The sequence below is a fragment of the Chenopodium album genome, chromosome 11 (genome assembly GCF_948465745.1).
Source record: "Chenopodium album chromosome 11, dcCheAlbu1.1, whole genome shotgun sequence".
NCBI classification, from domain to species: domain Eukaryota; kingdom Viridiplantae; phylum Streptophyta; class Magnoliopsida; order Caryophyllales; family Amaranthaceae; genus Chenopodium; species Chenopodium album.
Window position 1 is genome coordinate 51,907,577 of NC_137844.1, and position 114,961 is coordinate 52,022,537.

General features: G+C 33.8%; 6 protein-coding genes and 1 pseudogene across 8 annotated transcripts; 6 read left to right on the plus strand and 1 right to left on the minus strand.

The window, feature by feature from the left end:
- Window positions 1–9,090: 9,090 nt before the first annotated feature.
- LOC145566816 (transcription factor bHLH25-like) lies at window positions 9,091–10,995 on the plus strand. The gene is made up of 4 exons (XM_081626114.1): window positions 9,091–9,114; window positions 9,765–10,202; window positions 10,436–10,828; window positions 10,930–10,995. The coding sequence occupies exons 1-4, from the start codon at window positions 9,091–9,093 to the stop codon at window positions 10,993–10,995; spliced, it is 921 nt and encodes a 306-aa protein (XP_081482240.1).
- A 28,550-nt stretch (window positions 10,996–39,545) lies between these two features.
- Window positions 39,546–44,247, plus strand: LOC145566817 (transcription factor bHLH25-like; annotated as a pseudogene).
- Window positions 44,248–49,490: 5,243 nt separating this feature from the next.
- On the plus strand, window positions 49,491–57,854 carry LOC145569135 (protein REPRESSOR OF VERNALIZATION 1-like). The gene is made up of 8 exons (XM_081628499.1): window positions 49,491–49,990; window positions 50,890–50,952; window positions 52,434–53,117; window positions 53,710–53,844; window positions 54,348–54,425; window positions 55,350–55,409; window positions 55,515–55,601; window positions 57,218–57,854. Exons 1-8 carry the CDS (start codon window positions 49,589–49,591, stop codon window positions 57,497–57,499), a joined length of 1,791 nt encoding a protein of 596 aa, XP_081484625.1. The 5' UTR covers window positions 49,491–49,588; the 3' UTR covers window positions 57,500–57,854.
- Window positions 57,855–62,409: 4,555 nt separating this feature from the next.
- LOC145569136 (uncharacterized) lies at window positions 62,410–67,814 on the plus strand. 3 transcript variants are annotated; one of them, XM_081628500.1, is made up of 3 exons: window positions 62,410–63,002; window positions 63,635–65,477; window positions 66,984–67,814. In XM_081628500.1, the coding sequence occupies exons 2-3, from the start codon at window positions 63,651–63,653 to the stop codon at window positions 67,311–67,313; spliced, it is 2,157 nt and encodes a 718-aa protein (XP_081484626.1). In that variant the 5' UTR covers window positions 62,410–63,002; window positions 63,635–63,650; the 3' UTR covers window positions 67,314–67,814. The 3 variants fall into 3 exon arrangements, with proteins under 3 accessions (XP_081484626.1, XP_081484627.1, XP_081484628.1); XM_081628501.1 differs by having other exon boundaries at window positions 62,410–62,658; XM_081628502.1 differs by lacking the exon at window positions 62,410–63,002 and adding an exon at window positions 63,082–63,231.
- Window positions 67,815–68,550: 736 nt separating this feature from the next.
- On the minus strand, window positions 68,551–74,927 carry LOC145569138 (uncharacterized). The gene is made up of 10 exons (XM_081628503.1): window positions 74,689–74,927; window positions 74,281–74,341; window positions 72,057–73,311; window positions 71,797–71,915; window positions 71,463–71,587; window positions 70,942–71,041; window positions 70,767–70,844; window positions 70,392–70,475; window positions 69,831–69,916; window positions 68,551–69,030 (listed from the first exon to the last, which is right to left on the minus strand). The coding sequence occupies exons 3-10, from the start codon at window positions 73,276–73,278 to the stop codon at window positions 68,859–68,861; spliced, it is 1,986 nt and encodes a 661-aa protein (XP_081484629.1). The 5' UTR covers window positions 73,279–73,311; window positions 74,281–74,341; window positions 74,689–74,927; the 3' UTR covers window positions 68,551–68,858.
- Window positions 74,928–83,697: 8,770 nt separating this feature from the next.
- LOC145566818 (uncharacterized) lies at window positions 83,698–88,004 on the plus strand. The gene is made up of 4 exons (XM_081626115.1): window positions 83,698–83,774; window positions 85,232–85,338; window positions 85,411–85,479; window positions 87,275–88,004. Exons 1-4 carry the CDS (start codon window positions 83,698–83,700, stop codon window positions 87,655–87,657), a joined length of 636 nt encoding a protein of 211 aa, XP_081482241.1. The 3' UTR covers window positions 87,658–88,004.
- Window positions 88,005–103,085: 15,081 nt separating this feature from the next.
- On the plus strand, window positions 103,086–104,637 carry LOC145566820 (transcription factor bHLH101-like). Its single transcript, XM_081626116.1, has 4 exons — window positions 103,086–103,263; window positions 103,306–103,454; window positions 103,696–104,064; window positions 104,539–104,637. The coding sequence occupies exons 1-4, from the start codon at window positions 103,086–103,088 to the stop codon at window positions 104,635–104,637; spliced, it is 795 nt and encodes a 264-aa protein (XP_081482242.1).
- The last annotated feature ends 10,324 nt before the right edge of the window (window positions 104,638–114,961 follow it).

The following is a 114,961-nucleotide window of genomic DNA, read 5'->3' on the forward strand; positions in this document are numbered from 1 at the left end:
TGGAAATGACAACAACCTGATTGTAACCCGCAAATTATTGACTTGAACCGAACCCGAGAATGACCCGACTTGAAAATGAACCGACCTGATTATAACCCGCAAATTATTGACTTGAACCGAACCCGACTCAAACCCGAGAATGACCCGACCTGATTCTAACCCGCAAATTATTGACTTGAACCGAACCCGACTCGAACCCGATAATTACCCTAACCCGTTTTAACCCGTGAAATCCGAATTAAACCCGACCTATTGTTCACCCGACCCAGATGTAACCCAGCCTATTATTAACTCGACCTAAACTCGACCCAAACCCGATAAGATGTATGACCCGACGTGACCTGACTCAAGCATGACCCAACCCGAACCCGACCCGCATTGGTTATGGCATTAACCCGAATTGACCCAACCCGAGTTGACCCGACCCACTCTTACCCAACCCAAACCTGACCCGTTTACCCGAATTGATAGCTTTACTAGAACGGAGGAAGTATGATACTCCCATGATTAGGGGTGTAAATGAGCCGTGTCGAGTCGAGTACTACCTTGTTCATGTTTACTTCATTTAACTTAGGCGAGTTCGAGCACGAACCCGAGCTTTCAAGCAAGCTCAAAAATCTGTTGAAGCTCGGATCATTTAGTACAATGTATGTTCACGAACAGCTCGTTTATTAAACGAGTTGATAAATGAGTGATTCATGAACGAGCTTAATAATTAACGAGTTTTTATAATAAACAAGTTTCGTACTTTTGACATTTGAAAATCTCAAAAATAGCATAATAATTAAATCTTAGGGCCTGTTCTAATTGACTGAACTGAACTGAACTTATTGGAGCTGAGCTGAACTGAACTGAACTGAACTGAACTGAATATTGTATGAGAGAAGGAAATTAAGAACTAAACTGAACTGAACTGAAAATAATCTGAAGAGAACAGACCCTTAATCACACCGTATAAACTTAAGAATTAAATTAACAAATGTGAATGAATCAATAATTCATGAATATAAACAAACCAATAGTTCGTGAAAATAAATAAACGAGTTGTTCATGAACATATTTGAACGATCATATCTATGTTCGTGTCCAACCTCATTTATTAAAGGAGCTTCAAAATTTGTTCAAACTCGGCTCATTTATTAAATAAACGAACATGAACGAGCTTCAACCGAGCTCGAACACGAGTAGTTTATTGATCGGCTTGGTTCATTTGCACCCCTACCCATGATCCCATCAATAAGTATGTGTATCTTACTTTTCAAAAAATAAATAAATAAATAAAAATGAGTATGTGCTAAAGATTTGGCATTTATGCCAAAAAGTCTAATCTAAAATTTAATTAACAACAGTGTCATTGGAAACCATTAATAACATTGTAGGAAATAGGAATGACAATAGATCTCAAAAAACTCACCCAATTTCCATAATTGTCTTTCTCTTATGCCCTGTTTAGTTTATCTTATTTTGCCGATTTAATCTGATTTGATCTGATCTGAACTAATCTTATTGTCTAATTTAACTACAATTTGACCTTAGATGTACGATAATTTGTAAATAAAAAATAACTAAAAATAAGTTGAACTAAACAAGAACTTAATCTAGAATAATTAGTAGGAAATATTTCATTCTTGATTGTGTTTTCTGGGTTAGGTTGTCTTGTTTGTCGTCTTTGCCCAAAGTCAAAGAAAAGGAAAAAGTTATACCTTAACTTGTGAAGAATTACGAATAAGAATTACGAAGGGAATAAAGACAAAACTAAATGAATGAATAATCTTGCGGCCGAAGGTAAGCAGCGGAAATCGTCATGATGGTGGCTTTGAAGAAAACCTCATTTGTAAATTGTGCCGGTTGTAACTTGTAAGGGTCTGTTCTCTTCAACTTATTTTCAGTTCAGCTCTATTAAATTCAATTTAATTCTTATCTTAATTTCCTCCTCTCATAAAATATTCAGTTCATTTCAGTTCAACTCAGTTCACTTAATCGGAACAGGCCCTAAATGTCACAAGGTAGAGTAATTACCATTAATATCACCAATTAAAATTTTAAGTATAAATCTTTTTTAGGCATTGTTTGAGTAAACGCGCAAAAAAAAGTAATATTATAAATTCGATTGCATTGTATAAGAGAATCTACGTATGTAATGTTCATAATTTACTAATTTGCACAAATGATTTTATATATAGAAAAAGAAAAATAAAAAAATAAAAAAAATCTTAAGAAATGAACAAAAAAATACTTTACGTTGTCAACTAATAACCTCAATTATTTTATATCCAAACTATAATTCTTACATCCAAAACAAAACATTTAGGGTAGGGATCACAATTCAATCCGAGTCCGATTCGAATTCGACCCGATCCGAAGAAAATAAATTCGATCCTAATCCGTTTTTAAAATAATCCGAATTCGAATCCGATAACATAGATCCGAATCCAAATAGGAGGCGGATCGGACTTGGATCCTGCGCGCAAAGTGCGATCGAGTTCGATTCGATCCGAGTCCGAATATGAGGATATGCTTTAATTATGACTTAAGAAAATTGCATGCTTTGCTATGTAACTTAATTAACACTAATTTAAATGTGTTATGTTTAGACTTTTTAGTCTATGTTTATCCTAATTTTTTATGCACCAATATGTTATAGGGAGTAAGTAATAAAGTTTATTCGGGAAAATACAAGCAATTATAGGTTTATCATACATTACAAAAAAAATTATTCGGATCATTTGGAGGTCTGAATAAACGGGCCGGATTCGGATCCAAAAAATATGAATCGAATCGGATTGGGACTCGGACTTTTCGGATTCAGATTTGAGTCCAGGGCTTGTTTACTAAACGAATCGGATTCGGACTTAGCCGCATCCGATCCATTGCCATTCCTAATTTAGGGCCCGTTCTGATTTAATGAGCTGAACTGAATTGTTTATGAGAGAAGGAAATTAGAAATTGAACTGAAGAGAACATGTCCTAAACCAATAATATAATGAGAGTGAAACAAAGCTCAAGTAGTTACAACTTTTCTCTTGATTATAAAAGATCCTGATATCGATTCTCATCACTCGCCGTTGTGGCATTTTATACACCAAAATATAATGAACAATTGTGAAAGATAAATATATAAGATAGTAAGAATAACACTTGACCGAACAAGTAACCCCTAATTGACCAGGTAACTCTGACTAAGTAACCCCTGATCGACCAAGTAACCCTTGACCGACTAAGTAACCCTTGACAAGTACCCTGATCGACTAACATCTGACTGATCAAATAACCCATAGCCAAGTAACCCCGACCACACGATGTAGCTAGCCACGTATGGAACTGCATTTATAACATATCCACTAATTGTATAGTGTGTGAACTCATATTATGAAATTTTGTTAAATTCAACTTGAAATATAATTCAGAATATTAAGGGTTCATTTGGTATCATTGGAGTTTTTTGTTTTTCAAAATTAACCATTATACGTAGGGGTGAATATGGTCTGGTTTGGTGCGGTTTGAGTCCAAACCAAACCAAACCGTAAAATACGGTATGGTCAATTTTTCAAACCACACTAAACCATATTAGTATTGAAAACGAACCAAACCAAACCGTAATAAACTTGGGGTTTGGTGCGGTTTATGATGAGACGGCATTTTTTTCCTAAAAATTGTCAATTAGTATTTCATTAATTTATAATAAACTTTAAATAATTAGCCAAAGGGATTAAATTGTACTACAAAGTTACAATAAAAATAACAATCAACTAATCAAGTGCTAACACATAATAAAAATAATACTACGTACATAACAATCATAAATTCATAATGCAAACAAACAAAAAAAAAATAAAAAACTACATTATAGTCATTAATAATTGGCAGCAACATGACAAGAGTGACAATAATCAGGGGCTACATTATGAGAATCGTGATCGTATAGTATTTTTTTAATTTTTCATGTTTTAATTTTTATTTTTTTATAATGTATAACAATTAATTTTGTATTTAAAAATTATATATATATATATATATATATATATATATATATATATATATATATATATATTAAAATACGGTTTATTGGTTTACGGTTTGATTTGATTTATAGTTTTTGAAAAATCAAACTAAACTGTAAACCGTATTTACAAAAAATTCGAAACCAAACCATAATTTATAAACCGTAAACCAAATCAAACCGCTAAAATACAGTTTGATCTGGTTTGATTACGATCCTAATTATATGTAAAAAAAATAAATGAAAAATTGGCCAAATTTATTACGTAATACAATCACCATAATATTGAAAACTGACTATAGAAGAAATCACCTTTTTCTTATTTTCTATTTTTAATTTTTTTATTTTCCAAAAAATTAAAAATTGAAAATGAAAAACAATGTGAAATAAGCCTTAATATTTAGAATATCTAATTATATGTCATTATCATACATTGAAAGCCATAAAGTTCAAAACATTAAAAAAAATTATAGAGAGCAGGTAATAATTCTACGAGTAATATTTTTGACAAGATCACGTGAATAATGATGAAAAGGAGATTTCTTGAAAAGCAATTATTGTTCAATCATCACTCAAATTAAAATGGAGCAATCTTCCTTAAAATATACTCCATACAGTATTCTCTTTTTGGCAAGACTTTTTAAGGTCTTTTTTAGGACAACAGAGAACGTAATGATTAAATGTTTTGAATAAATGGGAAGAGGTAAAATGGTGCAATATATAAGTTTAGATCAGATCAAATAAGTTTAATTCACCTTATTTTTACTTATTTTACAAGAAAAAATAAGTTTAGATCAGATCAAATCAGAAAAAAATAAGTTCAGATCAAAATAAGTTTAGTTCACCTTATTTTTACTTATTTCACAAGAAAAAATAAGTTTAGATCAGATCAAATCAGAAAAAATAAGTTCTGATCAGAACATCATTTTATGTACGGTTTTTTATCGTTAAATATCTTTAATTTCGTATTGAAATAAATTGTGAAAATTACATATTAATAAACTATACATTATTACAAATCTAACAAGATCTCACTTGATACATTTTTTCCTTATAGATTATCGTACACTTAAGGTCAAAGTTTGGTCAAATCAGACAATCAGATTAGACCAGATTAGATCAAATCAGATCAGACCAGACCAGATTAGACCAGACCAGATCAGATCAGCAAAAATAAGGTGAACCAAACAAGGCCTTAGTAACATTTATTTATTTTTTTTAATTTTTTTTTATTATGGCACAGTTTTTGGTTGATTAAAAAAATAAGTAGTTCTATTTCAGATTAATTGAAACACTATTCATTTCTAATTGTTTCTAGTTCTAATTAAGGAAAATTGGAAATTAAAAATCCAACTTTTGCTCGGTATTTTCTTAAAAATCTAACCTTCCATTAATCCCACAAAAATCCAACCTTTGTACCCCACCTTCAATAACAGATCCATTACCTGTTGATGACCGGTTTTTGTGAGTTATATGCCACGTGTCAACTATTAATACGTCAATAATTTTTTTAATTATTAAAAAAACAAAAATAATTAAAAAAAAAAATTCAGAAACCCAGCCCCACCATCCTTCCTCCTTCCCTGACCACCCCATCCCCACCGCCCATCAGCCACCGAACCCAGCAACCCCATTCCCCTCTTCGCTGGAAAACCCACACCACTCCATCCTCCCACCGGCCAGCCGCCCCTGCACTGCAGTAACACACACTACAGCTCCTTGCTTTGCCAAACAACCACACGCAAAGGCCACAACACCAAACAACCACCATCACCACCAGCCTAAACCGTCAGCTGGAGCACCCATCTCCACCTCATCACCAATTTGCCACCCGCAATCACTAATTCGCCACCCGCAATCACCAAACAACCACCATTACCACCAACCTTACGCTTTAATTTGAATATATACATGGATGGTGAGTTCACGAGGGTGGTGGTTCAAGGGGTAAGGGGAAGGGCCGACGGGACGGGAGGAGGGGCGGCTAAACGCCGGGAGGATTAGAGTGGGTCGGGGCTAGAGATGTGATTTTCGGTGAATGGACAGTGAATGATGCACTTCTCATCAATTACTTGATCTTTCAGGTTAGATCCGGGATAAGAGAAAAAAAAAAAGGGAAGGAAAAGAGATGAAGAAAAAGAGGAAAAAAGAGAGAGATAGAGAGTATTAAAAAAAAAAATATCGAGTAAGGAGACAAGCAACGCTGCTTGATCTCATTGTTTAAGAGCAATATTTTTTTTTTCGAGTGAAATATTTTTGTGAGTATTTTTTTTGTGTGTTTAACCATGGAAGTAATGGTTAGTGTGGTGTGTCGTTGATGGGTTCCCTTTTAGCCCATGAAGGTGTGGAAGTCGTAATCAATGCAGAAATGGTTTCCAAGATAATACCAAAGATGTTTGGTATGATGCAAGGTGACATGGTCAATTGGAGGACAATGTCAAAGAGAGTTAATGGAGAGATGTGCTCCATTGAATGTAAGTTGATGATAATGTGCATCAACAAGATCAAGTAATTGATGAGAAGTGCATCAATAAAAAAATGTCGAGGATTAGTTGTGCGGAGAGAAGTGCTCCGAGAATATCATGTTGGTGATAATGTGCACCATCAAAATTGTGTGGGTGATGAGATGTGCATCACAAAATGCTGTAAAAGCAAAAGAAAATTTCGTAGAGATCAAGCATGAAAATCGAATAGTCATTGTAATCCAATTTGAAGCAAGGGGGTGTATTGGAATATCTGCATCAAATTGTTAGTGGTTAGTTAACTCCTAATGTTAGTGGAATCATAATAGTAGTGGGTTAGTTTAGTGGGGGTTAATGTTAGCATGATCAATGATCATGGGATTATGTTCCTTATTTTTAGTTATATTTTGCACTATATATATGTTGCAATGTAGTACAATTTTAAATGGATTGAGTACAACTTTTATTATTCTTTCCCTTCTCTCATCTCTATTTTATTATTTCAACAGTGAATTGGTGGTGAATCGAACAAGGTTGGAATAGGGGCGAGTTCGTGTTGCATGGGTTGTCGGAGGGGTATGCTGGTCGCGGCGGAGTTGGCGGAGGAGAATTGTTGCGGTTGCTGCCGGTATGTCAATGTGTAAGCTGGTTGTTGTTGATGAGTTTTGGAAGCAGGGAGGCCAGCAGGTGCAGCGAGGTGCTGATGCAGCTGTGATGGAAGTGACTGGTTGATGATGGTGGCAGCACAGGTTGATGTAATTGGTTGTTGTTGTGGTGGGTTGTTGTGTGGTGGCGGAATTGGTGGTGAGGCTAGCTGCTGTGTTGTTTACGTTTGAGGAGAGAGGAGAGAGGAGAGAGAAAGATGAGGAGTGAGAAGGGAAATTGAGAGAATTAAAAAAAAAAAAGAATAAAAGAAAAAAAAGAAAAAAAAAAAACTTTTTAACCTGTTTAACAAGTGAAAGGTCAAATGGATCTGTTGGTGAAGGTGGGATATATAGGTTGGATTTTTATGAGATTAATGGAAGGTTGGATTTTTAAGAGAAGACCAAGCAAAGGTTGATTTTTAATTTCCATTTTTCCTCTGATTAATTGCGGTAATTTTTTACAGTTTATTTATTTATTTATTTATTTTACAGTATATGATAAGGGAATTTTGTTATTTTATTATTTCTTTTTCCCCATAATATGACTAATTTCACTTACACTACTAACTACTTCCTCCATTCTAAATTAAATGACACATTTTAACTTTTGACACTATTCATTAACTTTAATTTTCTTTAACTAAGATTTGTGATTTATACGTGTATAAAAAACATAGTCATGTATGATGTTAGATTCATTTCAAAGTGTACTTAATTAAAATTCAGTTTTTAGTATTTTTCACAATAATATAATTATAGATATATTCGATTGAACTTTTGCATTGACAAACGTGAGAAAAGAAGCGTGCCATCTAATTTGGAACGGGGGAAGTGTATATACCTACACCAATTATAGTTTATAATCTTTATATTATAAAATTCTAGAGGTGATAAAAAAATCGAGTCGAGCCTTAATATAATACGTCGTGTCCAAACCTGCAAAAAAGTAGCGGGATTTTCAGGATTTTTTCAGGTTAGGTTCGGGCTTTTAACTAAAAATGCGTTTTAGGCTTGCCCAAACCATCCCAATTTTCAGGTCCGACTAACAAGTCGGGCTGATGTTAATCACCTCTAAAAATTCTCACATTGATCCCACATTTCCACTTATATTTATTTTTAAGCTATGTATTAAGCTTATTGATGCGTTTAGTCCAAATAGAGTGGATGCGATTAATTCAAAATGGAGGGAGAAGAACAAGTAGGGTCGGAAAAAGTTGATCTGACTTGGCAACCCGCCTGAATCAAACCAGATTTAAACTAACAAGTTTTATTTGAGATTTTCAACCCATTTATGTAATTGGGTTAACCCGAACGGAAAGGAATGATGTTCTTCGAACAAGCGTATTATTCCGATAGAGGGTTCAGAACTAATTAGAAAAGCTAATTATTCAGTGAGGTCAAGTGATCGAAATGCTTAGCTGGAGGCCGCTTCCGATCAATAATCTTAATGTATAATTAATATTATAGCTTGATCTTGACTGAACCCTTTGGTCACCCAATCGTGTAACCGAACCAAGGCCTTGTTCCAAACAATTAATTATTACTCTCTCCACTCATTTTATTTTTCTATACGACGATTTTTTTATGGTCAATGTTTAAAACTTTGACTACAATAACTCACTACAATATAAATATCAAAATTATATCACGTGGAATCTTGTTAGATCTAATTTAAGATATATTTTCAGAAATTATTTAGAATCCTTATTTCTTAGTCAGATCTTATTGAATGTATTTATAATTGAAGATATTTATTGTAAACCACAAAATCCAAATAATAAAGAATATAAAATGAAGAGAGGGTGGGGGATAACCGGGAAAGAAACACGTGAAATTGGTGACATTGCTCTCTATAAATAAGGGAACTCTAAAGACTGAAAACTCAACAACACTACTTTTCAATCAGTATAATAGCATTCATATACTCCTTTTGTCGTCCTACTTCAATTGCTAAGAAGAGGAAACAATGACTTCGACCATGACTATGGATGCATGGTTAGCAGAATTGGTAAGAGCTCAATATACAACTCTAAATTATTTCATTAATTAATTACTTGTAATGATTATGTCAAATTTTGCTTTCTCTAATGTAATTTGAAATAGTAATATAACGTACAACTAAATTTGGTGGAGTCAAGAATTTTGCTTTCTGTAATAATTGTGAAGTTATTTTAAAATCCTTTTAAAATCCTTATGTGTAAAATGATGTGCTCATTTCTATTTTACACCGTCCTACTTCTTTTTAACATCGGTATCTTTAATTGATTATTAACAAATAAAAATAGTGCTGTTATTTTATTTATTTATTTATTTTTTGGTGAAAAAGAGGGGCAAGCTCAAAAATAGTTATCCATTGTATTATAAAAGTACATTTTTTTTATCCTCAAATAAAAAAAAAAGTACATTTTTTTTTGAGGGAAATAATAAAAAAAAACTCTACATTTAGTAATAAACAAAGTTTAATAGTACTACCTCTGTTTTTTTTAGTTGCAAGTTTGGGGTATTATTTGTGAGATATAAAATATTCTAAATTTGCAATTAAAAAATGGGAGGTAGTATATATATTTCATACAAATATGTATCCATCTTAATCTTTTGTTCATTGAAATTAATTTTGTAATTGATGAACTGATCCATTGTATTAATTGCTTGATATAGGAAATTGATATGGATCCAATTGATAGTTTAATCCACCCTTATCATCAAAGTGTAATGGATATGGAATCAACATTTGACGAACAATTTGCTGCTACAATTCTTGACACGGCCTCTCCTCAGGGAGATATTGAGTGCAATGTCATTGAACAATATATATCAACCCCTCTTATTTCCGATATCAGTGAAAACCACGACGATAACAATAACAATAACAATAACAATAACAATGATAGCGATAACATTGTAAGCTCCGATGTTCAAGAGAGCCAACCGTCTAAAACTAAGCAAAAGACGAAGAAGCAAGCAGTGAGTCATGGCCCAAAGAGGAAACGACAGCCGAGCCAAGTGCAAGATCACATTATCGCCGAGAGAAAGCGCCGGGAATTACTTAGCCAGATGTTTATTTCGCTCTCTGCCATCCTTCCTGGCCTTAAGAAGGTGCGCGCACAAACATTTATTTATTTATTTTTGACAAGGAAAGATACACAAGAAGTTCGGACAGTCTTCATTTAAAATTATAACCTAACTTATCAGAATGAATAAAAAAAAAAAAGTTACTACTATTGCCTTTTCTGTATTTATATTTTTCAACCGTGTTTATGTTTGACCAATATGCTATGATTATTAAAGATTTAAAGACTGAAAAATAAGTTTTGATAATGGTTATACAGATAGATAAAACATCGGTGTTAGGAGAGGCAATAAGACACATGAAGGAACTTCAAGAGAAAGTAAAGGTACTCGAAAGTGAGGTCGCAAAGAGGATCGTGGAGTCCGTGGTACTTGTCAATGGCATTGCAGATGATAATGTTTCTTCCTCGTCGACTATGGAGGACTATTGTGGAAACGGTAGTAGTGGCAGTAGCGATGGTGATGGTGACCCATTGTCGGAAATTGAAGTAAAAGTATTGGGTAAGACAGTTCTCTTAAGAGTCTATTGTGAAAAACGAAAGGAGATATTGGCCAAGTTATTAGCCGAGGTAGACAAGCATCATTTGGTCATTACTAATTTTAGTGTCATACCATTTGAGAACTTAGCCCTAAACATTACCATTGTTGCACAGGTAAACTAAAATAATGCATTTTCTTATCTTGATGAATTATTTTTCTTGAATTTTAATTACTGAAATTTATTTTCCGACAATTTTTACATTCGTTTTTGCAGATGGAAAAAGGGTTCAACAAGAATGTAAGAGATTTTGCTACAACTCTTCGCAATGCCCTTCATTAAGTTAGGCTAGTACGTACCGAAAATGAGTATTATTATTCCTCATAGTTTAGTTAATTAGCTAGAACTGGTTTTTGGATTTTTTAATCCAGTTTTTTTTTTTTTTTTTTTTTTTTTTTTTTTTTTTTTTTTTTTTTTTTTTGGTGGAGGATTAATCCAGATTAATCGATCTAGGGAATACTTGTAGATTATTTGTCATCTGAACTTCACTGAATAACGGAGGAGTAATTAATAAGAAAGTATATGTAGGACTTAAATGGCTGCGTACACTTGTTAATATTTCTAATTTTGTCAAGTCAAAATTATATGATTATATAATGATGAATTTAAGTAATGGAGCATTTTATTTCATCAATTTTTATCGGTTTGTTATTCATGAAAATCAAGAAATAAAATTTGTCAAATATAAAGCTTTTTAGTATTATAATGGGAAAACCATGTATGTGTTTCTTATGAACAGAAGCTCCCAATGAGTGAAAGCTTGGGGAAGTTTGTAGAATATTGCGGTAATGAAAATAATGACAATATTGGTCTTGTTTGCGTGAAAAAGATTTTAGTTTAATATATTAATGACTACTATTCTGAATAGTTTAATTTGGGTGTTTGGTAATGACATACTTCTTCTATTTCAATAATAATACAACAAGCATGAAATTACGCATCCCAAATCATATTTTTATATGTTAAATATCTATACTTGTATAAGAGTAAATGTTATACAAAATTGATATTGTGAAGGTATTTTGTAAGATGAATCTAACAAGATCCCACATATATGACTATATTTTGTTTAACTTATAAATCATATTATATGGTCAAACAAGAATGATGAAAAGGGCAAAAGTTTTTATTCAATATTATTGGAACATAGAAAGTAGTTTATTGAAATAACTTTTTTTCAATTTTTTTTTTCCATATATCCCTACATTTAAAAAAAAATGAGTAAACTCTTTTAAAAAAGTGTTGACTCTTGTTGAGACATACTCCTAAAAAATGTTTATTTACGTATCTATCCCTTTTAGGGGGCGTTTGGTTCGCAGAGTGGTATAGGTTTGGAATCAGGAATAGGGTTAAGGTGGTATCGGGTTGGAACTTGATACTTAATACCATGTGTTTGGTTCAATTCTAAAATGAAATATCATCCCTTAATTTCATGTATTTGATACCTAAGGGAATGGAATGAGTCAAACCCACCCCCCCCCCAAGGTTTCTAAACCCCATACCTCATGGGTTTGAGGTATGGGTTTAAACATCATATTTTTGACAACCAAGCATATGGTATGGGTTTTGGTCATTCTAAACCCATACCTCATACCTATAATCTGCGAACCAAACGCCCCCTTAAAAGTCTAACCACACTTTATGAATAGTGTTGAAATGATTATGTCGCTAAAATATTTATTTACATATTTATATGCCCTCATTAATGTTAATGGTTTTTTAACTCTTAAAAATATTATGTGGACATTTATACCCTTAAAATATTTATTTACATATTTTTCCTAATTAACACTACTAACAACGTCAAACCGACCGAACTTTCGAACATGGCTAGCTATGTGCGTGTTAGCCGCCCTAATAATAGGAAAGGTTTGAAATTAGCTTATTGAACTACTTATAGTTTTTTTTTTTATTTTTTAATTATTACATACACTAAAATAGCTAACAAATAACAATCACTTACTTAATATAATCACCCAGTTAATCTCAGTGACAGATTTATATTAATTTTCTTTTGGAGGAATCAAAACTAATTGTGGGCCAAATTTACTTTAAATTAAATAAAAAAATAAAATCCAAATTGATAAAATTAAATATTGTATGAAGTAGTTGCAATTACAACTTGCAAGTCTCAACTTGCTATTACATCCTAGGCTTTATAAAAAAAATTAGAGGAAAATATTGGAATTAGGGAATATTGAATCCAGTAGGAGATAAAGTAAGTAGACAACTAAAAGCACTCAAAAGTGGGTCTTAGGCTATGAGTAGCGGTTGAATTGTCCATAAAGTTGATGAAGAACTACTTGTATTTCCACGATGTGAATTGAAGACTTGATGGATGTTCGTCATCTTATTGTAGTTTTATTTATTTATTTGTTTATTTATTTTGCTATTCATCACTGCTGCCAACATGGCCCAACAATTAAGTCTATGTATTAATTACTATAATTATGTTATTTGTTAACTATAATTTGACTCTAATTATTATTCCCTATTTCCCTTTAATGTGATTGCCTAATTGGTGCATAAAAATATAATGGTAATGTTTAATTTGTGCAGTCAATTTTGTTGTTAAACCGAACAATATAAATTAGGTATAACCCGATTAGCACCCGATCCACCCGATTCACCCGGGGATGATGGAAGGAGCGGATGTGGATGGAGAAAAAGTCGGATGATGGATGGGTCGGGTGGCGGATGGGCAGTTAATGGATGGAGGCAGATTGAACTCCACCCAATCCAGCTCCAATCCATTGCCATCCCTACTTGCTCCTACTCCTATATACAAATATTTCTTATAGAATGGGCTATGTCAATACTCACCCAATACGGAGAACTACTTTTTTTTGGGCCCTTACCACCGTGGTCTGATCCTTAACAGACACTCTCATCGTCCCCATTAGTTAAACTAATTAGTTGAAGCAACCAGCTACTCCCTCCGTTTTTAAATACTTATTCCATATTTTCATGCGCGGAGTTTTAGGAGAAATTGGAGAAAGTAATAAAATATAGAGGTAGTGGGGTAGGTGAAAGAATAAAAAATTGTAAAAAGCAAAAGTAGTTGAGATAATTGGAGAGATCGAGAATATGAAATTAATAAAATATGATTTATGGTGAGTCCGATAGGTGAGAGAAATGAATTAAATATCATAAAAGCTTTCTAAATAAGGAAATGGAGCAAGTATTTAAAAACGGCCGAAAATAAAAAGTGGAGCAAGTATTTAAAAATGGAGGGAGTATATCAAATACGAGTAGCTATTAAGTACTACTCCCTCCGTTCCACAATGTTATTCTTGTTTGAAACTTTTGACTTTAAAAAATAAGACAGAATCTTCTAAATTTCATTCTATCTATAAGACCAAATATAGACCACCACACCACCACCGCCGGCCACACCATGGCAGCCCACTGGCCGGCGGCCATCACCACCAGCACTCGCCGACAGCAGCAGCCACCAGGCGGGCGTGACAACAGCGCAACCGACCATGGTGGTTGTGCGCCGGTGGTGTTTGAAAAAAAATAATATTCTTTTTGTTTTTAATCCCTAATCTAATTATTGTTTTTGGGTTTTGTGATGATTTTAAGATGTTTGGTTATAAGCATGATGTATATAATTTTCAAATTTGGTTTTGAATTAAAAAGCCCCAAATTACAAGCCCTAGATTTCTAAGTTTATGATTATTGTTGGAATTTGATTATGGGTGATGTAAATTATTAAAATAGGTGTTTTAAAACATAATTACATCAATTTTAGATGATTTAATAAAGCTAGAATTTTTGTATATAAGTCATAATTAAGTTTCTTGAAATGATTTTTAACTACCCATTAATTGGGAATAAAAGTAAGGGTTTAAAATTAAATTTCAGCTTATTTTAAAGGATTTATGAGTGATTTTAAGGAGTATATATATTACTGAAAATTTGTGTGGAATAGATATATTAATACCTCTTTGTAATTTTGGATTGTAGGAGATTTCCAAGTGAGTGATTTCTTGTAGTCGTGGCGATTTTGAGATCGTATTCAATGTACTTTCTTGTACTTGGCAATTATTTGAATATGTAGAAACATACTAGGCTTTGATCAATTAATTTCAAGTAGTATCATGATAAGTATTGATTAAAATTTATTGTATGGTTGATGTTTCCATGTTGGTGATTGAATTGTGAAGCATGGATTATTTGTGATGGATTGGTGATTGGAAATAATTATATTGACATGTTGAATATGAACCACACTTTTATTATTGGCATGATTGAAAGCATGTTTAATTAAACTAAATGTTTAATTTGGTTTGGAATATTGAAAGGGAATTTTATTATGGTTCATATAATTTTTATTGATGCTTTAAGCATGGGAATTGAGCTATTAAGTGTCTTAGTACACAAGAATAAATTGTATAATGGTGCCTATGTGCACTTAAGGTGTTTCTAACACCGAGGGACAAGATTTGCGGCGCATTATGCGTTTAAGGTGTCTTTGACACCGAGGTAGATTAAAAAGGATTAAATATTAAAAGTTATGTGGTCACTAATTATTCAAGAATTAATTTGGTATTATTAATTGCTTGTATAATTATAATGTTTGATTATGTTATGGTTTGAGAGTCATCACCAAGTTGAATAACATGAAAAACAACGTAAAGTGAAAGAGATTACGCACCAAAACTCTTAGAACGTATATATCTCGAGTATGAACATATAGGGGGAGTTATGGGGTTTTATATTTAACCATAACTTATATACTAGGAGTACAGGACGTTGTATTTTCCTTTTATTATTATTATTATTATTATTATTATTATTATTATTATTATTATTATTATTATTATTATGCATAGGACGTCCGTCACTTCATGTGACATTTGCCTACCCGGTTAGCTCCCGGTGTAGTTTACCTTAATTTATTTGGGGCAGAGATTTGGTTGGAAACTCGTTCGATGCGTAATCAAATTAAATGGACATTGTTATTTGTCTAGTTAAATGTTGAATGTCTTGAATGCTTGTTCACAGGTGCAACTAGGTAAGTTGTGCGATTGATAGGATGAAAACATGTTAATGTGTTTTATTACGCTTATGTACTCAGCTTTGCTGATTGTGTGTTTGTATGTTTGTTTGGCCTTGTCTTTATCTTTGCCTTACGACGACCCATTTCTAATGCGAGTAGTGGGGACAAGTAGAGAGAAGTTTTTTAGGTGATGAAACATATTCGTGATGGGCATGAGTGAAGAGCGAATCATGCTTAGTTCTTATAGGAATATGATGTGTTTTATTGCTTTATTATTATTATTTATTTATTATGCTTGCAGACTAACGCAAAGGTTTTGGTATCACTCGGTTTTTAATAAGGGCCTTCAATGGTTTCAAGTTCTAGGTTGACTTTGTTTGACTTTGGGTTGACTTTACTTTCGTTGGGTTTTGACTTTGATGTAGACTTGTTTTGAATGGTTTTAAAAATAGTCTTCCACTGTGTGTTGCCTTAGCCGTTTTCATGATATCAGTAATGTCTTAGATTTTCCTATTTCGTATTTTGAAAAGGGTAAAACAGGTATTTTAAAGGAAATGAATTTCTAGGGTGTTATAATATTGTTTGGGTTGGTGTATTCTAATTACTTAGCTTCCAATGTATGGAAGAGAAATAACACAACCACCTAAAAATCACTTATAACTTTTTTAGTTCAAGGAAACAACCAAATTGCAAATTAGATTAACATTGTAGATCGACACGGTCGTCAATTACCACATCCATAAATCCGAAACCCTATTTAGGCCAACTCTAATTCCCACATACAGCCTCGAGGGAAATTTCTTTATAAGCTCCATGCATGTGACATAATATATAAAACCAATAGAATTGTATAGAACATCTAATTTCACCCACTTCAATTAGCAAAACCCAAATATTAAATTTTACCCCCAATATTATTGAGTTAAACCGGAACTACTGTCAAACATCATACACGAAGAAAATCATATAATTCACAAAAATCCCAACTTTATTAGCTAAACCCAGCACAATTAACATGCTTACACCACAATATAAAACTTAATCTCAATCCCCATTATGAACAAAGGACTCAATTGATTGAACTTAAAATCAACATAAAAGAATCTCAAATGAAATGTAGTAGAATATATAGTCTTATGAGTTATAATCCTGTTTTGTAAGACAGTATAATCAATCCAAGATTTCATGAAACAAACTTTTTTCTGAGTTCAATAGAAAAAAGTGAAGATTGAACAACAATAATAGATTCTCATCATTAAGCATACCTTGCCAACCAAAGCAGGGCCAATAATCTCATTCACATTTTGAACAACCTACACATATACAACAACCATTATGAGAAAAACATAATTCTAGAATCTAAAGGAAGTTGTTATTATTACCGCTAAACTGAAACTAACACTACTAACCTTAAAAACACCCTTTTCATGTAGGACTTGTTTGGTAAATGGCTTTTAGCTGGTTTTTTTTTTTATTGGCTTTTGACTTTTGGCTTTTTATTTTGGTCAAACAGCCAAAATACATGTTTGGTAAAAAAAAAAAAAAAACAAAAAGCTAGTCTTACTAGCTTTTTGGTAGCCTTTTGGTTTTGGCTTTTCATCAAACAAATTACTTCTTTAATAATTAATAATTAATAGTTAATAATTAATAGTTAATAGTTAATAATTAATAATTAGTAATTAATCATTAGTAATTAATAATTAATCATTAATCATTAATATTTAATAATCAGTAATTAATAATTAGTAATTATTACTTAATAACTAGTAGTTTATAGTTAGTAATTAGTAATTATTAATTAATACTTAATGTTTTGTATTAGTAATAAAAATTAGTAACTAGTAATTAGTACTTCTTCCGTCCCCGAAAGAACGACCCTTTTGGGTTGATTTTGCGGGTATTAAGAAAATAAAAAAGGTAGCAGTAACAATACACTGGAAAGTGAAATTTATACGGGGTTTGCAAAAGAGTAGAGAGAGAAAGTAATAAAACTATATGGAAAAACAAAATTTAAATGGGGAAACTAACTTCGCACAAGTATAGTTGCAAATTGGAGAATATATTAATGCAAAGGGGATGATCATTTTGGGACTAGATTTAGGCTAAAAGGGTTGTTCTTTCGGGGACGGATCGGAGGGAGTGATTAATAATATTGATAATAAATTTATAAGAACACATAATAATGTCCTTTATGTGGTCATTTTGCATAGTTACAACCAACATCTAACAACTAATTTTAACAAACATATTTACATACAACAAATAATCAAACAACCACTACAAACAACCAGTCAATTTAAACAGTCAACAACCAATTGCCAAATAAGGCTGTAGTCTTTACCTCCATCTCTGAGTTCAAGGGCTTCATAGACTCTTGATAATTCACATTTATAGCTGTTAAAACATGTGTAACTTCTAAAACAATAATCAAAGTCGTCAAAGGTTAAAGAATTCAAAAAACCTCAACTAAGTTCATTAACTTTTTTTTTTTTTTTGACAGCAGTGGAAAGAGGCAATCAAGCCCCAAGAACATTAGTAACTAAGATACTAAAACAATGAAAACTAGGAATCAAGTCCCTAACAGCACTTAATCTGTCTTTGAACGAATGAGCTCCAGCGTAATCCCCCTGTAACCATCTTGACATTCTGGGAGAAGAAATCCTAAGCTGCAGGTGCCAAGTCTGCTGTCCCATAGCTGCTCTCATACCTGCAAGTAAAGCATCCATACAAGTGCTAGACGAACCAGCTTGAGTCCAGTCCATACCCTGCAGGTTCGTGTCATCATAACGCAGCAGTTTCCATATCCATTTTGGCCTTCCCCTACGTCTCTCCTTACTCAAAACCAGGTTCACTTGAGTGCACTCCCTGTTTCCTGCAATTAGCTCGACTTTCCTTACTGTCTGGTGAGAAATTCCTCTGCCGAGTCTAGGCTCAAAACCAGGGGGGAAATCCTCTTGGTGATTACAACAGCTGCTGTTCCTGTCCCTGGTAGTAGTATTGCAGCTGTAACTCACCTTATGTTCCATTTGCTTAATTGTGCCCCACGCGTTTACTTCCTTGCTTTGAAAAACAACAGCATTCCTAGCCTCCCAGATGCACTCTAGACCTGCAAGAAAAGTAGCATAGCCCTCCTCTGATCCCCTTGATTTGTCTCTAAGCACTCGTAGCCAGTTGTAAGTCCAACTGGCAATGGGAATATTACTTTGATTTTCCACATTTAAGCCCAAGCTGCAGCCCTTCCAAACATGACTGGCAAAAGAACAGTCTCTGAATAGATGCTCTAAAGTCTCCAAGCTGTCCTGTGCATCTTTATTTCCTTTTGAGCAAAGCAGACAAGAGTGTGAGATGCCTAGGCCCCTTTTCTTTCTTTCACTTCCCACCGAGAGGGCACCCTTGAGGATCTTCCATAGCAAGATCTTTTGTTTGGGATGACCTTCTAATTTCCAGAACCTTCCCCAGTTAATGGTGGTATGAGTGAGCTGACTGTCAGTTCTGTACTTAGCTTGGTGAGCTTCGTTGAAAATGAAATTATAACCACTCCTGACTGAGTAAATGCCATCCCTTTCCTTATCCCAAGTCAGCAAATCCTCAACTCCAGATGGCATAGGAGATATCTCAGACACTTTGAGTAATGTGGTGTTGTCAAAGGTCTCTTTACACAGCTCCAAATTCCACCTACCATCACTAGAAAACAAAGATGCTACACTGTCATTGTTGGGGGTAAAAAAATCCTTCCAAATTGGAACCTTCCCGAGAACCCAAGGGTGGTGAATTTTAGCAGTGCACCCATCCCCTATAGACCACGAGCAGCCCCTCTTGAGCACCTGTAAACCCCACTCAATCCCTTTCCAACCCCAAGTGCTCGAACTCTTGCCTATCCACCCATTACCAAAAAGCGTGCCTTTGTTAATGCCGTACTTGTTGCTGAACATCTTGCTAACCAGAGAATCCGTCTGCGTGATGATACGCCATCCTTGCTTTGCCAAAAGTGCTTGATTGAAAAATCTAGCATCTAGGATGCCTAGACCCCCATTCTCCTTTGCTGCGGAGAGGTGCTTCCAACTTTTCCAGTAAACACCTTTACAGTCTCTCCTACCCATCCACCAAAATTTAGCAATAATGCTATTAATTTTCCTTAGAATTCCAACCGGGCATTTAAAGACCGAGAGGACATAAGTTCCCAGACTAGAGAGAACCGACTTAATAAGAGCAAGTCTACCAGCCGAGGAGAGAAATAAAGAATTCCAGGCATTTAGTCTCTCTTTCACCCTTTCAATCATGAATCCAAAAATTTCTTTTTTGGTAGTACCAAAATCAGAAGGAACACCCAAATAAATACCAAAATTATTGCTTCTGCTTATCCCCAAAATCTCACAGAAATTGGTGACATCCTCCTCTTTGGTGTTAGGGCTAACAAGAAGGACAGATTTACTTTGACTAATGATTTGACCCGAGGCTTTGCAGTATGTGTCCAAAGTCTTCTTTAGGGTGACTATGTTGTCCTCCGTGCCCTTCATGAAAAAGGCAGAATCATCTGCAAAAAAGAGGTGACTTAATTTTGGTGCTTTCTGGGCTACACTCAGACCCACAATCCTCCCTGCTTCCTCCTCCTTACGAATTAATCCCGAGAGTCCTTCCATACAAAGAATGAAAAGGTATGGAGACAAGGGGTCTCCCTGTCTTAGCCCGCACCTTAGGGCAAAAGCCTTTTGTGTATTACCATTGATGATTACCGAGAAGGAGACAGAGCTCACACAATTCATAATTGTCCTAATCATTAGCTCTGGGAAGCCAAATTTGTAGAGAACACTTTCCAAGAAGTCCCATTTGATCCTGTCGTAGGCTTTACTCATGTCTGTTTTAATGGCAACTTTACCTCTAATCTTCTTTGTTTTCCTGATATTTTCTAAGAGCTCATGGGCAATCAAGATATTTTCCGAGATAACCCTACCCGGGATAAAGGCATTCTGGAATTCACCCACCAAATCGCTGATAACTCTTCTGAGCCTATTAGTGAGGCACTTGGAGATGATCTTGTAAATGACATTGCATAACCCAATAGGTCGTAACTTATCCATAGAGTCAGGACTTTCACATTTTGGAATAAGTGCGATGTTTGTAAAGTTCAATTCACGCAGAATGTTACCTGTAGAGAGTGCTGATTTAACACCACTAATGACATCACCTTGGATCCAGCTCCAATTTTTTTGGTAGAACCCAGCCGGCACCCCATCCGGCCCTGGGGCTTTCCAAGGCTTCATAGAAAATAGTGCATTTTTGATCTCCCTTGAGGTATATGGTCTAGAAAGCCAATCCTTTTGATCCTCTGCAAGTGAAGCTGTAATCCCCCCCGTGCCTTGTGAAATTTCAGCAGCTCTACTTGTTGGGTCCTGTTGCTCATCATTGCCATAGAGCATTTTGAAGTAGGAGTTTTCTAGTTCAGCAATTTGCCTCTCGTCTGTAATCCAGACACCATCCCCATCTTTGATCGCTTCTAGCTTGTTTCTGGCTTTCCGACCTTTCACAAAATTGAAAAAATATTTGGAGCATGTGTCTCCTGCATAATTCCAGTTTATCTTGGCTCGTTGTCTCCAAAAGATTGCCATGTTTTTGGAGTATTCAGCTAGTTGTTTGCTAACCCGAGTGAATTCCCCCGAGTTCCCATCCTCTTCCAAAATTAACTGAGCCTCCAAGAGATCCTTCTCAAATTTATCCCACTCTCCATTCCACTCACTACGCTTGTCAAGAGTCCACCTCTTGATACCCACCTTTGCCTGGTGAATCTTCCTTGCCAGCCTATACATCGGTGATCCCTCCTGATTATTATCCCAAGCCCCACGAGCCACATCCACACATTCCTCATAATTTAGACACCAACTCTCCAGTTTGTACACACTCCTCTTCTTATGTGGTAATACTTTCGTATGGAACACAATGGGGGCATGATCCGAAATTTGAATGGGTTGATGAGTTATCATAGCATGGGGAAACAAATTAAACCACTTTGCATTAGCATATCCCTTGTCAAGTCTCTCAAGAACCAGATCATCGCCCTCCCTCCCATTAGACCATGTGAATCTAGGACCTTGGAAAGTCATGTCATGAAAAATGTTTTGTTCCTTCCATTCAATAAAGGCACCCGAGCCCCGAATATTTGTAGAGTTGCGGCCTGTTTTGTCTAAGTGGGAGTCCACTTGATTAAAATCTCCAACGATTGCAATAGGCAATTCAAGGTTGGAACTAGTCCAAAGATTAAGACAATCCCAAACACTACCTCTTAAGGTTGTACAAGGTTCACCATACACCAAAATCAATCTCCATTTTCCACTAAAAATATCATTGACATCAACTACAAGGAAATTGACACAAGCAAAGACAACTTCAAAAAGGGATTTAATCTTCCATCCCAACCAAAGGCCACCACTAAGACCCCTAGCGTCTATGCCTTTGAAATAGTTAAAACCTAAGCTTCGTAAGCGGTTAAAAACTAAGTCCGAGCTACTTTTAGTTTCTGCTAAGAAAATGAAATCCGGACCAAAAGACCCAACAAGCTTTTTAAGTCTTGGAATTGTCGGTGTTGTTGGGCTATTAATACCCCGACAATTCCAAAGGAGTCCAATCACTGATCTTGAGGCGGTTGAATCGGGTCAACCACCGCAAGCCCATCACCTGAGTACGAAATTGAAATACAAGCATTGAAATCAAAAGAGAGTCCAGGCCCAAACCCATTTTTGGAGGATGACGGCCCATCCTGCTGCAGCCCATTAGAACAAATGCCCTTCCCCTTCTTTCGCTTCCTAATAAGAGCAGAGTCAGCATCATCTTCCAATTCATCTATAAATTGGATATACACAAGATCCAAATCAGAGATTGCTTTTCGTTTGAGAGGGCATTTCCCCTGCTTGTATCGCCTTTTATCCTTGCCCTTTTTGAACCGCTTGTTCTTCATCTTCCTCCCCCTTCTATCTTTCTCACCCCACCTTGTAAAGAGGACAGCACTGTCGGACATGGTTTCCGACGGCGGCGGGGTGTCAGTCACTCCATTTCCAGAAACCACCAGCTCAAGACGCTCAACACGAGGTCCCTCTTGGTTCTGCAAGTCCAACTGAGCTTCGAGACTGTTGTTTTCTAGTTGATTTTCTTCGTCAACTTGGACCTCAAACTCCCCCTCCCATGGGTTTAAGGGATCTTCTGGAATCTGCCCTGGTGGATAAACCTCATCGTCGTCGTCGCCTCCTTGCACCTCCATTGGTTCATAACTTGGTGAATCTGGTTCTGTGATTTCAACCGCCCTAGGGTTGTTTTGAGCGTCGAATTCGATAAAGAATCGCTGATTATACCCCGAATTGTCCGCCCTTCTGTGCGCAATTTCATCGTTGAGCTCCACCCTAGATTGTATCGCCGATCCCATGAGAACATCATATCTAATTCTTTCGATGTCAGGCCCGTATTGAGGTATCCCATCAGCCATTTCTGTGGTTGGATTTGGTTGCGCTGCGGAGACCGGAGGTTGTTCCGCCGCCGCTGCACTTCGGTATGGGTCGCCTCCTACACCACCTGGGAGCGCGGTAGCATTAGTAGGTGCGTCTTCTCCCTCCCCTGCTGTTGGATTGTCTCCCAGAGATGAATTCGCATTGCCCTGTTCCACATCCATGGCAGTAGCAGGGGATTGAGAAGGGTGTTGCGTAGGGTGCGTCGGTTGTTCAGCTTCAACCCTTTGCGAAGACATAGCTCCGACAATCGGACCCCTGAACGGAGCCCTCATAATGTTGAATTGTTGACCTGGGTGGACCGATCTGCCCCCATTTTGAATACCTAGGTCGTAATCAACTAAAACATCCGAAGCTCTGAAATTTGGCGACGGAGGCCTATCGGGGTCATCAACCAACCTGACCCTGGTGGTTATGGTGCGTTCTGAAGCAGGGGTAGCACGCATATCAAGAGTGAACATCGAGAAACCTTCCTCCGTTTCCATGGTTGGAATTCCCATTGAAAGGTACTCCATCATTTTGTGATCAATGTCAACCTTGATCAGATCTTCGTGGCGCGTACACCTGGTGTACTTGTGGCCAATTCTACCGCATCTCGTGCAATACTTGAAGAGGTTCTCGTACCTCAGTTGTATCCAAATAATCGCATCATCATCAAGCTTTAGAAAAAAGCCGGGGATAAGGGGTTCCCCTAGATTGAGCAGAATACTTATTCTGAGATAGTCATTACGGGGAACAAAATGAGGTTCCCAGTCAACTTGATAAGGTAAACCAAGCAGTTCACCAATTGTTTCAGCCATATGAGAATTAAGATATTCACATGGTAAACCACATATTCTTACCCAGAATTTAGCTCGTCAAAATCTGACAGAGTGTGGCACTTGATTAGGCCACCAAGGGGAGAAAACCATCAGCGCTCCATCGAAGCACGCTTTGGTCATGTCGAGCATCTCCCTCTTGTCTTCATCGTCAGAGCATCTGAAGACATAAAGGTCGTTCATTTTGAACACCTCTATGGCACCTCTCTTCCTCCACCTTGAATTTATAAAATTCTGAATAGATTGAACATTGAGGCTTCGATAATCCATTAAGTAACCACAGATGCATTGTTGCCAAAATGCACGACTCCCTTGGACTCTATAAGATTCAATTTCAGCCAAGGGAGCAGCACGATTGAGTTTGTGTGATAATTTGTTTGATTATTCATGATTGAGGTTAAAGAAGGATGAAATTAGAGCTAGAGAAAAGAAAAGGAGCTGAAGAGAAGAGCAGAAAGACTGTGGAGAGGTTGAGCAGCAGGGGTGAATTTATATAAGCCACCTTGACAAGGAGGCGTTCCATATCCCTGTCTCGGTGAAGGCAACCAAGGCATGCAGATTAGCCTTGGGCAAAGCAAAAAGTTACTGCCGTAATTAATTGCTAATTACGTAAAAACGAAACGGCAAAGATGAAAATGGTTGAGCTAATTAACACCGTAACAATTAGTAGCTAAGCAAAGAGGGTAAAGGGAATAACGATGCTCCAAACTGCTGTTAACTGTGGGGATTACTGTTAAAAAATAATGATTATACATAACAAAAGGGATTGGCTTTTGAATGGGGCACCGTAAGAAGATGCCAAGTGTCAAGCCAGGGAAAAGGGTGGCCAAAAGTAAATCCGTAGGCTGGATATACTCAAGATACGAAGGAAAAAGGATGATTGCAAATAACACAACACAACTGGTGGCAGCCACCGTAACGAAAGTGAACAATAAAAAAGACTCTATTTCTAGAGTAAGAAACTCCCAACTTAGTGAGAGAGAGGCTATAAAATCTATCTTAAAAACTTATACTAAGTTCATTAACAAGAACACAGTAATTATGAATTTTGAATGCACTTCTTACACAGCAACCGATAGACAATGTTGAACTTGAATAATCTCAACGTGCAAATAATCTTCTGAAGGAGTACAAAAATAGATACATTGAACAATAGAAGGAACTAAACAAGATCACTAAAGTACTAAAGTGAACAAGCAATTCCTTTCTCCAAGCATACAACAGTTCAACGATCTTAGTAAAAAGTCCAACACAAGCCATCCAATGGTGTAACCCTAAGGTTGTAAATGTAAAAGATTAGTACAGATAATTACCTCCAGCAATAACAACAATTTAGGAATTCAAGGTATGTGGAGATTGGGGTTATGACTTCATGGTTTGGTAATATATGAACCACAAAGTAGGATAAAAAGTTTTTTAAGGAATAACAACCATAAGCCATAAACCTGAACATTGGAGACAAATTATCATCTTACTTCCTCCGTTTCTTTTTACTTGATACGTTTCTTTAGTTACGTTTGCCAATGCACAAATTCAACCGTTAATATCCTAATTGTCGATTTCAAAAAATTATAAAAAGTTGATATTTTGAAAATATACATCGTGACGAATCTAACAAGACCCCACATGACTATATTTTTCATTACGTATAAATCACAAAACACGGTTAAAGAGAAGTGCGTGAATACGTGTCAACTAAAAAAAACGGAGGTAATATATATTATCTTCTAGGTGTACACCCGCCCCTCCCCCTCAAAGATTATTTCTTTCTCCTCTCACATCAGAGTGAGAGAGAGAGAGAGTCAAGTGGATTTGTGGGAGGTAGAGAGGTGGCTGAGGGGGTGGTCGAAACTGGAAAATGGATGGGAAGGGACGGCAGGGAGGTGGGAGTGGTTAGAAATTGGGTGGGTGGCTGGGTAAGAGTTATTTATTTCTTTTTTAAAAAATCCTTATTTAAAAAAAATTAAAAATGAAAAAAAAAAATTACTTGAACAATAGGTACAAGTCAATTTGGCCTAATAGAATAGAATAAGGTTTAAAACTGGGATTATTGTGGAATAATCAAAAGATCGGATTATTAAAATTAGATCGCGCAAAGGTTGGATTATTATAAGGATGTTTTAAAAAATAACACAAAAAAAAACTCAAAATTTGATTATTAAAAAAAATATAAACTTTTATTATAACACCACAAAAAAAAAAAAAAATATATATATATTTTACCACCTCGTAACGAAATTTTAGATGGAATCCATTAGTGGGGCCATAACTGACACAAAGGGTTTGTTCTCTTCATCTTAATTTCAGTTCAGTTCCTAATTTCATTCTCTCATAAAATATTCATTTCGACTCAGTTCAGTTTAGCTGCAATCAGTTCAATTCAGTTCAAGTTCAGTTTAGCTCAGCTCATTTCAGTAAATCAGAACATGCCCAAAGTTAAATGCCTATTGATTTAAAAAAGTGTATTAATTAAAATAAAAAGAAAAATTAAAATAAAAAGAAAAAAACCCTAAACCCAAACCCAACCAGCTCCACCACTGGTACCACCTTCCCCAGCCGCGCCAACAACCTAACCCATGCCGCCGGCACCCCCAGCACCCACCAAAACCGTTGAAACTAGCCCTTACTCTCTTCCCTCTCCCCGAAAACCACCCCAGCTTCGCCTAGCGACACAACTCCAACCACAAATTCACATCGAGCAACCCCGCAACCACCTCCGCAGCCCTTACTCTCAGGAGATGTTCAGTACATATTGGGAATCAAGATCCACAAAATGAATCTTGAAGAATGATTGGAATGAATCGAGAGACTTATATTGATAAGGATCTTGACAAGTTCATGAAGCAAGAATCTAAGAGAGGATGTTTTCCCATGATTCATGGTAGTACGCTCAGTAAAACTCAGTGCTTTCAAAAGCTAATAGAGTTGAGTTGTATGGATAATGTACCTTATGCTTCTGCAGAAGGGTCCATTATATGTGCCATGACATGTACGAAGCAAGATATTACATATGACTTGTGCATGTGTAGCAGGTTTCAAGTAAATTCAGAATAAGCAGACTGAAAGTTGTAAAGAGCAAATCTTTGAGTACTTGAGAAGAACTAAAGGAATTTTTCTAGCTAATGGTGTTAAAAGTGAATAAGTTGTCAAAAGGTTATACGGATGCAAGTTTCCAAACAGGCAAGATGACTTTAGATGGTGATCTAAATGCATGTTTATGTCTGTATGAAGAAGGACAGTAAGCTTGAAAGAGTTCAAAGCAGAATACTGTTGCACACTCATTGTCAGAATATGTGTTTTAGCTACAGTAAGAGTATTTAAGGAGGAAGTTTGGATCAAATTGTCCTGTGACTAAAAGGACACCTTTGCTAAAACAAAGAAGCCAGGGTCACATCACAAATCCAAACAAATAGATATGAGATATCACCTCGTTTATGAGATCAATGACAGGCGAAATGTTATGATCCGCAAAGTTTTATTATGAGTGAGAAATCACTAAACCCCTTCCAAAGACTAAGATATGAGAGTCATATTAAAGACTTGGATTGAAGCAAGTTATGTAATTCAAGTTGTATGTGTTTTGAGAAAACTTGTTACATAAGGAATGCATCAATTTGCAGCATTATGTTTAAACAGAAATTATCATTTCTCTTATTTAATTATGGTTTTGGAAATTAAATAAAATGTCCAAAATATTTATGAATTGATGGGCTCATCAAGTTAATGACCTGATGAATGAAACCCCATAGGTGAACGAAATTCATATATTATTTAAGTTCCTAATTCGAAATCATTAAAGTGGACATGAATGATTTCAATAAATGGACTAGCATGTAAGATTGATTGGATAGCGCAGTTTCATGGGCTATAGGGGCATAGTGATGCTCGGTCAATCACTTGGATATGCATGAATGATGCATGATCGAACTATTGACCTACTTTGAAGTTCAAGTATAGAGCTTCCGGATATATTAGTGGATTCCTTTGACATGAGTGGAACATTGATTTCATTCAATGATTGATTTAACTGTGGTACACTCAAACGTCTACCCTTAACTGGAGATTATAAAGTGTGTTTCCCGGTTAATTCAAAAGTTGAGTGGGAGCTTTGGTTGCCACAAGATTGAATTGAGTCTACCTATTAAATTAAGAAATGTGCCATGGCCGCTTGAAGAGGGAGAATTCAGAAAATACGTGGCCGCGTTCAAATGCATTACTCAGTAATCATTTGGTTTTGTAATTCTAACTCAGATTTCAAGATACGATTTGTAGATTAATATGATCTCGACATGTGATGCAATCATATTATCAAATCGACACATATTGACTTAAGGAATTTGAATATTGCACACTTGTCTCAGACAAGTGGGAGATTGAAGGATTTATATCTTCGTCGTGTGCAATTACTAGATATATAAATGGATCAAATTATGGAGATAATTAAGTTCGTACATTTGGTCGTCGTTTTATCATAGCTAGAGGTACTAATGATCTTTGGACTAGTAAAATAGCTCAAAGCCCAATTGGACGGATCCTATAAGGCCACACAAAGGGTCTAGATCGGGCACGAGAGGACAAGGCCCATGATGGGCCTCATCCTCTAATATGGCCGGCCATGTACAGTAAGTTTGAGGGTTTTGGGCTTTCTAACCCTAGTCTAATTATAATGGGATTATAAACAGACTAGGTGCCTAGGGTTTGCTAAAAAAATGCAATTATCTGATCAGTGTGATCAAACCCTAATTACCAAACACGAGACCAATCCCTCTCAAACTCTCCTCTCTCTCACTGCTCTCTCCTCCTCCCTTACTCCAGTGTGGTGGTTCGTGGTGGTGGTGGATCGTGGTGGTCGGCTTAGTCCATTAAAGGTGGTGATCGCGGTTTTCCTCAATCACTCGACCAATCTAGTATTGGTGGACGGTTCGTTCGAAGCTCGTGGACTAAGTAAAGGAGCAACGCTTGGGGCTGTATTCTCTCCCTGATTTGTCAATCAATTGCTACGTGGAATTCACGCTTCAAAGGTGTGATTATGTGTCTTTTGTGTTATGCATGTGTTCTTGGGATTAGGTACTTTTATGAATATGATTCATGATTTTCCGCTACGTAGTACCTATAAACTCCTACAGTTAATATTCTATCTTATTCCTAATTATGTTAGGGTTAGGAATATATTTGTAACTATATATATTCTTCATATGTGAATGAGAAATACAAGCCATTTAATCATATTCTCTCTATATTTTGTCAAGGTATCAAGAGCTTAGGTTGAAAAATAAAATAAAATTCGTGAGGAACACAGAGGGACGTGAGAGATGGTGAAGGATGATGAGCAATCTCCACCACCACCGGTTGATCTAGATTATTATCTAGGGTCTAGTGATCATCCGGGAGTAGTCATAACCCCTGTGAAATTGAAGGGACCAAACTATGATGAGTGGGCTAAAGCAGTTCGACGCTCGATGATAGCAAAGTTCAAGTTTGGTTTCATTGATGGTTCAATATTAGAGCCGACTGATGCGGTGAAGAAGAAGCATTGGATTGCCGTAAACTCCATACTTGTTTCGTGGATTACAAATACCCTTGATGATGGCATACGTTCACAAATTGAAGATTTTGATATTGCTAGTGATTTGTGGAAACATCTCAAGCAACGATATTATGTGGTTAGTGGAACTCGCATTTGTCAGTTGAAACCACTACAAAAAAAGAGCCTATTTCCGATGGCTTAAATCCATCGAAAATTGCTCAAAATCCGCGGAAATATGATTTCCGGTGGTTTTCCGTCGAAAAATGGTTATCGAAAAGTCCTTCGTCGGAAATTTGCACTTTTCCGATGAACTTTTTCATCGGAAACTTCCTATGGCCAAGCTGTCGGAAATTTCCAATGGCCACTTTTCCATCGGAAAATTCCGATGGTCAGCCCAACGGAAATGACTGAAGAAAAAAATAAAAAAAAATTCCGCCACCTCCTCTTCCTCCACCCTAACCCTAAACCACCCATTCAACCGCCCATATATCTTCCTACCCTTAATTTGCAACCTAGAACAACCTAAACTCACTCACCCTAAACCACCACACTAATCCTACCACACCAACCACTTTTAAACCAAACCCAGCTCGGCCCACCCTCACGCAAACCCAACTAACCCACCACAACAACCACCGCAACAACTATGCCCTACAATGCAAAAAAATTCAAAAAAAAAATATATAAAAAAGAAAAAAAAACCACCACAAATTCACGCCCAACAACAATAATATACTGACATTAACGGCAACAACCACCAAAAAATTAACCAACCACAATAGAAAAAATTCAAAAAAAAAAAAGGGAAAAGAAACTCAAAAGCAACTAACATTAGAAGAAAGAAATTTACAAAAATAAACACTTACCTTCCAATTTCACCTCGAAATTGGCCTTAAAAACCTTGAATTTGTTTAAAACCTTATAAAAAAAAAGCTACGGCGGTATGACGATTGAAGAATGACATTGAATTGGATAAGAGTAAAGAAAGAGAATGAGAAGAAAGGAGAAGGAGGGGGAATGAGAAGAAGAGAACACTGAGAAGGAGAGAGAATAGGAGAGTAGAGGAGGAGAGAGAATAGAAGAGGGGAAATGAGAAGAAAGAAAGTATGGGGCAGCTAGAAGGGTAAGGAGGCGTATATAATTAGGGTTCTCCACTTTTTTTTTTAATTAAATTAATTTCCGATGGTTTATTTCATAAAAGCCATCGGAAATTTCCGATGGCTTTTAAAACCGTCGGAAACTTTGTTTTTTCCGATGGTTTTAGGCAATCGGAAATTTTTTATGGCTTTTAAAATCATCGAAAATTTTCTATGGCTTTTAAAATCAACGAAAATTTTATATTTTTCGATGGTTTGAAAAACCATCGGAAATTTCCTATGGATTAAGCCATCGGAAATATGATTTCCGATTCATTTTAAGACCATCGGAAATTTCCAATGGCTTGATCCATCGAATTTTTTAAAATACCATCGGAAATTTCTGATGGCTTTTAAAACCATCAAAAATTACGTATTTTCCGACGGTTTTAGGTGGCCATCGGAAGTAATCCATCGAAAATAGGGCGTTTTCTTATAGTGAACAATCGTTGGGAGAATGCAAACAGACATCAACCGAGTCTGTGACGGATTATTTTGGTCGTTTGTCAAAAATTTGGAAGGAATTGGTGCAATATCGTCGTGTTCCACAATGTTCTTGTACTCTTTGTAAGTGCAACATCATCACACTGCAGGTCACATACATTCGAGAGGAGGACTATCTTCATTATTTTTTGATCGGTCTTGTTGATCCGTATGAGGCAATTCGAGCTCAATTATTAGCTCTGTCACCTTTGCCCCTTGTTGACAATGCTTATCAAACAGTGATAAACACCGAGAGATTACGGGTTCGAGATGGAAAACCAGAGGAGAATGTGATGACATTTAAGGTTGAGTCTCGTACGAAAGAAGAACCCGAAGATGGAGAACGTCCGTTTTGCACTCATTGTAACCGTATAGGGCATTGAAAAAAGGGGTGTTTTCATATTATTGGCTTTCCGGAAGGATGGGATGAGAATAGAAAAGGAGGACGAGGTCGTGGAAGGGGTCGCTCTAGTACTCGTGGAGGTAAAGGAGGCTATGGTCGTGGTGCTTCGTCGTCCGGATCACCTGCTGCTCGGGCTAATGCAGTCCAAGAAGGGGCGAATTCCACTTCTGGGGGCGCAACATCCTCACAAACTAATCCTACTCAAGGTCTTGTAGGAGTTTCAACAGAGCAAGTACAACAAATCATCGATATTCTTAAGCCACGGTTGGAAGGTAATACAAATGTATTATGGATTGTGGATACAGGAGCCTCTAATCATGTCACTAATGACATATTACTCATGAGAAATGTCAAGACAATACAGAATTGTCCGGTGGGCTTGTCGGATGGTCAAACGGTGAAAGCGAATCAATTGGGTTCGGTCACTTTGGATGGTGGTTTGGTGATTGATAATGTTTTATTTGTGCCTAATTTGAATTATAACCTAATTTCTGTTACTCAACTCAGTGATGAGTCGCAATGTACAATTCAATTCACTAACAAAATTTGTGTTATTCAGGACCAGTTGACGAGGACGGTGATTGGTGTGGGTAAAAGACAAGATGGACTTTATTTTTTCCGAGGTGTGCCGCAAGTGAAGGTGCTAGCAGTGAATTGTGTGGCGGATCTTTGGCATCAACGTATGGGACATCCGTCGGAAAGAGTTTTGAAGTTACTTCCTCCTGTGAGTAACTTAGTTAGGAAAAATAAAAATGTTTGTGATGTATGCCCACGTGCAAAACAAACTAGGGATAGTTTTCCTATTAGTGAGAATAATGCTAGTAATTTGTTTGAGTTAGTTCATATTGATTTGTGGGGTCCATATAAAGTGCATTCGTCGTACGGGGCGAAGTATTTTTTAACAATTGTTGATGATTACTCTAGAGGTGTTTGGATTTATTTAATTCGCAATAAAACTGAGGTTGAATCTACTTTTCTCAATTTTATTGCTTTAATTAAACGCCAATTTGATAGACTTATCAAGGTTGTTAGAAGTGATAATGGTACTGAGTTTAATCATGTTCAAGATTATTTTGTTAAAAATGGGATTATTTTTTAGTCATCTTGTGTAAGTACCCCTCAACAAAATGGGAGAGTTGAGAGAAAACATCAACATATTCTTGCCACTGTCACCTTCTAATTGACTCTATTATTTTTTAAATACTTTAAAAAATAATTAAAAACAAAAAACAAAAATAATTTAAAAAAAACAAAAAAATTTAAGGAAAACAACAAAAAAATTAAAAAATCTCCCAAAACCAGCCTTGCACGGCCACCCCCTTCGTCGCCCCAACCCCGCCCTTGCCAGACCGAAACCACCCGCCACCCCTGAACGACCACCTCCGTCATCCCTTACCCTCTTCCCCGGCCCCTATATCAAACCCCTTCCCTGCTACCCCCATTAATTTCAAGCTTGGGTTTCAATGGGGTTTTGATCCGGCGGGATTTCGGTCCGACACAGTGGGTTTTGGTGTGGCTAGGTGGTATTCTGAGGTTAGGGTAGGTTTTTAGTGTGAGAGTGGGGGTATTAGGGGTGGCTTGTTGGGAAATCAGGGTGTGAAGGTAGGGTTTTAGAGGTGGTTGGGTGGGTTTCAGGATGGGGGTTGAGTTTTCGGCGTTTGTGGGTAGTGTTTGGTGTGAGGGTGGGTGAGGGGCAACTATTCAAGGAGGTGGTGCTATGGTAGTTAGGGTGATGATGTGGTGGTGGTGATGGATGGGTGGTGGTCATGGTGGTTGACATGGATGAAGGAGGTGAGGTGGGAGAAGAGGGATAAAAAAAATAAAAAAATAAAAAAAAAAAAAAAACTAACTTGTAAAACATATTTAAGGTAAAAAGGCTCATTTTGAGAAGATGGAGCATAAAGGTGGAATTTTTTTTTCCACAGTACGCAAAGGTAGGGTTGTTTTGAGAAAATGAGCCAAAGGTGGGATTATTAGTTTCATTTTTTTTTTAATAAAAATTAATGTTAACATGTTTTTGTGTTTTTACAACCCCTCCCCCCCCCCCCCCATTTTATTCAAATAAATACGTTCTCTTTTGTCCTTAAAAAAGTGTTGCCCGAATAGAGAATACTGTATATAAGGAAGATTTCTCCTTTTTTTTGTTTGGGTGGTAATTTCAAAATATGTGTTTTTAATGGGTAGGGGCGAGCTACATTGGTATACACCGGTTCATGTGCATCACCAGCCAAAAAAAAAAAAAAGTTCAATCAATAAATAATCGATCTCTTAGATGCTAGGAGTATCACCGGGGACTGCTTTCTTCTTTACTTCCGCTATTTTGTTTTTTAATTAAAAGAGACAGGTTATTATGAATAACAAGTCTCTTAGATGCCAAGTCGTATCACTCCTTGTTACTTTTTTTTAAAATAAAATTAAAAGAGACCGGTTATACTAACAACCGGTCTCTAATGTTATTTTACTTTTTTTTTTTTTTTTTTTTTTTTTTGCTATTATTTAGAGTAATGGGTGTGTACTATTTGTTTGTCACTTGTTATTTGTAATATTTTCGGCTTGTAAGATGGATTTTTTAAATAATATAGGTTTTTTTTTTTTTGAAGAAAATATAGTAAGTACTATTTGGTTGTAATATGGATTTTTGTGTCCTATTTTTGGATTGAAATCAATTTAGTTGTAATACAAGTTTTTAATATACTTTTGAATTGAAATCAATTACTCGTATGAACTAGACACGAAAAAAAAAATTATTTTTACATGTGATCAATAATTGATGGTAAACAAAATTTGTTTATGTGGGGCTATAATCGTCTTTTCAAGTACCAGTGGAGGGGTGCATGCGTCTTTTCATGTACTAGTTGAGGGGTACATGTGTAATTTCCTCACCAAACATTAAATGCAAGTTGCAAATAGTAATTGGACAGCTTACCAAAAGTACTGAATAAATGACCACGTCTTTTCAATATATTTACAGAAATGTCACCAAATTAATAAAAATTCGTTTATATGGCAGATAAACTTGTATTTGCCGTTCGGAAAATCCTGGATCCGTCACTATTAATAGGTGGTAAAATACAAAATTTTCTTTATTCAATTATAAAAATTAAAACCAAAATAAGATTCTCTTTAAGTTGATTTCATTTATCATCATTGTTGTGAATATGATTACAAGAACACCATTTAAACATGGACTCTTGATTTATGTCACGTAGTAGTTGGTATGTCTTTCAAAATCATCTTAATTTTCTACTTAACATAAATGGAGAAAGTTGCTTGTATCTATGTTACTCTTTAAAGAGAACACTTTTTTTGGTTGGGAATTTGCCCTTTTCAAAAATACCCTTTTCAAAAATACTTATTTACTACAAAACTATAATCTTTTAAAAAAATAGAAAAAAGAAAAAAAACTGCCAAGAATATAGTGGTGTGAGATTTAAAAAATTAAAATAAAAAAAAAATAAAAAAAAAAAAAAAAACAGAAAAAAAAACCTACCAAAAACAAATTATACTGCATAAGCATAACTACCAAAAAGTTTGATAAAAATATCCTTTTATTCTACCTTAATTATTTCTCATATAAGATCAAAACCGTCGCAATCTCATCAAATTTGGGTGACTCAATTTCTCCTCTATCAAGTATCAAATACATATTAGGTAAATTTACATTTATTGTCTCTATATATCCGAAAAATAACAATGCAAATCTAAAATCAATTCAATTTCTTATTAAATAAAATGCTTACTGATGATTATTTTTATTCAAATTTCCATCGATATGGAATTTTTTTTTTTTTTGAGAGATCGATATGGAATTTATGTTGTACGTTTATTGTATTTTTTTTCCACTCTCTTTTGGTGTGTTTGGTTATGATTTTTTTTTCCTCTCATTAAATTGAATAATTACAAGCAATAAAGTTTTTTTACCAAGTCTTAACTTCGACAAATTTGTTGCACTTGATTATGGGTGGTGTATGTTTTCAATCATTCTTTAATATGGGGTATGCTTAATTATTAGTGTTTTTTCTTAATTTGATTATGAGTACATACATATATATATATATACATATATATATATATACATACATACATATATATATACATACATACATATATATATACATACATATATATATATATACATACATATATATATATATATATATATATATATATATATATATATATATATATATATACCTTTGAAAAAAAAAAGTTGGTAATGTTTAATGTATATAATTTCTTGCTTTTAACTATTGTTTTCCTATATATCTATTACTAATGCAATATGTGTTCTTATCTCTTAATTTATGAGATACAGGTTAAAATTATATGATCATTAATGACATCAATTTGCTCATTGGTATTTGTGACTTTTAATTAGGCAGGATGATCCATGGCGGTCTTCGACTTAATCTCAACATTTCTACTTTTTTTTTTTATGCATAATACAATTGGTATGTTGAAAATTACTGATTTAGACTCCAACAAAATGTAAATTATATGAATTTGCGAACTTGAAAATCGTGCACGCATTGCGTGCGCTTCCGAGCTTGTGTGAATAAACGACACTTTGATAACAAAAAAGACAAAAAAAAACATGTGAATGTGATGTGCTGTTGTCTAGCTAAAGTACTGTATAAATGTATAATACTTGTATAGTTTCCTCGTGTTATAGGAAGTAGTCTACATATACAATGATTACTTATTGTCCTTCAAAGCCCAAATAATGCAAGAGTTATATTGTGATATACTCCCTTCGTGTTTAAATAAATGTAACATTTTGACTTTTACGGAATTTTAGGAATTGAAGGTTAGTTGAGGGGCGGAGGGAGGGGGGTATAAGATGGGACAACTATCCCCTCAACTTAAATAAAATAGGTTTTTCTCAAAAAAAATTATTTAATCATTTTTTCAATTATTTTTTTTATCTTTTTCTTTTTCTAACTTGTACTTATTATATAAAGAATTTATTTTGTAAACATCATTAGTTAATTTACTACTCTATAGAGTTCATACTATATTTTCTACCGTGATCATACAGATTAATTTCTAATTGTTTGAATGATAATATTTTATATATATATATATATATATATATATATATATATATATATATATATATATTAGATTATTACTTGAGGGGTTTTTTTTTAATTAAAATTTAAATCCCACACTTGAATTAGATATTATAGAAATTTGTTATTATTTTAGAATATCTAGGTTTTTTGGTTGTTAACTTATCAATTATTTAAGTTGTTTGATAATTTGATGGTAAAATATGATAAATTGATGGTAAAATACGGTAATGGAATATGATTCATGACAGACCACATGATATACCTGATTCAAACTAGTCTAAGACAACATGAAAACAAATTGATCTTCAAAAGTTCCCATTAAAAAGAATGAAATCTCAAGAAAATCATCATTTTTTTTCAACTACTTAACTATTTAATTTACGTGTCAAGTATTTAAAAACCTGAAGTCCTGAACTTCTGCTATATAATTAGTTTTTTTTCCTAACATTATATTTTTGCCACATCATGCAATGTATTCGATTTGCCCCCCGTTGGTTTGAGATTCCTGGTTTCGCCATTGATTAGTTGAATTCGTTAAAATAATAAGTAGTGGGGTATAAGTTTAAGAAGAGAAAAGAAAGTAAGGGGTTTTGTGGAGAACAAAGTTATTAGAATATTACTAAAAAAAATAGAGAGAATATTTATTATTTAAAAATGAAAAGAAATTACTATAAAAGGAAACTTTTTGTTTATTTAAACAGGCTAAAAAAGGAAATCATTTCTTTTATTTAAACAAACGGCTGGAAAAGGAAAACGTTTCATTTATTTAAACACAAATGGAATAAATGCACATTGTCATATGATATAATATCATATGAGATATTATTGTAATACTAAGAGTTTTGTGATAATTCTGGAAAATATCTGGTAAAAAGATATGTGTGATCTATTGTGATAGATTTAGGAAGTTAAGATATTTAGGAATATTAAGGTTAAATTTCCTATTGTCTATATATACTAGGTGTAAATCCCGTGCGTTTGTATTTTTTTTTTTTTTTTGTAATTATTATTATTATTATTATTATTATTATTATTATTATTATTATTATTATTATTATTATAAGTAACAAAAACCTACAAAGTCAATCGATTTACAAGAAATTAGTGGGGAGCCGAGATACAATTTGGGCCTTACTCCTCTAGCCATAGCGAACCCGATTCCGCTGAAAATGTAAGCAACTGCACAAGCCCCTATACCCTGAGTCCTTGCGAACACCTGAACCCGCTTAGCAACACAACAACATCCTTCTCTAATTCCCCCAATGAAGAAAAGGAGAAGGGAAGAAAATTATAGCCAATAGCCCTGCAATGCGCTCCATACTTGTCTCGTTTCCGCTCAGCAGCAACCGACACAACACGACCAAGAACAAAGTCAGACCACCCTGATTGTGTTAAGGAGAAGACCCCATCAAGTAAACACACACATCAAGGCCTCTATCCCAAGAATAAAGCAACACATTTGCAGGTCGAAGAGCCCCATCATTTCCTCCGGCCAAACCAATGCGCGTTAACCCATCAAGTAAACACACACATCAAGGCCTCCAGTCTTGCAGAAATCCAGGAGCGAAAACAAATATCAATAAGGGTAACGTGAACAACATTATGCCAATGTTTAATACCCACCATCCCAGCATAGGACACTGCATGATCCCCAATAATATCCCTATCAAAAGCTCTTGAGCAAGCGAAACACGGTGCCGAAACGAAGAATAATGGAATACCCAACCGGTAGCAAAGAACAAAATGGTAAGCCTTACTATTCATAGTTTGACCCAACCCGATATTAAGACCGCTCGCAACAGACAGAAGTGTGATCCCCTTGATGGGATTTCCATAAGGCAACCTGACGCGGAGATAAAGAGAAAGTGGATGTTGAAGAATCAGTAACCTTTGCGAAATATATATCTGCTAATTTCTTCATGAGTTTGGGGGCAGCAATAAGACTAGAGTTACTCAAAAGATCAGTCTCCACATTCCTATTAAAAAGACTAAGGGCATCATCGAAGGTCGGTCCCGGACCAACAATACCAGAATCGTGAAGAAGCGTAGCCTGAAGACTAGTAGAGTGCAAACGCGATGCAAGGAAAGCATAGTGCCGAACATCACCCGCTGAATAAACACCAAGTCCTCCATAAGTAAAAGGTAAAATGGCAAGCCACCATTGACAATCACCAAAATCAGGCCTTGAAGCAGTTACAATGCGCCTCAAAGAAGCCCGTAGGGCCACATCAAAAGAAATGTGTGCCGCTTCAAAAAGACGAAGGGGACAAATGTGCATAGCAAAGTAGAGTTTTGAAACCCCAATACAAGCACGAAGTAGCTTAGTAACAACTCACATTAGGGATTATCAAGCTTAGCAACATCATCCATTAGCACAATGGTATTCGACACTCTCTGAGAAACAAGCTCACCGCAGAAAGAGGAATCTGCACTAACAGGACTACAAAGCAACTTAACACCATGCACAGGACGAGCAATATCTAGAGGAAAGACACCAATGAGACGACTATGTGATTATTATTATTATTATTATATCTTAAAAATAGACAAAGTCATACGACCTACAAAAAATTAGTGGGAAGCCGAGATACAATCCGGGGCCCCACTCCTCTAGTTATAGCAAATTCTATCCCAGTGAAGATATGAGCTGCAACACGCGCTCCAATGTCCTGAGTCTTCAAGAACTTCTGGATCCACTTCAGTAATGCAACAGCCTCCTTTTCTAAATCGCTTTGTTGTTTATTCATGTTATTTTTTTGACAGAAATTTGTTTAATAATTTTGGTTATAAGTGTAATTATTTTATGATATTGCTAACTATAATGTCTTTATCTAATAACTTATGTACAAAAACAAGTTGTAGAGATTTTTATAAAAATTGTAATTGTATGATTATATGCAGCGTACATTTACATGGAAAAAAGAGTATGATTCTAAGACAAGAATGGATTTGAAAGGAAAGGTATGTCTCGACTTAAGGACACATTGAACAAGGCTCCCAAGATACCTCCTCATAAGAAAATCAAATGGATGTCTGAACAAGTGTAAAGACAAGGAGTTTGTGCTTCGTTCTGATCAAGTTAGGGCTAATCGTTTATCTAGGAAAACTCTAGAACAGTTCGACCTTGGCCATCGCCAAGGTAGCATTTCCACAATTGAGTTCGCCGAAAGATTGGTAAGTTCCCCTTCTCCACTTTGATTTCCTCTTTAACATTTACATTCTAATAATAATTTTGAATTCTAATGATTATATTTAATTGAAGGCAAGTATTAATTATGGAGTTTTACCTACTGCTGCTGATGTTTGTGAGAAGACACATTCAGTTGAACTAGCTGATGGATAGACATTGTTGATAGGTGACAAAGCAAATGTCACCTTGTTAAGTGCCTAACAACTATAAGTATAAAGATTTTTCTCTTAGGATATGTTTGTCTAGTGGGTTTTTGATTTTGCGTTAAATCAAACGTAAAATTGACATTTTATATGTTTTTGCTTCAACTAGTTTTTGGAGGGTTATTTATTGTAACTAATTGACATGTTATCTGATGCTATTGCTACTAGTAGTCAAATAAGTTTAATTTGGATAGCTTTATTTTTTTATTTTTATTGATTAATAAGTATATATCCTAATAAATCCCATTAAAGTGATGATGATATAGGAATGTATAATACTGAACATTGGATGCTCAAGAGATAATCTGTACTTCTATTCCACCTTATTTCACTATAAGCATATAGGTTGTCTTGTACACATGTTAGTAATATGATATTAACTTTTTGAATTGTCTCAATATATATATATATATATATATATATATATATATATATATATATATATATATATATATATATATATATATATATATATATATATATATATATAAACTTTTTGAAGAGTAACTTTGGTGTAATTGATTATGAGTAGTGCAAATTTTTTTTAGGCTATCAGAAAGTTTTTTTTAAGGCTTAAGGTGTATTATTATCTATGCCCTCTTAATATACGAACAATTCTATTTTTCTCTTTTGCTTTCTTGAATGAGATAGTGCACCTAGTACTATATTACTAGGTAGACATTCAAATGTTAAAACTCATGGTTAAAACTCATGGGTATCTTATTAAGAATAATCAATTTAAGATAGAAAGTTATCTAGAATGTGACGAATTTTTCTATGAAAATTAAATAAGTACAAGCGAAAGCAAAGTTATAATTAGAACCTTATAATGAGCATTTTGTTGTATTATTGGTTGATTGAGATTAAATTTATACTAGTAAGTAATTGAACTAATAGGACAAAAGAAGATTGTATTGTATATTGGACAAAAGTGTTAAGTACATGTGACCTGCTAGCTACTTGCCTAAGAAAGTGCTTAATTTGAGCTTAGTGGAGTGTTATGATATAAAATGAAACTAATTAACTTATGTTCTCTTTTAAAGTATTTAGCTAATTTGGTTATTAAGATAAAGTAATTATGGTATTTAATGATATCAATTTTAATTTGTGATTTAATGCAGCTTTTGTTTGAAGCCACACCCTACTATTGGAGGTATAATCCAATATAGAAAGGATACTCTGTCAAAATTTTCACTATATAATTTTTAAATTTATGTTAAATTTTGTGTGGTTTGATTTGAAATAATTTATCTTTATATTTTGTATGTTGTGATATTGAGATATTTACTTATTATATAATTATTTAATGCAGACATGACTCTAAGTAAAGAAATTATTCCCTTGAATTATGCAATTATGTTTGACGGTTTTCTAAAAAATCAAAAAAATTTAAATAAGGCAAAACTATTTATGAATTATTTTTTACTTTAATGTTAGATTACAAATATTCTTCTTTTCTTATTTTATGTGATTGATTCCATATGGGACTATCATATTGAAACGGAGGGAATATTATGATAATGTAAATAAGGAATTAATATTAGACTAAGGTATATTAGACTTTACAAATATTCTAGCTATGCGTGTAGATTATATACCACTTAACAATTATATTAGACTAAGGTATATCTATACAAATATTCTATGCGTATTGATTTTATGACCTATTGATTATATTCAATGTATATTAAAAATATTTTACCTTACTTAGGAGATATTTTAGATTTGATATATATTTTAAATAAAATTATAGAGAAACACATAAAGTATGAGATATTTTATAATTTTTTTAAAAAAAAATAAAAAAAAAATTGGAGGGAAAATGACAGAACTTATTTTAATATCATAATACTCCCTCCGTTTACCTTAGTCTAATATTAATTCCTTATTTACCTTATTTTAACCCCTCCAATTTCCGATATCAGTGAAAAACACGACAATGGGCTTGTTTGGTAAATGTCTTTTCATTGGCTTTTGATTGGATTTTGGCTTTTGGTTTTTTTATTTGGTTAAATATCCAAAATTTGTGTTTGGTTAATGGCTTTTTCAACCAGCTGAAAAGCTGGCTTTTAAGCCAAAATGAAAAAGCTACTTGGAGTAGCTTTTGGCTTTTGGCTACCTAAGTTACTAATAACATCCAATAGCCAATTTTACCAAACATGTTTTTAGACTAATAAAAAGTCAAACAGCCAACAAAAAGGCCAATACAAACAGCCAGTCAAACCAGCCAATCAAACCAGCCGACAACCAACAGCCAGCAGCCAATTGCCAAACAAGGCCAATAACAATAACAATAACAATTAGAAAAATGATAACGATAATAACATTGTAAGCTCCAATAATGTTCAAGAGAGCCAACCGTCTAAAACTAAGCAAAAGGTGAAGAAGCAAGCAGTGAATACGAGTGATGGCCCAAAGAAGAAACGACAGCCAAGCCAAGTGCAAGAACACATTATCGCCGAGAGGAAGCGTCGTGAATTGCTTAGCCAGATGTTCATTTCACTCTCTGCCATCGTTCCCGGCCTTAAGAAGGTGCGTGCACAAATTATTGCTAAACACCGCCAACAAAAATGATCACCACCGCCAACATTTGGTGTGAATGGATAATCGCACCCTTACTACTTCACCAACTTTTCATCCTCCCGGCAACCCACAACCCCTTCCAACCGGCGACCCACAACCCGTTTTGATAGACGACTCGCCACACCCCCCTCTATGACGACCTACCACCTTCTCTGGCCAGTGAGAAGGTGGTGTTTTTTTTTTTATTTCAAACAACCACGGTAATCGGTCTTGGGCTTCGATTATCGCGCACCTTAATTGATTCCATGGTAACCGATTTTGGGCTCCGATTACCACGCACGATAACTGGTTTTGGGCTTCGGTTGCCGACAAAGAGGGAAGGTGGTGGGTCGCCAGTCAGGGTGGTGGTGGTGGTCGTCATCGCCGGTCAGAATGGTGGTGGTGGTCGTCGTCTCCGGTTAATGTGGTGGTGTCGTGGTGGTGTTAGTCGTCAATTAGGGTGGTGGTATCAAGGTGTTAGTGATTGGTGGCAAGAGCAAAAATAGTAGTGAAGTACTAAGGGCATGGTTGTCCATTTACACTAAATGTTGGTGGTTTTGATCATTTTGAATGGCGGTATTTAACACCCCCCATTTTCACCGTTATTTTTATTTGAAAAAGAAAAGATACATAGGAAGTTAAGACAGTTTTTTTCAAAACTATAATGTAAATGAATAGAAATAAATAAATTTATTAAACAAAAAAAAAATTAACCAGTTCAACAAGTAACCGATTATTGGGATTGAAGAAAGAAAACAACCGCCAAAGTTAGGATTATTCTAGAATAATCCAAAGTTGAGATTATTAGAAGAAAATGGAGCAAAGTTGGGATTATTATTTACAATTTTTCCTAGAAAAAAAAAAATAAATTTATTACCTAAGAAAGGATTAATATCATGGTGCGCCTCTATGAAGTGACATAAGTAATGAAATAGCATAACCTGTTGCTCTATTGCCTTTTATTTATTTATTTTTACGAAGTGTTTATGTTTTTCCAATATGTTATGATTAAAGATTTAATGACTGAAATATAAGTTGTGAAAATGGTTATACATATAGATAAAACATCGATCTTAGGAGAGGCAATCGAACATATGAAGGAACTTCAAGAGAAAGTCAAGGTACTTGAAAGTGAGGTTACAAAGAAGACTGTAGAGTCCGTGGTACTTTTCAAGGGCATTGCCGATGATAATGTTTCCTCTTCGTCGACTATGGAGGACTATTGTGGAAACGGTAGTAGTGGCGTTAGCGATGATGATGGAGGTAATAATAATAATAGTAGTGACTCATTTTTGGGAATTGAAGTAAAGGTATTGGAGAAGACAATTCTCTTAAGAGTCTACCGTGAAAAACGAAAGGAGATATTGGCCAAGTTATTAGCCGAGGTAGACAAGCATCATTTGGTCATTACTAATTTTAGTGTCATACCATTTGAGAACTTAGCCCTAAACATTACCATTGTTGCGCAGGTAATTCACCTCTTATAGACTAAAATGCGTATTCTTATCTTGATAAATTATTTTTGTTAAATTTAAATTAATGAAATTTTCATACGATGTTACATTCATTATTGCTGATGGAAAGGGGGTTCAACAAGAATTTAAGAGATTTTGCTACAACTTTTCGCAATGCCCTTCATTAAGCTAGCTACGTACCAACGTTCTTCCATGCATATAGAACGTGAATGAGTACTCCTCATAGTTTAGTTAGCTATAACTTGTTTTTGGATATATTTTTGAAATATCTTTGTAGTTTATTAATCATCTGAATTTTACTGAATAACGGACTAATAAGAAGTTTATGCAGGACATGGTTGCATACACTTTTTAATAAGTTAAATGAAGCATTGTTAATATTATTGTCAAGTCAAAATTATATGATTATATGAATATGATGATGAAGTTAAGTAATGAAGCCTATTATTTCAATTTTTTATCGGTTTGATAAATTAGAGAGGAAAATAGAATCGAATAGCTTGTCCTTCTCATTCATGTCAATATGACTATATAATGTTTACAATCATCTCCTCTAGAATCAAAAGATATCCTAGAATATTAGGATATTAACTAAATATCTCAAGATAATATTTGCTAAATATATCCTCACATAAATAGAAGATACGATAATATCAATCATAATATATGATATCTCATTACCCCCCTCAAGTTGGAGCATGAGGATTCGAAATGCCCAACTTGGAAAGAAGATTATCAAACTGAGATTTCTCGAGAGCTTTAGTAAAAATATCCGCAAGTTGAGAATTTGTCGCAACATGTTGAGGAGAAATTAAGCCATCAATAACAGCATCACGAACAAAATGACAGTCCACCTCAATGTGCTTGGTCTGTTCATGAAAAACCGGATTCTTAGCTATATGCAGAGCTGACTGACTATCACAAAATAATTTAATTGCCTTCGGATGTTGAACACCTTGACTCAATAACAAAGCTTTTAACCTTTAAGTTCATGGGTAATAGCCGACATGGACCTGTATTCGGCTTCTGCCGATGATGTAGACATTGTAAGCTGCTTTTTAGTCTTCCATGAAATTGGTGACTTGCCAAGAAACACTAGCCAACCAGACAAAGACCTCTGTGTAAGAGGACAGGCGGCCCAATCTGAGTCACACCAACCCTGCAAAGTTAAATCACAATCAGAGCTCAAAAGAATACCTTGTCCCGGAGTACCCTTTAAATAGCGCACTACTCTTAAGGCCGCTTCCCAATGTTCAGTACGGGGCTCTTGCATAAACTGAGACAATATGTGAACTGAATACACTAAGTCAGGCCATGTTACCGCAAGGTATATCAGACGACCAACCAACCTCCTATATGGCTCTAGATCCTAAAGTAGCACACCACTTGCTAGTCCGAGCTTGTGATTTTGTTCCATCGGAAACCCACTTGGCTTTGCACCCAATAAATCTGCTTTAGAGATGATATCCAAAGTGTAGTTGCTTTGACATAAAAATAAGCCTGCAGAGCTGGGCAACCTCAATGCCAAAAAATATTTCAAAGGACCAAGGTCCTTCATCTTGAAACAATCACCGAGATAGGTTTTAAAAACAGTAAGTACAGCGGAATTATTCCCAGAAATAATGAGGTTATCGACATAAATTAAGACATTTATATGGACGTTAGCCTTAGTGTATGAAAATAATGAATAATCAGAGTAGGATTGTAGGAAACCATACTGTTTTAAAGCCTTGACAAGCTTTGTGAACCAACATCTCGGAGCTTGCTTCAAACCATATATAGACTTGCGCAATCTGCAAACCAAGTTGGGATTCTTACTCTCAAACCCGGGAGGTAACTTCATGTATACCTGCTCATGTAGGTCACCATGAAGAAATGCATTGTGAACATCCATTTGATGGAGTTCCCAATTTTTTGAGGCTGATATGGCAAGAACAGTTCTGATTGTTGTCATTTTGGCCACCGGAGCAAATGTCTCATCATGATCAATGCCTGCATTCTGATGATTACCGAACACAAATATGTACGAAGTATAAAGCTTTAATAATTATTTTGGAAAGAGCATGTATGTGTTTCTTATGAACACACCATCACAACTTTACAACAATGAGTCAATTTAGAGCCTATACATTCTCCTAGTGAGTGAAAACTTGGGGGTATGTAAAATTCAGCGACAATGAAAATAATGAGAATATTGCCCTTATTTGTTAAAGAGAATTTAGCTTATTGAATCCTATTAATGATTTTGAATGAATAAGCTAATTTGAGAGTTTGGTGAATAGTTTAGTGAAATAGCTTTTCTCTTTTTGAAAAAGCTCATAATAGGAAAATATTGAAATTAGCTTATTGAACTATTTTTTTTTAAAAAAAATATTACATGCAATAAAATAGCTAATAAATAACAGCCGTTTAATAAACACAACCAGCTAGTTAAACTTGATAGCAGATCTAAAAATAATTTCTTTTGGGACAGCTAAAACTAATTATAGGCCAAATTTATTTAATAAATAATAAAAAAGCAAAATCCAATTTGATAAAATTAAATATTTGGTAGTAGTTGCAAACTTGCGATTCTCAACTTGCTAATTTGCTATTACATCCTAAGATTTATAAAACAAATTAGAGGAAAATATTGAAATTAGGGAAATCTTGAATCTAGAACTCCCGTAGGACATTAAAGTAAGTAGACAAGTCAAAACACTCAAAAGTGGGTCTTAGGCTACGAGTTAGCCGTGGAACTGTTGTACATAAAGTTGCGCCTACTCCTACAAATATTTATTTTTGCTGGACTTATGCCCATTCTCACCCAATTCCGAATACTACTTTTTTTTGGCCCCTTACTACTGTGGCCGAATCCTTAATGGACCCCCTCAGGCCCTCACGGACTCACGGTCCCCAGTAGTTTAACCAATTACGGAGTAGGTTAATGTAACCAACTATTGTATACTCTCCCGTTAAAAAAAAAAAAGAAAAAAAAAAAAAAAACTATTATAACTTAGTAGACATGTTTATGCAAAACTTTGACCAATAATATTTTTAAGGACTTAAACGACTAATAAGTATAAAGCATAAGTATATACTTCTTTCGTCGTTTTTTTTTTTAATTATTTTTTTATTTGCATCACTTCCCTTTTATGGGTGTTTTTTTTTTTAAATGCATCACTTTATTTTTGGTAACTTTATACTATATTTTATCATTTCTCTCTCCTACTTTAAACCCCACTCAAATTATTTTATCAATTATCTCTCTTCCATGGTCCCTACTTAAATAATAAAAAAAATCTATCATCTCTCACATACTTTCTCTTTCATTGTTCTCATCTTACTTTTACTAATAATAATATATTCACCCACTCACAATATTATATTACTCTCCTAAAATTTCGTGTAATTCCAACTGATGCAAAATGAAAAAAAAAACAGAGGGATTATAATTTATTTATTAAGTAGATTCCGACAAGTACTCACACTACTATATTTTTCTTTTATATAATTCCCGGACATCGTTCAATGTGAGTCAAGTGAATATTGTAAAGAGTCCTAATGGGTCACTTACAAAAAACGGAGGGGGTATCAAACAGCTATTAAGTACTACAGTATGGGGTAACTAATTACCAAACAGGGTTAATATGTATGGAGAAATATCTAGTTTCTAGAATATAATGCTCACTTGGTGCATTATTCATGGGAGATTCATGTTCGGTTGCATATATTTAGAATGTTCAATAGTTGATATTCTAATGAAACAGCATGATTTCATTTGCTTTCCTCAACAGCTAATTGGGACTCTCTTAGTCAACTTCATTCCCCAGAAGTTCAGGTATGGGCTGGTGTCTTGAACATTATATTCCCTATGTTCAACAAATGAAGATGAACAGGGAGGGGCATCCTTTGGGCACTCAATCTCAGCTCTACATAGTGAAATACATGCTTGCTTGCTTGTCTTCTTAGTTTACAATGAGCTTCAGGACTATCCTTTACAACAATCACGATTCTTACTGATTCACATAATTTACGTAGCAGATTTGTTACAAGTTAAGGATGTACGACAACTCTTATGTACCCTACAACAAATTGCAGATCTTGGAATTGAAGGAGTTTCTATCGACTCCTGGTGTAGCATCCACAAAGTTGACCGAAGCAGAGTTCACCGGACACATCAACTTGCTACTATAGCTTCTTCTAGTCTTACTTCCTTTTCCACTTTGTAATCGTTAAAATGTTTTAGCCCATGTTTAAAAAAAAAAAAAAAATGCTATGTAGTTCACTAGTTTTTAAGGGAGTGTAAAAGGTTATGAAATATATAACACTAATATCTCAAGTCATAATTAAAAAAAAAAAAAAAAAATATTTATAAAAAATTGATATTTTAAAAGTATATCTCATGAATTATCGTAACAAATCCCATTTGTCTATATTTTTTCCAACTTAAAGATAATAAATCACTAGGTGTTTAAGAAAGTGTGTGCGACTATAGTGTAAAGAGCGATTATATATATGATTAGCCGATTACGCACCATTGCAAAACTTATAATTATATGCGCAAGTGTCAATTCAGGTATTCGAATTGGGTTTGGTTTGGGTTAAATCAGGTCTCGAGTCATATTCATGTCGAATTGCAAGTCACGTCAAGTCAATTTAGCCTCTAGTTCGCGTCGAATCAAGTTTGCATTTTGATTATGTTGGGTCGTTTACCCTCTAGGGTGTAGCCCAATTTTGGTTCAACTCAATTTTGAATTCTATTTTATTCCGAGTTCAAGTTGTGTTGAGTTTGGTTTGGATAGAATATAAAGCAGGTAAATTTAGGTTTCAGGTTATGTTTTAGTCTGATGGCTATCAGGTTATTATACAACTCAACCTTCAATTCAAGGTGTGGGTTAAATTCGATTTCGATTAGTATTAAGCCCAACTTGTATAATTATGCTATATGTATGTGATTTGACCAAATGTTATTAGCATGATATTAAACCAAAACTAAACTTATTGTATTAAACTTATTTTCACCATTGAAACTAAATTAAACTGTCGAGTTAGGTAATAATAGATCGAGTTGACACCTAAACTACATGTTAGTATTGAATTTAAATTGGGTTACAAGTCAAACAATTCGGATCAATAACATGTTGTGTTGTGTTATAAATGATTTCAAACTTGGATCGGGTCGAGTGTTAGTTTGGGCTCAAATCATTATCGGGTCGGCTTAAATAAGTTATCAATTAATATCAAGTCGGGTACAGATTTAGGTTAAGGTTATAAAGTATCACGTTAAATCAATCATTGGTTAATATCTTAATATCGGGTTGGGTTCAGGTTGATTTTCGAGTCACTAGTATCAACCGTTGTTCGGCTATATGTCTGGCTCATATCATTGATTCATTGTCGATTCAAGTCTATTTTCCGAGTCTAGCAATTTTTGACACCTCTTTTACCCCGTAGTCCCATACATACACCCAAGTACTCAACATATAAAATCAGCTTCTCCTTAAAAAACCTCGAATTCAGCCAACAATGGTGACACGAAGATTAACAGAGGTATCAACCAGCGACGACGAAGGAGCTCCCAAGCCCTCAAGCAGCGACGAAGACACCATCCCTTTGCATAAACGCCGCCATCGCCGGAGTCGCACCAGCAGCCGCCGTGCGCCGCCACCGCCACCTCCTAAGCGCCGGAAAGAGGTGCGAATTCCCGACGAAGATGAGGATGAAGATGAACTACTTGAAGAAGAAGCTGGGAATCTAGAGAAGGAAGTTGAGGAAGATGATGACGAAGAGGAGGAGGAAGAAGAAGAAGAGGAGGCTGTTCAGGAAGATGCTAAGCCAATTGGTGATGTAATTAGGGTTTCTGGGAAAGGTAGAGGTCAGAAGAAACATTATAAGGAGTTTGAATTTGATGGTAATCGTTTTGAGCTGGTGAGTTTTGATGTTTCTCTATTTTTTTTATTTTTTTTCGACATTTTGGTGATAATGCTTTGTAATTGATGTTTGATTTGGGTGATTTTTGGTTTTTAGTTTGGTTGTGTTGAGGATTTGGTGTGGAATTGAAGAATGTGTGCTTTTTATTTGGGGGGGGGGGGGGGGGTGGGGGGGTTAGGGTTAGGTTTTACTTTAGTTTTTGTGAATTTGTCTGATTGGTAATCATTGAAACTAATTTTGTGCTGCTTCTTGAAAAAATGTTATTAGGTTTTAATGAATTTAGCTTAGTTGATTGATTTGTGGCTGTTTTTGGTCGATGATGATGGATAGACCCTGTATTGATTTATCTTTTCATTTCGTAGCAAAATGAAAATGGTTTGAAAGAACTAGATGGAATAGAGAGCATTATAGGATAGATAAAGGAGTCTGATCATATTGCTGAGTAATGAGATTAGATGTTATCCCCCGCATTTGAACTTGTTGGCTTGATGAAACATCTCTTGAAGCTTAAAGTGGTAATCTTTACCATTATTTGCTGTTTAAAATCTTGATATGTCGGTGTTGTTTACATTAGATCTCTCTTGAGAATTGATGAAGGTTTTGGAATTATTATTTATTGTTGTATTCATGGGGACTGGTTGTTTTTTCTTAGTTTAGGGTGTGTTCTATACATTGTATTTTGTCTGAACTTCTTGCCATTACTTAAAGTTATTGGGACATTTTGCCTGAAGTGAACTTATATATAATTATACTGTCTAAGATGTCAAATTATGTTGAGTGAAACACACCCTTAGTAAAGATTGTGAAGTCTCTTCCTACCTTCTTCACCCTCTTTTCCGTAGAAAAATGTTGAAATCAAATTTTATCTTCATGTATGTTGTTAATCTTGGATGCAGGAAGATCCTGTGCTATTGACTCCTGAGGATAAGAGTCAAAAGCCTTATGTAGCAATCATCAAGGTAATTTTCTATTACTCTTACCTTTCTCTCACTCAATAGATCTATCTAGTCTGATTACTCTGATATGATGCATTACAATATGGGACGAAATAAGGCCTTAAATTTGCTTTCCTGCCTTAAGTGTAGAAAACATCTGGTAACCTATATTCTGCAACCTTTTATTTGGACTCAAAGAATATACACAAACCTAGATATATCTTATTCATGTTCAGTATGACAATAGTCCAGCATTACTGAATTATCACACTGTAGTAGAATCTTAGGAAATCCAGGTGTAATAAATTCATTGTTCTGTTCGCGGGAGTCATTCTTTGTAGATGAATTTCCATGCTCTATGAATCCTGAAATATGGTCAAATGTTCAATTTTTACTCAGTACATGATTAATAAGTTCTTGCACCTGCAAGCAAATGAACAGGATCAATTTATTTTTTTATTTATTTTTTAAAAAAAAGAAATGAAAAAAAAATCTTTTTTTTTTTTTTTTTTTTTTTTTACATTTACCTCAGTGCAATTTCATTATTGAATTTTATATTGATACAGTTGATTGTGTGAATGCAATGTATGGCACTTAGATTTAGCATTTGTTCTCTCCAGTCATCAGTGATTTTGATATAAAGATGGGACCCTGGGAGAGTTTTTCCATGTATACACCTTTTTGTCTGTATATAAAATTTTGTTATCATTGGCTGATTTTAATTATCCCATCAATAAGAAATTTATGCAGATTTAGCTAGTAGTTTTAGAGGGGATTGGGCTTCTATTACATGATTCTCTCTCTCTCTTTTTTTCCTTCATGTATTTGAGCTCCCCGGCCCTTCTATCTTTAGTCCCTGCTTCTTTGATTCTGCCGTGGCACATTCATTCTTCATTGACTTTAAGTGATATATTTCGGAATTGACGATTGTGATAACAATGGGGAAGCCAATATTTCAAATTTGAGGGGGCTAAATTTTAATGAAGTTAGTCCAAGGATTATGACATACATATATAATTGACACTTGTTTGAAAAAATGTGGAACTACATTATAAGCTGTGTGTGTGTGTGTGTGTGTTTGTTTTTTCCTTATGGGTTACAGCATTATGATAATTGAAATATTTTTTCTTTTTAACAACCAAATATAAAACCATTACTAGGAATTTAATTTAAAAGGTAGCAAGCTTTGTTGGGGCTGAACCCCCCCAGCTCTCTCTGCCCATGTGTGTCAACATTTGAAGTGATTGGATCAACTGATGGGAATAACATGATATGATTTCAAGTCTCAACCACATTTTTCCCTATCTGATATTTTATGATTAATACCTGGCTCTGAAAGTTTCATCTTTTACCTGTCCTAACCTTAATAAAGTCTGCATCTGGAACTCTGCAAAAAGATAATTTAAAAGGAAGAATGTGCTGTTGTGACATGTCCTGTTTTGTATGAAATGCAAAGCTTAACTGCTTGATAGAACTTACCTCTTTAAACCATATATCTGCCGCAGGAAATAACTCAGTCCAAAAATGGGAACATGATGGTCACTGGACAGTGGTTCTACCGTCCTGAAGAAGCTGACCGGAAAGGTGGCGGAAGCTGGTTAGCTCGTGATACAAGAGAGCTTTTTTATAGTTTCCACAGAGATGATGTTCCTGCAGAGTCTGTGATGCACAAGTGTGTAGTCCATTTTGTTCCATTAAATAAGCAGCTGCCCAACCGCAAACTATACCCTGGCTTCATTGTACAGAAGGTGTATGACACTGTGGAAAGGAAGCTATGGAAGCTCACCGATAAAGATTATGAGGATGGAAAACAGGAGGAAATTGATGTCTTGGTGCAGAAAACAATTTCCCGTCTTGGTGAGCTTCCTGACATTGAGATAGAGGAAATTCCTCCAGCTTCGTTGGAAGAGCTTGTAAAAAACAAGCGAGCGCTGAAGAAGCGGCACCTATCTCCAGTAGATGTGTCAAAGGTGGATGAAGGGTCACTTAAATCTCCCAGAGTTGAGACCCCAGGTAGCTGTGTTGCCAATGCATCCAAATATTTCTCCATCTTGGCTGAAGCAAAGGCACTGACAAAGGAGATGCAGCGAGATAAATGGTTGGAAAAGCTTCTCCAAGGAGTTGAGTCTGTATGTTTTTCAACTGACAATTCTAACGTTGATAAGGAATTTCGAGAAGAGAGTACGAAGGTATGTATGTTCTTTGACCGACTACTATTTGAGATTTGTTCACACCCTTAGTTATGGGTGATAACAAGCAGAGTTAGAGCTTGAGCTTAGGATTTGAACTTGAGCGTTTTGAGCAAAATTTATTCAAGCTTGGTTAGTTTTATAACTCCAATTAGTAATCCCTGACCAAGCAGTTAATATTTCAAGTTATAATATCCATATGTCTAATCGTTTTATTGTACTCTTATATATTCATCAGCACTTTGTTACATCTATATTGTTCTCAGAAGTTGTCACTCTATTTTTTTTTCTTTTTTTTTTCTCTGAGTATTTTTTCTGATTTGTTTTATGTATTTAATCTTGGTTACTCTTACTAGTGTTTGAGCTGATTTTAGCTGGAATCAGCTTGACTTTCCTACTTTTTGAGCCCTCCTCAAATTCATTTCAATTTTTGAGTAGTTTGATTTATATATATACTTTTTCTTTGTTGCAATCAAATTATTTCACTATATCCCCTAGTATAATAGTCTTTTTACTTTTTATTTTTTCATATATATATTTTTTAAGACAAGATAATAGTATTCACAGACTCCTTATATATTTTTAATCACAGGGTATCAATAGCTTTACATGGCCAGATTCTGCTGTTTCAGCCATTGTAGCTTTGGAGAAGGCTTCACATGAGGCATTTATATCTGATTTTAGCAAATACAACCAGAAGATGAGGCAGCTGTCTTTCAATCTCAAGGTCAGTGTCATATTCTTCTCTTAGATGGAAGTGAGGCAGGTCTCTGGCTTTGTACACTTGCTAAGATTTGTTTAATATGAAATTAACCTTCCATGACTTTCAAATTTATGTCTGCACATTTTGATGGTTAGGGTAAATCATTGTCTTTGAAGCTGTAGTTGTGGGTTAGATCTGGTTCTTTGTTAGGCATATCAAGATCCTGGTTCCTCTTATATGAGTCATTGCTCTTTTATATGGTCACTTTTGGCAAGTATACCTTCCATGGCTTTCAAATTCTTGTCTGCACGTATTGATCCCTTAAGTACAATGAATTTGATGATCAGAGTGAATTATGCTTTATGAAGCTGTAAATGTGGTTAGATCTGGTTGGTTCTATATGAGGCATATCAAAATCCAGATGGTTCCTCTAATGTGAGTCATTTGGCGGGGAAGGGGGGTTAGAGGTGGGGTGTGTATTTCCTCTAAGATAACTGAGATTAACATTATCTTTGTCTAATTTTCAGGGTAAACTAGCCAGGCGACTGTTGAGTGGAGAATTAGAACCTTCGAAAATTTTGAGCATGACACCGACTGAATTGAAGGTACATATTAATTTATTGGGGTGATTATGTATGCAAATGTTTACTTCAAACTTGCTTTGGATGGATCATGAGTTTGGGTACCCAAAAGTTTTTCCTTTTTTTTTGTGGATGATTGAAATGTAATGTTTTTCTTTGTTTAGCACCTAATGAGTAATTTTTTTTAGTTGGCAGATCATGCCTGAAGGGCATAACAAGTGTAATATTGTTGCAGCTTACTACTGATGGACATTTTTTTATTTTGTGCCTATTGAGTGTGAAAATCTCTAATACAACAATTTGTCTACTGAAATTTAATCTGCATATAACGTTAATGATATTTGTCTGAGGAGGTGGAAATAAACTTGTGATAGGGATAGAATATGCTTGAAGGTATATATCATTATAATGTGCTCTCAATTCTTATTTTCACTAGAAACTAATTGGAGACTGGAATTATGCCCCCCTGTTCACTCACATACATTATCTTATTCAACTGCTCAGTATTATATCACAGATCCTTCCCCACTTGACCAGTCTAGAGCAGATGTAGAAAATGGATCAAGCTGTCAGTTAATGACTTCATGCATCTCATTGCTTAAGCTGTCTCCAGTGAAGTAGCGCGCTTTATATTTATAAAGAAGGAGCATCTTATGAGATGGAGGAAAAAGGATAAATATATTTTACTTTCTGTGACTGCAAGAGAAAAGTAAAAAATGTATACAATGAGTCTGTTGGTATTTAAGTAGTATCGGACACTCTTGCTGGTTGATACAATTCCTATCTGTAACTGTTATTCACTGGTTTATATTCTGATGTGAACACTAGCTTAACTTTTAAAACAGGTCAATAGTTTTTTATATTTTAGATACATGATTGTGGGGTCTTATCTCTGAATATATATTTTTTTTATTGACTTACTGTGTCAACTCTCTCTTTTCAATGCAGGAGGGTTTAACTACAGAGGAAATAACTTGTAATCAGCCTGAGGAGGCAGCAAAAATGCAGGTCAATTTCTTTTGTGTTGGCAATATGTTAATTGCTGTTTAAACCAAAGCTTTCTCCTTGCCTTATTATAACGTATAAATATTGGTTCCACATTTGAAATTGCAGATGACTGATGCTCTTTGCAAGAGGTGCAATGTGAGGAAAGTTGGTCTTGTAGATATCATACAAGCAGGTCATGGTGATCGCTATCAGGTCAGTTGATTTCTGTGCTATTAATTGATTATATTAAATTTGTCCTAAAATAAAGCCATCAATGTATTTATAAATATTGTGCTTCTTTTTGTCGTTTGTACAAGAATATATTTATAATTTGTGATAAAAAGGTTTGGTCCCTTGTTAGTTTTTCCCACGCTAAGGAAACTATGCCCTCCTTAGTTTTGCGACTCTTGGTCTATCTTTGATGTAATATGGTGCAGTAATCATTACTTCAATAAAAATGAAAATCGAATTGTAAATAGCTTGGTACTAGATTCATGATAATCTGACAGGATAGGCACCTTGAGAATGTTCTTGGTGTTTGATCATTTTCATTATTGTTCTGTAGTATGCAGGATAAATACAATATATGTTAATATTTAGCGAGTATTGTAGTGATTTGTGACCAAGCCAGTTGCTGTCATAAGTTTGACTGGATAGAACCATCAAATAGGGCTCTTATTTTATCCATGAAGCTGAATAATAACTCAGAGACCCAATTCATGTAAGCACTTGGATGTTTTTATTGAGTATTGGGTAAAGAGATAACAAGGATCAAAGTCCATAAGAATTACCAGAGTACAAATTACCATGTCATTAAGAATTGAATAGTTGTGAAGAGGACTCCATATTATTTCCTTTCTAGGGGTGGGTAGGGAGATAGTGGTGGTTCCCTTGTGTGTGTGTGTGTGTGTATTTTATTTTATTTTATTTATTTATTTATTTTTTTGTGTGTGTGTGTGTGGGGGTGGGGGGGGGGGGGGGGGGGGGACAGGGGATTTTGTTTCCAGTCAAATAATGTGGATTTTGCTTGTTTAATTAGTAGGCCTCTTTCCTTAATATTTGCGGATCAACAAATATTCAAAAAAGTGAGAAGCAATGGTGACCGTAGAAACAATTGAGAGTTTTAAAGTAAGGAGGTCAGTGAATCTGGGCTGGGGTTGGGAGTTTGTGGGGTTTATTTGTTTAGCCGCATAATTGGAATCAGTTATGGCTTATCTCATAGGTTCATACAACTGCCCACTCAATACCAATTGTTCCGCCAGGCAGGGCCTAAGTAATAATATACTGGATTTGGACCTTTATTATGCTTTAAGCCAATATATGGTCCATATTTTTGCTAAATTTAATTGCCACACCTGAAACATATCAGAGGCCTGGTTCTATAAGCGTACATGGAGAAAATGTATGATGTATTCAGTTAGGTCAATATTATTACCTCATTCAGATATCTTTAATGGGTCATATGAGCTCATTGTTTAAATGCCTAGTGTTTACATCCTTCTCTAATAACTGGCCATTTTCAATCTGACACACATTGATGAAATGATTAAATGTAGTCAAATGGCTGGCTTGCTCCTAATGAATGTTTATTTTTTGTATGAACAGTTGTTCATAAATAGCGAGGAAGGATAATTTTGCTGCCTTCTTAAATTTTTACATTGCATTAATGGACACTTGTTTGATCATTGTTTGACAAAATGGCCTCTATTTAGAGAAGAGGGTCGCAATTTTTCGTATTTGACCCTCACTATGAATCCTCACGTTCCCTTGATCTGCTAGCAAATTTTGCCTGATTTGATTTACTGTTAACATTCCTGGATGATTTGCAGTTGGAATGTGTTGCTTGTGGTAATATGTGGTACGCTTCTAGAGACGAGGCAGCTATGCTGACTATTGATGGTCCCAGCACCGGTCCCAGTGTTGGTACTGCACCATGGGCTACATCAAAATTTGAAAATGTAGAGAAAAAGAAGATAATTAGTCCTCGTGATGCAGACAAGGCAGATACGGCAAAGAAAAGCATTGAAGGTTCCATTCCAGTTTTGGAGACTCAGAAATCTTTCAACAAGTCCAAGAGTGATGGCATAACATCTCCTAGAAACCCCAAGTAGCTGCTATACGACATCATAGTTTAGCCCTAACCTCGATTGGACAGAATCATTACTGTAAAGCTTTGTATATATACTACTCCGTGTGATTATACACCCAGAAGGCAGTCCACATAGCCATCAGATCCTTAGTTAGCTTCAGTAGCTAGGGAATATAGAACGATTGCGAGTGAGGTTATCGGCTCTTCTATTGCAAGAGCAATGACCCTCGGATTCACTGATAATACCATTTAATGGTGTAAAGAAGTAGGTTTATCCTCTTTATGTCTCCTATTTGTTATAGTACTGTGTTTTTTCTAACCATACTAATGTCAATTATGTTTGCCATGAATACAGCTGATGTAAGCTGGAGGATGAATGTAATGCGAGTCATTATTTTTTCTACTTACAAACCACCGTATTTCATTATTTAATTTCACCTTAAATAACTAGGTGGAAATCATTAATTATAATAGGGCTCAATCTTATAAATATATGGTCCCATATTAGAGGGGTCCGATTATTAGGTTCTACCCTGCCACTGTCAAGTTGTCCGGGGTTGATGGGACTTTAATTGGAAATTTTGTCAAGTCTTAGTTGTGATTAGCCAATTTTTGGCACATAACTTTTAATGTGTTCTATGATTTCTATATTGGATACCCTCTGCCTGAAGGTAACCAACTTTAAATACTGTAACTAATAGTCATATGTTCTCGTTTAGCTATCCAATCAGCCACACGAATTTCTGATGTGTATAGTCTTGACTTATAAATAACTTTATGTAGAAGATTTTATGCCAATGTCCATCGATAATGCTCTACCTTTCCCAAATACGGAGTAGCTCATTTTTTTCATTTATTTTCATTATAATCCATTACCATCTTTGAGGTGGTATTGTGCGGTAAGTGAATTTATGTGAACAAAAACACATATTTGTGATGCAGTTCCATTGACCTAGCATGGTCAAAAGCTTTTCCAATAATAATACATACAAATTCATTACCATTCCCGCAATTTATGACCACTTACCAAACGTTTCATATAAATTGTACAAGGAATTATGTAGATGCATCTTCATCTTGATGGCAGAATGATATTTGGAGCAGTAATTAAATTCCTTATCCAAATTAAGAATTAAATCAAACAGTAATTAAACTGAAATGTACACTTAAAATTAAGATGAATTAATCAATCTGATATAGTTTCATAAATTCACATGGATTGATTCTGGCAAGTGTCGGTGAATGATGGAAAATAAAATGAAGAGCAATTAGTGTAGTGTACATTATTGGTGCAGATTACCAAAGATGCATTGACTACGTAATGAAATAATTAAGTTTATATTGGGTACTAATTTAATTGTCGTATTCCAAAATACCACGACATCTAAAATTATTGTCAGGTCCCTCAAATTGTCCCAATGTTTACAATAACGCATTGTGATTTGGTCCCCCTCGTTTGTGTCCGCTAGATGCACATTCTACCACTTTTTTTTTTTTTTAGTAATGAAAGATGCACGATCTACATCTATATACATGCATGAATATTCTGGATATATGTCGTGTAATACTGATGTGTTATTTATTACGGGATTAAGGCCCCGTTCTTTAGAGCTGCTCTGCTGAAATCTGATGTCGTGTAATACTGATGTGTTATTTATTACGGGATTAAGGCCTCGTTTTTTAGAGCTGCTCTGCTCTGCCCTGCTCTGCTCTGCTCTGCTTAAAAATAATACTTAATATTGAATTATTATAATGATAATTAATATTTAATAATAATAATAATAAATATTTAATAATAATAATAAATAATTAATATTTAATAATAATAATAATTAATATTGAATTATTATTATAATAATAATAAATAATTAATATTTAATAATAATAATATTATTAAAAATTAATATTTAATAATAACAACAATAAATAATTAATATTTAATAATAATATCATTATTAAAAATTAATATTTAATAATAATAATATTATTAAAAATAAATATTTAATAATAAATAATAAATAATGAATAATAAATAATAAATATTTAATAATTAAAATAATAAATAATATTGAACTGTAATAATAATATTAATAATAATAATTAATAATTATAATTATAATAATTAATATTTATTAATAATAATAATAAATAATAATAATAGTAAAAATAGTAATGATAATAATATTTTCTCAAAAAAAAAATGACAATAATATGTAATAATAATACTTATTATTAATAATAATAATAATTAATTTTTTATTATATAAATTAATATTTAAAGAAAATAACTAATATTTAAATATAATACTAATTATTAATTTTTAATAAAAATAATAATTAATAATATTTAATAATTATTATAATAATAATTAATATTTAATAATTATAATAATAATGCGATAATATTAATAATAGTTATAGTAGTAGTAGTAGTAGTAGTAGTAGTAGTAGTAGTAATAATAATAATAATAATAATAATAATAATAATAATAATAATAAGGAAATCTGCTCTGCTCTGCTCGGCTCGGCTCTGCTCTGCTCTGCCCAGAAGCTCAAAAGAACAGGGCCTAAGTTTCACTAGAGGCACGTTCAAGGTTTTAAGAGTATTTGGCATGTTAGATTAGGGGGTATGAGAGAAGCTAGGTACTTAGATCCCAATCGGAACACTAGCCTTCAGTTTTTAACAGTCATAGTGTGTATGATTGGTATTATATTATATGCATATGCTGAATAGAAAGAAAGATAAAACGAATTTAACTATTTCAGTTTATAAAGGAAATAACTGGCTTGATATTATAGATATCAATTTAAGTGTTGAAAGGTTAAAGCTAATCATGAATCAATTTAGGTCATTTTATTTTTTGATATATATCTCTACCCAAATTATGAGAAATCAAGGTTGGGTTATACCAATGACCAATCAAACAATACGGAGTACGAAACTATGCATTCGAGTCTAGACTAAGAATTTATTGAGACTCAATAATACGGGGTTACTCAATCAGTGTTACATGGATTATTTCGTCAGCGTTATAGAGTTACCCAGTCAGTGTTATAGGGATTACTCGGTTAGTGTTATAAGTGTTATTTTGTTGTTTTTTAAACGGTCACATGATGTGGCCAGTCACATACAAAACAATTGATAACTAATACTCTTTCATATTAATCTGAGGAGCCCCTATTGATTAAATTTTGATTTTATCTCATTTGTGTTTCAATTTTTTTTTTTTTTTTATTTTTTTTTTTTTTTATAAATATTTTCTAGAAAAACTTATCTTGGATTACACCAAACATTATATGAGTATTTTCAAACTTAAAAAAAATATTTGGACCTTAATTGTCAAGTAGCAATCCACCCCAATAACAACTTAACAACAGAGATAATTGGTTGCTTCAATTCTCTCAAAAATATATAGGAGAACGTTATATTTAAGAATTCTTGATCAACCTATAAATTCCAGTATTAGTTATTGTCTAATTGAATAGTTAATAATATTCCCAAAATTGTACATACTAAATTTAAAGCAAGAAGAAAAAAATAATTCTAATAACACTAATTAAAGCAAGCCTATTGGACTAGAAATTAAGAAAGGCATCAAAACCACCCTTTCTCAACTATAATACATGTCATTTTTCTCTGTGTAGTATATGTTGGAGGATTCTTCTATGCTTATTAATACTAATATAGTAATTAAAATAATAATAATATAGTCTTATGTGGTGGGTACGTAGGGGCTAGGATAAAAGGTTAGGCTTCCTTAAAAGTGATTAGCAACATCATAATATTGTATTAATTAGAAGTATAGTATAACTACTAAAGAGATACTTTGTGTGACAACTACATACCCAAATGTAACACCTTAAAAATAAATATAGAAAATAAAAAGGTAAGGAAATTAACGTTATTTTAAAGCAAAGATTTACAATTCCCTATTCAAATTAGAACTTTTAAATAATTGGAAATAGTTGGAGAATCAGGTCCAAGCCTAAAAATTAGTATAAGGTGGTCATAATTAATAATTGTCTTAATATTCGCAATAATAATAAGATAATGTCCTGTTGCAGTAATTGCCTCTATTTAAATATTCAACCGCATCTCCTCTTTCTTGCTTGGACTGGCTTAAATGTTGTTACCATTTACTTGATCTTCAGATCTTGGCTTGTGGTAGATTGTTGAGACTTGTAGCCTTCTAGAATAATCCGTGCTGTGAGTTGTGAGTCCTTGTGACTCTTTGGCTACTATTTCGGATCTTGCTACTAGGCGTTTTAACGAGTTGAGATTGAGATCAGGCTGTTCGCTTTATCTTGTATTTTAGCAATCTCAAGCTCTCAAACTTAATTAAACCGCCTTATATTATACGGAGTATATAGTATGGAATAATATGTTCATAACTATCAAGAATTTTTTCATACTTTGTACAGATTATAACTTTTGTGCTCTTCACCAATCTGTGTACAAACTTTTACTAATACGGAGTAATTTTTAGTTGGATGTTATAATAATTAAAGTAAAATAATAAGAGAAGTATTTCGAATTCTTGAGTTGAGCATAATTGCGTTCGGTTTATAAAAAGGTCAAAAACTGGATTTGAGTTTAAATTATACACACGCCTAATAGACTCATTATCACCCCTACCTTCCAAGAGAAATTTATAGGGTCAGGATTAATAATACGTAATTTAGTCATTTAATTCGACACTCTTCTTTGACAGTAAAACACATAAAACTAAATTTTCTTAACCAAAGCGCCAAAATAATTTTTTGGAGTGCCAAAGTTGTTTTCCTAAGATCCTATGAAGAATTACAATTCAACAACTTTGAAAAAGTGTTAAATACAAAGGGTAGGATCGTCTTTTCAACCATAAACTCACATTCTTACAGCAATAAGACTGTACCCCAGAACCAAAAACAAAATGGCATCTTTGATTCTTGAAAAATGGGATTTGCCCCCAAAATATTTTATAAGAAAAAGAACAGATATTTAAAGTGAAAAAGATAAGAAATTTCTCAAAAAAAAAAAAAAAAAACACAAAAAATTTCACTACTAGTAGCAAGTAGCAAAATGATGAGTTAAATGAGAAGAGCATGGTTTCTTAACTTACTTTAATGGACATCAACTGTACTCACAGCTGCTTACTGTCTTTCTCCCTTTTCCTCTTTCTCTCTCCTCCTGATTACAAGGCATGCTCATTCTCTCTCTTCCTTTCTTTCATTATTTTCTCTCTCTAAAAATACACCCTTTTCTGGGTAACACTTCATTATTGCTTATCTATATTCTTGTTCTGATTATTTGGAGGTTCATTTTCACTTTTATGCTCAAATTTGATTGGTTTTTTCAAGTGGGTTTTATTGCTTGAAGTTGAAGCTCTAATTGAAATTGGAAGAAAATGATTTGATGTTTGTTGGGTTTTGTACATTTCTTTGAGTTCACTACTGTGAGATCTGAAGTGGGGTATACCCAGTTTGTTAGAATCAAATTATTAGCCATTTAAATTTTCTGGCTTGAAATGCAAGTGTAATTAAAGGTAAATTTTTTGGTACTAATGTTTGCTTTATTGTAATCAAAGGTTTATTTGCCTCTTACTTGGGTGTTTTGTATATCGCAAGAAAATAAGAACCCTTAAAAATCAAATCTTTTTTGGTTAATTTTTGCCCTTAAATTTGAAGTTTGTGACTGTAAACCCAGATTAGTGTCTGCCATTTTCAGCAAAAATGGGTCTTTTCTTGGTTTCTCAGCAAATGGAGTGTATAATGGTACTTCTAATTTTTGTAGGACATTGATTGTATAATGTATTGTTTTCCTAGTTATGATTGATTTTATAGGTTTATCATAAAAACCCTTGATTTTTGTAGTCTACTGGATGGAATCAGTTCCCTGATTAGTCATATTTGTGTGTGTATTGAGATTCGTAGAGGGTAATGATGTAGACGGGATTTGATTTTAGGTCTTGCGAATGCAAATTAGAGGATCCATTATTACTCATTTTCATACATTCCTAAGATAGAGAAGTCTGGTTTATTTTGTTTCAATATATATGGTTATTTTGTGGCTGAAAACTTTGTTAATTAATGTTGATTATGGAATATTTTCCTTTTTTGAAAATTTTCTTGTTTACATATATATTGATTGTGTTGTACATTGTATTTTTTCTTGCAGAATTATAGATGCATCAATGGGTGTAAATATGGAATTGGAATTTGATAAATTCTGCAAAGTAGGTCGGAGTCCTAGAACTGTTCTTCCTTCTCCGCAGCAACCGAAAAAGGTTGAGCGTAGGAGTAGTAGAAAAGGAAGAACCAGTTCTAGGAATGAAGATTATGATTTAGTAAGTTTAGAAGAGAAAGGGTTTACGGAGATTAAGTTTCGGAATCATCGGAGTGTTTCTTGTAAGAATCTTCCATCAGGGGATGTTGAGTTGGAATGCAATGATTTCCTGAGGCGTGGCTCGGTGTATCAGAGCTCCACGGATAGAAGATTCAAGAGGCCGGAAACTCAAGGTGGGCGAAAAAAGGTTGAATTTTCACTTAATAGTGAGACACCTTTCTCCTTTAGTATACTAGATTCTATATGTGGTTCTGATGAGGAAGCCCAAGCTGAGCCTGAGCAGAAGAGATCATCAGTTGTATCATTGAATTCGGATGCTGTATCTTCTGCTAAGCCTCCTAGACAGCCGTGTTATATGGATTTGAAAGAGCGACAAGGTGATTCGGGTTCATGTGCTGAGAGGGACTCAATGGAAAATATGAAGTTCAGATGTGAACGAGTGAGTAGTCCTTCGAACAATGCTAATGCCCTCAAAGAGAGAGACTCTCTTGCTTTGAACAAGTCTCTCTCTGCCAAGCTTGCAATGCCACATTCCCCAACTCATTCAGAAGGGGATAAAACCAAAGGAAGCCCGAAAACACGTTTTAAAAAAATGTTTGACCCTTTTACAAAGTCTAAGTCTCATCGAACTCCTTCATATGATGCCAAATCATCAAGCTTAGCAGATATTGGGAAAACTAAAACACTACGAAAATCCTTGTTACATGATTTTTCAAGTGCGGTGCCAAACATGGAGCATACTGAAACCCCACCTATCAAGAAAGAGCCGCAGCAGGTGGCCTCACCATGCTCACCTGCTCATCTCAGAGGTAATCTTAAGATGGAGCAGAAGCATGGAGTCCCGTATTTTGAGTTCTCAATGGCAAACTCCGATGATTTGTATGTGGCAAAAACATGGAAGGCAGAAAATGCACTTAATTGGGTGTATACTTTTCATTCTGTTCAGGGTAAAAAGAGAAGTAGTGCAGGTGGTTGGGGAGTGAAGTACAGCAATAAAGATTCTCCTATGGTTGGACAGATGCAGGTACAGTGTTACTTATGCTCAGAGCTAAGAGGTGGTGGAGCTTTTAGCAACTCGATGATGACAGAGTTCGTGATGTATGATATTGCTCATGCAAGAAAAAGTGTCACTGCTGAAGAAGAGATCAACAGCTCTGAAAATTCCAAAGTTTTGGGTGTTTCTAGTGAAAGTTCGGTAGAAGGAAATATTGAATTGGATGATTTGTTTGGTGTCTCAAAGCCTAGACTGCCAACCACGAATGCTGTTGACAATTGCTCTGCAGATTTCTCTACTCCTTACCCATGGGCCCAAGCGGATTTGCGACCAAGCTTTGAAATTGCAGCTGTTGTTGTTCAAAATCCCTTTGAGAAAAGAGAAAGCTTAAAATATAAAAGGGGAGATAAGTATAGTGACCAGGTTACAAAGGACTTGCGTGATGATAATAGCCCGGTAAAGGTGAATGTAGTGACCCCATTGGGGAACCATGGCTTGCCAAGTAGCGGTGAAAGTAGGGGGCCTTCTTCATTGCTTGATAGATGGAGGCTAGGTGGAGGCTGCGAATGTGGTGGATGGGATATGGCTTGCCCACTTCTTGTCTTTGGTAATCCAAGTACTCAATGCAAGGATCAGCACTCCATTTTAGAGAAGGATCAGCCTTTGAAACTCTATATTCAGGTAATTTCTTCTCTTATGCAAGAAATGTAGGATTCTTAAATCAGAACATATTGTGTGACCAATGTTTCACTATATCTCCTGTTTGCAGTTTTAGGCCTTTTGGAAAGTAATAACACCAATTAGTATTTAGATAGAATAGGTGAACCCAAAATTACCAGCATGTATGTTACATCAAAAACTTAGGTCTAATTCTTTGCTTGTGAACTGTAGTTTTAATCGAGATTGATTGTAATCTATATGCTTACATATTTTTGCAAAGTGGCAAGCCATCTCACTTAGTAATATTACCATTCCGTGAGTCTGCATATTGCCGTGTTTCTCCATTCCTGTAACTGCTAATGAGAATTTAGTAATACTCCCTCCGCCCACAGTTATCTGCAACATTTGCCATAAATAGGTGCTCTCTATTATCTGCAACAAAATTTTTTCTTTCCATTTTTAGTAAATTTTATACAATAAAATGACCACCTTACCCTTACTTTATTTTTTAAACTTTGTTTAACATCTTATAATTACACTTGCCAACTAATTACCACCTTACCCAGCCACTTCGCCGCCGCTACCTGCCAACCACCAGCCAGAGCACCACCCCCACCACGACTAGACCCCATATCGCCGCGCCATTCTCTGACCACACCCTAGATCACCGCCCCATTTTCTGCACCCTAGATCGACCACACCCTAGATCCCGCATCCTAAATCGCCGACACCCTAGATCGCCGCACCATTTTCCGTCGCCACTACTCCACCACAACCCCTAATCTGAGTTCGTGCGAGGTCTGAGTTCGTGGTGGGTTTCAATTCAAGATCTGGGGCCGTGGGTTTCGTGGTGGGTGTCGGTGGTCTGAGTTTGTGGGCCTGGTGCGTGAGTGGGGGTTGCGTGGTGGTTTCGGTGGTCCGAGTTCAGTGGTTCTGCGTCCGTGAGTGGGGGTTGCGTGGTGGTTTCGGTGGTCTGAGGTCTGTGGTTCTATGTCAGTGGTGGGGGTTGCGTGGGTGTCGGTGGTTCGTGGGGTGGCGTGGTGGTTCTGTGTCAGTGGTGGGGGTTGCGTGGGTGTGGGTGTGGATTAATTATCCCTTCTCTTTCCTCTTAATTTTCAATAATCTTGCTTAAGAAGTTTTGCCTAGGAGTCCGCAAAAAGTAGGTTTGGTGCAGATAATCGTGGGCGGAGGGAGTATAAGGTTGATTAGCACATCCTAGAATTAAGTAAATCAGTGTCAAGAACATGGTAAAAGTTGCACCTGTGGATCTGCCTCCCAATTTGTCTTTAAATATAATTGGAGCGCCACAATGTTAGATTCCAAAAATTGGTGTCAGTTATATTCATATCTTGAAGTGCTAGAATGCAGAATTTTTTCCTTCTCTTTAAAGGAAGCATTTTGGTACCGAAGCAGTGATGATTAATGAGGATTGTGACATACATATCGTCGAATTGCTTCTAGAATTCTTCTTTAACTTCTGTTATTGCCACTTAGAGGTCTGATACATTATTGAAATTTCTTTTATAGGGAGGAAAAGAAAACATGCCAGCTTTGACTGTAACAATCACCGAGAAGGGGAAATATGCCGTGGATTTCCATGCACAATTATCAATATTACAGGCTTTTGCTGTCTGTGTTTCAATCATGCATACAACAGAAGCTTCTAGCTTGGTTGAGCAAGAGAAAAGCAAAGAGTTACTGCAGAGTAGCTCTCTGAAGGTCATGGTTGAGGATGAAGTGAAAATCTTGATCGAAGCAGTCACAGAAGAGGAAAAGAAGAAAGTTGCAAAGGCTGCAGAAGAACATCAGCCATCTTTTGTGCTGAATCCACCCTTTTCTCCTATTGCCCGAGTGTAGCTCATTGAGTATTTTTTTGGTTAACAATGGTACTAAATCTCCACAACTCTTGCATTTCAGAGCCCAATTGAAAATTTTACATCTGATTTCCACAAGATCGTCGGAAAATTTACACGTCAGAACCTCCAAAGGTCATCTGAATGCCAAGAGTATACTTGGAGTATCAGTTCGGTAGTAAGACTTTCAGAAAAGAAATATACTGTCCATATTTGGTAGATCATAGAGAGGGCTAAGATCATCTGATCATTTTAGGCGAAATAGCTAGGTTTCTCCTTTAGTTTTCATTTTCTTTTCTTGTACCCTTGTATCATCAAAATTCAATTTTGTACTTGTAATTTATAGGGCGCTAGAGAAAGAGATTAGTTGAATGTTTATGGTTCTAAACATCAGGTCACGATAGATTTTGGAGCCAAAAGAAGAGCTTTTGTATTTTAGCAAAATATATATTGCAAATAATGTAATAAATCTTTATGGAAAAGAATTTTATGCAGAATGGCATTCTGCTTTTACTCCTTGAATTGTGGCCGATCTCTTCATCTTTCTTTGCTGTCAACTACGAAGATCTTCTCTGCTACAGGTCCATCAGTTACAGGTTTGATTCTTTGTGAGGATCCAAGTACTTGTTATGGAGTAAAGCATTTGAAGATTAAAAATTTAGACTGGATAATTATTCTAGGCGCATGTATCATACTGTACTTATTGATAGTTACATTATTAACCTTCCACAAAGATGTGACTGGTTACATGATATAATTATTACGAGTAAGATACTAAGGACAACCGTTTAGTTTAGATTGTACTTCTACGTTGATCTACAAGACATTTGCGTTTGTTTTCTGTCAGATTGAATAAGAATAAACACCGCCATATTTGTGTCAAGAAACAATCAAGAGGAAAGAATATTCTATACTCCATATCATTTACTCAAAAAGAATGTAGATTTGAAATGGTCTTAACCAATTAAGGGGTGTATACATTTCGTGTTCAAGAGACATGAGTCTATTTAAAAGGATAATCATTTACATCATGAAACAATTTTACCAAAAGGTTGAAAAATAAGAGTTCTTTAAGTTAATTACTAATCTATTAGTTGTATAATGATTTTCTTTCTAGTCTATGATTTAGGATTGCATCTAGAAGGGCTTATACAATAATTTTGAATTGTTTAAAAATCAATATAATAAGTTAAAAGATCAGGATATAAGGTTTCAAAACTAGCCAATATTGATTTTATTGATTGAGTTTCAAAAATAGGTGTAGCAAAACGCAATCACTTTCTTGAACAAAAATAATACTTGTATGTGTTGATTCATCTCTATCAAGTATATATAGGCCGGTGTACAAAATTTCTCTGACAATTACACTGTACATAATCTATACAAAAGAATAGCTCAGATATATTCTGAATGGGACTTCCTAAGCTCACTCTAGTATAGTAGTTTTAGTACGATCTTGGTGAAGCAGTGAATATACTTTACATCTTCGAGCAAAAATGAGCGTTCCACTGCTGAACAGATGAGCAAATGACTATTAAAATTGCAATACTCATACTGACAATAGTGGATTGTCATTGGCCTCGTTGCTGTCCTTTTTATGCTGTAACATCTCTGATTTATGTTGGCGTAGCTCCAAAGACAAAAAACCTTTCAAAAATTCATATGATGCAAAAAACAGTGCTCCTTGGGACATATACATAGCAAGCCTCGGAATCAAACCCCTGATCACAAAAGCCCCCATATTTGATCAGAGAATTTTCATTAGGTGTAAGGTTAACAATTGAACTTAAACTTAACAGGGAAAACAAAATGAAAGCATATAATTTTACGTACTATGTTTGTTTTATTGGGAGGGAAGCCATATAAAAGTAAGATTAGAAAAATATATGTTCATATACCTTTAACCGATATATTTACACATTACCACTTGTTTTTCCCTTCTTACAAACTAAGCAAAGAAATTTTGTGAAATCATTTGCTTTTCAACAATATTGCACATTAAACAACCAAACATGTAAAAACTAGTATTTTCTGCAGTTTTATCTTTATAGAGCTTTCCCCACATTACTCTTCCGCACATTTCCATATTAAATTGGTTATTAAACCAAGGTATAAGTGTCAGTTGGGTGCTTGAAGCAAAAAAAGTAGTTTTTTTTGAAGCAAAAAAAGTAGTTAAACTTTCTATATTATATTTCTTAGGCAGCTCTTTTGCATTTTTATAGGCAATAATTGAAGCACGTTGCTTTTATTGCTTAATCTTCAAGTCAAAGTTTTGAAATAATATAATAAAGCTACAAAAGCCAAGGGCAAAAAAGACAATGGTTCAGTGTAACATCCAGGGATCACACAATAAGGACTATACATTTATCAATTTTCATGATGGATGATTAATTAGTGAAATAAACTAGCCGTTAATTTTCCACTTTTTGGCATGAACAACAGTTCTTAAAATACAACACAATATACTGAGGTAATGATCACAAAATCCACCACAAGAAGAAAACTGTTCAGAAAATTATACCTGTAAAGGCCTCTAACACCTTCATGCTCACAAATATCTTGTAGGGTGTTAAAAATGCTATGGTACCTCTGTGTAGATCCAGGCATCTGCTTCAACAAAGCTCTTTGTCACAACTAAAAGTATCATATCCAGTGCGGAAAAAGACAACAATAAAAACTCTTCTAGATTAAACATAATATCCTATTGGGACAGCTCATAAAATAGCCGAGCCAAAATTTCAGCTCCAATACATCATATGGTTGCTTTTTTTAATATTTATGGTCTGTCTCATAATAGCAGTCAAACTATTTTGGGATGTCAAAGATCAACTGTCAAAATTCTAAGATAAATTTAGCTTATGTTTAGATTTCAAAACAAACCCTCACTTTAATGAAGTGGTCGAGAGAATAGAAAAGAAGGCAAGTATTATAAAGGGTATTTTTGTAAAACTATGGCTGATTAGGAGTTGGGACAGTTTTAACTATTAATTCTGGAAAGAGGTACTATACATCATGATCTGAATTGAATCATAGACAAGGGAAGCTCAGCTACAAAGAACAAGTATATAAATTGCTAACAGACCTGAGTTTGTAATCTTGTTTTCACCACATCAAATGGAGTAGAAAACAAAGCAGCAGTAGATCCAGCCAGTCCTCCACATAGCAGCTGTATATGAATTTCAGAAGCAAGGAAAAAGTCGGTAACAAAGTGTTTTAAATGTGAAAATGAGTAGGCAGATTCTCATCTAGTATAGATTAAACACTTATTCTCTTGCTCAATCAATATTCTTCAATAACACTATTTAAGCATCACTATAAAGAATTACCAAAAAAAAAAAAAAAAAAAAAAAAAAAAAAAAAAAAAATCCATAGCAAGCTTTATAAAAATACCAAATCTAACACGCAGGAGGCAAGTCTACCACCAAATACAGAAGCTAAGAGTGAGCTTTGAACAAACCGTTTGCAAAGTGCTAGGCTGTTTAGTGGGTGGGTGTGATGACATGAGCATTTGCTTCAGGCTTTCATAAGTGTAGAACTGCATAGAGAAGCATAAAACCCTGAATAAGATGACTTCTTAGCGTTAATTGAAGTATCAAAATGAAAGAAAATTTGATTAAGGATATAGGTCTCACTTTGATGATTGAGTGTGGTATATTCCTGCAGAGTACAGCACCCCAACCAGCATACAGAGAACGTAGACCCCCTGTGTTGATGATTCTCTGCACTGCATTCCTGGACATAGCCAAAAAGAACATAAGTTTAATCCTCTAACTGATGCTTCTGAGAAGATGAACAAACGAAATAACGACATCTTGGTTAAGGGTTACATAAGCTTTTTCCCCCACCCTTTAAGATGCTACACAAAAGTAAAGAGCATTAATGTTTAAAAGTACCAGTTACGAGTCCTTACGACAAGAGACAAATTAACAAGATAGCAAATCATATTGAGCCATACATAATGAGGTGGGTAAATACAATAAAAGATTCCCAGTAAATGATTTACGGTGGACAATTTTTCAGAGAACAATATTAAGCATCACCAAAGTGCATATTTGGTCAACCATCAAATGTACATTGATTTTAAAAACCTGAAGTCTATGCGGCCAACAAACTACAGCAGGAACATCATAAGGCAGGGAGAGAGGAAGATTACCAGCAGTTCTGATACTTTGAATTGACTTGCATTTGCTGCTTTATACGCTCACTGGGAGTAAACACAACTGATGTAGCTATACTTGCACAAGCACCTGCCGTGCAATGGGCAACAGAGTGATATTCCTGCAAGCATTAAATAATCAGGGTTTACATGAAGAAATTAAAATGAAAATCTTAAGAGTAACATAAGCCTGTAAATCATTGAAATGAAATGCAAAAGGCAAACATTCCATCTAGCTCAGCTAATGTTGAAATACCAACTACAAAACCTAATCAAACAGAGGTTTGATCAGATAGAACGAATACATAGTAAAGGCTATGCAAGAAGAGACCTTTGCAAGAGACGGAAGCATGAATTCCTTCACTGATTCATAAGTGAAGGTGTAGATGGCAGAAATAGGTGCAGATGCGGTGATGTTGCTAGTTATTCCTCGATAAAGTCCAGGCAATCCTGAAATACATTTCAAACCCAACATGAAACACAATTATTCATATGTTACCAATAGAATACTGAACCAACATATACTTGTAACAAAGTACCACGAAAAGAAAAAGAAGGAAAGCAATAGAACCTCATTCAAACACAGCATACCTCTCTCAGAAAGTACTGATCTCCCTATGTAACAAATAGACTTCTGCCCGGGTTGACATGATTGAACGATAGTTTTAACTGTATCTATTGGATGTAAGCATAGACTAACAGCTATGCCAGCCAAGGCTCCTGAAACAGCATGCTCTTGTTTAGCTAGCAATGGATGAGGCTTGTTTGTTACAGCTGGACAGCTTTCACTTTGATGATCTTCTTGAATTTTGATATTCTCACATTGTCTCATTTCATTTTCCGGCCAGAAATTGCCATCCACATCAAGCTCATTTGGCTCTTGAGTACAATCTGGAGCTGAAGTGCTCACATGGTCATCCAAATGAAGTCCAAAACTCAAATCCGTAGGCATGCTAGCTGCAAATTGTTCTTTTTGAACCCCATGAAGGAGATTATCTGTACACATAATGACTTCACCACTCCCACGAGATTCCAAATCCTTTAGGTTGGGCCTATCAACACAGATATCAAGATTTTCAGTTCCTGCATTGCTAGAATTCATTCCAGATACAGGAGAACAATGGCGGACAGCACCCTTGGAGGTGAAGGCCTCAACAATCTTCTTGACCTCACCGGACGCAGACATAAGACGCTTTGGCGAAACTGAAACTTGGCTCATCCATCCATATGTTTTCATTAAGTTGTAAAGAGCTCTTACATCTGCAAGATTCTTCTCCTTCAACCTGACTTCAGGCTTGTTGGAACTTTCATCTCCAATTTGCCAAAAGAAGTTCTCAACAAATTGGTCATTACATGGATTACAATGTATTCTCCGAGTTGCTCTGGTGAATGTCAAACTTTGTTGCACAATGCATGAAAAATAGTGGGAAGAGTCTAAGTCCACATCCAGATATCCACTGCCAATGACATTAATAAAGCCAAAGTCATCATTCTCAACCAATAAACGTGAATCATTTTCCTTTTGACAAACAGTGCCTGAGCAGTCAAAGCTTGCTTTTGGTTGATAGCGTGCAAGCGAGCGGCTAGCACAATCCCATACTTGCCCCACTGCTGATATGAGCTCACTTGTGCTCAGAATCTCAGGAGACTGCAATGTCAAATTTTCCCTTGCATGTTTGTTATCAATAGATGAAATCTGTTCAGCACTTCCATCAGCAAAATCAGCAAGCTCAATATTAGGACCCTTAAGTGGTTTAGTCCCAAATTTTATTGATTGCTGACCGTGAGAGGGGGTTTTGTAATGCTTCACCATTATCCCTATCTTACAAGTCACCACAGAAGAACTCTGGCAAGAAAAAAAAGAAGAGTATTATGATTATTGACATAACATGCATTATCAGGTAATTATATATGCACACATGTAAAATATATGTTCTCCTACATCTTCTCAATATCAAAGGAATGGAAAAGGGTTCTTAGCACAACCCAAAAAAAAGTCATATGATTAATATGATACATCATGAGTTTAGGTAAAATTCCACAGAAAGTGCAACATAAACAACGAAATCTCCAGCGGAGAATGATGAGAATACAAACAGATAGGATGACTTTGAAGTATCATGATGGAGTCATATTAACCTGTTGTCATGCTAGAACTTCGTTCCTATCCACTTCCATTGTCAAAAAAGTACATAGAACTATAGAAGTACTACAATAAGAATAAAATGAAAAAAAGCTAATGTAGTGACATTACCACAATACTTTAGTTGAATGCTGATATCACATGGCCAGACATACCAAAACCTAATAAGCACCAACTAACCTTTTTTTTTGGCAGGGACCAATTAACCTTATAATTCAGCTATATAACTTGTACAGCACAAAGTAGCAAACCTTATGAGAATAGCTAAGATAGGCTAGATAGTTTCATTAACATACATATCAGCCACTACTTGTCATTACTTTACATTGGTTTATACAAGAACAAAACTAAATTAATAACAAAATCTCCTTTTCTCCTATTATTTTCGAGAAGCACAACTACGGAATACATGATATCAAACTACATTTATCCTTGGAAAAGGAATTCTCATAAATTCATGGACCTTGTAAGGATACATAACGAAATCATGATGGACTCAAAATCTATTTAAGAACATTCAAAAAACAGTTATTCGAAACATTATGCTATTTATAATCAACAGGAAGTCCAAGCTTACTGAAGTGTTATACAAGTGAACAATAATCCAGAAAAGATGTTATGAACAGCAAATTATATAAACTCAGACAGACATTGTATAACAAGAAGTATTACCTCACAACATACTCCCAACTATCCACATTGCTGCAGCAAACCCATCAAAGAAACTAACTCCCTGATTCAATTTCAGACAGCAATATATCATTATACAAACTTCAACATTTCTCATCAAATTTATAAATTATGTCCACAAACTAAAACCCAGTTCGATTATATATATTTGCCCATCAATATAACATTTCGTAGATAGAACAAAATCAAATACGGAGTAATCAACAAAAAGTTGAAATAAAATCGTGGGATAACACTTCAAAGTCCAAATTACAAATAAAATTGTCATCAAAAATAATTTCTACTGTGTAATCAAATGCTGATGAACTTCAAATGCATCAATGTCAAATGTACAGATTAAAATGCTAAAATTAAATTATTTTAGGAAAAGGGTGTTTACAAAAATCAAACCTTGATGAAGTTGACCCAGCAACAGTAGAAAACATCTCCATGAAAATCTTAGTGCTTATTCATATGTTTCCTGGAGATTTTTAGCTGGGTTTTTATTAGGGTTTTAAATGTAATAACTCGATATATTGAATTGAGTGTGAAAAAATTTGAAGTGCTAAGTAACGCACATTTTTTATTGGCTGATTAATAATGGAAAAAAAATAAAAAATTTTACGGAGTATTTTATGGGAGATAGTTGGATAGATATGCTTTTGCCTTTTGTTGCTTCGCTAAATTGCACAGCACACTAGCAGAGGCACAACCGCAGAAGTGTAACACAATTTTTTAATTTTTTATTTATTTAAAGAAACAGTAAAATTAAAATGAAAGATTCCTGCAAATAAAGTGAAAATATTGGTACCTAAATGGAAATATTTTTTGGTGCGCTTATTATATACACTCGGCTTTATCGTACACTAGGTTAGATCCCGTGCCATGCACGGTAATTTCAATATTTATCATTAGTTTAATACAATTATTTTACTATTTATCATTAGTTTAATTCAAATTGCAAAATAGGATGAAAGTTCTGTAATTACAATTTTTTTGAATCTATAAAGAAAACAGAGGAAAAAAATGCATGCACGACTAATAAAAATAACCATGGATTACATTACAAAGTTATAGATAATATTACATTATTGTATTATTATATGACTTTGTTCCCGTCATAAAATAAATAAATATATAAATCTTTGTTGAATGTGTAAAAATAAATATATAAAGATTTATATATAAATCTTTGTTGAATGTGTAAAAATGAATATACTTGCCAAATATTTTTGTAAAGTAAGTATTAAATTACTGTAAATACTTCTCTAAGAAGCTTTGAAAAAAAAAAAAAAACAAAAAAAAAGGACCTTTTGGAGGGAAACTTTTTAACCAAGTTATGACAAGTGTCATTTCTGATTTCGCCTTTAGTATAGGTATATTGATTCATAGGTATTTTGTTTTAATTGAGACATTTTAAATATTTTTTAGGCTAATTTTGATCTTAAATTGGCTATTTAAGGGCCAAATTAATTCCTTAAACCTTAAATGAACAATTTCCTAGTGTTTGAAATAATGGTATGTAATAGAGATTTTTTTTTTTTTTTTTAATCATATATATTTTTTGGTGCTTAAAGAGCCACAAGGGCAGGTGATGAGAATCGATTCCAAGATCTGTTGGAACCGGGAGGGGAGCTCTAACCACTTGAGCTATCCCTCACTCTCTTTTTAATCATATATTAAACCACTTAAAGAGTCGTAAGTCGTAAATAAGATTTGTAAAAAAAAAAAAAAGTCATAAATAAGAAAGTATTTATGAAATATATAGATTAACATCAGAGCAGAGGGGATCTTCCACCGAGACCATAAGGGGCTAGGCCCTCCGTAAATTATTGTAATTAATTAGTTAATAAACTTAAATAACCTATATTTACTTATAAAATATTGGAGTATAGTGATCAGTTTTGAGCAAGAAATAAAATATTTAAATCCCGTCCCCTATAATATATTCGGCCAAAATCACCACTAATTAACATAAATTATATTGATTTATACGCACTTTTATCATACATTTTTAAAATAATGCGGAGTATCAAATAAGTAAAGATATACTCTCAAAAAAATAAGTAAAGATATTTAATTTAATGATTATCTATAACCCTAAAAATTAGAGTATATAATATTACCTTTATTTTTAAATATATTTGTTTTCATTTGGAGCTTTTCAGTTTTCACACCTCTCTCACTCTCCTTCAACAAACTTACTCTGTATTTTTCATTGAATGAGCTTTTTCTCCTCCATTGATACAGCTTCTTGAGGTAAGTTTTTTTTCCTTATTTTTAATCAATCAAATATTTATTTCACAATTAGTGTTAACCGTAATCTAATTGTATGTTTAGTCAATTTAAGTTTTTTCAATTATTGAATTGTTGTTTAGGATTTTCTATGTGCAATTTACGTTGATAATTGAAAGCTTTAGCAATTTTATAGGCAAAATTGGTATAAATCACCTTTTTTGAAAAAGCCATTTTTTATGTTTTTTTTTTTTTACTAAACCAACTTTTAAGGGCTTGTTTGACATCATTCTTTGTTTTCAGTTTTCTGTTTTTTTTTAAAACAAAAAATCAAAAACAGAAAACAAGAAAAACGTGTTTCCACTTTTTTGTTGTCAGTTTTCAAAAGTACCCTGAGTTTAATAAATTTGACCAATTTTTTATTCATTATATCATATAACATATGATTTTGAAAAATAAAAAACTAAAAAACGAAAAACCATAGTGATGCCAAACGAACTCTAAGTAACTGAGTTTTAGATTGCACCATCCCATTTCAAATTTTGACAAAAAATTTAATTGAGACGTTAAAGGGGCCACAACTTGTGCTTTTCCCCTAAATCATTTATTTTTTCACTCGTTCGAGCCTTTCCTCTATATAAATGCATGATTAAATTGAGTAAAGCTCTAAAAAAACCAAACCTAATTTTGCTGTAAAAATTAAATTGTAGTCTTTGTTCATTCTCAAACCCTAAATTGAGGTAACTGAAGTGGATGGTTGAGATGGAAGGAAAGGTTTAAATGTGGTTGATGATTTGGAAGTGGTTGGTTGAGATGCAATCGTTTAGATTTGAAATAAGTGGTGGTGTAATAAAAAATTTAGGTACTTAAAAGGTGGCTTAGTAAAAAAATAAATAAATAAATAAATAAAAAATTGGTGGTTTTTTCAAAAAAATTGGACAAAAAAGGTGGTTATACCAATTTTACCAATTTTATATAATTTTCGAGTCTAATTTACATAATTGAGTTTTAATGAAGATTAGCACACTAATTAGAGTTTAGCAAACTAATTAGAGCTGATTTTGCACTCTTTCATATTGAAGGTTTGAGTTGATGTTTCGGAGCGTGCCATACTTGTCACAATATGCCCGTGTAAGGTAACCATTACCTATTACTTTTTAAAGCATGTTATTATGTAAATAAGTGACATACATGTTCAGTTATGTGGTATTTGTTATGAAGGTGTTGTTGTGGTTTGTTTTAATTTATCCAATCTACACATGTTGCCATGCAGATGATTTTAGTAATATTCTTGGTAATTGCAATTAGGATAATCAAATTTGTTAATGGATATTCAAATTTCAAACAATACTAATCTTCGGTAGGTGATGGATGGATCTTGTAATTATGGTTGGTTTTGGTGACCCTTTATATTGGTATAAGGCTCATGAATTATCTAACAGGTGGCCTTAAGTGGTTGCCCTTAGGTGAGAAAAGAGCAGGATTTTCTAATTATGGTGAGGTTTAAACTCTAGAGAGGGAATGGTTTTCAATTGTCCTGTACGTGGATATTGTTTTAGGTGTTTGTAAAGTGATGAAAACACTATTCCAAATGACGAAAAATAGATCATGGCGTTGTTATGGGTTTTGATAATATAACGTAACTATGAGCATGGAATGGAAACAGTAGATGCATGATAGTTCGAAGTTTTTCAAGAGCTTAATATGGATGATTTTGATTTCTTAAGTTGTTTCTTGCATGTATCTGTGCTTGATGTTTATTATATATTATGTTATTCAACGGATGCTTGTCACCACTGACTGATATGTGTTATTTGTTTCGTCTGCTGCTTGTTCTTCCTTTGGGGTTCAACCTATGACAATCCAATGGGGACTAATATCAATGGGGAGCAGTGGGCGTAACGTGCTTGCAGAAAAGGTATGGATATTCTAAGAACTTGATTTCAGTTTTGCATGTGAAAGTATTTTTAATTTTGTTTAAAAATATCATTCATTGCTTTGGTCTTGGGATTTATTAGGATGGTTGTTGTAACCTTTAGCAATCAATGTTGCTGTCTAGTATGGGAATAATATTCCCAATTCCTAATGTGCTACTGTATTTAGCTTCTGCAGCATTTTGAAAAGGGACTTAGCAGGCTGTGAAACTTGGCTTGGGGTTACTGGATTTGCCACCCGCTTTGGCTTTTACTGTTACATATTAGTTTTGTAAAATCAGGGATGTCCTTATAGCATATAGCACTTGAACAGAGCCATTGTCTTGTTTTACACAAGGTTATCACAAAACTTAATGCACCTCAAATAATCTAATTACTTATGGATGTTGTAGGCTAATAAGTTAGGATTTGTTTTACAAAATAAAATGAGGCTTGTAAATTGTAAACCTGAAACTCAAATGAAGTGTTTTGTGTCCAATCTGTCCATTGCTAAGCTGGGAGATCTAGTTCTTAGTTGCCTACTGGTGGTGGTTACTCTGTCCTTAACATCTTTGTGCAGAATTTCTAATAAAGCTAATGTTTCTAATAATTTAGATTTTATTCATTGTGTCTTTGTGGGAGTAATACTCCTCTTTATCACTGAAGTGGTACCCTTGTCATAGATGTAGCTTACCAGCTTAGAACTCGTCAAAAAAAAAAAGCTTACCAGCTTAAAATAGGAAAGAAGACACATCAATCTGACAAAAACTTTATTCTACTAGTATTACTCTCCAATTGGGAGAGACTAAAGCAGCCGTGAACTAACTTTGGGTCTTTCTCTTGACAATAAAACTATGAATGGCACTATGAATAGATCTCCCAGCTGGATTACAAGTGCTAGTTAGGGAATATTAGTCTAGTTGGTGAGTTAGTTACTTAGTTTTCCCTTCCATAAGACGAGCATATTCCTGCTATAGCATAAAAGCGATGGATTTAGTGGGTCGGTTCTTAGTCTTCTTACTAATAGCTTTTCTAGACTGGTAACTATCACTAGCCAGGTTATCCGTTAGCTCCCAGAATAACGATGCACACTTATCATTCTCCCTCACTGATATTAGGAACTTATTTCTCATAGGCAATTGCATTTCAAAATTAAAATCACACGTTCGATTTCCTAGGAATTGCATAAATTTGTTTGGTTGTTAAGAAGGAATTTGCAAGTCAGGGAGATTTTGAGTTACGTGGGGGTTGGGGGGGGGGGTTGGAAGGTTGATAATTTAATTTCTACGCTTTGTAGGCATTGAAAATTCCCATAAATTTGCAATTCCTATATATTTCACTTTTTGTAGTCAACCAAACCCCCCATTTCTAAATTCCTATGATTTTTCAATTCCCCATTTTTTTCCCAACCAAATATTTGCATATAAGTGTTTGCAAGCAGATTGTTATTTTAAGTGCATATTTAGGTGTGGTTGATGAATGTCTACTGTCTTGGTGGAAGATAAATAATTACTAGTTTTTGATATAGATATATTTTATCTTTTTTTTTTTTCGTTTCGTTTTTTTGTTTCGGGCCATGAGGCCTCTCTATGAGCCATTAGCTAAATCGGTGAAAGGTAACAAGTAGCTTTTGATCACTTTTATTGTGTTCTGTCAATCCTATTTTCTAGATGTCACTATTTTTTGTTTGTTTACTTCTTTTTATATATTTATTTATTTTTAATATTTGTATAATGGTAGTAGACTGCCCCATTTTACAGTATCGTATCATGTTCTATGGAGACAGACTACTTTATGTCACAGCGTTGTGCTCAAAATGGGATTCCATTCTTTTCAGTTCCCTTATTACTAAATTAAACTGTAGAAATCTGGTTCAGTTCTTAAGTTGTAGGGATAATTCTTCTAACCAATAATATTGGAAGTTTGGCTGAATGCAGCTATGCTTATAAATTTTGACATGCATCTAAGACAGTTCAAATCTCTTGAATTATACTTATAATATATAAAATTTCTGTGCTTCATTGTCTTATACTCATATGGATGCATTTTAATGGGAAATTATAAAAAAATAAAAAATAAAAAAAAATAAAAAGCCTGAATAATAAATGATGTACAACGTTATCTTGGAATTCGACTTTTCAACATCTTTGGGCTGGGTCTCTAAGCACCTACACAGGGATGGTACATGGGGTGGTAGAATTGAGTACCAAATGGGCAATGTATCAAGGCTGGGATATATAGCTGTTGTTACCAGCTTCCATGTTGATTTCTTGAGCTTAATGTATGGATAATGTTGATTTCTGCAGTGAAGGAAGACAGGGTCTGTGCATTGAACAGACCTTGGTTTAAGAGTCCCTCTCCGGCTTCCCTATACCATTCTTTTACGTCCTCTATGCATTCATCTTTTCGAATCGTGGTTGTTGGAGACATTTTAAGCTCTCTTATATTTTTTATCACTATCTACGCACAGAATTTCTCTTATTCTCAATTCATATCTTGTAAATTTCTTAGTTGAGGAGTCCTTTTATTCAAGCTTTCTTTGTGTTTTATTTGATGTTTTGTTAAGTGCTTTCCTTTTTCTTCTTTAACACCTTTCTCACACAGTCACACTTACTACTTTTATTCTTATATGAAGCATGAGGATTGGGAACTAGAGCATGATTACAAGGCGCTCAAATTTTTACAGGTAAACACACCCCTTCTATCTGTTCAGCAATGTCTTTACCTTTTTACTTTTTTAGATATACAAAGCTCCGCTTCATTTTGGGACTAAGGCTTTGTTGTTGTTGTACAAAGCTCCACTTCATTTTTCTTTCTTTTTTTTTTTTTTTCTTATTTTCTTGTGGACTTAATTTCAACGTATGTCTTTCTTAGTGGTGGCGGATCTAAACAAGTATATATAAAACAAATTCAATGAATCCATATGCTTGCTTTATCTTGACTACATAATTTAGCAGCATTTCAGGCTCATATAATTCATATGAGATATGAAACAGAATTTTAAAAAAGAGGGAAGAGCTGCAGTGAGAAATTAGCTTTCTATTGGACAGTGAGCTCAAAGGTTTTTTTTTTTTTTTTTGGGGGGCGGGGGGAGGGGGTGAAGACGAGGAAGGCCTGTAGACTGGTAAGAGGTTTTTTTTTTATTTTTTTATTTTTTTTTTTTGAAAATTTAGATGTGGGCTTTTACAAAAAGGAAGAACATAGGTTGGAGTGAAGAGGCTGCAAAGATGCGAAAACTCCTTTTTCTAAACTGTTTTCTTTAGGCCCAATTGCACCGTTTATCCTTTATCATAACTTCTTTAGAAATGGATGAATGGAAGTAGGAGCTATGCTGTTTGGATATGTGAGAAGAATTTAATAGGAATGCAAGGTTTGCGTTGGATCCCTGAATTTTGAATCTTTTAATACCTGGAATAAGTCAATTTGGTTTTCAATTTTGGACTCAGCTGGATAAAATCTCCTTTATTATTAAGATTAGGCTCAGTTCCTTTTAAATTTTTATTGCTGAACTGAACTTATTTTCATAAGAGGTGTAAGTCTAACAATTAATTTTGTTTACTGCAGCCAGAGCTGGTGCTTTTTACAGGCAAGACTCCGTCCTTGCTATTTATTTTTTGTATCTATAATAACTCTTTAATGTCCTCGAGGTATAATGCCCTCTATCTTGTGTGATGGCTGGTAAGATATCCTGATAAATTTGCAATTCTAGCTTTTGATTTGCTGTCAATCTATTTGCCTTTCTGTCCAATCCATCTAAAGGGGGTTCCTCCTTCATATTGATTATTAGGTGACTTTGGCAATGAGAATGTTGAACTTGTTAGGAGCATGGCAAAGGTAGAAATGCCTAAAGCAGCAATACTTGGAAATCATGATTCCGGGTCTACTTATAAGTTCTCGAAGAAGTAAGTTCAGCTTCCACACTGAGTATTATAACTGTTATTTTTTTATGATTAGGCCTCATAGAGACACATCATGTTAGATGAGTAGCAGGAAATCAATAAAATCACTATTAATTCTGACTTTCATTCTCCATATGTAAATGCTCTCTGTTGATATATATTGTATTGATCAGTTCATCACTAGTTTGTAATAGACTAGCTTTAGGAGGTGCAATATGGGAAGTCTATTAGGTTAATACTCTGCCTCACTGAAGCCACCAGTAAAAACACTTTCGAAAGTCCCTCCTTGACTCTAATTAGTGACTTGAGGTCACAACTCTCAAATGGATTCACTCCAAAATTCTGCCTACTTTCTCCTTTCTCCCTTCTCTCTATTTATACTAAGGTTAAAGACTATTAACCTAATAATACTAGACTTTCCAAATTGCCCCTCCTAAAGTTAGTCTATTATATAGTTGTTATCGCTAGTTCATGTTTTTACTAATTATTGACTTACCTTTACATGCTAGGATGAGAGATGGAGTTCAGCTACAGCTGGAATCGTAAGTACGTGAGCCGTTTGAGACTTTTTTTTTAACAGCATGTTTGAGACTTTATTCCTTCAATAATTTTATAATCCTGCCTGAAAATTGAAACCCAACGCTCATGACCCTAGAAATAATAGCATGTTTGATCTCTATTTTTCTACAGAAAATTTGTTATTGTAATCGGCCACTTTTGTTAAATCTTCTGTAATGGTGTTATGGTGCTTCTATTATCTTCTATTACCAAAAGTGATAGGAGAATTATAGAGGATGGAGAAGGCTATTGTAGTTTCCTTTATTTTGAAATCAAGCATTATATTGGTGTCTTGTATGTGAGTTTTTCTACTTGTGTTTTGCATTGGGGGGGGTGACATTGTTCCTTTACTGGAAGATCTTCCATTATAATGACTATCGCCTTAGGGAGGCTCATTCTCCATGATTTACAATGTAAACCTTGTAAAATGAAAGGAAATATTGAAGGAAATAGATGGTTTTTAAATTTCTTTTTATGATGTATTGTGAAAAAATGCAAAGGTGGAATGAATGGTTGGGGAAGGAGGAAAATTGCTGCCAGTGAAGCTTCTGTGCTGAGTTGGTCTAAAGCTTTAACATGTGTTTCGTAACTGCTAATCTGCCTCTTTGCTTCATTGCTTGATCACCTTGATTTTACAGAAAGAGATCTTAGGCTTGTTGAGGCAATGGATATTCTCGTCTATGAAGTATATCAAACACTCATTAAAGCTTAGTGTTGGACCAATTAATTTTTGGAACAATTTGCTTGATAAGATGGAATGATTTCTTTTACCCCTTATCAACATTTAGGTTAGGTGAAGCGCATGTTGGATATGGATGCTTAGTGTTGTAGGTGGGAGACCATTTTCTCTTGGAGGTGATAAGTTATTCAGGAAAAAGCTTCTAAAAGCAAGGTATAATATGAAAGCAAATTTTTGATTGGTAGTTCTATTTTTTTGATGCATTTCAGTATTTCATGTTGGTTGTGGTATTGCTATATTATTATTCATTGTTATGCAGAGTCTCTTGTACTTCTTTAATTTCTTTTTTCTATCTTCTTGCAGTTTGTAGTTGTATAAGTTTTCTCAATAAAAATTATCTTTCATGAGCAATTCATTATAGTTAAGAGAGAAAGAATAGACTATCTGACCCTTTTGGACAATCTGTCACGAATGATTTGTGCAGGTGCAGTAACTGGCTTTGACATATCTCTTTTGAACTCATTCTATATTATTCCTGGTTCAGATGAACTTCATTACACCCTTGGCTTATGGACAAATTTTCAGGACTATTTGGGTGCTTGAGACTTTTCTTATCTGCATAATGATGTCAGACCATTGGGGGGTGGGGGTGGGGGTGTGAAAGTTGCTGTGAATACTTACACCATTTGGTGACAAAGTGTACCCACGTTTCATTATGAAGTGCAGTGGAGCATCATCATGCTTAACATCATTTTGCGTCATGTGAATTTGTAACTCACTTCTTTTTCTTCTTTTATCTTTTGCTACCTTGAGATTGTTATTGGTTTGGGAAGTTGGTATTTTTGTAGCTTACCATCGTAATAGATAAATTAATGAAAGTAATGTTACATAGCCTCATTCCATTATTATAGACTTTTTGGACCCTTTAGTTTAGGTATTTTGCAGGAATTAAAACTCTGTACTGTTGAAACTAAAGCATTGTTTTGAGGGAACCAAATCGAATTGATTATATTATTAAGGCAAAATTGGTATAAACCACCTTTTTTGTCCAACTTTTTTGAAAAAACCACCTTTTATGTTTTTTTATTTACTAAACCACCTTATAAGTACCAAAATTCTTGATTGCACCACCCTTATTTCAAATTTTGACGAAAAATTTAACTGAGACGTCAAAGGGACCCACAACTTGTGTCTTTCGCTCCTAAATCATGTATTTTTTCACCCCCAAAAACATTTGACCCTTCCCTCTATATAAATGCATGACTAAATTGAGTAAAGTTCTAAAAAAACCAAACCTAATTTTGCTACAAAAATTAAATTGTAGTATTTGTTTATTCTCAAACCCTAAATTGAGGTAACTGAATTGATGGTTGAGATGGAAGGGAAGGTTTTGCTATGGTTGATGATTTGGAAATGGATGGTTGAGATGCAATCTGTTAGATTTGAAATATGGGTGGTGCAATAAAAAATTTAGGTACTTAAAAGGTGGTTTAGTAAATAAAAAAACATAAAGTTGATACCAATTTTACCTATTATTAAGTCTAATTATGACACAAGTTTTTATTCCATGTAAAGAGCACTGATATAATTACATTCGTCGATTTGACGATAAAATTGCTAGAGTTGTTAAGCTTTTATATGTTAGCTTTTGATTAATGGTTTGATGTCAGATATGGAGTCCAAAACATGGAAGAAAGTGCACAAAAAATTCATATGGCTGCTATCGGAACTCCAGAAGACCACTCGATTATATTTCTCTCACATAATGGGCCCACAGGTAGCTGAGCTTAAAGACTTTTGCTGGAAATAGTGGTAATTTTGTTGAACTTTTGGATACTTGCTTGTGCAGGTCTTGGTTCAAGTGTGGATGACATGTGTGGCAAAGATTGGGAAGGCGGTGGAGATAATGGGGATCCAGGTAAAACCTAATGTAAATGTTACTTTCATATGTGCCCATTTTTATAAGTGGCCATTTTGCATTTTTCTCTGTGGGTTGGAGTGTGGAGATGACTGATTGAGGATGATGGAGTTAGTCCTGTACAGTCAGGTTGGGTTGGGTCGGGTCCTTTGTGTTTTGGTTTTTTTAAGGTCCAGTTTCTTTCAGACTGGGATGAAATGCTTAACCTGTTCCAAACTTTCAGGTTTAGGTAATCTGATAGGTTAACTCACTTTCTTAGTTTGGATTATTTATCTTCTTTTTAAATATTTTAGTTGCAGGAATGTGTTAATTTTCATTTTCAGTATTTCAGTATCATACTAAGACCGAGCTGTGCAAATAAGTGAATAACTACTAACAAATCTAAATACCGACTTTTAAAGAAGGGTTAGACAGTTGGCTCAGTATAATACGAGGCAAGTCTATGTTATATACTTATATGCAAATGTAAAATGTTTACCATGTGAGTACACCTGTCACATGGCTTGGTATATACTAGTTGGGTAAAATACAGGTCCTGGACACCTGGGTTGGGTCAAGGTGAATTTAACTGTAACATTTTCATTCTTCATTTTATGAAGGAAAAGTGAAACGGTTTATGTTCATATAATAACATTGAATATGACAATCGGATTTGCAACCTACAGTAAAATACTAACCAATAGAATAATGAAACGAGCATGACAGTGAACATATGGCCTTAACTGTCCAATGAACAACCAGTCTAATGGGTTTCAAAAACCATAATGTTTATAATTAATAGAATATTACAACAGACATGGCAGTGAACACATGGCCCTAACTGTCCAATGAGCAACCAGTTCAATGGGTTTCAAAAACCATTTTACTCATTTTGTAAATAAAATGAGTAGTTCTATAGAAGCTTTTAAATATAAGAAACTTTTATTTAGTTTGGCTCAACCAGTTCTTGCTAATTTTTACTGGTTCTTGGCCATATTATTTTTTAGTGTGTTATTAATTGGGTGATCAGATCGATTTGTCTGGTCCAATCTGACCTTTCACAACATAATAAAAAGTGAATAAAGTACTTAAAATCAACCAAAAAGAACGTTCTATCTGTTTAACCGGTTGGCTCTTGATTTTAGGCTGGGTTACTTTTAATATAACTCTGTACTCATTTTCTCCTCGTTCCCATCTGAACTTGAATGCCAGTTATAGGTCCACATTCTCCAACTTTGAAAAATTGTTAATCACGCCATGTCATTGTCTTAAAATGCATTGATGCTGGGGTTTGGGTGAGTTGTTTGACATCTCACTAATTTATGAAGGTTTTGAATATCTGAAAAGGCAAATTTCTTACATTTCATCCAATTCATTTTCTTCAATGTGATAGACCATTCACTACCATAAACGAATTATCTTTTGTATGTAATTATCATCATGAACATTAAGAATATATAGGTAATAACTTGAATGTTTGCTTTATGAAGAGATACATGAGATGCTTTCTTGGCAACCTATCTTAATTTTTAGCATTGTAACATTGTACTTTGGCTCTTTGGTTACAATACTTTATTTCTAACGTTTTAGAATTATTGCAATGAAGTACCCTTTTTTTTTTTTTTTTTGTATTTTTGTACCTGGGTGTTCTCTCATCACACAGACTCTATTTTTATCACTTCCCTGTCACATTGGTCTCTTTAATTTCTGTGTGTTTTGCTATGTTGCAACTAACAAAAACAGAGGAAGTACATAGGCATGGATATTGATGTAGACATGGATATAATGAGCTGAAAAGTTAACATGTATCATGCAGATTTGGAACAAGCGATCTCTCTTTTGAAAGAGACTAGTACTTATTCCATCCCTTTGGTAGTGTTTGGGCACATGCATAAAGAAATGGTTGATGGGGGCTCTCGTAAGATGGTATTCGTTGCTAGTGACAACACCATGTACTTGAACGGCGCCATTGTACCAAGGGTGAAACCTCTAGACTTGGAAGGTTCACTTCGTGTATTCACCGTGGTTGATCTAACGGACGGTAGAATAACAAAGGTGGTAGAAACTTGGGTTGCAGTGGTTGGAGACAATATCTCGTTAAAAGAGGAACATGTATTGTTTTGCTCCAGTGTCAAAGGCAGTGAAAGGTACTCATTTAGAGACCCATCAGCTGGGTTAAGCTTGGTCGAGTCGGTTTGAACTGTGAAATATACAAAGCTTGCTTGTTAGAAAATAACTACATTCTGACATTCACATCAACAGTTAACTTGGTAGCAAATGATACACTTGAGGCATATCTAATAAGTTGGGTTGAATACACCCCTTGATACAGTCATATACTCAGACAACTCAGTTGTAACTGTACAACTGGTTGAGGTTGAGAATTGAAATAATAGAGTTAACTTAAGGATCGACGTAAAATTGTTTATGCTTTTCTCTGACTCGTGATTTCTGATGGTAATTTGTTACGTTATTATCTCTATTAAAATACTATAGAAACTGTAATCAGAACGTTTCTTTAATGTTAAAGTCTAATATTATGATTGATTAACACAGTACTTTGTTGAAGGTAGTTTTTATCTTGTCACTGTCTTTGATATGCATCGCGGATGAATGGTGCAGTATAGTGTTGAGAGTTTGAGACTGATAAAAACTCAACAAAGTAGCCTGTTACAGAGTGATTCTGGCTGCTTTGGTTATTAGTGTTTTAAAGAGGGTGATGTAAATAATTCCGCCATTGTCGCTCGCTTGCTTTTGTACAATAATGTGTTCTGTCGTAGTTTTTTGGTACATGGCATATTATTGATCAGGTCTGCGAGTTAATGGCATCTGAAGATGACAGTATCCTCAACAAAGGCATGATTGAATTTATTTGGCTATGTTGTTGCTTCCTTTGTTTATCTTTTCTTAAGAAGGTATCTATGACTTTATTCAGCAGTATAAATATAAATTAAAGTTTCGATTTTGACATTGTTTTGAAATATGAAATTGACCCCAAAAGTGCATATTATATCTGATGACTTTGTGCTTCAGCATTGAAGTTTTCCAAGTGATGCAATGGTTGAAATGTTATACAAGTGTTTCTTGTATTTTATTTGTAGGTTTTCTTCATTGTCATTTTATGAATTATAATTTCAATTATTGTACTGCTGCCGTCTATGGTTACGACTTACGATTATGTTATTCCTGTTAATTTCATTTTGAAGTCTAAACACTACGAATTTATCCAATGATTTATGTCATAATTACATATCTCACCTAAGCGTAGTTAAAACATCATAGCTTAGCTCAATATTGCCTGCTATAATTTATGTTGATGTAATAGTAGCTTGAACAAGTAATTTCATACTAAACATATAGTTAAAGTTCAATTAATTCACCTGATTTTTACTTATATGAATTTATCTTTTTTTTTTTTTTTTGAATAGTTATATGAATTTATCTTGTATAATTGTATAAAGAATTAAAGATACTCCCTAATAAGTACTCCGTGATAAGTTACAGGTAATAATACGAATTACTAATAAAATTCTATTGGATTGAGGTTTAACTGGTGCAGAGTGCAAAAGACCATGTGGAAGCACATGTCCTAATCAACCTTTGACACGTTGCTTTCATTCCATTTCATGAACGTTGTTTAAATTAATTAAATATAAGTTAATTATAATTAGTTATTACAGTACATTGTAGTATGATGCCATACCAACAATATTTGTACCCTCGTAGGCAGCAGGAAGAATATTGCTGAGATCATGTTTATTTTTCTAGTGTAATAATGCTGTGATCTTACAAGTATTATGGGTGTAAAAATAATTAAAATTTACTCGTAATCCTGAAAAGACCCCCTTAATTAAAAAATAATGCATATTAAAATTTGAATAGTTTCAAAAAAAAATTCTATTTTTTTTTAAATGTATCAACCGATAGAATTTAAAATACTACTATCTAACTACTTCCTCCGTCCCTTATTAAATTCCTACTTCTAGCATTTATTCCTTACATAATAGAGAAAACTAGGAATCTAATTAAGGGACGGAAGGAGTACATTGCCAGACAAATCTAAACTACACGATTATTTTAATTAATTCATTTGTCTTACATTATTTTTACCAATCCATTTCTTAACGAAATGCTAAATACTGCCATAAAAAATGATCAAACCCAAAAGACATCCTTGTCCTTACAAAAAAAAATTCTCATTTTCTTTCTCTAACATTAGTCCATCCACTACAACCAAGTCAACCGCCACCAATCACGACACCAGTACGACCCACACCACCCTTTTACCACTCCAATGGTAAGCTATATGCTTGCTAGTTTAATTAATTTGCAAGCAAGTTCCTTTTGTATACCATTAGAAATGCTCTACTTAAGTTATCGATTTATTTATTTAATTATTTTTTTGTACTTACAACATGTTTACTGTGCATATTATTCATATAATCTACTTCAAATCTTCAATTACCTTTTGTGATTTATTGTTAAAGAAAAAAATAGTCATATGTCGAGGGATCTTGTTAGATCCATGTCAATGTGTACTTTATTAAGGTTTTTTATTTATATTTTTCACACATGCTTAAAGATAGTAATGGTTGATTTGAAGATATATATTGACACATGTGAGAAAAAAAAATGTTGCAAATAAATAAAGAAATATTAGATGAGAAAGATTTTATGAGCATAATTTCTAAGCTGGATGTACATATAAATAATATACTCTCTCCGTTTCTTAATTAGATTCCTATTTTTCTCTATCATGTGAGGAATAAATGATATAAATAGAAATTTAATAATTAAAGGGATAGAGAAAGTACAAATTTATTTGGCCTCATATTCAATTATGGAGTAAAAAAATGTCATCAACTCAAAAATCAAAATATATACATTCAATTGTAATTGGGCGGTTGGGGATAGGGATGTGATAGTCATTTCTATTATTAGTCATTAATTCTATTATTAGACGGATCGATGTCACCTTCTTTGTAATCAACTAATCATGTAATTAATTTATTTATCTAATAATTTGACAGGCCAAGATCGGAGCAAACAATTACGGAATATAAATACATTAGCTATTTTTATAATTTCACATAACAACAATTTTTTATTTTATTTTTAATCATGCAGAACCAAAATTTTTATTATTAGAGTCTCAATAAAGTATCTCAAAGAAGGAATATCCCATATACTTGGAACGATTCCTCCATAGATCCTTTCTCATTAGGGCTGACATACACCTTCGTGTATTATTCCAAACTAAACGTTGTCTTATCTATATTATTTTTTTGGTTGAGAACTAATTAATAAATTAATTATAACATACTTATTAATGAACTATAAATTTATTTGGGATAGTTGGAGTCTTGAAGACTTGCAATTCAATAACTTCCTATATTTTGACGGGGTAGAAGAATACTTGAATACGTGAATAAGACATAACATTATATCGCTTTATTTGTATTGAGTTATTCCCTATTATGCTTTTATCGTTGCAAAATAAACTAAGGAGATCAGAAAATAGTAGAGAGCGATATTCTTTTCTACTCTTATGCGGAGTATAATTATTTTCGTAAGGTTTTTTTTAAAAAAATATGATTTAAATACATTAATTGGAGTTATAAAATGAAAAAGGAAGGATAAACAAAAAGATTTTAGTTATTGGCATATCCGAAGCAGAGTAGCAGAAGTCAAAGATGGGGACAAAAACACCAAATACTTTCACCATAAAGCCTCTCAAAGAAAACAAAAGAATTTCATTGGTGGAATATTTGATGAGGGTGGACTATGGCATGAGGAAGTACTAATGCATAACGGTTATGTATGAGAAAATATATAACGTGTCCAATTGCGAGTCAAACTAATACCACTACAGGCCACAGTGATATATTTTTAAGCCCTAATTGCATAAATTAGTTATCCAGTAATACTAAGTTATTTCTCAGTAATATATAGCTGATTTCAACTTAAGTGTTAGAAAAAATCATTTAAGTACTTCAATTTTCAGTGGTATTCTTAATAGTTCTAGTACGTGATAGAAAATTACTATCCAGTTATATAAAACCAGTGTTCAGAGGTAGACCTTAAATAAATAGTCTTCAAAGCTTGATTTATCTTTATAAGTTCTCTTAATAATCTAATCTAGTAGCTGCGTCGATTTGGTATCAGAGCCATACGGATAAAAACTAAACTAAGTTGTTATTTAATTAGTAAGTAAAACTGGAGAATACTAGGCCCTCTACTGAGTGTAAGAAACCTGATTTCAAGCACTATTATCATATTCTTGAAAATACTAGTAATTTTGGCCCAATCCTTAATTATATAGTAGATCAAATTGGTGAATTAAGATCGGAAGTAGATATCATACATGCTCGTTGTATTAATATCGAAAATAAAATATCACTAAACACAACCGATAATAATAAAAAAAAGTAGCGATCTAAAAGAACAGGTTAAACAAGTCCAACTTGCTTTAACAAACGAAGTTAGACATCAATTTGGTAAGGAAGTATCACCTAATAAAGAAAAAATTGTCTCGTATAAATATAAGTATTCTTTTCAAAATTTAGATAAAAATAAAAAGTTTACTGTATCACTCCCTAAAAGACCTACTAGTAACCAAGAAAAAAATAAAGAAACTAAAGATGAACCCTCATCTTCAGGAGAAAACGTTTAACGTATTACAAGCCCTATTCAATAAGGAAGAAGACCCTAATAAGCTCAACGAAATTATGAACTTAATTTCTGAAAAAATAATTGTTTCTGATAATGAAATAGAGAAAAATAATTATGTTACTTTAGAGGAAGGTTTATATCAACAAATGGATTAATGAAGTTAAATGAACTAGACTTTCTACCCATAAAAATTGTTCGACAAAAGATTGAAAATAAACTAGGTAAAACAGTAATGGATAATAACGATGTTGGAGAAGAAATTATTAATGAAAATAATGTTATCCAAAGATCTAGGTACCAAGGAAAAGGAAGTTGCACACGACCAAGATACATACCAGGGAAGACTACCCGGTTTAGTGTTAAGGTTATGCCTAATCATATACCTAAACAAGAAGAAGTGACTCTTGAACCTATAAGTCAAACTGATTATAAGCTTAAATTAGATGGTGTAAGAGATAGACAAGATGTTTTGGATCAGTGGAAAAAGAGTATGAGTAGTGTACTTAACCTAAATACTGAATGGACTTCTGAAAATTTCTTAAATTATATCGAACATAGTTTCTATGGGTGTGTAGAAGACTGGTACGATGGGATAGATGAAGAAGTTAAAACAGCACTAAGAGCTAGTGAATCACCTACTAGAATGTTTAGACAGCTATGTCAATACATTGAGTTGGAATTTATTGGTCCTAGAGTAGATCCTAAAGAGAAAAGAATGGAATATCAAAGAAAGTTAAGTAATTTGTCCATCTGTAATATGAAATATGTCGAGAACTATATTATGGAATTTGAAACATATTATTATAAAATTGGTGAAAATGAAACAAATCAATGTTCTATGATAAGTTACCAAGTCCTCTTAATGAAGAAATTAGTGAAAAATATCAAGAATGGAGAGAGAGATTCTTAGCTAGGGACGCCCTAGGTAATAGAATTGCTTTTCTAAGAAAATGGATTGAAAAGAAATGTAGAGAGGTTGCAAGAACTCAACAAATGAAGAGACAATTTCTCACTTGTTGGGATTTCCCAAATAACTATGGGTGTGAAAGAAAAAACTACAATAAGAGAAGAAATTACAAGAAAAATAAATTTGACAGATCAAGAGGAAAAACCTATAAGAAAAAGTATTATAAACATAAATATAGAAAACCAAGTAGCTTTTTCAGAAAGGCGGCATATTGTCCCGAGAAAAAGAAAACATGCAAATGTTGGTCTTGTGGAGAACTAGGACATTACCCTAATGAATGTAAGAAAGCTAATCATAAATTAATGGAAGCCTTAGGTAGTTGGGACTACGTAAAAATACCAGAAGACGAGGCTTTAGAACTAGATTTAAGTAATAATAAAGGGATAATGGAGATAACATAGGAAGAAAATGAGTGTAACGAAGAACTTGAGGATAGCGAATTTGAAGAAGAAAATTATGAAGAAATAAATAATATGATGGAAGGAGAAGAGTTAGAAAATTCAGAGTCAGATGACAATGAGGAAGATAAAAGCAAGATGACTATAGGACAACTGAAAAGAGCTGAGTATTCATTTGAAGATAATGACCTAGATCAAGTTAACAAAGAAAGCTGGAATTTCCCCCAGATTACTAAGGATAAAATATTTAAAACTTCTTTCTTTAAAACGAGAACTAAATATGTATGTGAAGAAATGGAAGGAAGTATAGTAATCGAAGATTGTGAACAAAAGGCAGCCGAAATTAATATCATAAACTGGAAAAGTATTAAAAAAATAAAGAAAAAGGAAATTATAGTTATATTTGTATTGGTGCAGTACAAGTATACATAACTCCATTACAAGATTTTGGCAAGGATGTTAAATGCTTGAGTTTTATTTGTGATATTAGACATAAAGAATTTTATGATTAAATAATTAGTGGTATCACATGTAACTTGAGTCAAGGAACGGTAAGCTATATATGTGAACCTAGATATTATGTGAGCTTAGAGGATTCATTTGCGTCAAAGTTTTTAGCTATCAAACTATTAACAGAAGCAGAAAAAATGCATAAACACGACCCATACAATTAAGATGGAAGGTGGTTTATAAGTTGGTAAATACTATAGACTCATCTTTTAAGAAATAGATAGTGGATGCTCAGAAATATGAGCAAGGAGGAGGTCCTAAGAAGAAAATTACACCTATAAAAGTAAATCCTAATGAAATTGAAATTGAAAAAACTTGGGAAGAATTCTTTATGAACCCTGCAGTTAGTAATAGATCAAGTAAGATGTTAATTGATGAATCAGGATTACTCCATATTGGGAAGACTACAAAACCTAAAATACAGAGAAATATGAGTCTTAGAACACCAAGTCTAAGTAGACAAAATTCAACAATAATAAGGATGAAAAAACAAGGTGATGAAAAGCCAGAAGAGGATGAAGAACAAATATTAGTTCTACTAAAGAAACTAAATGAAAAATATGAAAGTAAAAAAGCCTTAAAACAACCGGCAAGGCATAGCATAGATATGGGGTCATATTCTAATTTAGAGTTAAATGAAGATCCAAATAATCCTATTGATAAAAAGAAGGTAATTGGACATAAGACCAAAACGGTAAGTGAACCAGTATATGAAGATGAAGTTAATATGCAAATAGAAGCTTGTAATGAAATATCCAGTACTAATCCTAATAGCATTTATATTCCAATTGATAAATGCATCGAGGATTATAATAAATATAAATTATGTGCATATATTAATAGTGGTTGTTCTACATGTTTTGAAAAGAGGTCATTATTTCCAGAATTCTTGTGGAAAAAGGCTAAAAATCCTATGCAAGTTAGAATTGCTAATAATAGTGTCATGATGCATACTGAAATAATTGAAGAATTACCAATAAAAATTGGAGGAGTTCAATGTATTATTCCTATTCTATGGGCAACTGATCAACCTAGTCATGTTATGATAATAGGAAATAATTTTCAGAGATTATACTCTCCATGCACTCAAACCATTGATCAAATAATTTTTACTATTAATGGTCATTCTGTTCCTATACAGAAAATAACAAAGGCTTATACTCATCAGACTTTGGAATTTACGCACAGCCAGCGTGGTGATAGGGTTACACCTACACAACGAGAGGTTGCACTTAGAATTTCTGAGTGTGATTCATCATTAATAAATCAGATAAATAAGCAGGAAGAAAAATTATGTGACAAATTATATTCAACAAATCCATTAGAACATTGGGAAAAGGATAAGCCATTTGCTAAGATAACTCTAACAAATCCTAATAAGATTATTAGAGTAAGACAAATGGTCTATACCTACCAAGATATACAGGAATTTGATGAACAAATAAAAGAATTGCTGAACAAAAAGCTAATTAGAAATAGCAAGAGTCCTCATAATAGTCCAGCATTCATGGTAAGGAATCATGCAGAAGAGAAAAGAGGAAAAGCTAGAATGGTCATTAATTATAAACAGCTAAATGACAATACTATTTTTGATGGCTATTACATTCCTAATAAAACTATGTTATTTAATAGAATACAAGGAGCCACATAGTTTTCTAAAATGGATTGTAAGAGTGGCTACTGGAAAATTAAAATGGAAGAAGAAAGTATTCCATTAACTGCATTCAGTGCCCCTCAAGGGCATTATGAATGGTTAGTAATGCCTTTGGATTAAAAAATGTTCCACAAATATTTCAGAGAAGAATGGATAATATTTTTAGAGAACTTAATCATTGTTGTTTGGTCTATATAGATGATATTTTAATATTCTCAAAAGATTTAGAGCAACATATGAATGATCTTAAAGCGATAACTCAAAAATGTGCTGAGCATGGAATAATCCTTGGAAAGGATAAATGTGTCTATGCTAAACAAGAAATTGAGTTTATAGGATTAGAAATTAAAGCAGGACAATTAATATTGCAAAAGCATATTTTGGAAAAGATTGAAAAATTCCCAGATAAAATTGAAGATAGAAAACAACTAGAAAGATTTCTAGGATGTTTAACCTATGCTTCTGATTTCATAGAAAATCTTGCTCTATTAAGAAAGCCATTACAACAAAAACTCAAGAAAGAAATAACTTGGAATTGGAAGGAAAGTGATCCAAAATTGTTCAAAATTTAAAAGTTATGTGTAAAGATCTTCCTATACTAACACTACCTACTAGTGAAGATGATTTAATCCTTGAAACAGATGCTAGTAATGAGCACTGGAGTGCTGTGTTAAGAATCAAAGAAGGAGAAAGACTTTGCAGATACAGTAGTGGAAGTTTTAATAAAGCTGAGTTAAATTATCCCACAATGCATAAGGAAATTCTTGCAGTTATTAGAGGGATTGAGAAGTTCTTAATCTTCTTAGCCCCTAAACAGTTCTTAGTAAGAACATATTGCAAAGGCATACTCGGTTTTGTTAAAAAGAATTTGTCTAATATGCAAGCGCAAGAGAGACTCCTGCGTTGGCAATTGTGGCTTAACCAATTCTCTTTTACTGTTGAACATATACAAGGAACAAAGAATTCTTTGGCAGACAGCTTGACCAGAGAATTAGCTAATGTCGTCCAAGAAGCTTAAGACTACACTAAAACCTCCTGCATACCAACTTCAAAAGATGGATGTAGAGAGGAAAACTCTCATTGATGAGATCGAAAAAGCAATGGAGCGGGTTTCACCCTCCAGTTGGGCCTTAATGCAAGGCTTGATCATATCAGCAAACCAACGTTCACGAGATGGTTTAATCAAGGGTTGCCATCGGGCAGTCCAAAGGTTATTGATGTTCGAAGTAACAATTATGTTATTTCAACTCATTCCTAATTTACGAAATATATAATATTGAACAAAATAAGAGATAATGATTTTTGAACATGGTACGAGTTGGTGGTTACAAAGTCCAGTAAATTCTTTGATCTTCAAGATCTATGGGGAGAAAGAGTAGAGTTTCCCAAAAACTCTAAAGTTGCATCATTGCAAATCTACCCATATCCTCTTAATCAGAATGCTCCATTTATTAGCATACATTACAAGGCTTGGGATTATGGAATGGTACATGATTTCCATGAATTCCCCACTCCTAATGACTCTTTCTTTCCAAGGCTTACAAAGTTCCAACAGTACGCATTCAACAAGGTTCGAAAATATTGTGATGACAAAAAAGAAGACTTTCAGCTAGGAGCAAAAGTGCAATGTGCTAATATCGAAGTTAAAGAAGGAAAAGTTAGTCCCCCGCATTACTTGATAATGTCTGGGAAAGTAAGGTATTGTCAAGATCCCATACTAATTCGTCAGAAGACTGTTAAAAATCCAACTGAAGCCAGAGCACTAGGATTTTTCTACATTTCACAATATCTTAACGATTTTATAAAAAGGAAAGAAAATCCTCCTGTTATATTTCATGTCGGTAATACAACAATTGTGGCACCCAACGAGATGAAAGAATATTTAGTAGATGGCATAAACAACACCGAGTCAATCTACAAATATTTAGAAGATGTTGAAAGTGGAAAGTTTCTGTCATATGAAGGCCATGAGTATCTGTTTGAAGCCTTCATAACTTGGGATGAATCATATGCAGCCAAATGTGTCGTAAACCTTGGCATAGAAGAAGAGAATCCTATGTATGTCCATTATGAGGACATCAAAGATAGTGAGGGGAGCCTACAAGATATGCTGATGGATGAGATTACGAATGCTTGAGCCCACACCAGCAATAATTCAAGAAACTTTCACTGTAGCCACGTTTTGTTAATTTTTCTATCTTAAAGTATCTTTGTAAAAAGAAAGGTGTAGAATTGCTTGCTGAGTCAGGGTAAGGATCCTATGTAACTTTGCTTCCCTATATAAAGGGACTTAGGCCAAGAAGTGAAAGCAGAGTTGGAAGAGTTAGCTAGAGCATTTCTCTGAAAACATTAGAGAGTCCTCTAGAGAAAAATACTCACCTTAAGAGACAAATTGGTTCTTCATCTCTCTTAAAGTAAAGAAAACTCTAGTTCAGCTTATGTCTGTTTAAGCTTTCAGTTTGTTGTAATATATGAGTGTTGTAATCTTTTCAAGTTAAATAAAAAGTTTATTTCAAGAAGGGAACGTTATCCCCTTGAACCGTATATATAAAATGAGTTATCTTTATGTTTAAGAAATTCCATCATAAACACAATAAAAATTGTTTGATTAGAGATTACGGTCTAAGGTAGGAAACGAATTAGATTTGTGTTGTGCCTGATCTAAGGAAGACAGGGTTGGGGTTAGCTACCTTGGTAAAGCCGGAAGCTCGGAACGCCGGAGGTTCCAGTGTCGACTAAGTTCAGGTATTGGTCAAAACTCTCTAGTTATATAATTATTATTGCGAAGCATGGTGGGCTATTAAACTAAAAGTTAATTTATTTAGATATATAAGTAGTAGAGTTGTGATAATTAGTACCGATAAAAGTCATTAATCGAAAAACAAGTGATTATTACTCTTAGTTACAAAACGTTAGTACTAAGTGTTTTTTTTAGTAGTACTATTAATATCATCAGTGGTATAAGATAAATTGTCGGTAATACTATTGATAGTTCCAACAGTACTATAACAAGTCCCAGTAGCATTGTATAAAGTTGTTAAAAAAAATAAAAAAAAAGGAAAGGGGGACCACTTGTTATGTATGAGCATATACTGATATACATAACTAACCTCCCTTTGGAAGCCCTCCTATGGCATACGCAGGAGGAGAAAATTGAGAGTATCATTGGCTCTCATTTTAGTGCTCTTTTTACCTCTTCGGACCCACCTGATGACATTATCCATGAAGTGCTCCAAAATGTCACAAGTTGTATAACTCCAGAAATGAACAGTGAGCTTACAAGGCCCTTCACAAAGGACGAGATTCTTGGCCCTTTGAAGCAAATGCACCCCAATAAAGCCCCGGGCCCTGATGGTATGCATGCTATTTTTTATCAGAGATTTTGGCATATAGTTGGTGATGATGTTACAAATTTTGTTAGCAATATTTTGCATGGTTGCTCTTTCCCTAATAATGTAAACATGACTAATATTGTGTTGATCCCGAAAGTTAACAAACCAACTACTACGATTGAGTATAGGCCAATTGCTCTCTGCAATGTGCTTTATAAGCTGGTGTCTAAGTCTATTGTGATTAGACTTAAAAATATTTTGCCTCATATTGTCTCGGAAAATAAAAGTGCTTTTATGTCGGGTCGTCTCATTACTGATAATGCCTTGATAGCTCTGGAAATTTTTCATACCATGAAGTATAAAAGTAAAGGAAGGAAAGGTTCGATAGCCATGAAATTAGATATGAGTGAAGCCTACGACAGGGTGGAATGGGGTTTTCTCCGGAAACTTCTACTTACCATGGGATTTAATGGTAGATGGGTTAATATGGTCATGGATTGTGTTTCATTGGTGTCATATTCTTTCGTTATTAATGGAGGAATCTGTGGTTCGGTTTCCCCGACTAGGGAACTCCGGCAAAGGGACCCCCTTTCCTCGTATCTTTTTATTTTAATTGCTGATGTTTTCTCTAGTTTGCTACAGAATAAGATACGGGAGAAGAGTTTACATGGTATTAAAGCAAGTCGAAATGGCCCCGAAATCTCATCTTCTCTTTACAGACGATACTCTTTACCAAAGCCAACCGTCAAGAATGCGAAATTGTAGTTGATATACTCAACCAGTATGAAAAAGCATCCGGGCAGAAAATTAATTATGACAAATCGGAGGTCTTTTTCAGTAAAGGTGTAAGTCTTGAACGAAGAGATGAGCTTTTGAGAATTCTTGGTATGAGGCTTGTTGACAGACATGAGAAATATTTGGGTATCCCTACTATTATCGGTCGATCGAAGAAGGAAGTTTTTGGGGCTCTCTTAGACAAAATCTGGAAAAAGCTCCAAGGTTGAAAGGAGAAACTCCTTTCTCGTGTAGGGAAGGAAGTTCTCTTGAAAGCGGTTATCCAAGCTATCCCCACCTATTTAATGGGTGTATATAAATTTCCGGTGTCAATTATCCAAGCAATTCATTCGGCTATAGCAAGATTTTGGTGGGGCTCGGATGGAGTGCCTAGGAAAACACATTGGAAGAGCTGGGTGTCAATGAGCACTCTTAAGTGCCTTGGTGGTATGGATTTCCGTGACCTAGCGGTTTTCAATGATGCATTACTAGGTAGACAAGCTTGGCGGCTTATTAAGGCTCCGGAGTCTTTCCTCGGGCGGGTTTTCAAAGCAAAACACTATCCCCATACTAACTTTCTTGACTCATATCTTGGCTATGCCGGGAGTTATTCGTGGCGGAGTATTTGGTCGTCGAAAAGTCTTGTAAAAGAAGGTGTGATTTGGCAGGTAGGTGATGGGAAGAGTATTGATTTGTGGAAGGATCCATGGATTGCTTACGCTGATGGGCGTTTTATTTCAAGTGGTGAGGTTCCACATCTCAACACTGTTAATGACATTATCGACACAGCAAGAAGAGAGTGGAACTATGAGCTGATAGATGAGCACTTTAATAGTAGAGATGCTCGCTGCATTTTTGCAATCCCCCTTAGTGAGAATGACAGTGAGGATAAGCAATGTTGGGCGTTGAGGATAAGCAATGTTGGGCGTTCTCAAACTCGGGTGAATACACTGTAAAATCATCCTATTTTCTAGGGAAAGGTTGTGATCTAGACTTGTTCCACCAAGCATGGATCGAAATTTGGAAAGCTGATGTTATTCCAAAAGTCAAGCACTTGTTCTGGAGATTATGTACTAATACTCTCCCTGTCCATAGCCTACTGAATTTTCGTCACATGACAGAGGAAACTCGCTGCCCGTGGTGTAATGTAGAGGTTGAGATAGTAGCTCATGCCTTTGTAGAGTGTGTAAGAGTCAAAGACTTATGGGAAGATTGTAATTTTTCTGTGATGAGCCATTGGGGTGGGTTCAGCTCGTGGTGCGACTTGGTAGTTAGCTGGAAGCCTTTGGATGCATAGATGAAGCAGAGGGGTATGTTCCTAGCGTGGTGTATCTGGGGAGAAAGAAATCTCAAAGTCTTCGAGAACAAAACTACTCCTAATGAGATGATTGCTTCGAGGGTTCACGGGTACGTGGATGAGTTTGGCAAGTATGAAACCCGTATCAAGATGGCTACTGCCCTTGGTACTTCCCGCAGCTTGAACATGTGGTGTGCACCTCCTGCCAATATAATTAAACTGAATGTTGATGCTTCCTTGGCAAAGGAAGGGTGGGTGGGTGGGATTGGGTGCGGTTGCTAGGGACTATGAGGGGCGTGTTCTAGGTGCTGCTGTGAGAAGAACCCGTGCTTATTGGCCTCCTGAAATCGCAGAAGCAAAAGCTTTTTTGTTGGCTCTGAAGATGAGTAGAAGGTGTGGCTTCGAGGATGTGATTATTGAGTCTGACAGCAAATTCGTGATCGAGCGTTTGTCAAAAGGAGCAAGGTTTTCTACTGATATTGATATGGTTCTAGGGGATATCCTTTCTATTTGTACTAGCTTTAAATCTATTATTTCTTGGTCTCATGTTAGGAGAGATGGCAATTGTGTTGCTCACAACCTTGCCAAGCTTCTCCCTTTTGGTGTCAAACAATCTTGGTTGAATCATTACCCCCAAGAAATAGCCCCATATGTACTCATGGATTCGCTTGCTATTAATTCGTTTTTCTTAAAAAAAAATAATAAAAAAAAAAAAAAAAATTTAGTTTTAAATGGCTAAAATAAATTAAAAAAAAGAAGGCTCAAAGGAACAAAATTAAATTGTTAAATATTAGGAAGAAAATTTTCAAATAAACAACGGCTAAAGATGATTATTTGTGACTATTGAACCTAAACTAGTTACAAGTACCTTTTTAAATTAAAGGACAATAAATTATACTTTCTCCGTTCTTTTTTTATTGCACCATAAGGGTTTTTACGCTTGTCAATGCATTACTTTAGCTATTAATATCTTTAATTATACTTTTGTAAAAATTATAAAAAATTGATATTTGAAAAGTAGATTTCAAGACGAATCTAACTAGATCCCATGTGATTATGTTTTTCCTAATAGATAAATCACAAAAGATGGTCAAAGAAGATTAAGTGAATAGTGTAAAAGTCCTTATGGTGCAATAAAAGAAAAACGGAGGAAGTAGTAGAAGAAAGGCTAGGGAATGTGTATAGTAGTATAGTATGAACCTAAACTAATACCGGATTATATGTGATCTCTAATAACTGGTACGAATGTACGATCAAAACAAAATGGTTTCTAATCTAAATGAACCATCAAAATTTATTTTACAGTTTAGACTTTAGACGTGCATTCTTATGTAAAATTAATTTGGCGAATTGTACAACTAAATGTTTAGAAAAGTTTAGTTAGGAGAGTTCGTCAGGTAAAGATGAGTACACTAGCTAGAAGATGATTACATTATAGTAAAATGGCATACACGTCATATAACTAGTGCAATATTTACCTTTATAATTAATAAATCCACGGGCATTGCTCGAGCACAACACACGCATCATAATCATACAGCATCTTCTGTTTATGACGGGCCAAGCAATTATTTTTTTTAATTTTATTTTTTTATTATTAATACAATCAAATGGATTTACTCCCTCAACGTGGAGTATCTGACGGCCACATCGTTGTTATTTCTAAGTTTTAAACGTCCTCGATTCCTATTTGTTTGCCCTTAATATATTTGGTTTAAAATGATAATTAATCACTTTCCCGCTCTCTTTTTGTAAAATTATTACTCCGTATTTTATTTACTTTATGAATTTTTTAAATTTTTTTTGGGAAAATGAATCTATTTTGTCACTTTGTATTCTTCAATGCAAATTAAATAATTTTAATACATTATGCATTCACATGAATGTCTCTATAAAAGCGTCTATATAGTCGATCCAAGTGAAGAAGAGCTCAAAACACCTTATTAGTTTGCCTGTTACTAAGGAACAAAGTTCGAACTTTTAAGGAATCACAACAAATTATTCTTAAAAATTATTCGAAATAATGTCTTCAATTTGCCCTACTTATTCAGGATGGGATTATCCCATAGAATTAGGTACAATTCAAGGTTTTAATAATGTCGACTTAGATTCTGTATTTCTTCTAAAATTTTCATCATCTCAATCTCAAGATTACCAACATCATGAGCATGACCATGTTCAGCGAAGCGAATCGCCACAAGGTACAAGTTCTATAGATGTTAAGCGAAGCGATTCGCCACAAGGTACAAGTTCAACAGATCATTTATTTGATAATAATCCAATATCATTATCCAAGAAACTCAATCATAATGCAAGTGAACGAGTTCGAAGAAAGAAGACCAGTAACTTGTATTCTTCTCTACGTGCTTTACTTCCTTCTTCAGATCATAAGGTACTTATTATAATTGTTAAAGACATAAAATATTTTTTTGTTGCAATTAATATAAAACAGATGTAGTATATATACTTTGTATCAATTAGTTTGTTATAATCTTAATTTTCGGTCCCTAAATTATTATTATTATTATTATTATTTCACAATTTGTATTGATTATTATTCGATTCTTCATCTCTTTTAATGCCTAATTAAAATTACTAATTATTTTTATGTAATACAATTTTATCTGTTACAGAAAAGACTAAGCATTCCAGGGACAGTTGTACGTGCAGTTGAGTACATACCGGAATTACAAAAAGAAGTGGAGAATTTAATTAGTAGGAAGGACGAGCTTTTATCAAAAGTTTCATTAATTCAAGGAAATGCAAGGAAAATTATTCAAGAGGAAAAACCCATGAAAAATTGTATGATCAAGGATACATTTTCGTGTTCGATTTCTTCAAATAAAATGGGTGATAAAGAAATGGTGATCCAAATTTCAGCATTTGAGAAAATATCATTATTTGAGGTGCTTGATCTGCTTGAGAAGAAGGGTTACTTTGTCATTGATATTTCTTCTTTTCATTCTTTTGGAGGAACAACTTTTTACAATATACATTTATGGGTAAGTCACCTTAGTTTGTTACGTATTTTTCAATTTTATATTTTAGTTTTTTACGTACATTTCTTCATGCTATATTTTTGGTACCTTTTAATTGATTGTAAATTCTTAAACTTTAGTTTACACTGTAAGATTTTATCATGTATAAATTAAAGATTATTGGTTAAGTTAATATTTTACAAAGTATCTTTATCTAATATACGTAGTATTACTAGTATAAAAAAAAACTTTCATTTCAATTCGGCTTTGTTTCTCATTTTAAAACAAGAACTTCTTGTATAAGCACGCAAGATACCTATTGTTATATATAATAGATCAATGTCGTTTTCAAGATGTTGACAATTACCTAATCTCCATTTTCCTCTATATAACTAACTGTTATGATTACATATATACTCCGTGTGTGTATATATATATATATGTATATATGTATATATTGTTTACAAGCTCTAAAATATATATATGTTTATGTACCAGATGGGAGGAAGCCATACCGTGAAGTTCGAAAATTTAAATAAAGTATTGATGTCCTTGCTTATGGAGCAAAAGCCTATGCAAATGCAAGTGTATTGTTAGTGTATGTAGCAAAGGAACGGTCTAAAATGCAATTTTGGTCCTTAAACATTTATTGTACACATTGTCGTCACAATTAAATATATAAATTTACTGAGTTTTTATACAATCTTATCATATGTTCAATACATATATGTAATTATTAAAATTATTACGTATGTCACAAGATCGATATTCAATATTAATAATTACTTATTGGTAAGTTTAATAAATACTACCAATATATCTACGTACAATAATTATGTTTTCAAATTAAACAAAAATCTGAGATTGTGTAAGTGGTATCTATACTACCGAAATCATTTTCTATAGTTAACCATTAATCAATTCACTTTAAACATATACAACCTTATAACTTAATTGTTTACATGTCAATAATATATGTCATTTATTGCAAACGAAAGTAAAGATAAATTAGTCTTTCATGCAAGCGCACGATACAAGCATGAGCTTTTTTTTTTCCAAAGGTTGTTATATACATTCGGGTGTACGGTGCACCCAAAGTATTTTTCACTTATTTTTTTATGATTAAATGAGGATGAATATTGCTCATTTAATCACCAAATGAGCAAAAAATAACCTTGGTGCATCTTACTCCCGAGTGTATATAAATTTTTTTTATTTTTTTCATGATATAGATCGTAGTCGACACATTAATTATTATCTTAACTAAAGATCGAGTACTCCTTCCATCATAATTAATAGATAAAAAAAATCATGTAAATGTTTATAAGATTGATCTAGAGTAGTTTAATTATTGTCTGATATTGAATTGGTTATTTATTAAATATAATTTTTACAATTTTTAAGGATTAACATAATTTTATTTTATTTTTCCAATATTGAGCAGATTTTTAAAAAGCCAAAATTACCTTTAATTATTAGCACCTTTTTTTTTCTTTTTTTTTGGTGCACACGAGGGGCAAAGCCCCAAAAAAATAAAACAAACAAAAACTAAGGGCTTGTTCTGATTGACTGAAGTGAGCTGAATTGAACTAAACTGAACTGAACTTATTGGAACTGAACTGAGCTGAATATTTTATGAGAGAAGGAAATTTAGAACTGAACTGAATTGAACTTATTGGAACTAAACTGAACTGAAAATAATTTGAGTTGAACTGAGCTGAACTGAACTGATTGGAGCTGAACTGAACTGAATAGAGCTGATATGAATATTTTATGAGAGAAGGAAATTAGGAGCTAAACTGAACTAAACTGAAATTAAGCTGAAGTGAACAGGCCCTAAGGAGGAATTAAATGTGGCAAAGAAACTCCAATAACATCACTATGAAGAATACACCCTACTACCCTAGAGATAGGGGAAGGACTTGAATCAACTCAAATTTATTGTTCTACTGAATTCCTTGATTAGCTAGCCAATTCACCATTTTATTTGCTTCTCTAAGGGCCTGTTCACATTTACTTAATTTCAGTTCAGTTCAGTTCAACTCCAATCAGTTCAGCTCTTAATTTCCCTTTCTCATAAAATATTCATTTCAGCTCAGTTCAATTCAACTCCAATCAGTTCAGTTCAGTTCAACTCAGCTCAGTTCAATAAATGTAAATAGACCCTAAAAATGAGCTTAACTTCAACTTACCAGTCGTGCTTCTCAATTTGGCTTCTACAATGCTGACTAAATTATACACCTTGTGTATAATAAGTTCCAAGTTACACCTCCATTTGCATTTTGTTAAAACTAAACAAATAAAGAATAAAAAAATCTTATGAGTACTTTTTTTTTTTGGTAATTTGACTTTTGGGTCAAATAAATATAATTTGAAATTTAATATATTGCATATCAATTTGTTGCACGTTTTCTCTTCTATATTTTTAACATATTATTTCAATTATTTATAAAGAATTAGCATCAAAATTTTAAGGATATATTAATTTATTTACTTATCAATAATAATTGTATTGTAATAATAGTTTTTGCCATTATTTAGACATCATATTTATTTTAGACGCTATATTTATCATTATTGTTTGGATCATAATTTATTTTTACAAAAAACCTCCTTGAATTGAATAGGTCTTGATTTTATTTTCTTCTAAGTTTAACATTGAGTCATGAGGGATATTGTGGTATTTTTATGGGGACACCATCACCTCACCCCTTTGCTTATCTAAAATATATGTGTTTTATTTTTGTTTTCAATTTGTCATTACTTGAAATGAAAAAAAAAACAAACAAACAAAGTTGTCTTACAAAGATACTGAAATTCTTTCTTAGATCCAACCACTAATTTCTAAACTAATTAAATTTTGTGCACTTTCTTAGCTACATTACTAAAGTGAAAATAGTATACAATCTAGGGAACAATAACAAAAAATATTACGTGTACTATTATGAAATAATAGAGGTAAAGGAGCATAAACAATATATTTAGTGTTAGAATACTGTTCCTTTCACTCTATTTATGTATATTTTACTTATTACCTATACACGGCTTTAATCACGTAAGATAGAAAGTTTATGCTCCTTTTCCTCTATTAAAGTCATGTATAGGTAATAAGTAAAGTATTAATTAACATGTTGTGTGCTAATAAGTAAAAGTTCATGTAAGATAGAAAGATGTTAGGAATGTGGGCCAAATTACTTGATGTGTATTTAAAAAATTAAAAAAAAAATAAAAAAAAAAAACGATGCGTGTGATGTGTTATAAACACTACCTTGAAAGCAAAATTCATCTTGATTATGGTGCAATCGAATGTGATGTTGTCTTGGCTTACATCAAATCTCCAAGTGGGGAAGATGAGTTTTGCTCATAAAAGGAGGATTTGATGACTATAATTATAGACAAAAGTTAGGGAGAGAAAGTGAAAAAAAGACTAGTATAATAAAAAGTATGTAATAAAACGCAATACTCGTATATACTCTATTTAACTAAAATTTATAACTAGGAAACTATCAGAGAAAAGGGGGAAAAAAGCACACACTATCGGTTTACATCAAATCTCCATTGCTAGTTATTTTTTGCTTTTTTGAAGGTTTTCCTTCACTCTTCTCATATTCTCTTTCTCTTTAATCTCTTTTCTTCTGGTCTCAATTGTAAATTTTTGTAGGAGCTTCCACCGGTATTTTTATCGGTGATAAGCCCCAAATTTTTTTTAATTGCTTTCAATAAATGGATCCTATCTCTATGATGGTGTTTATCCTATTAGGTTTAATTTCTTCGTTTATTCGTCTGTCAAAAATCGAAGATTTAGGGTTTCACAATCTTCAGAAATATCTAGAAGACCATATGAGTTTTTTCACCCCAACAACTATTCATCCGTGGATCTCAAGCCGAATTAGAGCAATGAGGAGCACGTATTGCTTCGGACGAAGATTTTTATTAAGGCGATCGTTGATCAAATCTGCGATGTAACTAGTTCTAAGGTGATTTGTACTTGTATTGAAATTTTAGATTTCTTAGAATTTATTTGTAAGTACCGTTTGACCATCAATCTATAATTAGGAAACTATCCCATGAAAGAAAAAGAAAAATCTATAATTAAGAATCTAACAATATTACTCGTTAGTTGTAAGTTCGTAACAAGTCTTGGCCCAATGCAAAGAATTAGAAAGCAATTCATGAGTAGTCCAATATGAATTAACCAGTCCAAGACAGACTACAATGAGTCAATGACCCAGCAGCAATCATGTGTACTTTGTATCATTCAATTGTTGCCATTAGAAAGTAAATTGCTTTATTATTACGAGTGTTTAGGGTTAAGGTTAGTGTTTAGGTTTTAATAATAACAACAGCTGGCAGCCGGTGGCCAAACTGGCTGCCAAAACCAGTCCAACCGTCGCTAAAAAGTAAAAAATAATTTGTTATTGTTAGTGAAAGGTTTGTTAAATGAGAAATTTGTGTAATGATGATATAACACTATCGGCACATGGACAAACCTCTTATATGGGTTGGTTCAATTGTTATTGCCCTTATTGTGACTTTTTTTAATGTAAATGTCAAAGGCCTTGTTAAGCACTACAATGTGCTTATGTACTTGTGTACGCGTGCTCGTTGCTCTATATAACAAGCATGACTAAAATCAAAGCAATAATATCCCTAGTTCCCTAACTAAATACCTTTTTGAGTTATACTTCCAATTTCCAATTACAAATGAGTAAAACATATCCTCGACTTTGCACCCAGGTGTATATAATTTTTTTTTTTAATTTTTTTTTTTTTATAAATATCTCCATTTAAAAAGTTGCTCCTCCATTCACTGTATCACATACCACTATACCAGTTTTCAGTTTTAATTTGATTTTAATATTATTATATACTCCCTCCATCCCATAATATAGTTTTTTGTTATCCTATTTTGGAGAGCCAAAATGTTGTTCCTATTTCTATTTTTAAATAATATGTAAAGACTATTATACCCTTACGTTTTTAACTTTATTCATTGTACAATCTACATTACCTTTAAATTTTGCACATGCCTTGTACTTTTTTCCACTTTCTCTCTCTAACTTTTGTCTATAATTGTACTTTTCACTTTTATTAATGTAGTTCATTCACTTTCTCCTCTGATTTCTTAAATAACGTGAAAAAACACAAATAATAACTATATTATGGGACGAAGGGAGTATTATGTAAATTTTTGTTACATTAGTGATTAGTCACAAACTCATAAATCACAATGTGTGTATAATATCAAGTTTTTATTAATTTTTGTTAAATGGACCAGCCAAGAAAGATGATGTGGGTATAAAGGTCACCAAATAAAACGGGATTGACATTTATAGCATGTTTGTTTGTGAGGATTATTGATGGGATAAGGATTTGAAATCCCGCATGTCCCATTATCCCTTGTTTGTTTGAGGGAATACAAGTTATCCTATATAAAAGGGATGGGGATTAATAGGGACTTATCACTCTATTTCTATAACAAGGGGGGTAAGTATAATAAAAATTAAAAGGTAAAAGACAAATTTACCCTTAATGAAAGGTAAGGAAGAAGAGAGAGGAGAAAAATTAGTAAGGATATTTAAGTAAATTTGCTACTTATCCCAATTTAATTCCCAACTCATTTTAAACAATGGATATCATAATTTTTATCCTTATCCCATCTAATAATCCCTATCTTTATCCTACCTTCTTATCCTCAATATCCCTATCTTTGTTGCCAAACGCCCCGTTAAGTTAGGACATCGAGATATCTGGGCCTGTATGTATTAGAATACCCAGATCTAAGTATACAACATATTTATCAGTTTATCATCCAGCTTCAGCGGCGAGCGGCAGAAAACAAACAGAAGTCGGTGGAGTGGTTTGCTACAATTTCGATGGCGAAGAATTGAAGAAAGATGATTTCCGGCAAGAAGCCACTAGCAACCGGCGTAAGAAATCCAAGATCATCAACGGGAGTAAATCAATTTTAGTCGTTTTGTTTATGTCGTTGGTGGTTTTCTAACAATTGGCCGGGTAACTTGAAATTATCCTTTTTTTTTTTTTTTTCCTTTTTAGGTTTTAATGAAATTATCCTTTTTTCTTTATGGTTTTTTCGAAATTCTTATATCCAATCAATGGAAATCAACAAAAATATCACCAATTACCCTTTAGAAAAACTTAACCTTTAAAAATACTCCCTTCGATTTTAAATATTTGCTCTATTTCTCCATGCGTGGAATTTTAGGAGAAATTGGATAAAGTAATAAAATATGGAGGTAGTAGGGTTGGTGCAAAATAAAAAATTGTAAAAAACCAAAAGGAGTGGAGAGAAATGGAGAATAGAGAATATGGAATTAATATTGTTGGATCCATTTGATGAGAGAAATTAATTAAATATCGTAAAAGCTTTCCAAATAAGGAAATGGAGCAAGTATTTAAAAATGGCCGGAAAAGGAAAGTGGAGCAAGTATTTAAAAACGAAGGGAGTATAAAAATTTTTATATTTAAATTAAAGGAACCAGTGTGGAACCTCTAAAATCAACGAAATAAAACAATATCAGCCGTTAACAGAGTTTATGTGTTTTGTAACGATTTTGAGGAGTAGACAATGATTAATTTGGTTATACTGGCTTAATCGTGTTATAAATCTATTTTTTTTTCTTTTTTCGTTTAATCAAATATCAATACAAGATTATTTGTAGTAATTAAAAAAAAAGGATTTTCTTACTTTTACAACCAAAAAAAAATCACAAAATTGTTTTTTACTACCAAAAATTTTAAAAGTTTTATTTTACCACCAAAAAAAAATTAAAAATTGTTTTTTACCACCTGCCGTAAAAAACCTATCGAAATATTTTAAATTCTTCGATTTTCGTGCCAAATACATTATATTTAAGGGTTTTAGGGGGCATTTTGTTCTTCGGAACCAATTTGAGGTCGGAATCGACAAAAAATAAAATACGCACAACGAGGCATTTTCGATCATTTTTTGTCAATTCTGACTTCAAATTGGAATCATAGGGCCAAAATGCCCCCCTAAACCTATGAAAATGTTTTGCGCACGAAAATCGAAGAGTTTTTTTTAACCGTTAAATTTGACGGTTTTCTTGACGGTAGGTTGTAAAAAAACAATTTTTAGTAATTTTTTTGGTGGTAAAATACAACTTTTAAAATTTTTGATAGTAAAAAATAATTTCGTGATTTTTTTTGGTGGTAAAAGTCAAAAATCCTAAAAAAAAAATCCAAATTAAAAAAAAATTAAAATTATTTTTACAAAGAAAACAACCCAAACCCTAAACCCTAAACACTAAACCCTAACCCTAAACCCTAAATCTTAACCCTAAATCGTACCCTAAAAGAAAATAATATATATATATATATATATATATATTTTCCCTCCAAATTCTTTTTTCCTTTTTTTTCCCTTTTATTTATGTAACCAACTAGCTTAGGTCCCATGCAACGCACGAATTTAACAAAATAATTTTACTATATTTAAATTTAAATAAAAATAAAATGAGTATCACCAAAGAATATGCAAATGATAATATCATTTTTTTTTTTGTGTTCCACCCGGTTTACTCTTTGGGCTAATTCGGATTTTAGGATCAGTTTTGGGTGGTTAGATTCTAGTTCCCTTCCAATTGTTATTGCGGGGGATCGAACACGGTCCTCCCTACCAAGTGTAGTCTCAATCACCACTACACCAACAGTTAATTGGTTGCAAATGATAATATCATTGACATCTTATTAGTAATAACATTGTTTTTATATGTAATAATTTTTGAAAAATACAAATTACCTAATATAAATGGTATAATATAGAAATAAAACGGAAGATATATGTTAATTAAACATGGAAAAAATATTTTAGGTGATTGAATATTGTTTAGGAAAATTTGACAAAATAAAATAAAATAATATTTTGGAGGGAAAATTTTTAACCAGGAAATAACATGTGTCATTTATGGGGTCTGTTTTAGTATCATGTGTTATGTGTTATGTGTTATTGATTGATTTGCTAGCAAAGTGTTTACTATGTTTGGCTAGAATCCAATTATTTCCTAGTGTTATTTTTGTAAATTTTTTTTAACTTTAATATTATTTCCTATAATTCAAGATTTGACTTTTTAAATTGTTCTCTACTAAATTTCAATACATTCGGTCAAATGTGTAATTTTTTTTCTAGTCATTTTCATATATATAACTTTTTTTTTTTTTGTGCACATGAGTGGCTAATAATCCATGACGTTGACCTAGCTAACTTTTAATGCATTTGTAAGCATATTTAATTAATCTTAGTTGTAGTTCTTTTGTATAATCTCAACTAAGATATTATTTCAATAATCAAAAGAGAAAATAATAACTACAACATTTATTAAACATATATAAAAATATGTCAATATTCTATCTCTACTTTAATCAATAACATAATACTAAAACAGACATCAAGAATAACACGTGTCAATTTCTGGTGTAGTTTTTTCCCTCCAAAAAAACCCTTCCCTTTTTTGCTAAAATCTTCTTGAAGAAGTTTGGTATAATATAACTAGTATAAGATTATTTCAAATATTTTATATGTATTTTTTATAGTGAATATATTCCTTTTAGTTATTACTCCGTTTTTCATAAATGTTACTCTGTACGACAAATCTTTAATACATTATACTCCCTCCGTTCCAGAATGATGTTCCTGTTTCGTAAATCGATGCAAATTTTTACCCAACTTTGACCGCAAATATCTTTAATCTCACACTAGCAAAAATTATAAAAGTTAGATATTAATAATCTACTCGTCAAGACGAATTAAACTAAATCCCACATGACTATATTTATTCTTATAGATTAAGAGAAATTTAGAAGATTCTCTCTTTCTTAAAAAAGTCAAAGATTCAGAACAGGAACATCATTGTGGAACGGAGGGAGTAATTTTTTTTTCATTCAATTGATTAATATAATTTAAAATGATGAATCTATTAAATAATAGATTTGCACTACACAAATTATTATTAGGAAATTTTGAAATTTTTTTTTTTAATACTTTAATTGGTTTCTTGCCTAATTCTAATACAAATAGCCTAATAAAAATATGAAGTGAGTTTGGCAACATATAGCATAACATTATAAACACTTTATCTATACATGTAATCATGTAAGATAAATTGATTAAGTTCTTTGTATTTGTATCTCCAATACTTTCATATAGTATCTAAATTTAGGGAAAAAAATTGACTAAATATTAAAAGGGAGTTATCATTCCTGCCCGTTAAGTGTAATTGTAATACCCCGTATTTTTATGTATTTTTATAAAGTATTTAAGTATTAATAAAATGTATTGTTAAGGGCTCAAGTATTTTAATTAAATATTTTAAAGGGTTAAAGTATTTTAAATATAAGGTTTTATAAAAGTAAAATATATTTTGGGTCAAACGTTTATTAATTATTGGGCAATGTAAATTATTCCTACATACTCTTATTGGAATAACCCATTCCAAAACCCATAACTTAAGCCCACATTTTTATAAGCCCGAATTTAACCCTACACTCTCTACTCTTCACCATGAATCCCCAAAAATTTCCCACACAAAAAGGTTAGTCTTATTTTCTTTCTCCTTTGTTTTATTAATTTGTGTAATTATAATTATTGATTTATGGGTTTTGATTTTATTGTTTGAAATTAATTTAATTAGTATCAAATTGTATTTTAATGATTAAACTTTATAATTTCAGATTTTATAAATGTCATAATTTTCAGACTTTGTAAATTTTATAACCTAGGGTTTTTAATTATTGAAAATCACGATTTTAGGGTTTTTACGAACAATTGATTTAGGGCTTTTATAGTAATGATGTTTGAAATTTTGGTGATTATAACTACTGATTAGTTTAATTTAATTCCAGATTATTTTGAACACGTAAATTCATGTTTTAATTTTTAGATTTCCGTTCGTTAATATTAATCCCGTTTTAATCCCGATCAGGTTCTGAACTCATCCGATTTTGATAAAAAAAAAAGTAGTGTTTTCTATGTGGAAACAACGTTTTAAGAAAGACTCACTACCTTTGGTAGTGAGAACCACCCTCTCATGGCCAAATTCAGCCTCTAAATATGATTTTCGGGCAGTTTTTGATTTTTAACGAAGTTTTTTTTTATGCTTTAAATTTTATCCTTGAGTTTAAAGGGTAAGAGATAATTCAAAGTTTCTATGGATAATTTAAGTATAAAGATGTATTTTGATGAAATTTTAAAGGGTTTTTGATTAGTTTAAAATGCTGGAATTTTATTTAAAGTAGTATAATTGTGATTTTAATGAAAGGGTGTGATTACCCATTAAAAAGGAGTTTAATTAGGAGTTTTTAAATAATTTTCAGATTTTTTTAAGTAGTCTAAAGTAAATTTAAATTGTTGGAAATTGTGTATACAAGGAGAATTAATATAGTATTATTGTCCCTTTATGTAGGAGGCTTGATTCGGGAATTGTTGTAGTGTAATCGGCTACTTTAAGGGCTTATTTGAGGTACGTTCGCGTACTTAGCATAATTATATTGATGTAGTAGCATGCTAAATGTGTTTGATTGATTACAAGTAATATCATGCTGGGTTTGGAATGGAAATTATGATTTGGATGTTATTGGTGATTGGATTATGAAACATGATTTATTTGTGATGGATTATTGAATGGAAAATAATAGTTGGAATATTATTTATGAACCACATATTTATTTATGGCATGTTAGAGAGCATGTTTAATTAAACTGAATGTTTAATTTGGTTTGGAATATTGAAAAGGAATTTTATTATGGTTCATATAATTTTTATTGATGCTTTAAGCATGAGAAAGGAGCTATATAAGTGTCTATGTACACGAGGAATAAATTGTATGTTGGTGCCTTAGTGCACTTAAGGTGTTTTTAACGCCGAGGGATAGGATTTGTGGCG

What these genes read in the sequence shown, in the direction of transcription:
- LOC145566816 (XM_081626114.1), top strand. Translation starts at nt 9,091, where the DNA reads ATGGATGCATGGTTAGCAGAATTG. An exon ending in TCCTTCCTGGCCTTAAGAAG is followed by an intron (nt 10,203 to 10,435) that starts GTGCGCGCACAA and finishes ATGGTTATACAG; the next exon opens with ATAGATAAAACATCGGTGTT. An exon ending in ACATTACCATTGTTGCACAG is followed by an intron (nt 10,829 to 10,929) that starts GTAAACTAAAAT and finishes TCGTTTTTGCAG; the next exon opens with ATGGAAAAAGGGTTCAACAA.
- LOC145569135 (XM_081628499.1), top strand. Translation starts at nt 49,589, where the DNA reads ATGGTGACACGAAGATTAACAGAGGTATCAACCAGCGACGACGAAGGA. An exon ending in ATGGTAATCGTTTTGAGCTG is followed by an intron (nt 49,991 to 50,889) that starts GTGAGTTTTGAT and finishes TCTTGGATGCAG; the next exon opens with GAAGATCCTGTGCTATTGAC. An exon ending in AGCTGTCTTTCAATCTCAAG is followed by an intron (nt 53,845 to 54,347) that starts GTCAGTGTCATA and finishes TCTAATTTTCAG; the next exon opens with GGTAAACTAGCCAGGCGACT.
- LOC145569136 (XM_081628500.1), top strand. Translation starts at nt 63,651, where the DNA reads ATGGGTGTAAATATGGAATTGGAATTTGATAAATTCTGCAAAGTAGGT. An exon ending in CTTTGAAACTCTATATTCAG is followed by an intron (nt 65,478 to 66,983) that starts GTAATTTCTTCT and finishes TTTCTTTTATAG; the next exon opens with GGAGGAAAAGAAAACATGCC.
- LOC145569138 (XM_081628503.1), bottom strand. Translation starts at nt 73,278, where the DNA reads ATGGTGAAGCATTACAAAACCCCCTCTCACGGTCAGCAATCAATAAAA. An exon ending in TCAAAGTATCAGAACTGCTG is followed by an intron (nt 71,042 to 71,462) that starts GTAATCTTCCTC and finishes GGCTATGTCCAG; the next exon opens with GAATGCAGTGCAGAGAATCA. An exon ending in AAACAAGATTACAAACTCAG is followed by an intron (nt 69,917 to 70,391) that starts GTCTGTTAGCAA and finishes TTGTTGAAGCAG; the next exon opens with ATGCCTGGATCTACACAGAG.
- LOC145566818 (XM_081626115.1), top strand. Translation starts at nt 83,698, where the DNA reads ATGCTTAGTGTTGTAGGTGGGAGACCATTTTCTCTTGGAGGTGATAAG. An exon ending in AAAAAGCTTCTAAAAGCAAG is followed by an intron (nt 83,775 to 85,231) that starts GTATAATATGAA and finishes GTTTGATGTCAG; the next exon opens with ATATGGAGTCCAAAACATGG. An exon ending in TGGAGATAATGGGGATCCAG is followed by an intron (nt 85,480 to 87,274) that starts GTAAAACCTAAT and finishes TGTATCATGCAG; the next exon opens with ATTTGGAACAAGCGATCTCT.
- LOC145566820 (XM_081626116.1), top strand. Translation starts at nt 103,086, where the DNA reads ATGTCTTCAATTTGCCCTACTTATTCAGGATGGGATTATCCCATAGAA. An exon ending in GCGAAGCGAATCGCCACAAG is followed by an intron (nt 103,264 to 103,305) that starts GTACAAGTTCTA and finishes ATTCGCCACAAG; the next exon opens with GTACAAGTTCAACAGATCAT. An exon ending in TTTACAATATACATTTATGG is followed by an intron (nt 104,065 to 104,538) that starts GTAAGTCACCTT and finishes TTTATGTACCAG; the next exon opens with ATGGGAGGAAGCCATACCGT.